This window comes from Eptesicus fuscus, chromosome 21 (assembly GCF_027574615.1).
Source record: "Eptesicus fuscus isolate TK198812 chromosome 21, DD_ASM_mEF_20220401, whole genome shotgun sequence".
Lineage (NCBI taxonomy): Eukaryota > Metazoa > Chordata > Mammalia > Chiroptera > Vespertilionidae > Eptesicus > Eptesicus fuscus.
The window spans coordinates 21,637,500-21,778,347 of record NC_072493.1 but is presented as its reverse complement, the minus strand read 5'-3'; the positions used below and the strand labels follow the sequence as shown (position 1 = coordinate 21,778,347).

The following is a 140,848-nucleotide window of genomic DNA, read 5'->3' as shown; positions in this document are numbered from 1 at the left end:
AGAAGCTAGTACCTGGAGTCAGACTGCCTGGGTTCAAATCCCAGCTTCACCACTTAGTCACTGTGTGGACTAGGGACTCAGTTTCCTCATCTAGAAAATGGGGATGACAATAGAAACTGCCTAAGAGCCATTGTGCCTAGCAGCTAGCCAGCCCCAAATCAAAGGCAGCTACCTCTATTATTATTGTTGTTGTATTATTTTTATTATTACTGTTATTATTAATCTCCTGTGTTTGGTCTCTCAGCTGAAGCTCAGTCCCTCTTCATCTCAGGTGCAAGGAAGTATGTTGGTCAGTGGCCTTGCCTGGTGATGTGACAAAGGCTTAGGGGGCATGTGAGCTAACTGGCTAGTGTCCCCTCAAGTCCCACCTGTTCTAAGCAGTTTCCTATCAATGCCTTTTTTTTGTGTTCCACATTCGGTACATTTAAAAATTTTTATTCCAAACACATTATGCACACCCCAAAAAGTGCACAGATTGTGTGCACAATGCAGTGAACATCCGCAAACAGAACAGGCCTGTGTGCCAGCACCAAAGCAGAAATCAGAACGTGACCAGCATCCCAGAGGCCCCTGTGCCTCCTTCCAGGCACCTCCCTCCCCACAGCAGTTGTTCTCCTTACTTGTAATGACATTGCTTGGTTTTCCTTATTTTTAAACTTTATATAAGTAGATTCATAAATCTGTACACTTTCGTGTCCGGCTTCCCTTCATTTGTGAAATTCATCCACATTGCTGGGAGTCATTGTAGTTTGTTCATAGTTATTACTGGGTAAGATTCCATTGTGTGAATATACCCAATTTATTTATCCATTCTCCTCTTGATCGACATTTGGATTGTTCCGAGTTCTGGGCTGTTATGAACAGTGTTGCTCATCGAGAAGGAAGTGCCCTGAGCCCCCAGGGGACTATGGTCTCATTGACCCAACAAGAGAGGGCATACGGCAATAATCAGAGTTCATTGGTGAGTTATGGAAGGCTGCCAGGAGGAAGCAAGCTTGGGACTGCATGCATGTTCATTTCGCCTGTGTCCCTTGGACATATGCACACACCTTAATAAGTGTGCCCCTACAAGAGAGGGGCTGGGTTCACCTTTTGCATGCATGTGTTCATCTTTTGCAGGTGTCGTCAAACCATTTTCTCTAAAGGTTATACTAATCCCCACCCCTCCCCTGAGAGTTCCAGTTGCTCCACATCCTTTCTAACACTTTGTGTTGCTGGTCTTTTATGTTTTGGCCATTCTATGAGTATGTAGAGGTATCACACTGTGGTTTTAATTTTATTTCTCAGATGATGAATACAGTTTATTTTTTTGCCAAGGATATGTTGAATTTGAAGACATTATTCAACAAATTTAAAAATTCACTTTATATCCAAATTATAGATAGATGTCTTAAATGTTGCGGGTGCTGGTGATTGCCTCTGCTGGGCAGGTGTGAAGCTGGAAGGCAGTGGGTGGACTAGGCAGGGGTTTCTCTGGATGAGACTGGGAACCCCACCACCTGCCCCAGAATCACCTGGGGAGCTTGTCAGAGCAGCAGTTGCTGGCGCCACCTCTCCCAGCCCCCAATCACCAGATGGACCCCCATGATCCTCCAGTCTCTCTGGGGCTCGCCTTGCTTTCCCTTCACAGATTCCATGAGCATGGAGACCACCTTGCCTGTGTGTCCACTGCTGGGTCCCGGCACAGAGTGCAATCCCGGAAATACCCTCGGAACGAAGGGCCAGAAGACAAAGTGCTGCCTGTGGGCCTCTGTCCTCTCTCCCCCCGCCCCCCCCCCCCCCCCCCCCCGCTGACCTGACGGGGATTTGTTGGGAGCCTGAGCTGCTATGGGAGGGTTCTGGAAGCTGGGCTCTCACACCCTAGGGGGTGTCCTGTCCTGGGGCTCTGTTCCTCTAATGACGTCCCCCTTCTCCAGAGCCAGCTTCTGACCAAGGCCGTGGTTCCAGGCTCCAGGCTCTGTGCTCACCCCCAGAGCTCCAGGCACTGGCCGCTGAGGAGCATCCCTTGGGAGACCTCATTCCCGGTGGGCTTAAGGGTCACTGGGTCCCTCTGGAGAAGCCTGAAAGCCCTCTGAAGGCAGCCTGCTCCGTTTGGCCTCCTCCGCCTTTCGACACAACCTTTCCGTGGACGGCATGCCCTCAGGTCAAGTGGAGGCCCAAGGGCATGTCTGTGGCCTCGCATCCACGCCTGCCCTTCACGTTTAATGGGGACGGTGGGTCAGCCTCCTTTCTTTGGCTGTAGCTTGTTCACTTTCTCCCAAGTCTGACTTCGTTATCTGGAACGCAGCACAGCCTGGAGGATGAGAGCTCTGGGTCAGACCCTCAGGTTCAAATTGAGGTTCTGCTCTTGTTGGGTTTCAAGACCCAGCCATTACCCTCAGGGGACAGAGGCAGATTCACAGTCAACTCTGATGCAACAAGTAGGGGTGACTGAGATCTCGGAGGTTGGGGAGTGAGGACAAAGGATTCTGGCTGGGGCATCTGCTGGGGGCTCCACTGCAGAGGGAGGCCAGGGCTGGTCCTTAGAGATGGGAAGGGGGGAGTGAGGACATCGGCAGTGTGAAGTCCTCAGAGCCCCCAGGAGACTATGGTCTCGTTGACCCAACGCGAAGGGGCGTAGAGCAATAATCAGAGTTCATTGGTGAGTTATGGAAGGCTGCCGGGAGGAGGCAAGCTTGGGACTGCATGCATGTTCAGGGCCAGGGGTGAGAACTTTATCCTGGTGCCCCTAGAAGTTCTCTCCAAACTGCCGGATCATGGGCAATGGACAGTTGAGCCAAGTACCAGTTGCTCTAAAACCGGGCGACAGAGAACGCCCGGTACACATTGTTTATGCGATGTGGAGGCGGGTGTGGAAAGATGGAAGAGCTAAAAGCAGTTTGGGAAAAACAACACCTTTTTTTTGTGTGTGAGGAAAGACAGATTAGAAAGGTTTATGCTCTTCTGTGATAACTAATATGAAAGGTTTATCAAAGTTTAAAAAAAAAACCTTGACACTTTCTCCAAAATTGATTTGAAGACTTGGCAGATTTGAGGAATCATTCAGTAGCGTTTTATGGGTCGATGCTAATTTGATGCAGCAGACCCTTGCGTGCATCACGCCAATTTACTGCCAAAGCAACATTAAGCACCGACCTTTCGTGCAAGGTTTATAGGCGGATAGCTCATAAAGATGCATGCTTGACAAGTATTCTGCTTCTCTTAGGATGTGCAGTATGAAGTGTTTAGCAAAAAGCAACTAAATCGCCCTTGCCTTTTGCTGGTAAACAATCTCTGGGGACTTCAGGCTTGGATCCCATGCAATATTTCACCACTTTGGGTCCTGGTATGGGGAGCCTTTGTCTCCAAAAGCTGTGGTAGAGAGAAAAGGAGGAGCCCTTTGGCGTGGAGGATGCCCACAGGGACCACTTTGGAAATAGCTTGTAACCCAGGACATGGGAAGCCAGCGACGCCCTTCCTAGAAGGAATCAGAGGTTGCCCCTTAAACGAGATCCGAGATCCTCAGCGCCAAGTAAATCCATTTCCTGCTCTCGTCACCCCCCTGGGCTGATGTGTGATGGATCATCGCAGCATGTCTCTTTGCGTCCACATACGCGCGGTCAGAGCCCCTTCAGCGAGCAAATCATCAAGCTTTGTTTTGCACGTCAGAAAGGGTTTAACAGTAAAAATTATCAGAACTCCCGTCTTTCACCACTGAAAACCACGGCTCATATTTTCCACCGAGGAAAAGTGGACTTCCACGGTATCAGTCTCCTCGGCACCACACGGATCCTTTGGTTCCTCCCATCCCCGTGTTAAATCCCAGGGCTTCATGAAGAAGGTTGCTGGAGGGGGTAGAGTGTGCAGACCGCTATCAGCACAAAGCCTCGTGGGTTTCCGCCAGGGGAAATTTGATCCTGGGCAAATGTCAAGGCGTTTTTGAAATCTGTGTTATGATATCAGCTCATCGCCAGTGTAGGGCTTCATTTGGATTTCATAAATATTGTATGGGGCTCTCTTATAACCACCTCGGCCAGCTGGAGAACACAATAGCCACCCCCAACACACACACACACACACACACACACACACACACACACACACACACACGCAGGCACCCCACTGCAACTGCAATCTATTGCAGGGTTGTCATGAAAAGCCAATTGGTGATATTTCAATCACAATGTTCTTGTAACAAATTCCATTCAAATTCCCCCGGAAAGGGAGTTAAGGTTTCCTCCTGCTGCTGGGAGAATGATATGCTAAATGTAGCTTCCCGGGGGCCTGGCAGCCAGCCAGAGCTTTGTCATTTATAGTTCTCCTTTGTGGTTTTCCCAGTGACCTTGGAACTTCCAACCTGGAGGATTCCTTAGGTTTACATGTTGCTCTTCAACGTTTTGTGAGAATGGTCCCCACGCGAAAGCTCTCAGCGCCCCTCAGGCTGCAGCCTGAGAGACAGGAGGGGAGCCGGGGCGCCCAGGGAGCCTGTGGCAGGTGGCTGGGAGATTGCTTGTGGCTGCTGACCTGCCCTCCGGAATTGACGTCAGCCACCAAACAGTCCCATATTGTGGATGAAGGCAGCCCGCAGGTGACAGGAGCCTCTCCCGCCCCAGCACATCAGATCACCCCGGAAAAGAAGAGGAGGGACCATCTGCAATTACATTCGCCAGCTATTTCTGGTCGAGGAATAAACAAAATGGCCCAACTGCTGCTGTTACACATTCGAGCAGAGGAGTGGCGTGTAGGAAAGATTAATGTACAATTAAAAGCTGTGTATGGGTAAATTACAGGGTGACAGCTATCTAATGCAAACACCGCAGACGTGTAATTAAGAGGCGTTACAGGCTCTCGAGGGTGAATTCGCTGAGGAAAGCGCTGGGGAGATGTCTGTGGAGCTGGACAGGGACAGGTGAGGGGACAGCGTGGTGGTGGGAGCTGGGGAGGAGGAGCCCCACAGCGCGGAGGGCAGCCTGGGGTGTGATGGGAGCCCCAGCTCCGTCAGGTCGCGCAGCCTGCCTCTCCAGTGCCCCGGCTCTTGTTCCCAGCGGCCAGCCCTCCGTGGACCACCCTGCTCTCCCCTCCTCACCTTTGGCTCCGTGGCAGTGAGTGCCCATGGGCGTCTTCCTCCACGTTTTTAATTTCTCCTGCTTTGTCAGCTTTTTAAGGAATATGTTACATTATGTGGAAATTGGATGCTAACAAGATTTGTATGAATAAATTAGACTCTTAACTTTTTATGTTATTACAAAATTGAAATGGACTCTAATGACAGTCAGAATTAATGTTCTGTTTCAAATAAATGCCAGGGATGTGACTGAATTTTCAGTGCATTCTCCTCATTTCCCGTCTTTAGCCCTTCCCATAGGGCCTCGCCTGAGAGGGGGTCTCTCTTCGCAGACCTTCCCCTTCCACTGAGGCAGCCCTCTGTCACTCACCTGGCCCGTCCCCCAGGACTCCTCCCTGATGACCCTGGGGTGCTCTGCCCACACTGTCCATGGAGGCTGCTGGGAAAATGTGCGGCTGATGCTCCCAGCGGCACCCCCTGCAAGAACTGTCCTCATCTTGGGGCGGGGTGAGCTCCTTGCCCAAGTCCACACCCTATCCTGCATCCAGTGACTGGCTAATGGGACCTTCAGACCCAGAGTGCCCTGTTCTCAGTTGGGAGGCATCCTGACTTCTCCCTCTGCCCTCCCCAGAGATTTCCAGGAAACCCCAGATTTCCAGGAAACTCAGCCCATGCAGCCCCTCCTAGCGATGATGGTTTTTCTAAACGGACTGCCAGGTGAGTGTCCCCTGCTGGGATCAGAATCCCCAAAGACCAGGATTGTTCTTTCTGCCTTGTGTCCCCTTCGTGAGCCCAGGAGTGGGGTGAGGCACTGACCAGGTCCAGGCCCCCTGCGCAGGGTTGAAGCAGCAACAGGGCCAGAGGGCTTTTCTGGATCCCAGTGGCCACACCACCAGCTGTGGGTGGGGGTGGACTTGAAGGGCTTTGCTGAGACAGAAACCCCAGTGTCCCAAAGGACAGGGCAGAACAGGGAGGGGCGGGCACTGGGGCGAGGGCACTGTCTCCCAGCTGATGTGGGAGAGAAAAGGGGCCGGTGAGCCTAGACACGGATCAGCCCAGGCGGGAAATGCAGCCCGGTGCAGCAGGGCCTCATGGCAAGGAGGTGTGCGGTCTGGGATGCCTGGGACACTGAGGTCTTCGGAAGGGGGCAGTGGAACTCGGTTTGCTGCCATCGCGGGAAGGGATGGGGTTCCGCGTGACCAGATGGTGACTATTACATGACATCTCTTCCCTTCTGAAGTCCGGAGACGAATTCAAAATTCGAAACCAAAGTCCTGACTGACTAAACAGTATGCCCGTGACCTGCATTTGGCTTCTGGGCTGGAGGATTTAAGGGCCCAGGGCTTCCCTGGCTAAGTGGACACTTTTCCACCTGGAAAGTGACGGCCAGAGCCCTGGGAGGGAACGGTGATTGCCAAGACTGCAGGCCACGGCTGCAGAGCTGTTGGCTGCAGATAACTGAGGCCTGACCAATTGTGGCCTCTTGAGACCCCCCCATCTGCTGGAAGGGGGGTCCTTGCCCTGAGAGTGTCAGCATCTGGGAAGCTGTTTGGGCCCCAAATATGGCTAGATGCGGGGAAGCCCATCCCTGGCCACTTGGGCCACTCGGTTTGGGACTCAGTGGATGACTGGGTAGCAGACCCCTGTCCCACATCTGAGGGACCTCACCTCAGCATCCCTGCCTCCACCTTTATGAGCCTCAGCAATTCCTTGCAGGAATGCTTTCGAGGAGCAAGAGAGGACAATGGAAGTCTACCCAGCCCATCTCCGGATCCAGGGTTCCTATACCTTGTCACAGAGAGGGAGTGTTTTATGTTTTAAATAATTCTGTATACATAAACTCAGAAGTCATCTTCATTTTATTAATTTTTATACCTGCCGCATGTAACCTGTTTAATCAGTTTGTATACCACGAACATCTCTTCATGGTCACGGATCTGTTCCCATCCTACTTTGGACGCCTGCACGGAGCTCCTTCGGATGAGCTTGTGTAAACAGTTCCCCCTTGGACGTGTTGGTGGTTTTCATTTTTGTTTTCCAATTTTAAAGAATGTCGGGGTGAACGTTCTTGCTGTATTCCTTTGTGTCACTGCAGAATAAATCCCTAGCAGTGGAATTGTTGGCTCAAGGGATATGCATGGTTTTAAGACTTTGACTACTTCCCGACAAACACCTTCCACGAAGACCCAGCGGCGCCTGTTTGCACACCAGCAAGTCTTCGTTTCTTAGATTTTTGTCACTGTGATAGGTTAAAGGGAGGCATGCTTATTGCTTTTTTAAAAAAAATAACTTCTATTCTCATCAAAATAACACCTATATGTAGTTTAAAAAGCACAGCTAATAAAAGGTTTATAATAAACCCAGCATTCTCTGCTTCATTCCTTACTGCCCTCCCAGCCTCTTCCCGGAGGCAACCCCCTAAAACTCTGGGCTGTTTCCCCTGCATGTATGACTGCCTCTGTAGTTCTGCATAACATGCATGTCCCGTAGGTGTGAAATGGACAGCCAGTTGTCCCAGCATCATTTGTTGAACACTCGCTCTTTGCCTTACTCTTTTAAAGTGCCGGCTTCATCATTTGCTTAATTCTTATATTTACTGGGGCTGCGTTGGGACTATTTGACTTTACTGTGTCTAATCTTGTACCAGAACCCACTGTTTTAGTGATTTCAGCTTATGAACATATTTTTACTATCTTAGAAGATACGTCTCCTCTTATTGTTCTAGTGTGACATCACATTTTTATTATTTTACATGCACTCTATATAAATAGTTGGTCCAAGTTTCAAATATCCAATGGAAATTTGTATTGGAATTGTGTTTCATTTATAGGTAAATTTAAGACAAATCTACAGATAAATTGGTCTTTTACTTTATGTTTTACTGTATTGCATCTTCTGATCAATTTATTCAACAAATATCTATTGAGAACTAGCTGTATGCCAGGCACTGTCCAAGGCACTGGGGGATATTCAAGAAACAAAGCAGCGGAAGATCCCAGCCCCCATGAAGCCAGCATGGTAGTTCTTTGAAAAGCCAAGCAGTCTGGCCACTGTGGCTCAGTAGTTGAGCATGGACCTATGAACCAGGAGGTCATGGTTCGATTCCCAGTCAGGGCTCATGCCTGCGTTGCAGGCTCATGTGGGGCGTGCAGGAGGCAGCCGATCAATGATTCGCTCTCATCGTTGATGTTTCTCTCTCTCCCTCTTGCTTGGAAGTTGAAGCACTTATTTATTCAATCTTATGGCTTTATTAAGTTCTGAAAAACATTCAGTCATTATCTCTTTCTTTATTCTCAACATTAGCCTTTCCTTTATTCTCAATATTAGCCTTTGAATTGCCAGTCACATGTATAAGGGACAGTGTATATATTAAGAATATGAACTCTGGGAGGAAAACCAAGATGGCGGCATAGGTAAACACCTAAACTGCAGCCTCGCACAACAATTTCAAAAATACAACTAAAAGTCAAAACGGACATCATCCAGAACCACAGGAAAGCTGGCTGACTGAAACGCCCACAACTAGAAGGAAAGAGAAAGCCACAAGGAAAATCAGAGGAGCCGTAAAAGCCTGAGGTATGGAGACACGGGCGGAGACACGGGCACGCATGCGTGTGGGGAGGATGGAGCCAGAGAGGATGGGGCAGCTGAGTGCCTGGCCGGCGTTCTCTAGCGGGAAGGAGATAAAAGCTCCAGATTGCGCTGAACCCCAGCTCCGACTGCACTGAACCCCAGTTCCGGGCGAGACCCTGGGAAGCCAGGCTCATACTGGGGGAATCTGGGCCGTAAGGCAGAAACTCGGGAGCGGCGAAAGGCAGAGCTCCAGAGGCGCGCACGTGAATGCGCACAGAGGACGGACTGTTGACTGTGCCGCTGAATTGCCCTAGCGGGAAGGAGACAAAAGCTCCGGACTGCGCTGAACCCCAGTTCTGACTGCACTGAACCCCAGTTCTGGGCGAGACCCTGGGGACCCAGGCTCATACTGGGGAAATCTGGGCCGTAAGGCGGAAACTCAGGGGAGCGGCGAAAGGCAGAGCTCCTGAGGTGCACACGTGAATGTGCGCAGAGGACGGACTGTTGACTGTGCCGCTGAATTGCCTTAGCGGGAAGGAGACAAAAGCTCCGGACTACGCTGAGCCCCAGTTCCAACTGCACTGAAACCCAGTTCTGGGCGAGAATCTGGGAATCCAGATTTATTTGGGGAAAGACTAGACTGTTTGGCAGTGGGCGAAACTCCAGGGCGCCTTTTTCTCAGAGGTGCTTGCAGGGAGTACAGAGGGACACTGAGGGACACTGAGACCCAGGAACCTCATAGGGCGGGGCTGATGGGAAGCCAAGGCTGTAGGCTCCACCCTGAGACTCCGCCCCATCCAAGCTGAGCACAGAGGCTTTTACAATTTTGCAAGTCTAGTTGAATAAGGCTGTCTCCCGGCGTAGACACAGCTGATCCTCACAGCCAATTGGCCTGGAGGTCAAATCCTCCCAGTGTACCAACAGCAATCAAGGCTTAACAACACCAAGACTTTGCACTCAGCCCACAAAGGGGGGTACCAAGAGCGACCACCTAGGGAGATTGGGGAAGCTGAACTACCGGCCCCTATAGGTCACTGACCACACAAAGCCACTCCATCAACACAGGGAGGCAGCCAAAATGTGGAGACACCGAAGCAGGTCATGAATAGAAGAGATGGAGGAAAGTAAACTAATGGACGACACAGTGTTCAGAACCACATTTATAAGGTTACTCAAGAATCTTCTAAAAACCGCTGATAAACTTGAAGAGACCTTCAAGGACCTTAATGAGAATACCCCCCCCCCCAAAAAAAAAAATGGAAAAGGACCAGTCAGAAATTATGCATACAAATATCTGGAACATGAGGAAGCAAAAAACACCCAACCAGAGAGGCGGAAAGTAAGAAGATTCCAAAAGTGTGAGGATAGCGTAAGGAGTCTCTGGGACGGCTTTAAGCGTACCAAAATCCGAATTTTTGGGGTGCCAGAAGAAGAGAGAGAGCAAGATATTGAAAACCTATTTGAAGAAATAATGACAGAAAACTTCCCCCACCTGGTGAAAGAAATAGACTTACAAGTCCAGGAAGCGCACAGAACCCCAAACAAGAGGAATCCAAAGAGGACCACACCAAGACACATCATAATTAAAATGCCAAGGGCAAAAGACAAAGAGAGAATCTTGAAAGCAGCAAGAGAAAAACAGTTAGTTACCTACAAGGGAGTACCCATACGACTGTCAGCTGATTTCTCAACAGAAACTATGCAGGCCAGACGGGAGTGGCAAGAAATATTCAAAGTGATGAACAGCAAGAACCTACAACCAAGATTACTCTACCCAGCAAAGCTATCATTCAGAATTGAAGGTCAGACTAAGAGCTTCACAGACAAGAAAAAGCTAAAGGAGTTCATCACCACCAAACCAGGATTACATGAAATGCTGAAGGGTATTCTTTAAGAAGAGGAAGAAGAAAAAAAAAAGGTAAAGGTAAAAATTATGAACAACAAAAAGACATCAAATACATACCTACCAACAAGTGAATCTAAAAATCAAGTGAATAAAAAAATTTGAAGAACAGAATGGACTGGTGAATATAATAGAATCAGGGACATAGAAAGGGAGGCGACAGACAATTCTCAGGGGGAAGGGGGTCTGAGGGGTGCAGGAAGAGATTGGACAAAAATCTTACACCTATGGATGAAGACAGTGGCGGGGGGTAAGGGTATGGGGTGGGGTGGGGAATCAGGTGGAGGGGAGTTATGGAGGGGAGGAAAGAGGAACACCTGTAATAATCTGAACAATAAAGATTTATAAAAAAAAAAAAAAAAGAAAGAATATGAACTCTGCACCCTGGCTGGTTTGAGGTAGAGTGTCAGCCTGCGGACTGAAGGGTCCCGGGTTCCATTCCAGTCAAAGGTGCGTATCTTGGTTGCAGGCTCAATCCCTGGCCCTGGCTGGGGCGCTTCAGGAGGCAACCAATCAATGTGTCTCCCTCACATAGATGTTTTTCTCTCTGTGTCTCTCCCCCTCCCTCTACTCTTTCTAAAAATCAATGGGAAAAAGATATCCTCAGGTCAGGATTAAAAAAAAAAAAAAAAGGCAGAATATGAACTCTGCAGATTGCTACATGGATTTGACTTTACCTCTATGCTTAAAATAATAACTGAGGAAAATGACTTAAACTCTATTCTCAGTTTTCTCACCCATAAATTGGGCGTACTATTACTATACACTTAGGTTGTTATGATAATTAAACGAGTTAATATATCGGGTATACATACACTTTGTATAATGATGAAGGCAGTGTTGATTAAAATACATTTCATTTTCAAAACTGACCTGTCTGCTGTTAAAGTGTGTATACATTGTTGTTGGACACCCTGTATGTAAAGTGCTTAAGACAGTTGCTGGCACGTGGCCATCCCCATGTAACTCCTAGTTACCAGTTCCCCGATGCCCCAGAGACCCCGCACTGACACCAACACGTTTGCCTCAAGATCGCTATTACAAGTTTACGAGAAGGACCTGACTTCGTCTCAGTCCCGGGGGGTGCATTTCTGCCAGCGTCTCCATGGTGGTTCGTGCTATTTTGGACCTTCTCATTCTACCCTCTTCCTTGTAACCTCGGTCTCCTATGTTTCATGTATGCATTCTGGGTGATTATGTCAGATTTATCTCCTGGGTCCCTGCATCTGCCGGTTTACTGATTAATCTGTTGTTAAACTCCCGCACTGTGTTTTTAATTTCAATCACTATATTTTTTTATTGGTAGAAATTCTGTGGAGATCTTTCAAATCTCCATGCCTGTTTTTGTAGTTTCCCATTCTTTGGTTATTTTTCGTCTTTCTTTACGCACTTAATAATCTAAAACATAGTTATACTGCCTTTTCAGGCGTTTTCTTATTGCAGGCTCATGGAGTATTAGTTCTTCGGCTTGCTTATCAGCTGATTTTGCCTCACCGTGAACCATTTCTTTGAGCAGATTAGAATTTCTATGTGATGTTCTAGGGAAGCAGAAGTGATCCGAACTCATTTAAGATGGGTGATGCTTGACACAGTAGCCCTGTGCTTCCTGGGCTGTGAAAGTGTTGGGATTTACACCACCACATCGGAAGAGTAAGCTTGGACCCCACGGCCATGGTGCCGGCCTGGGATTGCCATTCTTTCTGGAAATCCGCCCCTCACCCACGCACCCCGAGATTGTTTTGTATTTCCCCAGACCAGTTGAGTTTTCCAGCGCCATTCCAATGAGTGGGGGCCCTGGCGGAGCCTGAGCTTGGTGCCGGAGCTCAGACCAGGCTGCGTCTCCTGCCCTTGCGGACACCGACGCCCGGTGCTGGCCTCTGCGGTCTGCCCGCTGCTGTTCAGCATCTCTGGGCACCGGCTGACAGTTTATTGCTACAGCTCTCCTATCGCTTCATTTTTGACACCTAAGGATTTCCTTTTCTCTCCTTCAAGCTCAATTATGTATTTTTAATTATTTCATATTGCATCCAGCATTTCCATGCATTTGGAGCTAGGAGTGGTGGTGGTGGGTTCTGTGTGTGTCTGCCATGATCTTTTTTTTTTTTTTTGAAATATACTTTATTGATTTTCTACAGAGATGAAGGGAGAGGGATAGAGAGCTAGAAACATTGATGGGAGAGAAACATCGATCAGCTGCCTCCTGCACACCACCCACTGGGGATGTGCCCGAAACCAAGGTACATGCCCTTGACCGGAATCGAACCCGGGACCCTTCAGTCCGCAGGCCGACGCTCTATCCACTGAGCCAAACCAGTTAGGGCTGCCAATGATCTTTTATTTAGGATTTTTACATCTAGAGTGGCAAACAAGATTAGTTGGTGATTTTATTTTTGTTTCATCTTTGGCAGGTTTTGGGACCAGGGTTATGTGTTATTCATCAAATTAATTAGGAAGTTTTTCTCCTTTCTTTATCCTCTGGAGCGTTTTAAGTAGCATAGAAAACTTCTGTACCTTGAAGGTTTGAAATTTCCCAGTGCAATCTGTCTGAGGACACTGCCTCTGGGGGAGATTGAGGGTTTTCTGCTTGTTTCTGTTCAGCTTTTCTACTTCTTAACTGTTCGTATAACTTCTGCTTCCTTAGACTACCATACATTCTATCAAAATTTTTAAATTTATTAGCACAGAATTCCACGTGGTATTCTTATATTTTAATAAGTTATATCTTCTCTGGTTATATCTTTTTCATTAATGTTGCGTTTCTCTCTCTTTTGTTTTTATGAGTAGACTTTACCAGGCAGTTGTATATTTTATTGGTGTTTTCTAAGACACCGCTGTTAAATTTATTTAGTCATCCTACTATTAAACTCTTAAAAATCTCTACTTCCCCCTTTCATCTTTAAATCCTTTTTAAGGTTTATTGTCTTGCTCTTTTCCTAATGTTTAAGTTGCATGTCCAAGTCATTAATTATTATTTTTTTTCCTTAAGAATAAAACACTTAAAGCAATAAAGTTTCCTCTGAGCACAGTTCTGACCACATTCCATAAGTTTTCGTGTACATAAGTTGTCATCATAATTTTTCATGCTGTAAAATTGCTATTTTGATTTCCTTTTTTATATAAGAGAGGTGTTTAGGAGAATATTTTAAAGCTTTTTATTTTTTCTTTTGTCATTAATTCTAGTCAGATAGTATTGTATCCCATACATTGTTTAAAACTCCCATATTTTCATGAAATCTAAAATGATGCTGATTGTAATGCACACCATTATTTTTTGTATAACTAAGAAAGGCGGGAAAAGGCACTGCTAGTTAAACTCAAACATCCCATCAGCTGTAAGATACACATTCCATATATGCGCACACATGCATGCAAATATAAAATTAGTCTTGACACTGTTGTTCAAATTTTCTCTATGGTTGTTCATTTATTGTCAGCTTGATCTTTCCATTTCTGAGTGAGACCTGTTAAAATCTTCCACTTTAATGGTGGACTGGTGAATTTTCCTCATGATTGCCGCTTTTTGCTTTATATATTCTGAGGTTTTGTTGGTAGATCCCTACAAGTTCCTAATTGTTATTAAAAAAATTTATATTGCTCTTTTTCTCATGTGGCACTGCTTCTTACCCCTATTCATTCCTTTTTGCCTTGAAATCAGTATCGCCATGTCCGCTTTCCTTTGGTTAACACTTACTGGCATCCCGCTCTCCAGTCCCTTATTCCCAGCCTTGGTGTTGCTTTTAAAAGGCGTGTTTTGCCCCCACCAAGATTGATGGTCTTCCTCTGGCAAGCAGTAGGCTCTCTATGGGTGTAAGCAGCTGTTCGTGAAGGTGGCAGAAAACATGAGGAAAGAAGGGCTGGGGAACCCCCACGCTTGGGTCTGAAACCCTGCACTGCCCTCTACCAATGGTGGGCACTGCACACATTGCTTAACCTCCTGGGGCCTCAGTTACCCCATCTATACAATGGGGTAATAATGGTACATTGCTATATGCTTATTTTGCAGATTAAATAAGCCAATACGTGTAAAATGCTTGGACTGAGGCATTTGGACATTTAGGGAACATTACTAAATGCTAGATGGGCTTAATCCCTTAATATTTATTCCTCACTAATATTTTAGATTTATTTCCATCACCTTACTTATGGCTTCTGTTTACTCACCTTTCTTGTGCTCAGTCCAATCAATATATTTTTCCTCAGTTGATTTGAAAATTATAGATTTTTTCCTATCATTTAATTGAGTACTCTTGAAGTGTTAACGTACATATTTAACTATACATTTTTTTAGCACGTCTAGAGTTATCTCTTTCATCCTTTGAAATAATCCAGGGTCTTTGTATGCTGCACACTCTCCTTCCATCTTTCTACTTAGACTAAGGATTTTTTTCCCCATCTTAATACCAAAAAAATGCATTATTAATAAGTAGAGTCAATAGTTCATTAAATTTGCTAACAAATTTTACCAGTGTTCATGTTTTTTAAATCCTGCTCCTTCTCTCTGGGTTTATTTTTCTTGCAGAAATGTATCCTTTAGTATTCTTTCATTTTAGGTGGCAAAAGGTCTTTATTTTGCCTACATTCGTGAATAATTGAATAAAGGACCTTCATTTTCCTACAGTGCTTACCAAAACAGGACACTCCTCCTCTGTCTTCTGGGCAGCTCCTGAAGCGAGGGTGTCTGCTGTTGGTCTCACTGTTGGTGGGTAATGTCTTTTCTTTCTGGTGAGCTTTAAGATGTTTCTTTTTGCTTTTGGTATTCTAGAGTTTTACTAAGATGGGTGAATTTTTAAATTTTTTTTTATTATTCTGCTTAGCACTATGTGTATATTCTAAGAAATCATGTGTTACTTCGATTCTGGGACATTCTTAGCCGTATCCCCTCAGTGTATTGCTTTTTCTACCAGTACCCCCTTCTTTTCTTCTGGAATTCTGTTTTAGATGAATGGGGTGATAATTTTTAACAATTGCATAGGATTCCAGAGTTTGAATGGACCAAAAATTAAACATTTTTCTACTAATGGCAATTTATATTTTTCCATCTTTTTTCTATTAAAAACAGTGCTGTAGTCAACATTTTAACCTCTCTCTTTTTTCTTAGATTTTATTTTTATCGCATTATGGTTAGGTAATGCCTTCTATTGGGATTTTTTTCTCTAGTCTAATGTAAGCCCATTTTTCTAAATAGTCTATGAGAGATTGAGAAAACGATTCTGTTTGCCGAGAGCAAAGGTGTGAGAGGGAGCGTCAGATTTTTATTACTGAAATCTTTAATATTCTCACTTAATTTTGTTTGTGTAATTTGCTCATTTAAGAAGCGTTGACACCTTTATGACTGGGGGTTTGTCACGTCCTTTTGCCCTAATCGTTTGCTTTCTAGACTCTGAAGCAGCGTCCTGAGACATACTGGTGCCTGTCCTAGAGGTCACTCTGCAGGGCTGACCCCTGGCATCCCCCGGAAGCCTCATGGACACCTTTGTGGGCCCTTGGGCTCTCCCTGTGCCCTGATCCCCGAGTGGCTGACCTGTCGCCTGTCCTGTGCCCTCTGCACTGGGCTTGCAGGAATTCTTGGCTGTGCCTAGTTTGTGGTCCCTCCCCCCCCCCCCATCCCACCCCCGCTCGTGGATACAGGCTCCACCCATCCCCTCCATTTTTACATTTGTTTGATCCTTTCAATGGAAATTGGCAGGGAGAGAAATTAGACAAATGGTGCTCGTTGCCGTTCTTAACACAGAAGTCCCTTTCCTTCTGCCAGCTGCTTTTCCAAGCACGCGAGCTCTTTCTCTTACTCAGCTTGGTCTCCTTCCCTAGCTCCAGCCTCCCCGTGTGCATGAGTTCATGGCAGGAAGGATCATTTCTAGCACCTCTGGTCGCTCTGTGGGGACACAAGCCCTGTGGGGCTAGCAGCCTGGGCGCCTCCCAGGAGGAGGCTCCTCGGCTTCCTGCTTGTCAGGAACTGTCTCTGCAGGGGGATGGTAGCCAATGGCCAACAGTGGGCGTGTGCTGCACACCGGCCATCAGCCCAGCCCTGGATTGGGTGCGTGACTCTGTGATCCCATCAAGTCCCACATGGATCCCTGAGAGCTGCTGATGAGGAGGAACCTCAGGTTACGTGTGCATGGACATCCAGTCGGCCAGTGGCCCAGTGGGATTTTTGACTCTATTCCTGGCCTCTCGGTGAATTTCAGCTGGCGCAGAGCTCAGCATCCCCCGGAAACCCCCAAGGGAGGTTCTCTGGGCTCATTGCTCAAGGGACAGTCTTGCTTCCCGCGCTGGACCATCAGGAGAGAGGCAATGCCCACTGCCCAGCCACATTCTGCCCTGCAGCCTGCCCCGCCCCTGGCTCAGCCTCCTGTGGGACCCCAGCTCCTTTGGCGGATGTTTGTCCAGTGCCTCTGGCTGGGTAGAGTGGGTGGGTGGAACAGCTGCCTCCCACAGATCTGTGCACTAGCAGCCAGAGTGGGTCATTTTAAACAGGAAATTGCCTACATCCCAAAGGGAGAGGTTTATGCTCGTCCCACCAGACCTTCGCCCAGAATGCCGCCCATCCGCCCATCCCTTACCTGCCCCGCCCCCCTGCAGTTCTCATCTCCCGTCCTACACAGGGGCCTTCTTTTGCCCAGGCCAGTGCCCAATACCCTTGCTGCAGGACTGTCTGCCTCACTGGATACTCGGCGAGGGTGGTATATAGAGGCTGGCACGTAGTAGGTGCAGTGCTCAGCGAGGGTTTGTGGAGGAGGGGAGATGGTGAAGGTGCAGGGAGATGGAGAAGGCCGGGGGAAAGAGGAGGCGATAGAAGGGCGGGGGTGCTCCTGAGCCAAGCTCCAAGCTCTGCTTGTTCCGAATGCCCTCCTTTGCTGCACTGTTCCCAGCGGGTGCCAGCTCTGAATGCCTGTTTAAGTCACTCCACGAAGCTCAGCTTCTCAATCTGTTTTGTATTTGCAAGGGCCAGATTCATCTTCCTTTTTTAAAAGTCAAGCTTCTGAAACAGTCATTTAAATTCACAATGATTCTTCTCTAAAATAGCTGCTCTGAACGGGGCGTTCGGAGCTGTGGTTCTCAGGGACTCTGCCAGGAGACATGCAGGCCATGCAGAGACACCTTGACGGGTGCGCACTGTCCGTGACGGGGGCTCCCAGGGTGGGGGCTCCCAGGGTGGGGCCAGCTTCAAATAAGGGGGGAGGCGTCGGGCTGCAGCCCATCTCGCTTCCCGAGGTGACCTGTGCACATTGGATCTGCTCTCCTGGGAAGGAGAGAGCTGGTTCAGCGGCCACTCCAGATGTTTGCACTGAGATTAGATGTTGCAACACCCACACCTTGGGATATTCTGGACAATTAAAAAGTAAGAGGTAGATCTATCTGTATATATTGCCTGGGAAACATGTCCAAAACGTATAGTTAATGAAAAAGCAAACTGAGCAATATGTACATATATACCATTTCTGGCTAAAAAACACATACATGCAAAAAAAAAAAAAGCCACAGCTATATATTCACTGTTTACATATGTATAAGTACAAACTTGCATCTAGAAAGAAGTCTGGACTAGATTAGGGTAGCATTGAAATGGTCTTTAATTGTATTGTTTGACGTTTTTCCCAATGAGAATGTATTTCTGTGTATGTGTGTAACTTAAAGAGCTGTATGGATTTAGAATTGGGAATCTACATCACTTATCCTGAGCTTCTGGGTTTTTCATCTTTCTTTTTAAAAAATATATATTTTATTGATTTTTTATAGAGAGGAAGGGAGAGGGATAGAGAGTTAGAAACATCGATGAGAGAGAAACATCTATTAGCTGCCTCCTGCACACCCCCCACTGGGGATGTGCCCCAAACCAAGGCACATGCCCTTGACCTGGAATCGAACCTGGGACCCTTCAGTCCACAGGCTGACGCTCTATCTACTGAGCCAAACCGGTTTCGGCCATCTTTCTTTCTTTGAGTGATGATGTTGAATGGCTTATGCAATGTTTATTGGACATTCCAAAAAGTTTTCTGACCGATGCTTTATATGTAAATTATATTTGTAGTTTAGGTCAGAGGTAGAAAATGTCTACTTAAAAACCAACATAGTAAATATTTTAGGTTTTGTGTCCCAAAAGGTCTCTGTTGAAACTGTTAAACTCTGCCACCGTAATGTGAAGCAGCCATAGATGATATGAAAATGAATGGGCATGGCTGTGTCCCAATAAAACTTTATTTACAGGAACGGGTGGCCTGTAGGATTTGACCTGTGGGCTGCAGTTGGCTGACCCCTAAGGATTTATTGATCCTTAAGGCACAGACCGATATGAATTGGAGAAAAATAGCAAATGGAAATGTGTTAGGAATTTAATCAGAACTATCATGTTGAGGATCTGCAAAATTGGAAAAAAAAACAAAAAGCAGTGCTTTTCTCAAGCACTGAGCTGTAGCCTCTTCCAGCCGGACCCGGGCGAGGCTGGGCAGTGGGAACCCGGGAGAAAGGCTGTGAGGGTGTCCTCTGTGCTCTGGGGGAGCTGGCCTGCCGGATCCTGTGCGAGTCTGGGAGGGGCCTGAGCTTGCACACGGTTGGCACTTTGATGATGTGAACAGGGCTCCCCGAGTGACCTGCCCAGCGAGACAGAGGACAGGGTCAGACTTGGGGCCGACGAGCGACCCCTCAGGTTTGGGAAGAGACTAGTGGCGTCCCTGTGGCTGGATGCTGAGAGCCAGGCCTCCCCCGGGGCCAGCCCTGGCCCTCCTGGGTGGGGGTGTCAGAACTTCCAACTCTGCTTCTCAGGGTTAGGGGCTGAGGTTAAGCACCATGGGCAGCAGGACAGGCAGGACCCATGAGCCCCAGCTATGTAGGCCACATGGATTAGTCTCATGGCTGCAGAGGGAACACTCGTGTCTGGAACTGAGCACCTCATGCTCCATCTTGGCAGGAGGGTCAGGGACCCCTAGCGTGTGTGTGCGTTTTCTCTCCTCCACCCCCACCAGCTGCAGCCCTCCATGCTGAAGCGCAGCGGGGTGAGGGGGGGGGGGGGGGGGGTGCCTGAGAGTGCTCGTGAGCGTGCACACACTGGCAGCTGGGCGTGGCGGAGAATAGTCACTAAGAGGTGAGGACAGAGAGTCCTCCTTCCAGCCTCACGGGGAGAATTGCGCCTGCTCCTGGGCCTGTGTGTGGTCAGGGTAGTGAGAAGCAAGGCAATCCTGTCCTGGAGGGAAGAGGGCGCACGGCTCCCCAGGGAAGAGCAAGTTGTCACAGCTGAGGAAAGAAGGGAGTGGGAGGTGTGAGAGGCCAGGGGGCCGAGCCCTGCGGCTGGGGGGGAGGGGAGAAGAGACTGGGTGTTTGGGGAGAGGGAGGAGGGGGATTGGATGGCTGCTATGCACACGTGTGAGATCTCAGATGGGGAGGGAGAGGGGGCTCGAACAGGCAGCTGGGTGTGACCAGTGGGGTTTTGTTATCCTAGTGAGGATACCCAGGGCTAGCCCAAATGGGCGCAGCCAGCACCATTTCACCTTGAAGAATGGGGTTCACAGGATGGTTCCTTTGGTCTGTGTCCTGGCAGACAGTGTCACCCAGAGGCCTTCCCCTGGCTCTGGGCCTGGCCGTGGGCAGGGCAGCGGGAGGAACAATGGGGGAGAAAGCCTCAGTGCAGCGCCCACAGGAACTTCCTCCCCGGCTGGAAGTCGGCCAGTTCGCACCCTGGCACGGCCCGGAGGCTGGCGCTGGCTGTTTGGTAACATCGCAGCGAGCGGCGGCGCCTCGTCTCTATTTTGGTTCTGGCCACTGCCGCTTCTCCGCGCCTTTCAAGAGTGTTCCTTCCTTCTGGGAGGCCAGGGTGCCAGCTCCCCCAGCTCCTTCCCATTTTGGTAAATTTAGGAACAAATGGTGCCAAATTGTTCTCATCTCTTTCACAAGATTATTCGTAACCAGCTTCTTTTTTTTTCCTCCCATTGAATGAGCGCATTAAAATTAAAAATCATTACCCACAGCACAGACGGCACTCCCCTTCATGACTGCATCCTCCTAATTGGCATCTGAGGGCCCAGCTCCGTTTAATGCTTGTCGGAAAATGTCTCAGACACATTTAATTTTTTAAGTGTAAAGGTCAACAAGAACGCCTTACCTTAATTTGACAAGTGTGCAAGAAATAATGCAAGACTCGTTTAGGTTCAGGTAATGCACAAAGAAATCTATAAATCAAGCTGGGGGAATATTAGATGATGCCATATCGGAACCATCTGCCTTCACGCTCAGAAGAATCGATACCGCAAAGAAAGCGCCGAAGATGTGGTGATTTATGCTCTCGTGTCAGGGGAGAAATATTGGCCATTTTGAGAGTCACTTCGTATCATCCTAAAACAACGGGGCCCGAGGACAGAGTGAGAGCGGCCAGAACCCTGCACGTGTCAGAGAGCAAATCGGACCCTTGGTGTTTTACTGTCTCTACTCAGAAACGGTGATTCTAAGGTCCCTTCGTGCCCATGACGCTGCCATCCTGCTGTTGCATGCAGAGCGTTGAATGCTGCGATGGTGTGGAAGGGAATTAACTAAATTGCCTCTGAGTGGGTGTTGCCAGGGGATGGAGGCTTACAGCTCAGGGACCCTGGGTTTTTCCATGCCAGGCGAGCTGCTTAAAACCCGGCCTCCTTTCGAGAGCTTTCTCTGGCCTTCTTCGTCCAGGGCTGGTAAGAGGCCAAGTCTCCGGAACTCCATCCTCTGCCCTGTTGGACGCGGGGCTTTCACACCAAGATGTCTAAAATGGGAGGAGGTGCTGCGGCCCTGTGCGGAGGGAAGGAGCGTCTCTGAGCGATGAGGTTTGGGAAAACTGGTGGCATCGTTTCACCTCCTTTCCCAGAGGTGGTGGCCAACAGCGCACTTCTCCAGGGAGCTGGGGGAGGCAGGGATCAGGTGAGCCTCAGGCAGGGGTCTTAATCTCTGGGGGGGGGAGAGGGGGGATGTGTAAGGTTTGAGAAAGAATATTTTGTAATATTTTGGGAGGAGGGTTTGAAGTCTAAAGTTATATTTTCACTAGAGGCTCAGTGCACAGCATTCATGCACTGGTGGGGGGGGGGGTCAGCCCAGCCTGCTGACAGGTGGACATCCCCCGCGGGGTCCTTAGGAGAGGATCCTGCCACCACTGCTGCGCTTGCCAGCCGTCAGCCGGCCTCTGGCTGAGCGGCACTCCCCCCTGAGGGAGCACACTGACCACCAGGGGGCAGCTCCTGCGTTGAGCGTCTGCCCCCTGGTGGTCAGTGTGCGTCATAGTGACTGGTCTTTCCGCTGTTTGGTCGATTTGCATATTAGGGTTTTATTATATAGGATAAGCTATAGAGAGTAAAGCTTTTCACAATTCTCCTGGTCAGAAAGTAAGAATGAAAGAGATTCGGAGGTTTCCCTTTGTGACACGTGTGTTTCACAGGTGTGGATTGTCACTGTGTGTTTACGTTGTCGTGTGGACTGCAGCCCCTATTGCATGCCATACACAGAGTGTTTTCTGCTTTAATAAAAGGAGAGGATGTGCTTTGAGGAAACGTTTGATTTTGGTATTTGCTGCCGACGAGCACAGGAAAGGGACTGGGAGCCTGTTACAGCTTCCGTTTCCTCCTTCCCAAGAGTTGGTCCTAACACTACTGGCTAGAAATCAAAGTAGGAACATTTCCATCGCCACAGGTGCAGTCACCGTGCTCGTGACGTTCTGGGCTGAACAAACCCACTGCCACATCCCTGCCTCTCGGCGCCCAGGCCGGCCCACCCTCTGGCTGCTGGCTGTGGAGGTCACACTGCCATCTACAAGCCACATTTGAGCCTCAGGACTCTTGGTTTTTGCTTCCTTTGTCCCTTTTAGGGGAGCTGACAATGTGTGAGGCTCATATCAAGGGTTGATGTGTGTCATTTGCAAAGGTGGGGTGCACCTTGAGGTGCTGGCAAATTCTGGGCAGTGATGCTAAACCACCTTTATACCTTAAGTCATGTTGGACCAAGATCACACGAAATTCATTCGAAAACCTGTGGGTTTTTTTTTTTTTTCCCTCATAAAATGTCCTTCTCTGCTTCACATGAAAAAAACTAGCAGTGGCGGACATCAGCGGGATCTGGAAGGTTTGTCCCCTGTCTATCCGTATGAAACCCTTCCAATCCGAAAGGAGACAGATCCTTGCCTATTGGAAATTTCGATGAAACCAGTATTGAGGGCAGTCAGACCTTGCCTGGGTGAAGAAACTGAGAACGCAGCCCCCAGAATTCACAGCGAAGGCCAAACTGTGGAGGTTGGCAGGCTAGAAGTTTGCCAAAGGTCAAATCTATTATTTGGCTATTAGTGGTGATGAATGGATGATAAGCGAAACGATGCACAGCTCGCTAGGTAGGTGTGACACGCTGCTAAGGAGATGATTAGAGAGGAATGCTGTGTCCCTGAGCCTTGGAGACCACCAATAGGTTTGGTTATGTCTCTGAACCAGAGTCAAATTTCTTGGAAGTACATGAGCTGAGTTGGAAAATAATATTAGACTTGCATTATGGGTGTTCTTGCAATGCCAAATTCAGGACAAGGACTGTGTGTGTGTGTGTGTGTGTGTGTGTGTGTGTGTGTGTCTGTGTGTGTGAATACAAGGGGAAAACCTCACAAATGTTTTCAGAACATACTCCATCATTCCCTGCCAAGCTTCAGCTTCTAACATTTTGCCTATTTTTTTTTTTTTTGGAAGACTTCAACCTTGCCAACAACAGAATTAATTATATAAAAACCCAACAACAACCCCAAACACCCTAAACCCAATGCATTGTATGCGATCCTGTTTTCCTAGTTCTTTGAAGATCTGAATGCCAGTGAAATCAGATTGCCTACTGGGTTCTTTTGATCCAAACTGAAATTGTCAAAGGTTCTTGGTGAGTAAATGGGCTGAAGGTAGATGTTACCATATTTTTAATCATCAGGGAAAAACCAACTGCATTAAACTTTCAAAATCAATCATTCTGCTGTGCTTGGCGTGCTCAGCAGATGTGATGGGAATGGTTTTGCAAACACAGAACGTCAGTATAAATGCCAACCCCATTGCGCGTCGAGACACACACCCATCCCATGGTGGTGGACCGAGTCCAGCGCTGGCTGCAGTGCCCAGAACTGCTGGTCACTTTCCCTTCTTGATGAGGTGCTTGAGGGCCCGTCTCACGGAAGCCCCTCCAAGAGTGTCACATTTCTCTGTGGGTTTGCCCGCAGCCTGAGCTCCTGGGGCAATTTTTGGAGACCCCAGCAGGAAGCTTCACAGCTCCCGTTTCTTGCTGGCATTCAGGCTTTGCTAGATGATAGCAGGAGAGGATTGCTTCTCCAGCTCCAGGCTGATGGACTGGCTTGAGAGAGAAGCGCTCTGGGGGGCTCTGTTCATCTTCCCCGAAGCAGTCACGTACGTGATCGAGCGCTCCCTGTGCACCAGGTACTCCTCCAAGATTGGCACCCGTATTGCCATTCAGCCCTTATTCCAACCTGGCGAGGTAGCCGTGATCACACCCACTCTGCAGGTGGGAAAACCAAGGCACAGAGCGCTGAAGTAGCTTACTCAGAGCGACATCGTTGGATGCAGCCAGGACCTGGGCTCAGGCAGCCTGGCAGCTCCCGGGCCCGCCCAGCGTTCACTGTCCCCTTATCCCATGTCTGTTTCATTCACGGGTGCCACACTGCGGACGGAGTTCCCTGCACGTCTGGATGGGAAAACAAAGCAGGGAGGGCCGGCTTCACGTGAAGAGGAACATCGTTTTTCAGGATCCAGAATACTCACATCAGAAAAACTTGTGGCCAGCAAGTGACCTAAGACATGATTATATCAGAGCATCAAAACGAAAAATGTGATTTTCAACATCCAATAAAGTGTCCTCTAAAAGCGTCAATTCTCATGGGAATGGCAGACGTGGGTGTTCCTGTCCTGGCTGAACCGTCTCACCAGGACTGCTAAGGTGGCCTCTTCCCTGGCCTCCCTGCTTCTGCCCTTGCCTGCCTACATGGCCAGCGGAGGCATCCCACTCAGAGGAAAGCGGCCTCCTTTCAACGGCCCGCGTGACCGGCCCCCCACGTTACGTCCCTGATCCTGTATCCGTTCACTCTTCTTTATGTTCATTTATCTCCAAACACACGGGTGTCTTTGCACAGGCGGCTCCCTAGAGAGCCCCATGGTCCACCTGTCACCTTCTCAGCGAGTCCCCCACCCCACATGCTTGGTTTTGAGGCCTTCTTCCAGCCTCCAGCCCTCCCAACCCCCTTCACTCTGTCCTGCTTTTCTTTTCTCCCTGGCATTTATCACGCTCTAATGTTATTCATAATTTACTAATTTATTATGTTTCTAGAACTGTCTGTCTCCAGGTTTCAATGTAATTCTATGAGGGCAGGATCTTTGTGTTGTTCACTGATGGATCCTGATTGCCTAGAAGAGTGACCAGCACAGAGTAGGTGCTCATTAAATAGTTACTACATGCGTAGTTTCCTTAGAGCAGGCGTCCTCAAACTACGGCCCGCGGGCCACATGCGGGTGTTTTTGCCGTTTTGTTTTTTTACTTCAAAATAAGATATGTGCAGTGTGCATAGGAATTTGTTCATAGTTTTTTTTAAAAACTATAGTCCGGCCCTCCAACGGTCTGAGGGACAGTGAACTGGCGCCCTGTTTAAAAAGTTTGAGGACCCCTGCCTTAGAGGGGAGCAAGAGAGGAGCAAGAGGAAGGGATACAACGGAGACTAAGAATATTGGCAATTGTTCTATCCTTTAAGCTGAGGGAAAGTGCACTGGCTGTTCATGTACAAATGAAATATTTTCTAATGAATGTTTAAGAATCAAACAGGGCCAAAAAGTACAATTTACAGATGGTTTGTATAAGTGGGGGTAGTCCCCTCCCCCCATCCATGCGTCTTGCCTCGTTTTTGTGTCTCGTCCTGTGTCGGTGGCTGCAAGGGCAGGTGCTTAGGCAGCTGTGTTTGTAACGGGGGCGATGTGGAGGGATTAAAAAGAAAAGCTGGGCCGGGGCCTGACCAGCAGGGCAGCGGGGCTTGGAGGGGGAACAAAGCGAAGGGAGCCCAAGCTGACCTGCAGAGCTGACTGGCAAAGCATGTTGGGGCACAGCTGAGAAGCAAGACCGCGTCCGCCAGCTCAGACTGCCCAGGGCCAGCTCCTGAGCCCAGGATGCCTGGGGGCGGGTGTCTTTCGACCTTGGCAGGAGGGCTTGTGTCCCCTCTCTTTGTCAGAGGAGAGACTGCAAGGGAACTGTTTTCTGCTGGAGCTGCAAGGGCTGCGTCAGGAACCTGTCCGGTGCACGAGATGGAGGCTTGACTGCATGGGACAGAAGTCACGACTCAGCTCTGTGACTTCCTGCAGCCCCGTAAGGTCCCCAAGTGCTCGAAAGAGCCAGCTTCTGGGTTTGTTTTAATCACGCTCAGTTTATATGTATGACCCTGGGGGAGTGAGTCCCGGCGTGGGAAGCTCTGGCCCAGCCAGGGCCGGGGGTGTGCGGTGAGGTGAGCTGGCCAGTGTCCCGGCTTTATGTCTGGGAGGACACATCTCCTCCTCCCACACACCAGGCAGCGTCCCAGACCTCGATCAATGCCTCTGGTGAGCGTGATTTCTTCAGAGGAGCGCCATTGATCAGGCCAGACGGAAAACAAGTGGCAGATATTGGGACGAGTGAATATTCATTTGGAAATGTCAGTGAGCAAGTGGGATGATGCCTTCGGTGACCTGGCCGGCAGGATCGATTCTGGACATGAGGTGAACCAGATGTTTACAGAGGCTGAGGGCTCAGGCCAGGGACCCTGGGGAGGGCGGGGGAAGGGGCCAGAGAGTGCGTGGAACGGTGAGGTCAGACATTTCCCGGCCATCCAGCCCTCCTCCCAGTTCTTGAGGTGCTGATTAAAGCTGGGGCTGACAGTGTGTTTATGGGGTGCGAGTAGCCATTCTATCCAGGGCCTTTGGCTTTAGGTGAGTCACTCACTGCACAGTGGCCACCAGGCCTGGGGGCATCTGTGTGCCTGGAACATGTTGAAGGATCTCAGGACACACAGTTGCTGGTCTCCTGAGCCTGCCTTGGTCTGAGGTCCCCACCTCCCTCCTGCACACCGGGGGCCGAGCGGGGGGGGCTGTCTTTAGCAATCTCTAGTCTCTAGCTGAGGCCCTTCTCGCCACCTTCATCCCAGCTCTGCTCACAGGAGGGCGAGGGCCAGGGGAGGCTGTGAGGTTTGGGACCAGGGTCCTGCATTGTGGTGCCTCCTCGCCCTGGGAGGGATGGGTGGGTGGGTAGGTGGACAGGTGGATGTTTGGGTTTACCTCTACCCTGGAGCCCTGTTCTCTGGCTAGAAGCTTCCTAAACAGAGGTGGGAGGTCATCCCTGCTGGCCTGGGAGGCCAGAAACCCGGCCAGCTCATTGCCAGGTGCACTGTCACCTCGACACAGCGCCCTTCTCCCCCAAGGCCCAATTAACCATCTGCAAGAGCTGCCATTGGCACGGGGAGGGACTTGCCTCCTCTTCTCTGTGCAGACTGCTCAGCTAATGAGGGGGTTTGTGAAATTTTTAATTATGGCTTCCATGCCTGGCTTAATTATTTGCATATGGCTTTTGCAAGTGAGAAGAGGATGCCTGCATGCCGCGCTTCTCCTCAGCCCCACATTTGACTTTAATTAAAGGCAGAACCTGAGGTCTTTCCATCACTAATGATCGTGGAAAATTAGCTTCCAATTCCCAGGGGTCACCAGAGTGACGCACCCTGAGGCTGAGAGGGGATGGAGGGGGGAGTGGAGCAGAGACACAGATGGCTGATGGCCCCGCTGGGTGCCCCTCCTGAGGCCCCCTCCAGCCCACCCTCCCCATCTTCCCTCCAGGCCCTGGTGGAAAAGGGAGCTTTGCTGTCCTTTGCCAAGAAGGAGGCCTGGCCCCGGGCAGCGGCTGTGGGGGAGCACCGTTAAGCTGGGCGTGAGGGCTGGTCACGGTCATTCTCTTTGTGTCCATGAGCTGGGAATGGCCTGGGCTGCACTGGACTGTTTTCAGCTGGTGGCCATTGGGCAGAGGTTGGGAGGTTCTGAAATACCCACATTTGGGTGCACTAAGGTCCATTCACACCGGCGCTCACCCAGACACACAATATGCGGGCCTTCACCCACTCATCCACAGGATGGAGTCACGTGTGCACACGCAAAGTCACAGCGGTGTTCACGTGTGAGCCAAAGGCCTCAGGGCCTCCCTGGCTCTCGCTGTCCCTCTCACCGAGGCCAGCATTCGCTTGGTCAGTGGGCTGGTGCTGCCCAGGGTGTGGCTCGGCTGGGAGGGCTACTGAGAGCAGCAGAGGGACCGCCTCCCGGCTGACGGACACAGGTCTGTGCTGGCCTGTGCCCAGGATGTGGCTTCCTCCATCGCAGAGACAGTGTTAATGCTAGGGAGTGCTGAATAAGACCAGAATTCCTATCTGCCTCAACTTACTCGCAGTGTCGCTGTGGGTAAGTTGCTCAGCCTCTCTGAGCCTGTTTCCTCACCTGTAAAATGGGGGTTATAATTGTTCATGTGGCTTTTGCATGGAACAAAGAAAAGAATGCATAGTGGACTCTGTGGCCAACGGCATGCCACCCCTCTCCCTTGGAGGGGCTGAACCCACGGCTAGGTCCAGGGAGGGCGGCTCTGTCCCCCTGGTTCCAGTAAGCCAGGTCTGCTCCCATCAGAACAGGGTATTCCCCCTGCCCCTGGCATTGGGTCAGGGAGGGGCCATGGGCTCAGGTCCAGGAGTTTTATTCCAGGCCTGGGGATAGGGCTCCCTCCCTCCTGCTGGATGTAATGAGGATGCGTGTAGGACTGTGGCTACAACCATCACGTAGTCATGCAGGAGCCACCTGAAGACAAAATCTGCCCCAGGGACAGACGAGCGGGGCCACAGGAAGGACTCGTGTTCTGGTGACACCGTGGAGCCGCAGGGCTCCCACCGAGCCGGGTTTTCTATTAGTCATCCTGGTTGTCACAGGGTTCACGCCAGATGCTGGGCCTGACACTGTCTGTACACAGTTGATGGCAACCGTAGAAAGAGGAAGAGCTAGTCTCCTGGAAACACCCCAAGCCCCTTCTGAGAACTGCCCCTGTGCATCATGCTGGGCTGCCATAACGAAGATCACGTACTGGGGGGCTTAAATAGCCATCATTTATTGTCCCACCATTCTGGAGGTAGAGGTCTGAGGTTAAGGTGTCAGCAAGATTTACACTGAGTGGCCAGATTATTATGATCTCTGAATGCATAATAGTCTGGCCACTCAGTGTATATTCTATATAATAAAAGGCTAGTATGAAAATTGTCCCCTCAACCAGGAGTTCGACCAGCAGGCAGGCCGGCCAACCGCCCATGTCCCCTCCCCCTGGCCAGGCTGGCCAGACTCCACCCATGCACGAATTCATGCACCGGGCCTCTATATACTGAGTGGCCAGATTATTATGCGTTCAGAGATCATAATAATCTGGCCACTCAGTGTATTTCTTCTGAGGGTGTGAGGGAGAATCTGCCCAGGCTGCACCCCTGGCCTCTGGGGTCTGCTGGCCATCTTTGGTGTCTCTTGGCTGGTAGAGTTCTGCTTTTATCCTCACATGGGGATCTCTGCATGTCTGTGTCCAGATTTCCTCTTTTTATAAGAACATCAATCATATTAGGTTAGGCTCCACTCTATTCCAGCATGACCTCACCCTAACCAACTTCAATGACCCTATCTCCAAGTTAAGTCACGTTCTAAAGTACTGGGGCTAGGACTTCAACATACAAAGTTTTTTTGTGTGTGTGTGTGTTTTTTTTGGGGGGGGGAGGGACACAATTCAGTACATAGCAGTGTATATGAATGTGTGTGTCTGTGTGTGTGTGTATGTGTACACGTGTGTGCCACTGCTGGGCAGGAACCCTGTGCCACTGTTCCCCTGTCCCACCGCAGTGAGCGTCCTGCAGGCAAAGGCAGATGCCCTGTGCTGGATGCGCATGTTTCTGCCTGAGGGCCATTCCTACGGAGCTACTGGAAGCAGCTCCTGGCCAGTGGCTGCTGCGGCCTCTCTCCACACCAGCTGGCTCACAGGCTTTTTCTCCCCTCAGCTGATTTTGCACAAAATTCCTTGAACTGTTAGCATCATTTTAATCCAGTGGCCAGGTGCCCTTCCCCAACCAAGGCTATTCTTTTTATGGCAGGGGTGGCAACAGGCGGACCCCAGGCCAAATCCAGCTGGGACCTGAGTTTTTATTCACTCAGGTAGGTGGTTGTTTTGTTTGTTTGGTTGGTTGGGTTTTTTTTTTAATGGACACTGTTTGCCAATTTGAGAATCAGGAAATTTCAAGTTAAAATACAGGTTTCCAAATTGGAAGATCTGAAAAGTCTGGGTCTGCTACTGAGGGTCATTGGATATGTCATTTTAAAAACAATTTTCATTTAAAAAGTGTCTACGGTTATTATGGGAAATGGGCTGCTTCACACAAGTGTTCACTGAAGACCAATAATTGGCCACTTCGGGTCTCATCGTAAAAATGTGTATTCCCATCTGTGTCATCCTCTTTACCTTATCAACCGTGTAAGAAGTCAGGGCTCACGTGACCCTTTGGATGACAGAGTGGCGCAGGGCACAAGCGTGGAGCCTGTGTTTGCCGTTCTGCTTTCAGGTGCTCCCAGTCAGCTGCGTGCTGCCTGCATCCTTGGCCCATCACTCCAGCCCAGCATACATGCCATTGAGTGCCCTGGCCGGGGATCATAAAGGTTTGGCACCTTTTCTGTGTCATTGGAGCTGAGAGAGAAGGACATTTGGGCCAGCAGAAAGAAGCTGCAGGCTCAGGGAGAGCAAAACCAGGCCCCCTTCTCTACTGTTCAAGATAGGCAAAGAGGCCAGCAGAGCTGCACAGCAAGAAGAGCAAGACTGACCATAGAGGAGCATGTGCCCTTCGGGGAGAGGACTGGGACGCAGCATCCACCCCACCTGCCTGGAGCCTCTTCCCTCCACCCCAGGACAGTGTCCCACCACAGCAGGAATCTTCACAAATAGCCCCGTGGTATCAGTTTACCAGGGACTGACTTACTGGTTGGAAAAACTGAAGCTCAGAAGTGTAAAATGGTGGTGCCCGAAGTCTCCCAGTGAGAAAGTTTAATGCAGAATAGGAGACACTCAGAGCCCAGTGCTCCTTTCTCTGCACCAGCCACTGTTACCTCTGTTGGAGGAATGCCCCGGGGCTCCTGGGATACACATGGGGGTACCACACCTGGCCTGAGGGTTGTCAGGGAATTGTGAGAGATGAGACTGGAGGTGGGAGGTTGGCGGAGACTGGTTACTCACGGGCCTTGTGGGACATGCTGAAACATTTAAACTTGGACCATTGGGCAACTGGGGCCCTCAGATAGTTTTGAATAGGAGAGTGACAGCGCATGTTCTCTAGGCACGGTTGTGGTTGTGGATGCAGGGAGCTGTCCAGACCACTAGTGCTGAATCCATTCCACTGAGGGGCTGGAAAAGACAGACAAGACACGTGCAGGAGGCAGAGTCCTCAGTTGGACGTGGGGGAACAGAGGAGGGAGAGTCAGAGTGGGCCTACATTTCTGGCTTTTCAGCACCCTGTGGTGAAAGAAAGGGATGGCACTGGGGGTCAGTGTGGTGGAGGAGACTTGAAGCACAGGATGTCAGCTGGAGACAGGAGGCAGAGACTCACAGAGAAGGCAGGCTCCTATCTCGTGCATAACCACTCCTTAGAACTTCCAGGTCACTAACAGACCTACCCCATCCTGGGTGCCTGTGAGAGATCCAATTATCCACAGAGCAACCAGGATAAGGCCAAACAACTTGATTGTTCTGCCACATTCTTAGTCTTTGAGCCCTCAGATTGGAAGAAACCAACTAGTTTTGAGGAGAAGGCCGGGGAGAATCATGCCAAACAACTGGGTGGTCAAGAATAGGGTGGTCAGCCTTGGAGCCAGCTTAGAGAGGCCAGCTTGCCCTCAAAGAGGATGGGCTGTGCATGCACACTGTGGGGACAGGCAAGCCACACCTGCTGGACTCCACGTGACCTCAGTCCAGAGGACCCAGCAGGCTCTAGTGTGCAAGCATCCCTTCTCCTCCTCCCTCCTCTGACTAGCTCTTTTTGCTTCCCACACATCGCCCAAGTGTACCTACTCTGCGCCGGACACGCTTGGCAGCAGGGTCCACAAAGGCAAGTCTGCTGGGGCCTCCTGTGCCAGCCACAGCGAGAGGGATTCCCTGGAAGGAAGCCAAACCTCCTTGCCATTCTCTCCTCCTCTGGAGTCTGAGGATTGCTGTTAGCAGCTTGGAGGCAGTTGCACCCTGCCAGGGGCCAGGGCATTCTGGGTTTACTCATACATTCCTTTCTGTCCATATTATACCCCAACTTTCAATTTTGAGAAGTAAATATGCAATTTTTTCCCTCCCTGTAATTTTCCCTGCTGTGGCTGTGGATGTCAGAGCAGCTGGATAATGTGAATAGCTCAGTGCTTTCTAAAAGTAAAAGGAGGCCATTGAGCATCATGCATCATGCGCTGCTCGTGGCTAGATCCAGAGGTTCTGTTGGGGGAGATGCTCTCCAGGCTGAACTATCAGGGGAACTTTAACCCCAATAATCTGTGTCTTCACCTTCCATTAGCAATGAGATAATTGCCAAGAAGTGAGCATGTGTGTGCACACGTGCATGTGTGTGTGCTGCAGGGATGTTAATAGAGGGGAACTGAGGGTTATCTGCTTATGCAGTCAAGCTTTCTGCATTTTCCTCTGGTGACTGTCGAAGGTCAGGACAGTCTCGTGTATGCTTTTGTTTGGGAGAAGTGAGTCAGACAGATCTGGGATGGCTTATTTGCTGTGTAACCTTGGCCATATTTAGTCTATCTGGGTCTTAATTCTATCATCTGTAGAACAGAGGGGTGGGCTTGGAAATATGCTGCCAGATCCCCTTCCAGGAAGGACTCACTGATCACCCACAAGATGTGTGGTCAGCAGCCAGCTCCCAGCTGTCAGCTTCTTCAGGATCTGCCTCGGCAGCAACAAACTGCCGCATCCGAGGTCATGCCCTTCCCTGAGCAACCGACATCCAGCTACTGAGTAAGGGAGCCTGGACGGTGTGGCTACCCCTGCTCCAGGCCTCCCCATCCAGGCCTGGCTGGGGCCGTGTGCCTTTGACTTCTGCCCACTTTGGAGTCTTCCCTTTTCCCTTCACAGGTGTTGGTCGTTAATAAACATCTTGCACCCCACGCTCTATCTCAGCATCTCTTTAAAGGGAACCAAACCTATGACAAATAAGGATAACGATTTTTCACTTCAAGGGGTTATTGTGTGAAGGCTACACGGGATGTTTATATGTATCTAATACTGCCTGGAATGTTGACAAAGCATGACAGGTATCTAATTCTTTCCCGTTCCTTCCCTGGACATGGTGACACTAAATCCCATTCCAGGCCTTGAGCAAGTGTTCTTACTGGGCTCTGTAATATGGGATTGGATAAAGCCCAGGGAGGAAAGTGGCCCTGCAGGTCTGTGCGGGCTGCTGGGTTGGAGGGCCTAGCCAAGGCGTCTGGAGCCAGTCTTGTCCTGTGAAGTTCCTTGTGCCTGGATCACACCGGCCCTCTTCAAGGTTCCTCATGGAAAAGAAATTGAGCATGCAAATACTCTTTTATCATAATCTCCACGTACCCACAGGGTAATTCATAAAAGTGCTGGAAATATATTGAAATTCAATATTGTTTTAGTCCAAATCAATAGTAATAATTGTTTGCATTTTAAAGTGCACTTTGCAATTGAAAAATGCACAAAGATCAACCAGTAGATGCTAACACATCAAATTTTCCTATTAAAGGCATAGTACCTTCACTTTAAAATGTTTCTTACACAACGGAGGATGGCGCTGATCCATGAAAATGGTTATTTATTATTTACGTGCACAACATTAGAATTTGCTTCCATTATGCATGAGCCGAAAGGCCAGTAACTTTTATTTCTAAGTTCTTGATTTTTTTAAAGTTACACTTTTTATTTTGAGATAATTTTAGATTCCCCTACAGTTGTAAAAAATAATACAGAGAAATCGTGTGTACTCTTCATCCCATTTCCCCCAATAGCAACGTCTTATAAAACTATAGTGTCACGATGATGATATTGATGTCGAAATAGTCAGGATAGAGCACATTTTCATCACCCTAAGGACTCCTTGCGTTGCCCTTTTAAATTCTTTAAAAAATTAATTATTTTTAAATGACAACGGTGACTACAAATACAGTGGGATCTCCATCATTAGCCCTGTTTGGATTTCTGTCTCAAAATGATTTCTGTCAATAAGTGAGGCACTCTCCCAGCTGGGTCCCGTGTAGGGATTCAAGCAGAGCAGCGGTCGCCTCAGGAGGGAGTGGCCTCAGCCAGACTTGCCTCAGCCAGGCGGGCCTCAGGGGAGCATGGCTCTGTGGATCAGAAAGAACCTGAGAATACAATTTACAGTTTGACACTTGCGTTATGAGCCTTTGCTCCCTCCACAAAGACAAAGTTGTCTCACAGAGAGACAGGTGGCAGCTTTGATCCGCAGGGGCCCAGCAGTGACCTAGATTTGTGACAGGGGTGTCGGTGAAGGATATTCTCACCAGAGGGCCACCTGCTCTGCCTGAAAGTGGCCTCACGCAAATGAAATTGGCAAGGTGCCTTTCTGTTCTCCAAGACATGTGTCTCACACCAGAAGTGCAGGGAACTTAGGAACTCATCTGCAGTGGATAGTTTGGATGCTGACTGATTCTGAGATTAGGAAAATCAAACCTTGAGGGTTACACAGGAGACTGGAAGGGCAGTCAGGCACTCCCCACTCTTAGCACATTTCCATCTCATGACATCCTGCCGCTTGTTCCGGCTTCCTGGGCCACAAACTCAGCTCCCCATGTCCTGGGCATGTTTCACATGGTCATGAACTTGACCACTCTGGCCCTCCTCAGCTCCTGGGCCCACACCCAACCACCTGTGGGATGAGTGAAGCTAACAATAGAGAGTGGTTTCTGCTCAGTATCAGTCTTCCATTTGCTTTCATTGATTTTTTTTTATTGTGATAAAACATATATGTAAATTTTTCCATTTTAATAATATTTAAGCCCAGAGGCATTAAGTACATTCACATTGTTGTGCAACCATCAGCACAATCCATCTCCAGAACTTTTCTTATCTTCCCCAGAGGAACCTCTGGACGCATTAATTAATAATTCCCTATTCCTCCCTCCCTGAAGCCTTTGGTAACCACTATTCTATTTTCTGTCTCTGAATCTGACCACATGGAGTCATGCAGTATTGTGACTGGCTAGTTTCACACAGCATAATATCCTCAAAGCATGCATGTGTTGCTCTCGTTGACTTTTGGTCAATATATTCAAACTGTAATTTTGTTTGGGTATTTCCTAACGTAACACCGTACATTTGGGGATAATCCATTTTATGACATTTAAATGTCTTGTATATTTGTTTGTGCATATATCACATGTGTCACTGTACATGTATGCATAGTCAACATTTACCCCAGCAAGTACATTAATTAGTCTTGAAGCCCCGTGAGGACACACAGTGCTGCCTCACAGGGGGTGTGCGTTCAGCATTTCGTAGCTGTCGGGTTCTGTTGGGCTCCCTCGTGGAGCTCACTTCCTTGACTCTTCTTCTCTCATAAGACTGGGCTACAGTTCAGACCTGATTCTAACCCAGACCTGCTCAAAACAAACCCTGAAACATAAATGACCTTTTTAAAATTCCAGGTCCATGGAGTCCCTCTCTCCAGATGGCCCAAACACCTCCATCTATTAACTCGTGCTCGTTCAGCGTGCAGCAGAGGTTATTGATCACTTTCCCGTGCCAGGCACTGTGCAGCGAGGCTGGCAAAGCAAACACAAGGGGAGCCCCCAACGCCGCTCCCCAGGCTCTGAGACAAGCGAGTTAAACGCTCTCCGTGCTATGAGGGAAGGGCTGTCATTGAGGGACCCAATTTGGGGCACTGACCATTCCAGACTTTGCAGGGTGGGGTGGGGAGGGACTCGGTTTCTCTACCTGCAGAATTACTATCCTCTACCCTGCCCCCTTGGCATAAAATGCCGTGGAAATGTAAGAAGTCCTGGGCAGAGGTGGTATATATGGTGTGTGTTTCTCCCCATGACAGCTGTCAAGGGCCTTGCAGCCTGAGGCACCTTGGCAAGAGTCTCAGGGACCCCCTTGACACAACTGTGTGTTTTCAGGCTTCCCCTCAGCCTCTTTGTTTAAGCAACTGTGGGAAGCTGGGACGTGGGACAAGACTTTGGGGCTGTTTGAGCCTGATTTACACCTCTGCCTCTGCCTTAGGACCCCCTTAGGACTCCCTTCTCCCCACTGCAGGAAGCAGGGATTGAAGGTAATCCCTTGCCTTGTGGATGGCGGGAGCATTTCCTGCCCCAAGAGGCTGGGCGCTGGGTATGTCAGGACCCTGGTCAGCGCCCCCTCTGTGCCCCACTTCACCGGAAGGGCAGGAGCTATTTCTAGCCTGCAGCCCCACCCTAGAGTCCCAGCCCTTCCAGCCATTAGTCATCTTCGCAGAGCCTTGCAACTTTATGCCCATGCATAAAAACTGGAGGGATTCGTCCTGGTGTTTGCTGCCGCCGCCGCTGCCATTAGAGCGGTTTTAATTAGCTCAGGATTTTAATGATCTGAAATCAAGAAGAGCCCCATCTCAGAAGTAAAGCCGGAGCTGCACACATGGAAGAACTTGTCTGACGAAACAGATGGAGGTGGTGTTCTCAGGGGACTGGCTGTGTGCTCCTTTTCAGCAAGCGGCAAATGAGTTCCCGAGGCCGGAAGGCTGGGGAGGGAAGCAGAGGTCAGTCCCAGTGTCGCCCTGGCTGGCGCCCGGCAGGGGCAGAGCCAAGGTTGGCCCCTCAGCCGCCAGGGCTAATGCTTGGTGCCGGATTCAAGGTGACGGCAGTGCCTGGCTCCATTCTCCTCAAGTTGCCATAGCAGCCTCTCTCTCTCTCTCAATGAGAGCTTCTCCTGGAGCCCTCAGCTGGGAGGGAGGGACGTCACTGTTCGCTCCTGCCCGTTCGAGGAGGAGACCCACTGGACAGAGAACTTTCCCAGCCCGGGGTCTGCACACCAAGTGGGTGCACCCGTGGGCATGTGCTCAGATGCCTCTTGCTGCTTCCACTGGGGTGTGGGGTGGGTCCCCACAGCCAGGAGTGGTCCTCTGGGTGACCGGGGGAAGTATCCAGGCCTTGTAGCTGCCGCAGCCAAGCGTGTCCTTGGAGCCGTCCGTTCGTCGCCTGCCGGGCCATCGCCACTGGAGGTGCGTTTTTTTTTGTGTGTGTGTGTTTTTTGGCTGAATTCCCAAGTACTTGCTTGTGCCTTGAAGTGAATTTTTTTGAGGAGACAATTTTTAAATCAGATAAATAAGGGAATGGGAGGAATCCTTGGCCCTGCCCTGTGTCCCAGGAGGTGTTTACAAGATTAATTGGATTTTTTTTTCTTACAGTAAAAAATTGGCGACGCCATTCAGATGTCAGGGAGAGGAGCCGCTGGGAGTTCTAGGAATTGTGATGAGGGCAGGACCTTCTAGAAACTCAATGGGCTGTTTATTTTCCTTGCCTCACTCCTCCCCACTCTGCCCCCAGTTATTTTGAGTTTTCTTATTGTCTGTTGGTTGTGGAAGGGAGGCAGGGAGATAGAGGAGGGTTTTCTATCTGTCATTGGAACTGAGGCTGATGTGGTGCATGGTGAGGAGGCCGCAGACCCAGGTGGGCCTGCGAACGTGCTTGTGGGGTCTGGGCAACCTGGCCATGCCTGTGACAGATCCTAGCGTCCACAATCCAGGCAGCGGCTCAACTCCCAGGAGGACACAAACAGCCTTTGGACCAGCATCTCCCTGTTGCCTTGAAAGTAACCTGTGACTTGGAAGACCAGGACCCTTAGGGGAACAATAGGAGAGCAGTTGTGTATACTCTCTGGAGTGTCTGGTGGTGTGTTGATGACCTCCCCTCTACCCCCACCTGTAAAGAAAGAATCTTACTGATTCTGTGATGCTGGCCCCCTCCTGGGGCATTGAGACCCAGCAGACTTTGAACAGTCACCCGGGAGGGGAGGCGTGCTAACCTTTTGGTTCCCGTTTGCTTGGCAGGTAGTTAGCTGGCCAGATGGTCTCCAGTGAGAGCAAACACTGACAGGAGAGCCTGGTGCTTAGGGGCTGGGCAGGGGAAGCCATGCTCGGCTCTAACTCCAGCCTCCCCGGGCATGGCGAAGGTGCCTGTAGTCTCTCAGGGGCCAACGAAGGGAAGGGTCTCTGAAAAGAGACATTTGAATGGTTGATGCTCTTGCCACAGTGAAGGTGTAGATCCTGAGGCTTCGTCCTCTTCTCCCCCAGATCGGGGGACTGGGATGTGGTCCTCATTCAGGCTCCCAGGCTCATGGGCTGCCAGAGCCCAGCTCCATGTGGTGGGCTGATTTGGGCAAGTTCAGAAACAAATGAGGGCGGGTCATGGCTGCAGGACAGGGGAAGTCAATGTGACAGATTGCGGAGAAGAGGGGACTGACCAGTTCTGTAGTCACTTGTGCAGCTCCAGCCACTGTCCAAACAATGCGATGATCATCACTGGGGCATCTGAGTCCCCCTTTTTCATCTAACGGAGTGTTTGGGCTAAGGTTGGGTGGCACTTTCTCAGTTGTTTTCCAAGCACTTTTAGCCATAAACTTGCCATCCTTTCTCCACCCCCCCCCACCCCCGTTGTCCTTCTCTCTCCTTCCTTACAAAACGTCCTGATGTCAGAGGTCACCCTAGATCAGATTGGCCTCCTGGCCTCGTGTCAGACTCAGGAGGCCCCTGTGGCCGCCGAATGTGTGCCAACACCATGACCAGCATCGTCAGGGCTTTGGGGCAATTTCCTCACAGCTGGGGTCTTGCTGGGGACCGTCAATGATGTAGGTGTACAGGTGCTCGCCAGTGTGCATGCAGGTGTGTGTATATACATACGTGTTGGTGCATGTGTCCTGTCTCCACTGCATCCCCAATCCTTCGATTCTTTTCTGGGATACCTGGCAATTTCAAGGGGTTAATCCAACTGCTGGAGGTAAGGAGCAGAGCAAGGGTGGGAGAAAATAGCTCCACCTCCCCCATCAGTGGCTCACGCTTCCCCTGGACCTCAGGGCTGGCCCCAGTGGGCCCTGCAAGCAGGGGCTGGGAGTCCGCAGGGCATGAGCATGCTGTGGGCAGCACTAAGAGTGGCCTTGTTCTTCAACACAGCCTGGGGTCTGCCCTGGTCCCCAGGACAGTCAGATCCAGGGCAGCCACGGAGGGGGAGGCCATGGTCCCACATGAAGTACTGTGGGGTCTGAGCCTTGGGGACAGGTGTTGTGGCTGCCCATTTTCACCCACTGCAAGCCTGGGCAGGGTGTCCCCGGGGATGGCAGGAAGCAGCAGTCTTCCCCTGAGGCTGGGGCCAGCCTGAAACTCCAGAGCCAGCTCCAGAAACAGAGCAGAGCTTCACGCTTCCTCCCAAACATAAAAAGCTGGGAGGTCGTGGGAACCACCTGCTCAGCACAGCCCAGGGAGCCCAAGATCAGGCTCGTTCCTCATGCGTAGAGGCCTGGGGCAGGTTAATTAAAGTTAACTGAGTGAAAAAATAATTACAGAGACTGCAGTGTGGAGAAATCCAAACCTGCAATTTAACACTCCTCAGCCCCAGAGCTTTCCCGGAACAGCTCAGGCCTTTCTGATCTGGGCAGGGGGAGGGAGGGCTTCTCTTCTTATCACTTCCTGAATCATGCCCCACAGGCTGGACGCGGCGACAATAGCTGGGACTTCCTGCCGGAGCGCTTGGGTGTCCAGTCAGGAATGGGTTTCCGGCTGTGAGCAGGGGAAGGTCCTTGTGCTGAGCCACGTCAGAGGCCATGGGGAGCTGCCCACCTGGCTCAGCCCTCCTCAGGCACTGCCCTGTTCCAGGATGGGGGAAGCCAGGGCTCCTTGGGTGGAAAGAGAGTGGTGTCCCTCGGCCCAGGCTGGTAAGAACTGGAGAAAGTTGGGGGACAGAGTGACACCCTTTCAAAGGGGAGGTCCTGGGATACCTGCCCGTCTGCCACAGCCTCCTGTGCGGACTCCTCTTCAGCACCCACACCGCCCCACTGCGGGAACGGGCATTCCCGCCTTTAGGCAGATGGCCTTGCGCTGCCCCATCGTTGACCCATAGCCTGGCCCAACTGGGGTCACTGGTTGATATTGGAATTTCTTACCCTTCAGGAGGAGCCACGGTCAAGGGCAAGTTACATGCAGGCTCTGGGTCTGCAGTGGCCCAGCCTCTGAGCCAGGGGTCAGTCAGACTCGGATCTGGCTGCCCTGCCTCAGCCCCAGGTCTGAGGGCCTCAAGTTCGGAGACAACCACAATCTGGTCAGTCCCACCAGCCCATCCAGCAAGTCCTTCAGGGAGGGCAGCTCTGGCTGGTGGCGAATGGCCAGGTGGGGGCATCAGTCTTTCTCTGACATCCTCTGGGCCTGGGAGGCACCTTCTCAAAGCCTCCTGCCCTGTGGACACCTTGTCCCGAACATCTCACAGAGAGGGGCCAGGGCAGAGGAGGACTGAGGCCTTCCCTGCCCACCGGGTCAGTTGCAAAGGACAAGCACCTGGATTGCTAGGTGTACCTAGAACTCACCATGGCATGCAAGCGTGCTTGTCTAGAGGCTCAGAGAGGCTGGACAGTGCAGGTGGGTGGCCACCGTGCCTGGCTCTGGGTCTTGGGGCCTCACTCTGGGCTGTCGCAGGCAGAGGCCAGAGTGTGTCTCTCTCCATGGTTTTCCTGGGGGTGCCAATACAGGAACCCCTGGAGGGGAGCTGGTGTTCCAGCTTCAGGTGGTCACTCCTTGGGCTTGAAAGGTGGAAGGGACACACCTGAGCTGCGAAGGGCTGAAGGCTTCAGGGGTTAGACTCGGTCACGTGCGGTGACTGGGGTCTCAGCTGCCCAGGAGGCCCTGTGCCGTGGTGATGGACCATCTTTCTCCCCTTCTGCCCTGTAGACTGTGGCCTGATGGACACCTGGTGTAGACAATGAGGGAAGAACTCGCCTCCCACACCCAAGAGGTGACCCCGGAGCAAGGCCCAGATGACCCTACGTGCCGGAACGATGCGGCTGGCCTGCATGTTTTCATCCATCCTGCTGTTCGGAGCTGCGGGCCTCCTCCTCTTCATCAGCCTGCAGGACTCCACGGAGCTCACCCCCCAGCAGGTGCCAGGTGAGCCCTCGCATTTGGCCCCGCCACCCGCTTTGCCCTCCAAGGCTGTCCTGGGGCCAAATCTGTGCTGAGACCCCTTAGCCTCCTCCTCAACATGGGAACACTTTGTCTGATGTCAGACTGCTAGCCTTAGGGCTCTGGCTTCTCACCTCTGACCTCTGGCCTCTGCACTCCTTTTGGGAATGATGGCCAGGCTCCCCATCTCTCAGCTGGTTGTTGCCTTTGGTGAAACTTAGATTTAAGGAGGATTCTGCCACCTCTCAGGACCTCTTCCAGGATCTGGGACATCAGAGGGTGCACGATTTCTCCTTGAACTCATGTGCCTAAATGGGATTCTCTCTGTCCAACCCTGGGACCCCATGAATCTAGCCCCTCTAGCCTGGGCAGAGGGATAGGGGTACCTCCTGGCTTTCTGAGGCTGAGACTGCTCCTGCTGGTGTCCCACCTGTCCCTGGTGACCCCCAGGAGGGGCAAACCTCACTGACTAGCAGGAAGTCCGCTGGCGTCAGGGAGGGAGAGCAGGACACATGGTTCTGGAGTCTTGGGCAGATGGGATGTGGAGAGAGGGGCTCAGGCGAGGTGCCTGCCTGTGGGACACAGCCCCTGCCCCAGAGAACACGGCAGGATCGGAGAGCAGCAGGCACAGGGCCAAGGCCAGGGGTCGCTCTGCTTTGGAATGCGAGGAAAGCACCGCGGCCAGGCCCAGAGCACTGGCGTCTCTTAGCAGTGGTCCTGGGCCCTGTTAGGGAGGGCCATGAGGACACCATGTGCTGTGTGCTCTAGGACACGGGCAGCACCTGGCCCCCAGGCGGGCAGCCTCCTCCCAGCCGCCCTCCGCCCTGGCTGGCTCACACTCTCAGGGTACTGTGGGCCTGTAGGCAGTAGGTGGGCAGGCAAGAGGAGCACGAGCAGGCCAGAGTGAGGGCTCTGGGCTTGGCAGCTGCTACCAGAGGCCCTGGCAGGGGATGCCTATGAGCTGATTCTCTCATCACAGAGAGGCAGTGAGAGGCAGCCAAGGCCGTGTGTCCCAGGAGACGGCAGCCAGTCACTGGTGCTGACTCACGCCTGGCCGGCCCCTCACAGATGGTGGCTGTCACAAGTGGGTCTGGCTGCTCCCCAGCAAAGACATGTGACCAAGCTGGCTCCTCTGTGGGGACTTTGCAGCCTCATGGGGTAGCGGCTCTGTCAGCCAAATCAGGCCCCACGCCGTCAGGACGGACAGAGTTGGCCCCGTGGTATGTATTATCTGGGAGGAAGTGAGCTCCTGAGGAGAGGCCCCCAAACACAGCCTGGGGTGAAGCACCGCACATCCCTGTTGCGTGTGTGTGTATGTGTGTGTGTGTGTGTGTGTGTGTGTGTGTGTGGTGGGGGCGCACACATGGGCATAGGTCCTCATGGTTGGTGTCCAGCTGGGACAGGGCCATGCACCCATCCGTGGTACACACTAGGGGCAGGTGCTACATTCTTGGGTGGAGTTGGGTGTGGTGGCTGGGATTTCTAGGTGAAGTGATGAGTGGGGTGTGGGGAGTGGGGAAGGATCTCGAAGGCTCAGGCTGGCTGGGTGTGAAGGATGGAAGGAAGCTGTAGCCAGGGACCACGTCGGCCTGGCAGATGCAGGCAAAGAGCACTCTTGGGTCCTGAGCCGTGTTATTCTGACTGTAAATGGAACTGAGCCACCCTTGCCACGTGCCAGGTGACGGACAGCCTTGACACTCTACGTAAAGCACATCAAACACAGTCGTAAAACTTTAAATAATGCTTACATTACTTTCCCTGAGCAAAGTGCTCCTGACACAGGCTGTTTGTGCTGATTTGTTACTATTCATTTATTCTTTCCCTGTACTTCTCACAGCAGCCTAATTGTGATTCGGTACCAAGAAAGCAATATCAAAGTAATTTTCCACAACATTAGTTACAATTTTCTTCTGATCTTTCAAGTGAAACAATCCCATCCTGTTGGCTTCTCTGAGCATATAAACCTTGATTACACTTATCTGTTGGAAACCAGTGCTTACAAAGTGTATGTATCCAGTTGCGTGGGTGGGTGGCCCCCAGGGCCCTGGACAAGCCTTCTCTGGGTGGATTCCTGCCGGTGGGAGCTGCAGACCAAGGCGGCTGCCCTGCCACCCGGATCAGGCGAGGCTGAGTGGGTTTCCAGGGGAAATTCCACCGGGCTGCTCTGTCTCTCACAGTGGCAGAGAGTTTCTTGGGAACCAGTCACTGGGATCTGCTCTGGGCGGCACTGACCAATGGGGAAGGGGAGGGTGGACAGATGGCAACTTGGAAAAAGGCTAAGAGGGCAGGTGGGAGCTCTTAGTTACTTGTGTTCTCAGGGTTGTGGTGCCATTGAGGTTTCTCCCATGCAGTTACCAGGTGAACAGCTGCTGAATTTCTCGGGACCAGTCAGCAAACGTCACCTGGCTAGTGCATTAGAAGTAATCTTATGGAATTGCCAACTGTTGTAAATCGAGCCGTATTTTAAAAAATGTTTGCTATATTTATTTATTTTTGTTGTTAATCCTCATCTGAGGATATTTTTCCATTGATTTTTAGAGAGAGTGGGAGAGAGAGGGAAAGACAGAGAGAAATATAGATGTGAGAGAAACACATCAATTGGTTGCCCCCTGCACGAGCCCAACCAGGGACTGGGCCGGGGAGGAGCCTGCGCCCGAGGTACGTGCCCTTGACCAGAATCGAACCCAGGACCCTTTGGTCCGCAGGCTGATGGTCTATCCAGTGAGCCAAACTGGCTAGGGCAATGTTTGCTATATTAAAACCAAATCTTTTGAAATGTGAATCACTTCCAGTTAACCTACCTTCAGCCTAAGATTAGATTTTCTTGTGGATCAGAGAATTCACCTACCCAACGTTTTATTCTCCAGTATTGCCATGGCCCTGAATCACTTCTTGACCCAGGAGAATAGACTTCCCCCTTTCCTAAATGGAAGACTCGGAGAGCATGCCAGAACCAGGAATGACACATCCCAACATGCTGGCCCTGGGGAGGCAGAAGACAGGCATACTGAATTTTTATGAGCTGCTTTTCTCTATGAACTTTTCATATGGAGAGTTTGGAACACACAGAGAAGTAGATTAGAACAGTACAATGGACCCCATGCACCCAGCACCCTCACCCTGGCCAAGCTGGCCCATCCATATCCCCACCCACCTCTCTCCTTCCGTATGAATTTAAAGCATGTACCATGCGGAATATGAATGCAGCCATAAATATTTCAATGTTTCTCTCAGTTTAAAAGATAAGAACTCTTTGTTAACATTCAACATTTTTAATACCATCAACTATTCAGCCAGTGTTCAAATACCTTGTTGTCTCACACATATTATGAATACCTTTAGTTCCCATTTCTTGTATTCAGTACCCAGGTCAGGCCCACACATTGCAGTTGATGGGCAAGTCACTGAATCTCTTCCATCGGTAAAATTCCCTCTCCGTCTTTATTTCTCTCTTGCTATTTGGTGGAGGAAACTGGGTCACAAGGCCTGCAGAGTTTTCCACAGTTGGGATTTTTGCTGATTGAGTCCACTTGGTGTAGTTCAGTATTGTCTTCTGTCCTTTGGAGTCCCTGTCCGTTAAGTAAATTAGCAGTTCGATCAAACGAAGGAAAAAAAAATGTAGTTTTTCCTTCTTTCTTCGGCCAGAATTCACGTGTGGCACCAGGTTCTTCCTTCAGGAGGCGCACATCTGCCGGGCTCGCTTTTGAGAAGTCGGTAGCCTAGACCCAGCCGTTCACTGGGGCTGCACAATGCGCTCTCCTGGTTTATCATCCCTCCGTCCTTTTCAGTGGGATGGATTTTGTTCTGATGGGACAAAATGCGAGTGGTCAGTGACCCGTGAAACCAAAGTGACCGGTGGATTGATTGGGTTATTCATTGATACATTAAAGAAATTGACTTTATGATACAAATTGTGTTGCTCGCACACTATACAATCAGGGCTCCTCAAACTTTTTAAACAGGGGGCCAATTCACTGTCCCTCAGACCGTTGGAGGGCCAGACTATAGTTTAAAAAAAAACTATGAACAAATTCCTATGCACACTGCACATATCTTATTTTGAAGTAAAAAAACAAAATGGCAAAAACACCCGCAAGTGGCCCGCGGGCCGTAGTTTGAGGACGCCTGCTATACATAGTTTTTCTTAATGTTTGGTTTTTGCAGAATGAGTTTTCCGAAAGTGGGGCCACCCCATGTTTCATTGATGTAACTGCTTCCCCAAAGCTGTGGAGTTGTGGGTGGTGGTGCTGGGGACTGGGGCTGGTGCTGGGGAGTCGGGGCGGGAAGGCGGCCACGGTCACAGCAGAGGTTCTGCTCAGGGGTCGGGAGTGCAGACAAAGGGACTGGACAGCTCAGGGGATGTCTTGGTCTACAGCCTGCCCCAGGGCACTCCCTCCAGGGCACGGGGCGTTCAAGGGTAATCACAAGAACAAACAGCCACTTGCCAGGTCTTGTGCTAACACTACATGTTTCCATGCATATAATTCTTACAAGCAGAGATTATACCTGTTGGCAGATGAGGTGCCCAGCTCTCCCTATGGTGGACACACCAACAGCGACACCACTGATGTTGCACACTCTCGGCATTCACTCGTGATGGGCACTGTCACGGGTCTTTCCATGTGTCTGGAATTCATTTAATCCTTTCAGAACCCCATGAACTAAGTCCTGTTACACCATTCGACAGAGGAGCTTGCTGAGGTGGGAGAGGTTAAAAGCTGTGCCTTTGGGCTTCAGAGCCCACTGCCCACTGCACCTACTGCCTTCCCAACAGCTGTGATGCTTGGTATTGCCTGGTCTGGGCCCAGAGCAGGGCCTGGGCAGAGGGAAGAGTGTGGGTCAAGGTTTGGAGGCATGAGAGGCCGTGGCATGGCAGGGACTCCCAGTGGGTTCGGGGCTGGATTGCGACCTGCGGATCTAGACTTGTGGCTGAAGACACAGCCAGGCTGCGGCCCAGGGAGCCCTTGGAGCATTGCAGAGAGCGAGCCTTTGCCACGAGCCATGGGGGGCTCTGGGATTCTGAGGGGGGAGCGGCCATTAAAAGGCCCATCCTAGTGGCTGCATGTTGTGGTGCTGTACACAGGAGCTGGAGAAGGGACCAGCTGGGAGGGGTTGAGTGAGGCCAGAGGGATGGCAAGGCCCTAGGGCCGGTGGGGACAGGGTGGGGTGGATTCAGGGCGTCAGGGGGTCAGGTTCGGATAGGGCCACGTGTGTGGGAGGATGTGGAGGTGAGGGGGCAGCCATCTCCGTTCAGGGTGGCTTTGGCTCGGGGTTTCTGGCTCTGGAAGCTGGGGGGCAGGTGTGCCACACACTGAGGCAGACACCCAAGATGGGGAGTGGTCTGGGGGAGGGGCTGGAGACCACACATTCTGCTTTAAGCAGATGGCATCTGAGATGCATGACAGGGTGTGTGGAGTTGCCCTATAACGCCTCCACCCAGGGCTCCAGCCCCACAGACCTCAGAACCAGACGAGAGAAGCGGGAAGCCCCCGCCTTGCCTCTACCTACGTCTTCACTCTCAGGTGTACACCCGCTCCTGCCCTGGCACACACCTGAGGCAGAGTCCTGGCCGGCGGGGTCGGGAGGGCTTCCTAGAGGAGGGGAGGGGTGAGTTTCTTGTTTGCCTTCTCGACCTCACAAGAGGCTGACAGGTGCTGACCACCAGCAGCAGCGGTGAAGTGGGCTTGGATGAAACTGGGGTCTCGGTGTCTCGCCAGAGCACACCCTGCTGGGTGTCTCGCACCGTATCTCACAGCTAGAAATCGACAGAGCCAGAATTCCAGTGCCATGGGCCTGGCCACCTCCGGGGTCCTGCTCTGAGCCCCTGGAGGCAGGGCTGTGCTGGCCGGAGGAAGTGTGGCCCTCGCTCTCGGTCTCACGGTGACCAGGGACACACAGCCCTGTCTGAGCCATGATGAGGCTGCACTGCAATGTCAGAGGGTTTGTCTTGTTCCTACAGCGACCATTTCTGTCCAGGTGTGTCCCCCGGGAGCTCTGAGCGCACACCACCAGGCCAAAAGCCCCGGGTGGGCCAGGGCCACGGGCGGAACTGCTGCGAGGCTCTGACAGCTCTAACACCGCCCGTGTGCGGGGGTGCAGAAGATGGAAGTGTGGTGGCCGTCCCTCCTTGGCTGTCGGCGGAGGGGCGGCCTGCTGGGTCGGGGTGTCCAAACCCACACTCCTTCGGGCCAGGGGAGCCAGCCCCCCTCGCATTTCCGTAGAGCCATCTGCTTTCCCCAGCCAGCTGGGCTTTATTGGAATCCTCTCCGGACAGGTGGGTTTTATTGGAATCCTCTCGCGTCTGTTTCCTAAAACCATTTTCTAACGGCGTTGCGGAACATCATACATATTTCCTACAAACCTTGCGAGGCTGACACATCCTTGTTGTGACTGTGAATATCAGAAGTGACATGTAATTGCAGTGATCCATCCTGTTAAGTAGCTGGCAATCTATCATTGCAAAATCAGCAGGGCTGGGACTCTCGGAACCTGGTGCTTCTGAGCAATGCACCTGCAGCACGTCCAAGCTCTCCCCGGTGCTGCTGGGCTCACGAGGCCGGCCTGCCCTCCCTCCGCTCCCTGTCTGCGGCCATGGCAAAGGAAGCGTGCTCTGGGCAAAACCACCCGCCGACTCGCGTTCTCCGGAGTACCCGCTCCTCCTCACGGCATGCACCAGGCTCTCAAAGTCAGGGCTGTGGGGCGGGATGCTTGTAACAGTGCCCCTCCCGAGCGTGGCCTTGGCCTTCCGCCCCCCTCTTCCTTGCAAACTCCAGAACAGCTCTGTGGGGGCTCTTCTGGTGCCGTGGAGTGGCCAGGGAGCGGAGCCCTGGCCGATGTGAGGGCTGGAGATGGAGAGGGGACCGGGGTTGGCCAGAGCCCAGGAGCACGGATGGCTGAGGTCGCCTCGATGGTGTCGGGGCCTGGAGGCAGGGCCTGCACATTTGGAGGAACACTTGCGCCGTGTTCTGTGCTGATTCCAGGGTAGTGTTGACTTAAACTGCACCGTGAAGGGGGCCCCTGGAGTTGTGCAGCGGGCAGCACTGGTGCATGGGCAGACTTGGGGCCTCGGCATGGCAGTCAGCCAGCGAGTGCCAAAAAGGAAGCTGGGGTCAGATACGCAACCCTCAGGTGTGGGCGCCGGAGTCCAGGGGGTTTGGGGAGGCCAGGGATACTGGCGTTGGCCCTTCTCTGATTGTGTCTTTCAGGGCAAGGCTTCATGAAGGATCCTCACTACGGCCCTGACCTCAGGGCGCCCACCGGGGGCCCTGTCTCTGCAGTGGAGTTGACCTGCCACAACCCTGACTCACCTGAGACTGGGCTGTTAACACAGAGTGGCAGCTCGCGCCGCCCCAGCTCCCAGCATCTGCTTCCCGGGCGGGGTCTCCGTTTCCCGCTTCCTTCACCATCCTGTAGGTGGGGGGACATTTCCCTTCTCCCTGCAGAAGACGCCCGGGGGTCTCCAGCCAGAGCCTCTCTTTCCTTTGGTGCATTAAATATGCTAAATGAGAAATAATGAGCATGTAGGAACTAATAACAGGAATCACCTAATTAAATTAGGAAACAGACATCATATTGCCATAATCTGAAAATTCATATTAATAGAAAATGGTCCCAGAATTGTTCTGCTAAAGGTTCCTAGGGGGTGGGCAAATTAAAAAGGATAGCAGAACGGAATATTGGGACAATTATATCCAATAAGAGCAGGACTTAACGTTTTAAAGGAGCTAAAGTAAAATGCTAAAAATGGAAGACAGGATCGTCGTGCGGCTCTAACGAAGGGATGGACAAAAATGGCTTTGAAAGCCGTAGAGCTCCACACACGTGTGTGATGATAATTTTTAAAGCGAAACAATGTAATTCGCTTCCGCGTGCACGAAACGTAGTGCCAGTGTCGTTGGCTGGCGCCTGGCACTGTGCCGGCGCCTGGATTTCATCTCCCTTCGCCCTGCGAGGCAGGCATCCCTGCCCTCCGCTGAGACTCAGAGAGAGAGGTTATGACAGATGCCAAAGTCCTGCAGCCAGCGTGGCCCAAGGCAGGACGCCAGCCCAGGTTTGCCCGGCACGCTCCGCCCTTGCCCGTTGCTACTAGCTAATGTCATGGTCTGCGTTTCCTGTATTTTCTGTTTTTCTACCATTTCCTCAAGGGGCTTTCTTGCCGACACCCAGCAGATTTCAGCAGCAGCCCATCTCCCCGACCCAGCCCCAAGGCTCCTCTGGTGTTTGGTTAATCGAGCCACACAAAGACCCCTTCTGAAATTACAGTCCAGCTGGAAAACTGGGTCTGCCATTGTGTCCGGGCCGGGGTGGGGCTGAGCAGGGCTGGCGGCTCAATGCTTGCCCGGATGCCCGGAAGACCCGGTTCAGGCAGTGTCTGCAAAGCAGCGACTGCTCCCCCAGGCCCCTCTCGGGGGTGAATCGGGCTCTGTTCACCTGCGACAAGTCATGACTCAGCGGGCCCAGAGCGGCGCTCAGGTGTGGGCTGACCCCTTTCCCACTGGGCCGGGCCCAGAGTGAATTGGAGGGACCCAGTGAGGAGGGCGGTGGGTAAAGATCTGTGCGTGAGATGCCCCAGAATTACATCTGGTTTGGGGCGCCGGGACTGCAGCTAGTCTGGCGTTGAGCCCAATGTTGGGGTGGTGCTGGGAGGCAACCCAGACGGGGCCTGAACTTTCTCTCCCTCCACCCGTGCCCACACCTTCCCCACGTCTCTCCCCACTCACTGCCTGGGTATCTTCAGTGGGAGTCACCTGACATCAGCGCCAAGCCCCCAGTCAGCCCAGGAGATCTGCCAGGAAGAGCGGGGCGAGGCTGCAGCCCCAAAGTGGCAAGGGTTCGGGGGTGGGGGAAGGGGCGGCCTTCTGCCTGGCTGGCCTCCCTGCTCAGCCCCACTTGACCTGTAGGCTCAGGGCTGTGGAAGGAGGGTGGGGGTGGGCTCAGGACAGGGAATCCCTGTGGCGGGGGGAAGGGTCTGTGTTGCCCAACACATGCTTCTAGGCCCCGCCAACCTTCCTGGCGTCGTACATCGCTAACGTGGGCAGCAGAGAAATGGTGCTGTGACAGGGCCCAAGGACAGGGCTGTTGCCATGGTTGCTATCCCTCTCCATGGCCCCTGGATGGTTTGTGGCTTCTTAAACCCTGGAAAGATCATGGCGGTAGTTATGCCATTGGAGCCCCTAAAGGGCTGGCTCCGGAGGCTGATGCACATCCGGGGGCGGTGGGCCCCTCAGGGACGCCCTGGGTGTGGCTGAGCCCACAGGCCTCAACTGCCAGCCCCTCCTGTTCACGGTGACACCTTTCTTGTGGCTTTAGGGTCAGCACTGGCGTTCTCCTTCCCTACGTATTTGCAGGAAGTGGGGCGATGGCAGATCCCACCTAAGCCAGAAGCTCACAGTTACATATCTGCTGCTATTTTCATTATAAACCTTATTTCCCCAGGTTGTGGGTTCTGCAGAATTAATTTGAATCATGGTGAAATTCAGTGGACAATTCTTTCATTCAAATGTTTTTTCTTATATGGGAGAAACAGCTGAACTTCAATGGGTCCCGTTGCCCCTAGCAGCCACTGCTTGGGGACAACAGCTAGCGGGCTTCTGACAGAGGCTAGGGAGCGCCTGGGGGTCTTCCCATTCTCACTGTCTGGGGCCCAGGCAGGAAGTTGGGGCTGCCTCTCCCTGAGCCCTAGGGCCTGGCCGTGTCATTTTCTGGCCCCCGGAAGTCCTGAAGACCACCTATAGAAGAGATTGGTCCCCGTCCAAGCGCTCTTCTCCCCAGCTTGCTTGTCCCCAAGGGAGGTCAAGGGTCTAGTCCCTGGCCGGTGGTTCTCAGCCCAGGTGTTTCCCAACCTGGGTTGGACTGAACCCCTCGCCGCCTTCTGGTTGTGTGAGGAATGTGCTTTTCCTGGGAAAGGCGGCCTGAAAGGAGTCTGGGACTCCTACCCACCCCCCACCAAAAGCTGCCATTTGGGAATGCATTCGACCTTTGCCCTCAGAGTCTGGGCCAGCCCTGGAGGGAGGGTGATAGGAAAAGGAAGGAGGAGGAGGAGGAGGGACGTCAGTGAAAACTGTGTTTGGTCTCTGGCCCATCAGAAAATGCGCGCTGCGCCCAGGGTGGAGGGAGTGGACAGACAGCCGGCGGCGGCCGTGTGGCTCCAACCAAGAGATCTGTGTGGGATGCAGGCCCAAGGTGGCCAGAGCTTCCTTTTCCTTTTTTTTTTTTTTTTTTTTTTCAAAGAAACTAGGAGTCTGTAACATATATTTATATGGATTCTCCTGATTTTCAAGTGGCAGCTCAAAATTTAGAAGGTGTTTTCAGAGTCTGACAATAAACCATCCTGGCACCTGCTCTTGGTTGGACGGGCTGGAAGGAGAGGGTCTGTCCAATAGCCCAGCCTCCCTCGGGCTGAGACCTGCCCCCTCACACACCCCCGGGGCATCTCTCCGTCACCCCAGGACAGAGAGGTGGTGGGTCCCCCTGGTGGGGAGGGGACTCATTAACTTGCCAGCGTCCTCAGGACTGGAATCATGTCAGACCCCAGGAAAGTCCCAGGGAGAGCTTCTCCAGGTGCCTGCTGGCCAGCATGGCCTCAGTCTGGTTCAGAGGGTCAGGAGCCCTGTAGATACCTGTTCTCCACTCAGGCGTGAGACCTGGGGGTCCTGGAAGGTGACTGGTCAGCAGAGGTATGGGGAGGGGCAAGGGACAGGTGGGGGCCTGGGCAGGGCACGCAATGAAAACCTCCCTCTATTTACACGCAGTTATGCATATGCAAATATTTGCACCTGTGAATAAAGAACAAATATTTTGTTGCTGTGAATAAAGAACAAGTCGTTTTTGGAAAACCTTCCTGCAAAGGTGGGCCCTTCACCTCCGAGCTGGGGAGCGGGCTCTGGGTGCCCTGTGAGTGCACTTGGGTTTAACGGAAAGTGATTTCTTGTTCCCACGGCGATGGGGAATGGCAGGGCAGCTGCGCTGGCCTTCTTTCTTCCCCACGGGACACTGTCTGGGGCGGGAGAGGGGCGCTTTGCGGACAATTCCTTCGCTGCTGCCTCCCATCAGGCAGGGGCCATGCCACGGAGGCTCTGAGTGGGACCACAGAGTCCCCCAGGCATCCAGGAGGCGGCACCCAGGGTGTGGTCTGAGCAGTGATGAGATAGTGAGTACCGAGTGCCTACTGTGTACCAGGCACTGCACTTTACCTGCCTTACAAATATCCTCCCACAGGAGCATCACAGCACCCTGTCTCCATTTTACAGATGGGGACACTGAGGCTCAGAAAGGCAAAGACACCTGCCAAAGATTACACGGCCAGCAAGTGTCAGTGCCTAAACCAGACCCCAGGTCTTCAGATCCCAGACACACAGGGCCTCATCAGTGACTGACAGCCACTCAGAGCTATACACGCCTCACTGTGAGGCACACGGTGTTGGAGGGCAAGCCTGGGGCCTGCACGGCACCGCCACGCTGGTGTCTGGGGTGTGCTTCGTTCCTGTGCAGACATGGTCTGACCTGTGCACATGTGTGTGCTGGTGAAGCGATGGGGACCTCTATGAATGGGCATGCGTTTCTGGCTCTCATTCACAATCGTGTGAACGAGTGTGTGTGTGCGCGCGCGCAACCACAAGATGTGTGCGTGCTTTGGGCTCACAGCTTGTGTGGGAAACATTTCCCACCAAAGTTTGGGTTTGGTTGCTCTGGGCGCGCACTGACATTTTAACCTGCCATGAGCAGGCATGGGACGCAGTCAGGGCCCGGGCTGGAGCAGGTGCCTTCGGCACCACAGGGGCAGCTGTCGGCCACAGAAGTGGGTGAAGGATTGCCATTTCAGCACAAAGCTGGCAAAACCGGTTATTGTAACCCCTGCCTGAGACCTGGGAAGACCAAATGATGAAATTACATTCATAATATTTCAGGCCAAGTGATCGCTGCTCAAATTAGTTCCTTCCCAGAACCCAGCCAGAAGTAGCAGCAGCAATTAAAGGGTTTTATGAGCTTAAACCAAGTCTGCTCGCCAAGCAGGTACACTATACAGGGGCTTGCAAAAATGTGTGTGGCCTTGTCCCTTCCTGGGGAGGGAGGGCAGCCGGTGAGAGCAGGAAGACGCAGCCAGGAGGAGTGGGTTCTTACTGCTGGGGCACTTTCCCAGTTGCCCTCATTTCAGGGGTGTCTCTGAGCCCCAACCTGGTTGGGTGCTGGGATTCTGCAGAGAATGGGACCCCAAGGCCCCTGTTCTACTGGAAATCATGACCAGGGTGATAAGGATCCCTGGTGTCCCTCACTCCTGCCCAAGCAGGCGTTTCAGCACTGTTAACAGGAGCTCTTGATGTCTGCAGCTGCCTCCTCCTCCATTCTGCAGTGTAGCTTAGGGTCTGAGGCTGAGACCAGTCTGGGACTTGCCACGGAGCAGAGGAGGAGGAAGGGAAGGCATTAGCATGGCTTGACCCCTGTCTGACCATTCCTGTGTCCTAGAGAGAGTGAGGGAGCCAGGCCCGCAGCAGGAGTCACACCCAAGCCGGGCCAGCCCTCCACCAAGCCTGTTTTTCATTTCTTCTATTTGCTTCACCGAGGGGAACACACAGCCCTTCTCAAGGAGCAGAAAATGCTAGGATCTCATGAAAGCAAATATCAACTGTGTGGCCAGCCGCAGCAGTGTGGGCTGACTGAGCCCAGGTGCCGGCCTGCCCTGAGTACAATGGGACCTAAAACTTTTTTAAAACTCAGGAAGGAGAAATCCCAGGAGCCAAAAAAGGAGAGGGATTAGAGGGAAGTGGTGAACTCCAGGGAATGCCAGCCCACGGGGTCTGGGGCTAGGGCCTTTTTTAAAAAGCTTTATTCAGGTAAAATTTACATGATATAACATTCACCTACAGGGAGGGAGTCCCCAAAAATGTATACATGCTTTAACAGCTGGTAGCTCAAGGAGTGTTTCTTTCTTTTCAGGTTTAACCCACTGGAATTAATAATTATTCAAAGAGTGTATAAATTTTGGGGAGACACCCTGTATTTTAAGTGTGCACTTCAACGATTTTTAATACGTTTACAGAGCTGTACAACCCCCACCGCAATCCAATTTTAGGATATTTCCATGCCCCCCCCCCCCAAATCTCTCATTCCCATTGCAGCCACTCCCAGGCAATCACTCACCTGATTTCTGTCTTTATAGATTTGTGTTTTGAACATTTCACATAAGTGTGAGCATACAGTATGTAGCCTTTTACACCTGGCTCCTTTCACTTAGCATCATGTCTTGAAGTTTGTCATGGTGCAGCCTGTACTAGCAGTTCACTCCTCTTTATTGCTGAATAGTATCCCAGTACATGGAATTTCGGTTTATTTGTTCCCCAGTTGATGAGCATGTGGATTGTTTATACTTTTTGGCTATTGTGACTAACACTGCTATGAACATTCACATGCAAGTCTTTGTGTGAACAAGTTTTTATTTCTCCTGGGGAAATATTTAGGTTGTATTGCAACTTTAAAGAAACTGAAAAACTGTTGACAAAATGGCTGCACCATTTACATTCCCACCAGCAATTCTCATCAACACTTGTTATTGTTTGTCTTTTTAATTATAGCCCTTCTAGTGGGCATGCAGTGGTATTATTGTGATTTTAATTTGCATTTCTCGAGTGACTAATGACATATTTTCATGTGCTTATTAGCCATTCAAATATCTTCTTTAGTGAAATAACCTCCTGCTCATGTTTTAAATTATTTGTCTTTTTATTGAGTTGTTATTCTTTATTTTCTAGATATAAGTGCTTGTTGGATTTTCAAATAATGTCTTCCATCTGTGACTTGTCTTTTCATTTTCTTAATGGTGTCTTCAAAGTGCAAAAGTTTTTAAATTTGAGAAAGTACAGTTCATCCTTTTTTTTTTTTTTTTTTAATGGGTCATGCTTTTGGTGTTGTATTTATGAAATCTTTGCCTAACCTAAGGTCATAAAGATTTTCTCCTATGTTTTTCTCAAAGTTTTTATAGCGTTAGCTCTTACATCTATGTCTGTGGTCTGTTTTGAGTTAATTTTTGCTTTGTGTGAGATAATGGTCTGACTTCATCTTTTTGAGTGTGGTTATCCAGGTGCCCAGCACCACTTACTGAAGACTATCTTTTCCCCCATTGAATTGCTTTCATACTTTGATTAAAAATAAATTGGCCACAAATATAAGGGTTTTATTGTGGTGTCTCAATTCTAGTCCATTGACCTATATGTCAATCCTTACTCCAATAGTACAATGTCTTAATTACTATCTATAATAATAAAAGCGTAATATGCTAATTAGACCAGACGTCCTTCTGGGACGAAGTCGGGGCTGCAGCTGTGGGATCCAGGCAGCCACTCCTGGCTGCCAGGGAGGGATCCAGGCAGTTTCCTGCGGCTTCGAGGGAGGGATCGAGGCAGCCATCCTGGCTTCAAAGGTCTACTCTTGCATGAATTTCATCCACCGGGCCCCTAGTAAGTTAAAAAAAAAGGATCATACATCATGAAATCAGGAAGTATAAGTCCTCCAGTTTTGTTCTTTTCCAAGATCATTTTGGCCACTGAGGCCTTAGTAAAGCCATGTAAAGTTCCATGTAAATTTTAGAATTAGTCAATTTCTGCCAACAAAAGGCCTTCTGGGATTTTGATAGGCATTACATCAAATCCAACAATCAACTTGAGAAGAATTATTCTCTTAACAATATTGAGTCCTCCAATCCATGAACATAGACTGCCTCTCCATTTATTTAAATCTCATTTAATTCCTCTTAGCAATATTTTATAGTTTTTAGTATAAGAGTCTTATCCTTCTTTAGTTAAATTTATCCTTATGGTAAGTATTTTATTCTTTTTGATGTTTGTAAGTGAGATTGCTTTCTTAATTTTATTTCTGGACTAGTGGCCCAGTGCACAAATTCATGCACATTGGAAGGAAATTAATTAGAAGAAATATTTTAATATCACTATTTGCCCTTTCTCTATAATAGAAGTGTCAACCAAATTCACGATCAACAATGACAGATCGAAATACATACCTGTGATTGGTGCCAGCGAGAGCTTTATATGTAACGTGCATGCGTGAGTCAACTTAGCCTTTTATATAGAGAGAATAAACTTGCTTAATTGCACCTGCTTTCTGATTTAGCTAAACTTTTTCCAGCCCAGTGAAGCATCCCAACTTCTCTTTCAGGTAATTGTCAGCAACACAGCAGTAAATGTCAACATGAAGCAGATTATTATTATAGACTAGTAGCCCATCGCGTGATATCGCGCACAGTAGGCCGCTCGCCGCTTCCCCGGGAGCTGGTGGGAACCGCAGCGCGCCTCCGGGAGCTGCGCTGCTTCCACAGGAGGTGGGCCCTCCGTCTCCTCTCTGGGCCTGTGCTTGGCTGTGGAGGCTGCAGGGTGGCCCCCCATCCCCCAGAGACCCTCTGTGGCCGGGCATCACCGTGGCAACAAAGCAAGCGTCCTACCCCAGCCACTCTGTGCCCACTGCCCAGAGGCCCTCCATTGCCGTGGCGATGAAGCAAGCATTCCACTAGGCACTCACGCTGCCCACTCTCAGTGGCAGCCCCCCTAGGACTGGGGAATTCCAGCGAGGCTGAGGGAACTAGGCGCTGCCATCTTGTGGCTATGGGCACTGCCATATTTGTGATGGAATGATGGTTAATTTGCATATTACCCTTTTATTAGATAGGATCATGCAGGGAGAACAAAGGGTAAAATATTGAACTGCAGCAGTGTTTGACTATATTCTGCGCAGTGAGAAAACCTGAAGTCATTTTCAAGGTCCACCATTTCTTACTTCTTTTCAGTTGGGTCAAATTTCTAAGCTTTCTAAATCTCCATTTTCCAGCTAATGAAAAGAAAATATGATTCCACCGAGTCTCCTATCTACCTACTGCAGGACTTCTGTTAGGGTCAAATGAGATGAGGCACGGGAAAATGCTTCACAGACATTTGGTTAAAGTGTAAAATGTTTCCACCTAGCTATAAAGCAAGTCGTGTTCCGGGGCTGAAGAAACTGCAAGGAGGCTAGTTGCTAGGGAGAGGAAGCCAGCGTTGCTACATGACGTCATTACCTGGACACTTAGCATATTAGCCTTTTATATAAATAGATTGATTGTTGCTAGTATACAGAAATGTGGTTGATTTTTCTGTATCAATCTTGTACCCTTCAATTTGTCAGTTAATCCTAGTTCTTTTTGTGAATTCCCTAGGTTTACTTGAAGACAGCAGAGTCATCATGTCCTCAAATAGATTTTTACTTTCCTTCCAATCAGAATGATTTTTTTTCTTTCCTAATTGCATTGGCTAGTACAGTATGAACTAAAAGTGGTAAATTCTGATCTTAGTAGGGAGAACATTCAATCTTTCACCAGTAAGTATAATGGTACCTATCTATATATGTAAAAGCCTAAGCAACCAAATGACTGAATGACCGAATGACTGAACAACCGGTTGCTATGATGCGCACTGACCACCAGGGGGCAGACACTCAATGCAGGAGATGCCCCCTGGTGGTCAGTGCACTCCCACAGCCAACCTCTCATGGCCAGCCAACCTCCCATGGTCCCTCCTCCCACCAGCTGGCCCCAATGGCCCCAATCAGAACCTCCCATGGCCCCTCCCCTGGCTGGCCAACCTCCTGTGGCCCCTCCCCCCAGCCAACCTCCCACGGCCCCAATCAGCCCCGATCCCCGGCCAGGTCGAGGACCCCACCCACGCATGAATTCATGCACCGGGCCTCGAGTAGGATAGATAGAGATGACCTGTACAATCTGCGGAAGTTTCCTTCTACTGCTACTTTGTTGAAAAAAAATATTTCTTATCATGGGTGGGTGGTGGGTTTTCTCAAATACTTGTTCTACATCTACTGAGTCTTTTTGGTGGTTTTATCCTTTATTCTGTAAATATGGTGTATTACATTAACACATCGATCTTGCATTCTTTAGATAAATCCCACTTGGTCATGGTGTGTGATCCTTTTTATATGTTGTGGATTCCGTTTGCTAGGATTGTGTTGGGGATATTTTGAGAGAAAATTGTATGTAGTTTCCTATTGTTGAGATGTTTTTGTCTGGCCTTGGTATCAGAGTAATATACTAGTAGATCTTAGAATGAGTGGGAAGTGTTTCCTCCTCCTCCTCCTCTTTATTTCTAGAAGAGTTTGTGAAGGATTAGCATTATTTCTCAACTGTTTGGTAGAATTCTTTCATGAAGCCATCTAGAGCTGGGTGTGTGTGTGTGTGTGTGTGTGTGTGTGTGTGTGTGTGTGTCGGGGGAGATTTTATATTTTTTATTATTTTTAAATCATTTTTTATTATTTAATTATAGCTGACATACAATATTATTAGTTTCAGGTATATACCCCAGTAATTAGACATCATATAACTTACTAAGTAATCATCCTGATAAATCTTGTTCCCATCTGACACCACACATAGTTATTGGAATATTATTGACTATATTCCCTATGTTATACTTTACATTCCCCTGGCTATTCTGGAACAAGCAATTTGTACTTTCTAATCCCTTTATCTTTTTCACCCATCCCCCCAGTGCCCCTCCTATCAAACTGTCAAAATGTCTCTTTCTGTTCTGCTTGTTTGTTTATTTTATTTTTTAGAATCATTTGTTGATAGACATATATTGATTACCATTTTGTTGTTCACATTTTTTTCCTACTTCTTTTTTAAAATTTATTTTTCTTTTTTTTTTTTTCTTTTTTCTTTTTTCTTTTTGTTTATTTTCACAAACCCTTGTGTCGAGGGCTGACTTTCAATAGATCGCAGTGAGGGAGCTGCTCTGCTATGTACGAAACCCCAACCCAGAAGCAGGTCGTCTACGAATGGTTTAGCGCCTGGTTCCCCACAAACGTGCATTGCGTGAAGGGCGTGGGGGCGGCCCCCTTTCTGGCCGCACCCCGTTTCCCAGGACAAAGGGCTCTCTGCACCGAACCCAGGTCCCGTTGTGCGGAGCACGCCTCGAAGCGTGCTGCGGCGAGGTGGTGGCGGGGACGGCGGGGGACCCGCTATCCGAGGCCAACCAAGGCTCCGCGGCGCTGCTGTATCGTTCCGCCCGGGCAGGATTCTGACTTAGAGGTGTTCAGTCATAATCCCACAGATGGTAGCTTCGCCCCATTGGCTCCTCAGCCAAGCACTTTTTCCTACTTCTTAAAGAAGACCCTTTAACATTTCATGTAATACTGGTTTGATAGAGATGAACTCCTTTAGCTTTTCCTTGTCTGAGAAGTTCTTTATAAGTCCTTTGATTCTAAATGATAGCTTTGCTGGGTAGAGTAATCTTGGTTGTAGGTCGTTGCTTTTCATCACTTTGAATATTTCTTACCACTCCTTCTGGCCTGCAAAGTTCTTGTTGAGAAATCAGCTAACATTCTTATGGGACCTCCCTTATAGGTAATTTACTGCTTTTGTCTTGCTGCTTTTATGAATCTATCTTTGCCTTTAACCTTTGGCATTTTAATTATGATGTTTCTTGCTATGGGCTCTTGGGGTTCATCTTGTTTGGGGTCTCTGCACTTCCTGGACTTTTATGTCTATTTCCTTCACCAGATTATAGAAGCTTTCCATCATCATTTTTTCAAATAGGTTTCCAATTTCTTGCTCTCTTTCTTCTCCTTTGGCACCCCCATGATGCAAATGTTGGTACACTTGAAGTTGTCTCAGAGGCTCTTTACACTATCCTCATTTGTGGGGATTCATTTATTATTTTATTTTTTTGCTATTTTGGTTGGGTGTGGTTTTTTTTTTGTTTGTTTGTTTCCTTCTATTCCAAACCACTGATTTGATTCTCTGCTTCATCCTCTTTACTATTGATTCCTTGTAAATTATTCTTCATTTTAGTTAGTGTATCCTTCAATTCTACCTGGTTCATTTTTATGGTTTCCATGTTTTGTTTTGTTTTTATGTTGTTGAAGTTCTCTCCAAATTCAACTACTCTTATCATAAGTTCATTGAGCATCCTTATAATCAGCGTTTTGAACTCTGCATCTAGTAGATTGCTTGTCTCCATTTTGTTTAGTTCTTTTTCTAGAGTTTTGTTCTTGTTCTGTTCTTTCATTTAGGACATGTTTCTTTGTCTCCTCATTTTGGCAGTCTCCCTGTGTTTGTTTCTGTGTATTAGGTAGAGCTGCTACTCTTCTGGGCTTGGTAGAGTGGCCTAATGTAGCAGGTGTTCTATAGGGTCCAGTAGCACAGCCTCCCAGATCACCCAAGCTGGGCACTCCAGGTGCACCCCCCCCCCGCCTTTGCCTCCCCCACCAATGCAGGGCTGTGTACACCCTCCTATTGTAGTTGAGTTTTGATCACTATCAATGGGAAGGATTTAACCTCAGGTCAATCTACTGTAAGACTACAGTGACCATAGCAGAGGATCTGCTGTGCAGAGGCCAACCACACAGAGCAGGATTTGCTTCAGCGGTGCTCTGGTGCCCACTGAGTCCTCCTCTTGAGTGTGTTGTGGAGGTGGTATGGTGGTACTTTGACACAGTCTAAAACTGTCCACCAGGTACACTGGCTCAGGGGCCTCCCAAAAGGTACAGGCCAAGGTCAGCTGCCACCTGTGTTCTGCCCAGGGCCAACCTCTACAGGTGCCTAGGAGAGACCAAGCTGTAAACCAGAGGTACACAGTGAGAGGTACAGGACACACTAAGGCTAGATGCTGCTTGTTTGAGAGATTTTAGAAAATTATGAAGCATGAGTCAAGTCAGGCCATTCATATGGAAAAGCAACTGGAAACAGTTTGTGTGGGCCCAAAAGTTTGGTGGTGCACTGTCTTAGGAAATCACCAGGGTAGGGTGAACAGTGTGAACCAGGTTAATGGGGACTCAGATATGGTATCTGCCTACCAGCTCTGTTGAGGGGAGAGCTCATCAAAGGAATAATGGCCTCTGCCAGCACTTTTGTCATGGAGAAAGCTGACTCCCACAGCTCTCACCCTGATGTGAGACAATTCAGTTCCTCCCAGTATGTCCCTGGTGCCTTTTGAGCTGCTGTCCCAGAGCTGGAGCTCAGAGGAAGTGAGTCTGAGTAAGTCCATGTGCAGGCCCTTTAAGAGGAACTATCTGGGACTCCAGCAGTCCTCTGTCTCACTCGGACTCAATTCCCACTGGTTTTTATAGCCATAAGTTAGGGGAACTTCTCTTTTGAGCACTGAAACCTGGGCTTGGGGGCCTGGTGTGTGGCTGGGACCCTTCACTCCTTAGAGGGGACCACTGTAGCCAAGATATCCTTCCTGATTTTTATCTACCATATGGGTGTGGGACCAGCCCATTCGACATCTCCACCCCTCCTACCAGTCTTGATCAGGCTTCTTCTTTAAATCTTTACTTGTAGGACTTCTATTCAGCTAGATTTCAGGCTGTTCTGAATGATGGTTGTTCTGCAGTTTAGTTGTAGTTTTGATATGGTTGTGGGAAGATACAAGCCACATTTACCTATGCTGCCACCTTGACAGGAAGAGCTTGTGGGAAGATTTTTCTTTTTTAATCCTTGCCTGAGGACAGAGAGAGACAGAAATGTGAAAGGGAAACATTGATTGGTTGCCTTCCATATATGCCCTGACTGGGGAATCAAACCCAAACCCAGGTATGTGCCCTGACTGGGAATTGAACCAGCAATCCTTTCAGTGCACAGGCCGACACTCAACCAACCAGCCAGGCAGTAGGAAGATTTTTTTAAAGGACTAATTCAATTTCTTTACTGTAAGTCCATTCAGATTTTCTATTTCTTCTTGAGTCAGCTTAGTAGGGCTTTATTCATTCCATTTAAATTGTCTCTCTCTCTTTTTTTAAAATATATTTTATTGATTTTTTACAGAGAGGAAGAGAGAGGGATAGAGAGTTAGAAACATCGATGAGAGAGAAATATCGATCAGCTGCCTCTTGCACACACCCCACTGGGGATGTGCCCGCAACCAAAGTACATGCCCTTGACCGGAATCGAACCTGGGACCCTTGAGTCCGCAGGCCGACGCTCTATCCACTGAGCCAAACCGGTTTCGGCTCATTTTTTAGCATAAAGATGTTTATAGTATTCTCTTATAGTTGTTAGTGATGTTTTCTCTTTCACTCCTGATTTAGTAGTTTGTATATTCTCTCTTTTTTCTTTGTGAAGTCTAGCTAAAAGTTTATCAACTTGGTTGATCTTTCCAAATAACTTTTAGTTTCATTGCTTTTTCTCTTTTATTGTTTTCTATTTCATTGACTTCTACTCTAATATTTATTATTTCCTTCTTTTTGCTTGCTTTAAGGTTAGTTTATTCATCTTTTTCTAGTTTCTTAAGGTAGAAGCTTGGGTTATTGATTTGAGATCCTTCTTTTCTAATATAGATATTGCAGCTATGAATTTCCCTTTTAAACTGTTTTATCTGCTGTCCACTTCAGTATCTCATTTCCCAGATCTCCCTTTAAATTTCTGTCTGGTCTGGTGATTTATTGCTTTCCCCAACCTATATCATAAACTTGGGCTAGCTGATATTTTAGAATTATGATTTTCAACAACATTCCTGGGCATGGAATTGCTCAGTCAGTCTCTGTGGCCTGCTCCACCTTGTTAGAACTTCAGCCATCAGGGAAGTTCTGAGGTTCAGTAGATTTTTTTTTTACAAAAAAAATCACTTCTTAATATGTTGTATATCTTTGGTCAAATTCCAGAGTTTTTCAATTGGTTGTTGTTCATTTTTGTGTGTTTTTCTGTTCTGTCATTTCTGTGGGGGAAGGAATTTGCTAGATCCTCACTCAGCCATTCCAGAGGCCTTCCCTCCAGGACTGAGATCCTGTGTCTACACAAACAGGAGATGAGGACTCTGGCCCAAGTGCTGAACCTGATGTCCACGCTGCACCCCAGACCCATCCAATCAAACCCACATCTTTAGGGGAGGGACCCAGGCAGCAGCTTTCAAAGCTCCCCAGGCGAGTCCACTGTGTGAGGAACATTGAAAGCCATTGGTTCAGAATAGTGCTTCTCAGGCTTTAACATAACTACAGGCCACTTGGACGACCCGGTAAATGCAGATAATGATCCAGTAGGTCTGGGTGGGGCTCACGATTCTGCATTTCTAACAGCAGGGTTTACACTTAGAATCACGACACCTAAAGTGTGACTATAGACCACGAGCATCGGCAACATGTGAGAGCTTGTTACGCAGACTCTCGGGCCTGACCCAGACCTACGAGACTAGAATCTGCATTTTAGCATGATTCCCAGGTGGTCTGAACGTGATGGGAGGCTGAGAAGTGCTCGTTTAGGGGACTTTAATGGCCCAGGAAGTCTGAGAGATGGAGGATGCTTTCAGGTCTCGTTAGGAGTCATAGGCAAATATCTTTGTCATCAGAATGAAAAAGCCCAGGCAGGCCTGGTCCTTCCAGCTGGACAGCTCTTCTCCTACTGGTTGTCTACTCTGGGAGGCTCTCTCTTTGCCCTTCCCACCCCACCCCCTGCTTCAGCTCCTCCTTCCCTTTCTTTCCTGGAATGGGTTCCTGACTCCAGGCTTGCCCCACACTGCCCAGTCCTCAGAATTCCACTCAGGCTCTGGCAAAGCTTACTGGCACACAGTGCTCTCTTCTACACAGCATCTGCCCCCCACCTTACCCTGACAGGCCAGCCTACCTCTCCCTCCCTCGGCCCTGACCCTCATGCCAAGGTCCTGTCACCTCCTAAAAACTCATCTGCTCTGTTTTCATGTTTGCCCTGTGGCCCTCTGAGCTGCGCCCCCCTCCAGCCCTGCCCTTGAAACAAGTCACTGCCTCACACCTTACACACCCACCCCTTCCCCACCCACTGGGGCTGCTGTTGGGTCAAGGCCGTGGGTGTGCTGTGACTAGCCTGGAGCTCACAATCTATTGTCTGGCCATGCCATCCCTTGTCTTGTCCCTGGTATGATCTGAGCCCTCTGGGAGCTTGGAGCCAAGCCCCCATTCCCAGGGGTGAGTAACATGGGGATCTTGGCCGGGCTGGGTCAGGGAGAGACAGGAGACTCAGAGGGCCGGTTTCCGCACTGACAGTGACAGGCCTTGAGGGAGCACTGACAGGACTGTGATTCAGGAAATGAAGACAGGACTTCCCTTCGGCTCTGCATCCCAGCTCACTCCTGGTTGCCTTGGCAACTCAACAGGTTCAACTTCTTTTCTGGGCATTCGTGTCTATTCTGGCAGGAAGTGACAGGGCCCAGGGAGTGTGCAGGTCTTCAGGGAGCAGACACTCGGTGCTCAGGATAGCTTTCACTTCCTTGCTGGGTTAGCTGTCCCTGGTTGTCACCTTGCTACCTCATGACTATATGACCATGTCCAACCGGCCATCCATCCTCCCATCCGTCCATCTATCCATCCTTCCATCCATCCATCCATCCATCCATGCATCCATCCATCCATCTTTTTGTCTAGTAAGCAGTCATTGGACACCTGCCGTGTGCCTCCCCTCATGCAGCTTCCTCAGGCAGGCATATGAGTTCCTGACCCTCCAGGTCAAACAGGCCTGCCTCTGTGGGTCCAAAGATATCTGAGCAAGCAGGGAGATTAGCAAGTCCAAGGTGACTTTTTTACCTGGCACATGTGTAGGCCCATAGCAGATATTCTCAACACATCCCCACTGCGAACCTGCCTACCACCCTGTGCCAGACCTTTCTTCTATACTTGCAATTTGCATACACACAATCACCTGACTCTACTGGAATCCTTTCACCTAATGCTACGTGGTATACCTGCTTTCACATTGATACATATAGAGTGTGAAAGGAGTGAACCCCTTTTAGCAGCTTAACGGTGTTCATTGTAAAGATGTAGCATCGGTTCATTTTACCAGCTCCCTACTGATTTATGTTTAAGCTGTTTGCAGTTTTGACCAGTTCCTGAGTTATTTTTGTCTCCTCTGGGGTCGCCTTTTTCTACTTCTTTTGGTCTTTCTTGTGTTGGAGGCTGTCCCCAGATGCCTGGTGACCTTTAGTTATCCATTCGTTGTTGAGAGCGAGACACCGAACGCCTGGCTGATGTACATGGGGGACGGGCTCTGTTCACAGCGTGTGATGAGGGGTCGGCATCTTGGGGGCGTGCTCCAAGGAAGAGTGCGTCAGTGTGCTAGGGCTGCCGCGCAGACTGGAGGGCTTAACCAGTGGGAATTTATTCTGTCAGCTCTGGAGGTTCGAAGTCCAAGACTGAGGTGTTAGCGGAAACGGTTTCTTCTGAGGCCTCTCTCCTTGGCTTATCGACGGTCTTCTCCTGTGACTTCGTATGGTCTTCCCTGTGTCTGTGTGTGAGTTTCCTCTTCCTATAAGTCCGCCAGTCATGTTAAATTAGGGCTCACCCTAGGGACCCATTTTAACTTAATTACCCCTTTAAAGGCTTGATCATGAAGTCCTGGGGGTTCGGACTTCAACATTTAAATTTGGGGAGGACACAACTCAGTCCATAACCGAGAGACCTGCAGTCTCCAGCGAGGGTCCCTGGTGTGTGCAGGCTGGCTTGGGGGCCGGGGGCGCTGGCCTCCGTCCATCTGAAGGCTCCCCGGTAATCCTCTTATTTCCACGCCGCCCTGCTCTCCTCCCAGCCCGAGTGCCCGGTCCTTTGCCCATTGCAGTTCCAGCGGAGGGCATCTCTGAGGGGAGGGCCAGGCTCAGCCCAGTATGGGCTCCTCCCCCTCTCCAGGCCCCTGCGAAGCCCCCAGAGAGTCTGGGTGTAGGGAAGGGGCTCTGCCTTTGGTCAATTTATTTTGAGTGACAGGAAATAAATAAACTTGTGCAGGGAGCCTGCACTTTTCACAAGCAAGCCCGGACTTTCAGCAGCTCCCCAGCCAGCCCGGGAGTGACAGGGCCACTGCTGCGGCCACTCGCTCACTGTGTCCGCTGCTGGGCGGGGTAGGAAGGCAGAGGCCCCAGAGGAGACGCCTGGGCTCTGGCTGCCCCATTGTAGGGCTCCCGCACTGCTAGTTTGCTCCTCAGGCCTCCATGCCTCCCTCCTGCCCAGGTCCCTGAGCCGCAGAACCCCGCCAGGCCTTCCCCATTAGAGAACCTGCCGTCAGAGGAGGGAGAAGGACCCAAAGTTCCTGGTTCCTTAGAGAGGGTCTGTCTAGGCCCTGTGGTCCACACCACCCACACACCCAGCACACACACCACATACCACATACCTCACACACCACACTTCACACTTCACACACCACATACCTCACACACCACACTTCACACACCATACACATACTACATACCTCACATACCACACTTCACACACCACACACACCACATACCTCACACACCACACTTCACATACCACACACACCACATACCTCACACACCACATACCTCACACACCACACTTCACACACCACACATATACCACATACCTCACACACCACACTTCACACCGCACACATATACCACATACCTCACACACCACACTTCAAACACCACACACACCACATACCTCACACACCACACTTCACACACCATACACATACCATATACCTCACACACCACACACATATACCACATATCACACACACCACACTTCACACAGACATTCACACATATACACACCACACTATACACATGAACACCACACACCACATGCATACATTACCACATACATTGCACACACCATACACTATAGTGACTATACATATGAACATCACATACTACATGCCACACAATCACACACCACACACATCATACTCTATACACACATGCATTCTACCTGGACCACATACATGCCACACTCACTGCACACATATACCACACACTCACCATATACACACATACCACACACCCATGCACACACCCACACCACTCCACCCTATTGGCCAGCCAAAGCCACACCCAGCCGAAGCTCCTGCACCAAACCTGGCATCTACTCACTGCAGAGGGCCAGCTCTTTCCCCTGCTTTACCCTCTGGGGCTCCCACGGTGACCTCAGCACCTCACACTGAAGAGAGACGGGTACCTTCTCCACTCCAGACCCAAAAGGATGCAGGAGACAGGAGCTGGTGTGCAGTGCCAGAGCTTCCAGAAGCAAGGCCCTGCTCGCCTATTCTAAATGTCACCAGGGGCTCCTTTCTCCCTGCAGGGGCCCGCCGAGCCTGGGAGCTGGGGCCAGGAGTTGGGGAGTCTCCATCAAAGATGGCCATACCCGTCACTGCTAAAAGCATCAGCGGCCAGCACTGTGCCCTGGCCCAACCTGGATGCAGAGATGAATGGTGGTCAGACCTGGCCCAAACTAGGGTGGCCAAAGCTCGTCTGACCAGAATGCTCTGCCCATTTATCCCGATCTGCAGCAACAGGAAACCCGAAGTCCACATACCCATGGATGAGCCCTTTGCAGGAGGCAGTAGAGCCTGACAGGAAGGCTGATGGTCTCTTGGAACCCCATGGCTTCCCTTGGAAGCCCAGTTCCAAAGCCTCTAGATCAGTGGTTCTCAACCTTTCTAATGCCGCGACCCTTTAATACAGTTCCTCATGTTGTGGTGACCCCCAACCATAAAATTATTTTCGTTGCTACTTCATAACTGTAATTTTGCTACTGTAATGAATCGTAATGTAAATATCTGTGTTTTCCGATGGTCTTAGGTGACCCTGCTAGCGGTTCTCAACCTGAGAACCGCTACTGTAGAGCCAGTTGACTTTAGAGGTGTGCATTTGCTTTGCCACCAGCAGAGAGCGCCATGAGCCAGCTCACGATGTACTAATCCAGCGGTCGCCAACCTTTCGGACCTCAAGGACCACCAGTGGTCGGTGACCGCTGTACTAATCTGTCCCCAGTCCTTCTCTGTCCTTCCTGTCCTCTGAGACTGGCCACCCCTCATGACAGGGCCCAGATCTGTTCCTGTCTCTGTTTACCTCCAGCCACCTTCCCACCTCCCGTAAGCATAATGGAAGCCAGGATCAAGCCCTGCGAGGTGCTTAATAAATGTCTGCTGGGTGGAAGACAGGAAGGTAGGGACGGGAAGATGGTTGGATAGATGGGGTGGGTCGGTGGGCAGATGGGTGGGTCAGTGGATGAATGGATGGGTGGCTGGATGGATGGATGAACAGATAGATGGATGGACGGATGATGGAGTGGGTAGATAGATGGACAGACGGACAGACAATGGATAGATAAGCAAATATACTATAAGAAGGAAGTGAGATGGAGGTCAGTAAAGGTTTATTGATAAACTAAAGCCATAGCCCCTGCTGTGGACTAAATTCTGTCAGGAAACAGAGAGAAAGCTTAGTAACATCTCCAAGGAAAGAGCCCAAGTGCTGATTTCTGGGTAGCTCCCACGACCAGTGTTTCTGTGGTCTTGTCATCACGTTCCCTCTGTCCTCCCTGTCCCCTGGTCATGCTCCTTCCCCTCTCCACCCTGAGCTGGGCCTTCACGGCCAGGAACACAAGCCGGGAAGGGGCGTGACTGCGCAAATGAGGTTTCTGAGGAGAAGCGGCTGTTCCCCACAGCACCCACCCCTCACACTGGCATGGCCCTTCCCTCCCCTGCTTCTTACGTGCTTTAGCTAGTCCTGGCTCAGGCTCGGGGGTTGCTGGTATGAGTACACTAAGTGGATCAATAACGTGTCAGCCCTTTGCCAAGAGCAAACCGAATCAATCAAGTGCTGAGTGACAGCTAATCATTTTCACCTGGTGTTCACCCTTCCAAAGACCCTGGGGCTGAGCTCCGAGGCCTGCCGGAGACCAAGGGGCAGTACCAGACTCTGCCCCTCCCCTGCAGGCTGAGGGTGTGCGCCCAGGCCATGTCTCCACTCCAAACACCCGCGCGTATGCGGTTTAGTGGGAACGTGTGCATGCCCTGGGCTCATGAGAACGCGCGTGCCTGTGAGTGTGAGTGGAGCTGCTGGAGGGGAGCTGGAGGGTGAATGCCGGGCCTTTGGGGCTCATTGCCAGTGTGTGTATATGACTGTGTTTTTTTTAAGAATGTGCATGCCTGTCTGTGTGTTCATGACCGTGTGCACGTGGGTGCCTATCTGAGTATCCATGTGAGTGTGAACACACAGCTGTACAGTCTCTTTGTGAACATGTGACTCTCTGTGTGCATATGTGTGTGTCTACATGAAGGTGTGTGTTGGGTGCCTGTGTTCGTCATCAGGGTGATGCTGTACAAGCCAGAGGCTGCAGCCCCTGCACCTCCTGAGTTCTCCCCAGGAGAGGGGAGCCTGCGGGATGCCCTGCCTGGGCCAGCTCTCTCACTCCCCCTTGGCCAGTGCCTGGCAGGGAGGCGTGCTGGCTGGACCCCTGTCTTCCCCACCGTCCTCTTCCCGAGAGAAGGGTCCCGGGTGACAGGGACATTTCAGAGGAAAGGGATGGCATCCGACAGGGCTGTACTCGGGCCGTCTCAGTGTCATCAAACTCAGCTTCATTCCTCGCTTCTGCTTTCCCCGAAGGGCTTCACTCCCAGGCAGCCTTTCCTCTGGGGCGGCCCTGGCATCCCCAGGCCTCCATTTTCAGCCCAGCTTTGTCACCTGACCCTCCATGAGCCCGTTCCTGGGGCTGGAAGATGGACGGAGCTGGCTGGTCCAGCTGACGCCATGCCCCTCCTGGTGTTTGTGGTGCCACCTCCTCCAAAGCGCAGGGGCGAGGGCGGGAGGGGCAAAGCAGGTGCTGGGGGCGGAGGGGGAGGAGCGGGCAGGGGTAGCCTATGTGTGCTTTGCTCCCGGACATAGGTCTCACGTCCCAGGTACTGACAAGTACATCCTAAGGGATGCTGGGCCTGCCTCCTCAGTGTCCTTAGCCCCCACGGGGCTCACAACTGTCACTATACAGGCCCTGGGTGAGGCCCGCTGCTCTTGCTTGCTTCGGGCTTTCAATGACTCTGGTCTCTGGCCACCTGCCTCGACCAGACTCTACTGATTACCAGCCATCCAGGCCCCGAGCTCATTCCTGCCCCTCAAACCCAAACCCTACACCAGATTCCCTGGCTAAACCACATGCAGTATCTTCACCTGGGTGTGGGGCCCTTGCCCTGTAGCCTCTCAGGAGAGGGGAAGGTGCTGGGCCAGCCCCCCCATGCATGAGGTCAGGTACAGTGCAAGGGTGAGGGGGCGCTCGCCTTTCCCAGGGGTCCTTCCATCCTAGATGAGGACACACGTGGCCCCTTGGGGGCACAGCCAGAGGAGCCCCAAGCAGCTTCTGCAAAGTGTGGCTGCAGGGTTGCTCTGGGCAGGCACGCAGCTCTTCCAAGTCCCCATGAATAATTGAAGAGGCCTTAAAATGTGTGCCTTCGGTTGGGAGGCGGCCCCTCCCCCACTGTGTGCAGGAGCAAGCCCAGGCAATGCCCTGGGTGGGCCCCATCTGCTAGGGAGGCCTCTGGAGGGGGGTGGAGGCCAGGTCCAGGCTTGCCCATCCTGGGCTTATCCCCCCCTCCCCATTCCCTGCCCGACCCTGTCTCCTCCCCCACCCCCACGTCAGGAAAGGGTCAGCCAGGAGGGCCGACTGCAGCCCAGCAAGCTCGCAAGGACTCACGGGCCAGGTTGCAGACAGGCTCGCTTTTGGGTGAGGGCAGTGGTGGGGCTGGGAGGACTGACTCGGGCCATCCCAGCAGCCCCTCCTCTCTGCAGCCATTCCAAGGGGCCCAGAGGGACACACCACCCCTGGCTGGACCCCAGCGAGGGGCCAGGAGGAGCAGAGCCAGCCTGTGCTGCTTTAAGGCAGGTCCCTGGAGGAGGGACCAGGTAAGCAATGGGGAGACCGGGCAGGTAGCGATTGCCCAGAGTTCCAGGGAGCCGTGGACTCAGCTGTGCTGTGCACGAGGGGTGCGGGGGCAGGGCCATAAGTGCGTGTGCAGGTATTCACACCGTGTGGGTGCACTGGGGAGCTGTGTGGCCCTGTGTGATTAGGGGACACCCTGGGTCTGCATGTCTGTGTCAGAGAGACTGACGGGAGCGCCGAGGTCCCGGCCTGGAAGGGCACCTCCTTTGACGCCAGGCTGAGCCCCACACACAGCCCCCCGGGCACCTCCTATTCCTGAGCTCGTCTGCCCGCCACCATCTGGGCTCCTTCCAGACCCTCATTCTGAGAGCTGAGCCTCAAGCCTTCATACTTCAAACCTGAAGAAATTCCTGGTAATGAGGTTTGCAAAAGGTGAAAATTAAAAACCAGCTGCCATATCCATGGTCCCTGTGCCGGCCTGGCTCCCTGCTGGGCCCTGGGAGGGGCCGGGAGGCCGAGCCGCCCTCCTCCTGAGAGCGCCTGCTCGCCTGCAGGAGCCTTGGTTTCCTCCTTAGTAGAAAGGGGTGGCTTCCTCATCCGTTCCAAAGTCACATGCGTGGACATGGCATTTCTCCCTCGGCTCTCCCCCCGACCTGGGACTTCAGGGGTCTCAGGAGAGAGGCGTGAGGAGGAACGGGGTTGAGGTGTGAAGGGAGCTGGAAGAGCCAGGCCGGGGCATTCATCTGGGGTGACCCCTCCCCTCTGGCCCCGGCATTCCCTGTCCCTTTGTGTCCCTTCATCCAGTCATGGTAGCTGCTTTGGGAATTCAGGTCAGAGTGGCCTGGCCCAGCTGGACTTGCTAACTCGGGACACTGAGAATGGGACCCTGGAGGGCCGTCGCCTGCAGATCTTGTCCCTGTGAGCGCAGAGGGCTGCACTCAGGGTGGGGCATCAGGGTCCTTGCTCACCGGGACCTCCCTTCACTTTCCCTCTCCCTCCCACCTTCAAGGGTGGCCCAGGAGCTGGAGTTAACCCAGCTCTGCCCTGAGGCCTCCACGGACCTGAGCAGGGCCTGGGGCACTGGTCTCCTCAGATGGCCGAGCTGCCTGCCTGGAATGCAAGATGGGGCGGTGGGCAGGCAGCACACCAGGTCCCATGCGACTGGCCACACTGGGCACTGGCGTTGGACCACTTAAATGTGAGGCCTCAGCCGGGGGAGCGGGGCGGGGGGTCGGGGGGGCGGCCTGAGCTCCCTTCTAGGTAGGAAACAGGCTAGGTCTACTTCCCAGGAGCAGAGGGCCACCAAGCCTGTGCCTCTCGATAGCAGTGCCAAGCCCAGAATTGGCAAGGGCAGGTCTGGGTTTGCTTCTTCACCGAGTGGCATGGGCGAGGGGGACTTTGGCGAGGGTTGTGAGCAAAGGCAGTGGGAGGGAAATGTGACAGGCCTGGCTCTCAGGGCCTCCCATCTCCCCGCCCACCAGCACCCCAGCCTGGCCAGGGCCCCTGACTGCGCCTGGCCTCACAGGCCCCTCCCAGCACATGCAGGTACGGGATGGTGTGCTTCACCCAGAATCTCTCAGGAGCACTGATGGCCCTGAGACCAGCCCCCCAGATGCGCCCCTCAGTCCTGATCCTCTCACACTACCTCCCCTCCTTCGGAACAGCCTGTTTCCATGGGCCTCCCCTCCCGGAAGTCCTCCATCTGTAGAGCTTGGGGTGGAAAGGCAGGGTCCAACCACAACCTCGTGCTGGCCCTCCCTGTGGGGCCCGGGACTGGGGCTGAGCCTGAGCCTGTGTGTGCTGTATGTGTGCCCAGGCTTCTGCAAGCCTGTGGACATGTGCATTCACACACACGAGTGTCTGTGCACACGTGTGTGCCATGTAGTCCTGAGTGGGCCTCGAGGGAGCTGAGTGTCTGTGGCTGGCGGGTCCCCTGCTCCACGGAGGAGCGGCACCGGGCAGAGCTGGGGCCCGGGCTGCTGCTGGCTGTGGGCTGTGCATCTGGCCGTGGCTGGGTCTTTATTAATGCATTTGTGAGCAGACTTGGGAGTTCATGTTGTGAATCTGGCCATTTGCTCCCGTTTCCTCCGTGCCCCCCGGGAGGAGGAACACATGTTAAATATTTGCGGTTTTGCTGCGTTGGTCTTTAAAGTTCAGCAGTAATTACCAGGTGCCAAGTGCAGCTGCTCCCCGGGGGAAGCCCCCTCTGCAGCGGGCTGATGGCTGCATTCCAGGCCGGCCGGTGTGCGCTGTTTGCACAAACCGGTGTGCCTTTCCTCCTGGAGTCCCTCGGTCCTGGGCCCCCCTGCCTTGCTGAGCCCGGAGCCCAGCCAGGCCACACTGCCTGTGCGTGGGGCACAGGTGGGTACCTGCAGAGGGTGCTCTCCCCAGGGGCCCAGGGCAGGGCAGTGGGGCCGAGCACCAGTGGGGGACTGCCCAAGCAGAGGGGTTCCAGCAAGCGCCTTAGCCCACGGCAGGGTCGTGGCCACCCCTGTGGCAGTGGCACACAGAGTCCGGCCTAACAGGCAGAACTGTCTTTATTTCCAGAATAGATTTCAGTTGTTTTCTGGACCTCCGGCCTGTCTTGTGTCAGATGACTTGGCTACTCTTTAGGGTAAATTCAGTTCAACCCATGATTTCCTGGACAAATTCGGGATAATTGGCACATTCGCATGTAGTTCAGAATTCTCTCCAGGCTCAGGCCTGGCCCCGGGGTGGCATCCATGTCCTCCATCTGGTGGCATGTAGAGACTGCCTTGGGGGAGGCTCCTGTGGCAAGGGTGTTGCCCTTTGGCTTCCTCGGTCACAACTGCTTCTCCCCTTGGCTTTCCCAGGACTACAGTCACACCCCTCAGCAAGGGATGTCCTTCAGGGTAGCTGCAGGTCCAAAGAAGGAGTGGGGCATGGTGCCCGGCAAAGAAGGGACATATTTGAGCCGAACCTCACACCGCCATGCCCATGGCCTCAGGCAGTCCTGGGAGAGAGCTCCTGGCCTCTCCCCTGCCATCCTTGAGCTGGTTGTGGCACCTGCACTCTGAGGCTCACAGCCCACTGGGAAAAGAGGTGCAGGGAAGCCCAGAGCAGGGGATGGAAGGAGGGACAGAGGCTGACCCCACCCCTTCCAGCTCTCTGGGAAAGTGTGAGCTAGGGACCCCCCACAGAGGGAATGCACCATAAGGCAGTCGACCCAGTGAGGGAGCCTTGAGCCTCAGGATGGAGGCAAGCTCACATGTGCATGGTGTTAGCTGCTCCAGTCCAACTTCTGGCCCCACCCTCTGTGGACCACATCCGAGTCCTGTGAGAAGGGCTGGGTGCAGACAAGAGCATCTTACCAGCTGCTGCAGAGCATCTGGCACAGGGAGTTGCTCTGCTGGCGTCCCGGAGGGAAGATGGGCCCACCCCATTTTGTACCCCATCTGGGCATGCCAAGAGCTCCAGGCCGCAGTCGCCAGTGGTACCTAGAGGGAGATCCAGCAGAAGCTCAGAGGGAAACAGGCCACAATCATCTGAAGGTTCGACTGAGGGCGGGACTGTGTTCAAGCTCGGCCACATGGCTCTTGGCAGGATTCATTCCTCTCGGGCTATTGGCCAGAGAACCCCCTCAGTTCCTGTCCTTTCCACAGGGACAGCTCACAGCCCAGCCGGCTTCCTGCAGAGCACGTGAGAGAGAGGGCAAACAAAGGAGTCTCAGCAATGGCATCCACCGTGTTAGCTGTGTTCTTTGTGTGTGAAGCTGGCCTCTGGGTTCAGCCCTCATTAGGGAGACGGGAGTGCAGGGCAGGGACAAGTTACCAGGCAGTGGGGCCACTGGGCGCCATCTCAGAGGCTGCCTGCCATGGGTGTGTGTGTGTGTGTGTGTGTGTGTGTGTGTATGTGCGTGTGTGTGTGTGTGGGGGGTGCTTTCACGAGGACATGTACTGTGTAAAAGCAACACTGGCTGCTGTGGAGAAACAGGTGGGTGGGCAAGGATGAAGCAGGGAGACCTTTTGGGAGAAATCCCTTCACTGACATGGTTGGGTGGGTATAACGTTAATAACAGAGCTTCCTCAGAGGCATCATGAAAATTAAATGAGATAATATGGGAATCTTGCTGGGCATGACATGTGGTCCGGGAAGACATGTGGTGTTTTTCCTCTGGACACACCATTGGGCCTGGCATTTGCTGCCGCCCCCTTTAGCTCGCTGGACGTGTCTTTGTGTGTGCACAATGATGGGAAACAAGGTTCCAGTTCTTCCCTTGGAGCCCCGGGGCCTGTGTGGGAGGGGGCAGCTGATGGATGCTCTGGTTTGCCCAAGAAGAGCCGGGGCAGAGGGGAGGCGTGAGGATGCGCCGTTCATCCTTGTGGGCTACCTAAGACCCTGCCCGTTGCCACCGGAAGCAGCTTCAGGGAAATAGGAGAGCCACCTCAGCAGCTCGATCGCGTGGCAGAGATTGGGGTGCAGGCGTAGGGGTCCCTTACCCACATGCTGGGACAGCAGGTCTGCCGCCACACCGAGCGGCTCGTGAGTTTAGCTGAGAGCTGATGTGCTCCATGACGCTGCCTCTTCCCCCGGAGGGTCTGAAAAACCGGCCCTGAGGCTCAGGGTTGCCCTTTAAGGATGATAGGGAGAGGCTGCAGGTGCCCCTGGCGCATGGGAACTGGATGTGAGAGGGGACCTGCCTGCCGGCAGCCACACACTTCCCTCCTCCTGACCCCCCGCCCATCGCAGCCAGAGGGTCTGTCCCAGTGCACCCTCCGCCGACACACACACACACACAGAGCTCTCCACAGCAGTCACAGAAGCTCACACTCTGCCGTCTTCCGGAAAGACTGCTCACACCTGTGAAAGGAACAGAGCGCCCCCTCCGCCTGTTTCTCGTTAAGGTCCCTGCTTTCACAGGTACCATCCCGCCACCTACAAAGAGGACTGTTCCCTGTTGCGGGGCCACGGTGGCCTCGGCCCAACAAAGCCACGGGTCCATGACAGACAGATACCAGAGGGTGGGACCCCCGGCCCTCCACCTCTCGCCTCACTCCTGTCATGGACCCTCAGCCTGGGGACAGTCTTGGAGGTCGTCTGGGTAGAAGCTGCCCATGGAATCCCTTCCAGAGCCAGCGCTCCACTGGGTTTGGGGAGCCTAGCAGCACCCGAACTACCCTCAGGCTGAATGATGGGCTTACATCTTGTCCCTACTGTGCCCACTGAACTGGGAATTGGGCCCAGGAGGGCCGGGGAGGAGGCTGGAGGACTGACGAGAGAGCACCCAAGTCCAGATGTGTTTGGAAGTCGGGAGTGAGGAACTGGCCAGGAGCTCAGTACTGACCTGGGGCCCGCACGCCTTCCCTGGTGCCTCCGGACGCCATTCCCGGCTTCCCCACTGCACCCCAGCTCCTGGGCCCCTGCCTCTCGTCAACTCTGAGCATGTTGGGTGGGGAGGAGGCCTTCGTCTAGCCAGGGGCTCTCACCTTGGACACAGGTCAGGATCACACCGGACTCTCCCAGACCCTTCTAATCAGAGTGGGGTCCCCATCCCAAGGGCATTGAGAAAGGCTCCCCAGTACATTCTGGTCTAACCGCTCACCAGCCTGCCTCTACCTCTGCCTCCCCCTGCCCGTCTATAATTTGCACCTGGCTGTGCCTTGAACCTGGCACTGCCATCTCCAGAGAGCAGACCTCACTTTTACAGAGAAGGGATCCCTCTGAGGGCCCTCCGAGGCACCGGGGAGTTTGCTGGGGCGCAGACTGGCTGTGTAGTCCAGTTCCTGGTGGGACAGCTTACCCGCCTGATGAGCATGGGGCAGCTTTGGGGACCCGGGGCACTGCAGGGAGCCTTATGTCCTTGGGTCTGTGGAAAATATCCCATCCAGACTCCCTTCCCATTCTCGAAGAGCTAACCTGGCACCAGCAGACCCACTGGCCACCCCCTGCCTCACACCGAAGAGGTTGTGGGCTGTGGCCATGTAAGATAGCGCCCACAGCCCGGTCCCCAACATACCTGTATGTATGCCGGGTCATTGTCAGGGCCGGGGGGTGTGCGCTTGGAGCTGCCCCCAGCACTGGGAATTGACCAGAAATAAAGGTTCCCTGTGGCTGTGATTAGAGCTGAGACAAATGGGGGAGACAGTTCCGCTCCCCATGCTGTTATGTGGCTGAAATGGGCCACAGGACAGAATTCAAGGGGAATGTCCCCAGGGAGCGCTGGGGTTGTCACACTCTCCTCTGAAGTACGGCCGCAGGACAGGTGTGTAGCCAGCTCTCCCCTTGGGCTCCCTCTGGGCCTTCCCAGTGTGTTCTCTGCCCAGCAAACTCCTCTTGCCTAATCCGGGGCTTCTCTCAAGTCCTGACCACTTGTTGCCGGCCTCTCCGTTTGATTAGCCCCGCACCTGTCCCCAAGGCGTTGACATTTATCTCCACGTCCCGGAGAATTTTCTCCTGTCATCTTCTGCAACAGGTGGTTGCAGTTTTCAATGTGAGACTTAAAAAAAAAAACACAAAAAAAACCTGTAGCTGAGAAAAGAGAAATGTGCCTTCCACCTTACACGGGGGACGTCTTGACATTTAAATCCAATTACCCTTTCCCATTCTTGATGAGGATGTGACACGCAGCTACAGAACATCCTGCTAGATAGATACATCCTATTCTCTGACTGCTCAGAACTCCCAGGCGTGGGCCCCGTGTCCCCGGCCACCGCCGCCTGTGCGGGAGGGTGGGGTCATGGACTGGCCACGTGAAAAGGCCCTGAAGACATACGTTTAGAACATGTTGGCGGCATTTGGCCTCTGCCTCTCCCGAGTCACCGGTTGGGAAAATGGATCCGCAGCAGGAGCAGGAGAACGCTGTCAACCTTGGCAAAGAGTCGGTGGTCACTCCGGGCTCCCAGCCCTGGCTCCCAGCAAAAGGCCCCAACCCAGCTGGCTGTGGGGGAGCAGGATCAGTTCGGCCCATTCCCGTAGGACTTCAAAGCTGCAGTCTCTCGGAAGCGAAGCACGGAGGACTCCCAGGGAATCAGCAAGCTGCTGAGGAGCCTTGTGCTACTATTCTGATGTAGCTCTCGGTTCTCTTTGGCGTCTGGAGGGACGGAGTGCAAATTCTTGAGCAATGTGCGCAGAACGGTCCCCTGGCAGGAGAGGGAGACGGTGGGAGGAGAGGAAATGGCTAGGATTAGAATTCTGCCTCTGCCTTCTAGAAGGGGTCCCCGCTATGGGCAGTATCCAAGGAGACCAGGCCCAGCTCCCCCCACCCCAGTCCTGCCCCTCTTCAGAAATCCCCTTACCGCTTACAGTTACAGGGTCTGCCTGACTCTCCTCGCTCCATTGCCGTCTGCAGAGAGAGATGGGTCAAGAAAATGTCAGTGCACGGAGATTTGGTCTCGTCTTAACGGGGCTCCCCCGCCTGCTCCCTTCCCAGCTCACTCCCAGGCATGCCTCTTACAAGATGGGGTAGACAAGCAGAGAAAGGTTAGCCCCTCCCCAGGAGTCCTGGGAGCAGGGAGACTTTTCTCCCTCCCTTCCCATCAGCGCCTTCCCACAAAGCACAGCTGTGGTGGTGCCCAGCCTTTCCTGGGTCCCCAGCACGGTCACCCCGGAGAGCCTCCACGCCCTGCACACAGTTCCCGTAGGTCTGCCTCACAGGTGCGGGCCACGGCCCTCTCTGTGTGGCCAAGAGCCGACCTGGCAGCCTGGCAGCGTCGGACAGGGTGCTCCCCTGTGGGTTTCTCTTCCTCACCCAACTCTACGTTCCACTCTCTCAGCCCACACCCTCGAGACAAGTTCTCTGTACACGCCTGGCTCCTGCCAGGACCTGTTTCTGGGGTCACCTCTTGGGGACTAGCCCCTCTTCTTCACATGTGTCAATCCAGGTGTCCCCATCCCATTTCTCAGGGCCCCCTCCCTTCTCAGTCTGGTGCCTGGCGTTGCTGAGAATTAACCTCTGCACCTGGGAGTCTCTTTATAGGCTGCCAGAGAAGCCATAACCAACCAATTCCGTTGTCACTGAACTACTACTTGCCCCGTATCTCACAGCCTTCTGCACACCAGAACATTGCTGTCCCCTGCCATGCCATCCCACTTCACCGCCGGAAAAACGTGTCAGCAGTTGCATCACTGTCTCTTGCCAGGGGCTACCTGTGCCCCACCTACCACCAATTCTGGGGTCCCTGTTGCTAGCTGGTCACCAGGCCATTCAACCCTCACATTTCATCTTAGCATCCACCTTCTCAGACCACTGGCACCAACTGGCAGGTCACTGGGAAGGAGAGTCTGAGACAGTGGGGACACCTGTGGGGAAGGGAGGGCAGCAAGAGTGACAAAGGGGGGGGGGTCCGGCTTGATGTAGTCAGCCCGTCCCATGTGGAGCTCAGGAGCCGGGATGGCCCTGCTGAGTGGCCCAGGATGGACACAAGGGCCTGAACCTTTATACTCAGCAACCCGTCGCTGGGTGCAGGCAGCCCCTGGGAGCAAGGTGGGCGGCGACTTTCTGCAGCCAAGAGTGAGGCGTGGAGGGAAGCTCGGCTGCAAGCTTCCACAGAGGCCGCTGCACCCCGTCATCCCACAACTCTGTCTGACCCCAGCCTCCCCGCAGCCTTCACCTCTGGCTCCCAGCACCTGGCCCCTTACCCCATGGACAAGGACAAGGAGGGCCTCAGGCTCGCTTTGTGAGGGGTCAGTTTTCCCAAATTGCTTGGCTTCCTCGGGATCATTGAAAATTGACTGTAGCTGATGTTACGGAATTCACTTCTTTCTGTCAGTTTTATGAAAGCTTCTTCCTTCCAGGTGTTGCCATTTTGTTTCTGAGATACAAGCAAGATCTTGGCAAAGCAGAAAGAGCAGTTTTTTTTAACATGCCACTTGAGAGTTCTAGAATATGTTCACACAACTTTTTTTAAAAAAAATATATTTTATTGATTTTTCACAGAGAGGAAGGGAGAGGGACAGAGAGCTAGAAACATCGATGAGAGAGAAACATCGATCAGCTGCCTCCTGCACACTCCCCACTGGGGATGTGCCCGAAACCAAGGTACATGCCCCTGACAGGAATCGAACCTGGGACCCTTCAGTCCGCAAGCCGACGCTCTATCCACTGAGCCAAACTGGCTAGGGCTGTTCACACAACTTTTTATCAAATTAATTGAGGTCTAATTTATATACAGGAAAGCACATTCATTGTGAGTTTGGACAAATGCATACCATCACCCCAATCCAGATCACACAACATTTCCCTCGCCTGGAACATTCCCTCATGTCCCCGCTCACCCAAAGCCCTTCTCCACGGCCCCCAGGCAACCACAGGTCTCATTCCATGGGACCAGAGATCAGTGATGCTTGTGGTGGAACTTATATAAGAGAGACCCCACAGGAAGTACAGTTTGGCTTATTTTGTTCAGCCCGGTGTCTGTGAGCTCCGTCCGTGCTGTCGTGTGTATTGGTAGTTGGTCTCTTTAAGGCCCGCAGCACCCGTTGTGTGGCGAGGCTGGGTGTGTGTATCCCCACCCTTGTCGATGGGCATGCTCTGTGCAGTCGTCACCGCAGACGTGGCCGCAGGCAGCGTGGTCCTTAGAGGCGTTCAGGCAGGAGGTGTGGCCTGTCCACCGCCATGCAGCCAGGAGTGCTGGGAGGGGGCTCCATGAGCCTAGAAGCCGGACTCACTCCGTCACTTAACTGAAGAACCTAGAAAACCATGGTCTGGCCCAATGGCTGGTATTTTTCCAGAAGATTCTCTAGGCATTTTTTTTTTTTTTTATGCTACTTGAGTTAACATCCTTTCTCAATTCAGGGTAATCGTCATGGTGGGGCAGACCTACAGAGCAATCTGTTTGGGCACGTGCATGTCGAACGGACTATATATCATGACATAAGCCATTCTGAGAAAATTGCTTTTCCTCCCTGAATGCCAACTCATAAATAATTTCAGGTTGGGAAGAGCTCTGCTAAGCATATGCTTGACTTCAGGGAGTGGTCTATAAATACTATGAGCCACAGAACAAAAAAATGAGGGGACAGATTTGTGGGGTCACTTCTCTTCTGGACCTCATTACAAGGCGCTGTATCAGAGGCTGTGGGGCGCCCCGCCCAGATCTGCGTTCCCAGTGGGCTGTGCACAGCTCACAGCTGCGCCTTCGCCAGAGATTTGACCTCTTCTCCCCGAAGGTGATGCCTCCCCTGAGAGGTGGCCTGCAACCAATCACATGCCGGTGTGTATGCTCCGGGGCAAGGGACCAACCAGCAAGCAAAGCCCAGGTTTGTAACATTTGTCAGTTTCTGTGCTGTAAATACTCCCACTGTGGCCAATTCCAAGCTACCTTGCAAAAATAAATGATAAGTTGCTTAAGGGTATACGCACACACATACACATACACACACACAAAAAAAGACATTTTAAAAGACAAAGGAATGATAAACACAGACTTCAGTGTAGTGGCTGGGGTGGGATGTGATGTCTGAGGGGCAGAGGGAGCTTCGATAATAATGATAAAACGGTTTCGTAAGCTGGGTGCTGAATACAGGTGTGTGTTCTTATCCTTTACCAGAGGCCTGGTGTGTGAATTCGTGCATGGTTGGGGTCCACCAGCTGAGGGTGGGGGGGGGGAGGGACCGCGGGAGGTTGGCTGTGGGAGTGCACTGACCACCAGGGGGCAGCTCCTGCATTGAGTGTCTGCCCCCTGGTGGTCAGTGCACGTCATAGCAACCGGTTGTCGGCTGTTCGGTCAATTTGCTTATATAGGAGGATACTGTATGTATTGTCATATATTTTCTTTGGTGTGAATGAACACTTCACAACAGAACAACTCTAGGGAAGCCTTTCAAGCACGCAGCTTGAAGACTCGTCTCGGCCTCCTGCATCTGCCTGCTGGGTGCACAAAACTCACCTTCCTCATAAGTTCTGTGCAGGAGAAGGTGGCCCCATGCATGGTGACTGCCATTTCCCTCAGGGTGGGCAGCAGGAGGAGATGAGGAGGGTGGTGGGCAGACTGCCCTGTCCAGCGCCCCCTCCCACTGAGGACCGAGGGGAATGCCGATCCCTGCTCGCCCGGTGTAGTTCTTTTTTAGACCTAGCGGGCTGTTAGAGCCAAGCCTGCCCACTGCCTGGTACTCAGCATTCGGACCTCGAACATCTAAATATGCCAGGTACTTACCAGCTCCCTCCTCCTGCGGGTGAGCTTGGGCAGCCCTCTCCACAGTCCCCGCTGTCACCCCACCTTCCACATGAGGAGGTGCAGGACTAGAGCAGCTCTGGAACTGGCCAAGGCCCCACAGCTGGCAGAACGTGGGGCTTTGACGTCCACAGGACGGATTGCTCCTGTAGCCACCCGGTGCCACCTGAAGTCTGGTGCCAGCGCCCCTGAGCAGCTGTGGCCTGTCCCCTCCAGCAGCCCAGGTTCCCCGTCACCGGAGCCTCCCTTCCCCCGAGGTTCTGCTTCTGCGGCAGCCTAGCCTGGGGCAGCAGCTGGGACAGGGAGACAGAGGGTCGGTCCTGACCTGGGCACCCGGGAGCTTACTGTCTGAACACGACTGGGGGCGCCTGGGAGCCCGCGAGCCAGGTTGTTCACATGTCCTTTCCTCCCAGAGACACCTTCACCTTTGGGCACAAAGCCACTGACTTCCCTTGACCGAGGTGACGGGCCCAGGCTGCAGGCAGAGGAACAGGCCTGCAGGGGTCGCCCGGCTCAGGCCCTCATCGCTGACCTGGAAGCCAGTGCCGCGAGGGAGGAGGGACCACAGCTCGGAAGGCAGCCAGGACTGAAGACAGGGAGCCCGGGAGAGACTAAAGAAGGAAATGAGATCGGGAAGCTGACGTCCCACAGGTGCACTCACTCACCGGAGGGCATCCGAGAAGTTTCGGAAGCTGTTTCGAAGACCAGCTTCAAGGAGAGACCCCACCCTGAGCCGACCCCAGAGAGGCCCTGCGGGATGGCGGGGCGGTTCAGTGCTGAGGAGAGGAGCCACGAGCAAAACTGTACAGGAAAGCAGTAGGTGGAGAGGAGAGCCAGGTTCAAGTCCGTGCTCAGCCACGTACCAGCTGTGCGCCCTGTGCAGCTCAACATGTGGGCATCTCAGTCCCTTCCTGAGTCACGTTGCGTGGGCTTCTTCACAGCGAGTGGGAACCTAGAGTCAATAAATACCCTCACTGGCGAGGGCAGGGGGTCGTGCACGAGTGAGGCAGGGGGGTTCTGCCTGGGTGGCCCCTGCTGGCAGTTTCTGGGTGCTATGGGGGTGCACCTCTCAGATCCCAGGCTGCTGAGATGGGAGACCCAGCTTTCTAGGGCAGGACCAGACTCCAGGGGAGAGAGGCAGGAGCCCTGGCAGAGGAAGGGCACGGCGCCAGCGGGCTCACAGAGTCGGCTTCATAAAAGAAGTGGGGTCCGTGGATGCAGCCGGCAAGGGCCACTGGCAGGTGCACCGGTCTCCGGGGTTCTTGCCCTTCACCTGTCCACCAGCGGCACGTTGAGTCCCGCAGCAGCCCAGGGCCTCTGTGAAGCCTGCTGCCTGGGCCAGGGGTGCTCCCAGACAGCCGATGTGAATGAGTGGCCACAGCACCCAGAGACAGACCAGAGGGATGGGGGTCGGGGAGGACCCAGGCGCTGCATCAGGGTGCTCGGCACCGGGCCTGCCTGAGACGTGGGGACCCTCACAGGGGAGGAGAGGCAAGGCAGTGGGGAGCCTGTGAGATAAATGGGGCCTGAGAAGGATGTCCTGATGCGGGTGGTGACAGCAAGGGTCACTTAGGAGACCCTGATGGGGTCAGTGAGTAAGGATGTTAGGGGTCACCAGGGGTGTGACTAGAGGAGGGTTACGGGGTCAGTGAGGGTTGGAGCATGCGTTCTTTCTTTTAATCCTCACCCCAGGGTATGTTTATGGGTGTGTTTTTTTTTGTGTGTGTGTGTGTGTGTTTGTTTGTTTGTTTGTTTTCATGATTTGAGAGAGAGAGAGGAAGGGGGAGAGAGAAACATTGACCGGTTGCCTCCTGTAGGCACCTCAACTGGGGATCGAACCCACAACCTTTTTGGTGTACAGGACAACACTCCAACCAACTGAGCCACCCTGCCGGGGCGCAGGATGCGTTCTTGAGCAGGGACCTGTCACGTGTCCAGGGAGGGTCACAGCTGAATCAGTGTTTTCAGCCTCATGGAAAGCTAGATGCCCTGGCAGGGGGCTCCGGTCCCCCGTGAGGCCACACACAGGGACAAGCTCTTTCTCCTCAAGGTCTCGCTCACTCCTCTCTGGGACCACCTGGGCCTGTGGGCCTGTCCCGGAGGAAAAGTCACGGAGTTGGCACCTCCTGGGGCCAGGCCATCGGTCGCAGAGACTGCCAGCAGAGAGCCACACCCCGCTCCGCCAGCAACCCAGCTCCTAGAGGCCCCTCGCAGTCTACCTGACCCTAACTCTAGAACTATTGATTGGCTATTGATTGGCTCCTAAGTAGTTGTCCATCGGAGACCAAAGACAAAAAGGACAAAGCAAAATAAAACATTCTTTTCAGTTTTCCACAAAGTGTGGGCACCAAAGTCTCGTGGTTCTCACATGAGGCCCTGGACACCAGACCCTCAGACCCTCAGAGCCTCCTCTGCGGTCAGCGCCCGTGTCCCTCAGCAGCAGGGCAATGCCCACGCCAGCCCCTCACCCACCCTGCCACGCCCAGGCGGGCCTGAGGACTCATGATGAGCTCAGGTTTGTATCAAGTACAAGAGGGAGTGAAGGGGACGCTACAAGCTCTCCTTTTTAATAGGGAATCCCATTTCCTCTTTCAGCTGGTTTTCTTGCAACAGATGCTGTTGCAGAAAACGGAACAGAATGGACAAGATAAAAAGGGGAGCAATTAACTCGGCGCAGAAGCCTTCCCAGCAGATGCCAGGGACTGCGGGGCCAGGTGCCCACGGCCCGCCTACCGCACTCTCACCTGGCTCGGCTGCCCGCTGCTGCGGCGGGAACACACATGTTCACATGATTCTTGGCGCTCCCGATGCCGGGAAAGCACGGAGCGCCCTCCCGCTGTTTAGTAACTTATGACCACTTTTCTCCAATTAAGCTGAAATTGAAGGATCCTCAGACTTAGACACCCAAGTGAAATAATTAGTGCTTCGAATGCTAATTGTGCTCAGATGTGCCTTTGCCTGTGGTGGCTGCCTGCAAGCGAGCACGTAGGAAGGTAGTCCTCTGTGGAGAGGAGCAGGCTGGCCCCCCAGGGTCCCCGGAGGGACAGCCCCAGGCCAAGACTGTGACATCACTGATGCCATTTAAGACTGCTGTGACCCTCCGCTCGGCCAGCCCTCTGGCCCAGGCACCGACAGGAGGCAGTGCTGTGTAACGGTTAGAACAAGGGCATATGGAGTCTGGCAGGTTTGGCCTAGACCCCCAGCTCTGACGCCCACTGGGCCAGCGATGTGGACCAGGGCACGATGCGTCCCCTCTGAGGTTCGCTGCCCTCATGCAAAACATGGGTAGTAAAATCCATCGTGCCAAAGCACTTAGATCAGGCGTCCTCAAACTACGGCCCGCGGGCCACATGCGGGTGTTTTTGCCGTTTTGTTTTGTTTTTTACTTCAAAATAAGATATGTGCAGTGCGCATAGGAATTTGTTCATAGTTTTTTTAAAACTATAGTCCGGCCCTCCTGAGGGACAGTGAACTGGCCCCCTGTTTAAAAAGTTTGAGGACCCCTGACTTAGAGCATCTCTGTACCCACCCTGTGTCCTCAGCGCAGCGCCCGCTCAGGGGCAGTTAAGGGCCCATTCTGTGCAGACCGCCTGCCCCCGGGGGGAGGCTCTGCAGCGGCCACCTGAGCCCTGAGCGGACGGAGTGTGGGGGTTGCCCGCACCCACGAACCTGCTCACACACTGGGGAACATCTCTCTTTCCCCGGAGAGGAAGGCACTCCCTGAGGCTTTTCTTGCTGTGACCTTGTCCACAGGCACGCCCCAGCCCAGCTCTCGGCAGAGACGACAAACCGAAGAGGCTTAGGCTTCTTTGTGTCGCGCGTCCTAAGGAAATCCACTTAGGTATTCTGTGTTCCCCGATCGCCACCTAATAAGGTTCCTTTATCTCTTGTTGTCATGGGAAGTATATATCACCTGATTAATATTAATGTGTTGGCCGATTAATATTAATATCTGAGCCAATTCCTACTTCACAAGGCGACGATGTTGATGCGCGCCCCGGAGCCCAGACAGCGGTGGGGCTGGCGGGTCCCCGGGGACGGCGGGAGCCCACGCTGACCCCTCCACCTCGCTCCCAGGCCGCCGTGTGCTGCCCGCCGCGTCTGTCAGCGCTGGCCCGGAAGTGTGTCTGGACTCTGATTGTGGCAATTAAAATCCTTGCATCCAAGACAGCATATTTTATCATTTAAACTACATTTTACATTCTCCCAACCTATTTTTCCCAGTAATGTTGTTAAATTACACGATAAAGGCTATTTCTTGCTCCTGAAGTTGAAATACATTACCCTTATTCCTTATCTGCCTGGAATTAGAGAGGTTTTGGCCTTATATGTTCAGGTTTCATTATCAAAATTTGCCCGACTTGATAAAACAAACAGCATTTCGCCTGCCCTTGTGTTAATGGAAGAATGATAGAAGCTTTGTTTTCTGAAGCGGAGAGTGCTTTCAGCACTAGGGGGGGAGGGAAGCGCCCTGTTTTTGCTGCAGCCAGATGAACCCGCAGGGCTCCAGGGGGTCAGTGGGCCCTGGCTTACCTTTGATTTGGAGATGCCACCACCACCCTCACCTGAGCCTCGGGGAAGCCAAAACGGCCAGGGCTGCCAAGCGTCCTGCTCCTTTTGCACGCAGGGAAGGCAAACCAGAGGCTGCACCTGTGGCCAATAGAGCTGGACGGTGGCCGTGTCGCTTCCCCAGCCGCTGTCTCCCCTCTAGCTACCTACCAGTCCAGCCCCAGCCCTTGCCTGGTCCCCATCTCAAATCCTCTCCTCTCGACCTCGAACCATCAACCTACCACCCGTCCACTACGGTTCACCCACCATCATTCAGCCACCCTCATTCCATGCTCTACCACCATCCATCCCACATCCCACATCCCAGCTGCGGTCAGTGTGCCACTCATGTGCCGTCCCCCCATCGCCTGTGCTCCACACATCTGACATGGAAGACACCCCTTGCACAACACGTGAACCTCTCCCCACCCTGATTCCCCTACCCACAGCGCCCGTTAAATGTGCCTGGAACCGTGCCAGGGCCACATGCCTGGTAATGGATCACCTCCCCCCAGTGCCCAGCATCCTGAGTCACCCTGAGTCACGACCTCTGGTGTGGCATGTGAGGCCCGGGGCTCTTCGGAGAACACATCTCTGTGCCTCAGGAAGAGAGCACGTGGGCCAGACTGTGTCTCCTGGGATGAGGGGGCTTCCCCTGAAAGGTGACCCGAGTCCACCTCCTCCTGTCCTCTGCGTGGATGCCAGGGCCAGGGTTAACTTTACCAGGGAGGAGGCCCCCGCTCTCACAGACTTTTGGGCAGACAGAGCTTTAGCTGGTCTAGTGGGGACGGTCAGATTGCTCTGTGGCGGCCCCTCAGCGTTTGCCCACCCTGCATGCCATCTCCAGCCTCTGCCCTGCCTCAGGGGGGACAGCCAGTCCCAGATGTTGGGGGCATGGGTGACAGCCTCTCTGGCAGAAGACCTTAGCCAAGGATGAGGATGAGGACGGGGCTGGGGAAGTGGAGCTGGGCCCAGGCTGGGCCTTACCTAAGCCCGTTTAGAGGGGAACCTTGACATTGACTTCCGTTCCCCTGAGCTCTTTTCTGCAGGGCGAGGTCTCAGAGGAAAGGGCTGACTCCGCTGGTCACTGAGTGAGAGATGCTGGCCCCGGGGTGCCTGTCTGCAGCCCGCTGGCCCTCGTGCTTTCAAGGAGCTCAGCCCTGCAGAGTGATCCTAGCCTGGCCCCATCCAGGTCTCTCCCGACCCAGGACAGAGCTGCAGACTGGAAAACGGCCCCCATGTGTTCCGGAAGCTGTCCTGAGCACACAAGAGAGGCGTAGCCCTCGGGAGGCACGTGTGGGTCCCGGGGCCCCTACCTCAGCCAGCTCGTGTCCTCAGTTGAGGAGGCAGCAGGACAGACAGGAGTGGAAAGCTGCAAATGACATCCTCAGGATGTCCACCACCCACGCGCTGCCCCCAGCGCCCAGGAGAGTGCCTTCCGGTGAATTTCCAGCTCTTCCGAAATCCCTGCCAGCTCCAGGCACAAATTCTCACCAAAACCTCAGGCATTCAAAGCCTGATGCCCCTGCCCAACCTCCCCAGGCCTGACAGCGGTGTCTGTCCGGCTCCCCCTGCCCCGCCTGGGCATTACAGCAGCCCCTCCTTCTGCGTCACCTCCCTACACACAGGAGCATGCTGGTCGCCATTGTAAGCATCCCCGGTGTGATTTATTGCCATCGTCACAATATTTTGTTTGGGGCTGTAAACCTCCAGACATAAATCAAGTCATTAGAAAGAATGACGTTTAATCCTGCAGAACATGCCTCGGTGGGCTGAGCAGCTCTCGCCCAGCTTTCGAATCATTCATTCTGGAGAGGATGGCCCCGTACACACCTCCACCGGCAGCTCCTCTCCGCCACACACACGGGTGTGGAAGGCCAGAGGCACGGGCCAGGCTGCTTTGTGTCTTGAAATAGCACGTTCCTGACTGCAAAGAGGTGCCCGAAACACAAGCCCAGTCATCGAGACTGGAGTCCTCATTCCGCAGGAAATGCACGCAGCCGGGAGGGGCCGCCTCCGCGCCTGTGATGTCTCTCTCGGCCTGAGAGCTGCCGCGGGCCGGACTTCAAAGGCAGCAAGAGAAGGGCTCAGAACATCTTCCGCTCTCCTCCCACAGTGACCCTGCCATCCCTCGAGCTGCCATTATGCGGAGGCCATATTCTGTTTGCAGAGCCACGGGTCTAATTCCTAGGCTTTGCTGCAGACGTGCAGGCTGACGCTGAGCCTGGAGGGGAATTCAGGGACCGCGGACAGGACGGTACCTCCCGGGAACCCAGCAGCCCCCACCCCACCAGGCAAACACCACACCACACGAGTTCCCTGCCTTTGGGGCCTCTCGTAGTTCAGGAGACGCCTGCATCGGTCACGGGGAGGGGAGGGGTTCGGGGGGTCTCGGCTGAAGGACCACCTTAAACTCTGGCAAATTCTAAGTCCACATGATAACTGTGAAAATTCTGGACGACATTTCCAGTGTCTGGTTCTACTTCTCGTGCTCAGAGTTAATGAGGGTGCTGTCAGCAGCGTCATGCCGGCTGCACGGGTTACAGGTGGTGGAAGTCGAAGGGCTGGGTTGCGTGTTTGTGCGTGGACACTGTTTTCCCCACGCTCTGCACGGTCTCCTGAGAGCTTCAACCTGCAGGTCTTGTGTCTCTGTTCAACATGGCCTAACCCAGCCTTCTCCCCCGTCAGCTCCTCCCTCTCCCGGACTTCCCTCGGACAGATGTAAGGGTGGGGGCCAGCCTTGCCCCTCAGACCTCACCCCACCCCTCAGACCTCTGACTCCACAAGCCCTCCAGCCCGGCACACGGTTGTTCTCCAGAATCTGCCCTCCCTCCTCATCTCCCTGCCCTGCTTGAGTTCACGCCCCACCATTCCTCACCTGCCGTAGGCCTTACCCTTTTCCAGGCCGTTCCCCAGTCACCTCCAGAAAGACGTGGCATGTGCAGCCACAGGCCCCTCCCCGCTCCGCCCTGTCTCAGCCATGTGGTTGGTACCCCAGGTCTGGTCCCCTTTCATGAGCCTGGGGCTGGGTGCACAGGGCCTGGGGGTCTCTGTGTGCACATGCGATGTGCGTGTGGAGTGCAGCCACAGCACGTGGTGATGGGGCTATGGGACAATAGTATGTCTGCTCCCCAGGATGACCTGGCCCTTCCAGGGTAAGCCCACAGCCAGCCCGGTGGAGTTCACGGCTAGACAGACCCAGGGGGCTGGGCAGAGCAGAGCCAAGGGCTGACCAGCCAGAAGGGAGAAGAAGTGGGTTTTGGCCAGATGTCACCCAGCCAGCCGCTGAAAGGCCAGTACCGATGTCTGTATTCTGGGCCTTACCCCTCAGAGAAGCCGGGAAAATCCTCAGGCCGGAGGCTTCCTGAGCTGCTGGCGGCCCCAGCTCCAGGGCTGAGGCTTCTGACCTCTCCTCTCAGGTGCGTTGCAGCTACCCAGACCCGTGGCAGAGAGCGTCCAGGCTGGCTGCCAGGCTCCCAGGCGTGCAGCCACCTCCAGCCTTGCCCCTTCGGGATCTGAGTTGTCGGAGGCCCTGTTCTGCTCGGGGGCACCCAGGATGACCCCTGAAATGCAGTTGACCTCTGAGCTGCAGCTGCCCATTCATGGTGCCTGAGCCGGGCCAGGAGGGGGTCTGCTGCCCAGAATGGGGATGCAGTCGATGGAACAGTGGTGGCCACTGGTGCACGGCCATTTGGGGCTGTCTTATGAGGATCAGCGCATCCACCCCTGAGCCCCTAGGCAGCCCTTCACAGGGGCCTGGCTCCCCGGGGGCTTGGAGAGCCACCTCCGGAGAGAGAGGCCCCTGCAGCAGGCTGGGGGTGGGGCGTGCCAAGAAAGCATCAGCTCGGACGGATTTGCTTTTGTGGCTCTTCAGGGTCTCAGGCGGCAGCTGCGACCATCTGACAGCCACAGGCCAGCTCAGTAATTGACGCCGCAGCCGGAACAGCACATCCCGAAGCCCGGCCAGAGCTGGGCTGATCATTATCTTGTGGCCCGGCCATCTCGGTAATGAGGCTGCCCCGCTGGCAGCCCCCGATGGCCTGACGCTTCCAGGAAAGGAGTGCCTGTCACAGGCCGGCCAGTTGGCACTGTTCCTGCGAGCAGGCCGCCCTTCGGCGGGGCCACTCTGCCTCCAGCGTGACTCACTCATTTTTATTTCCTGGTAACCCTCCCCCACCCCTCCCCCCCGGGCGGGAACTCACCAGTATTTAAGCCAAATTAGACCCCTTCCTACAGAGCTGGCTGCAGAGCGGTCGCTAGGTGCGCTGACAGACAAACAGGAGTCATTATGCCCCTCCCATGTGGCGGGCCACAGCTGCTCGGAGCCGGCCTTAGACTCCCTGCAGGTTCTGGGCAAAGGCAGGAAGGACACTGCCCGGGGTTCAGGTAGTCGGCCGGCTGCCTCACTTCTGCGCCCGCTCCTCTGGGAAGTGCTGGTCCCACGCTCTCACAGGCACTGGAGGACCACGGGGCCGTAGTAGGACTTGTTCCTGCGCACACAATGCATCCCGCCCTCCGACTGCCCTCAGGACGTCTACATTTGGGAGACCCACAGCATCTCCTGCTCAGCCAGGTCTGCCCTGCTTTGCAGGACATGGCACCAGTGCCCTCCCACCGTTCCAGTCGAAACCAGAGTCTCCCAGTGCTGCTCGTGGCAGCCCCGGACCGCCGATGCCGTGCGCCAGGAGCTGGCTAGTTCCAGCCCACAGGGCCAACGCCCCGTTCACAGGAGCAGCCTGAAATCTGCCGTGATGGGAGCATCCACCACAGGAATCCGCACACACTGCCCATTAGCCCATCACCCAGGGAGCCAGCTGGTGAACACTTGCCAGCACACCACCCTGCCAGCTAGTCGTCCTGAAGCATTCGCCATGTCCTCCTCCACCTCCTGCCATCAGCCCCGGAGCCCAGGCCTTGCACGTCCTGCCCGGACCACGCAGCGTGCACGGACCCGGCGTCTGCTTCTGTCTCCAGTTCTTCATCTCAGAATGGGGCTTAAACTCAAAATAACTCCCTGCTTAGAGCCCTTGGAGGCGCCCTTGGAGCTTAGGGGATAAGATTTATGCCTTTTCCAGGACCACAAAGCTCTTAGCATGCTGGCCCCTGTGGCCCTGCCATTTCTTGACCCTTCAGACTCTACATCCCTTCATCCCAGGAGCCCTGCACTCCTGGTGCAAGGCCGCCAAGCTCTGCCAAGAAGGCCATCGTCACTGTCAGGTGCCAAGGAATTGTCTCCCCCTTCGGGAGCCCTCACCTGATGCCGGGGCTTGCGGACATCCCCCGTCACACGCTGCCGGCCCTGTCCTCCGTTGCTGCCACTGACTTGGAATCGCTGTTCACAGCTTCACAGCCGGAACTGAGGACCCTCCCTTGTGGACAGGTGTGCACATGGAGGATGCTCAGGGACACCCCGCCCCCAGCATGTGATGGGCAGATGAGTGGGTGGGGGGTGGCAGGACAGCTGTTGGGTTCGAAGAGCAGTTAACTGGCTGGCTGGTTGACTGACAGGCAGCGCCAAGGCTCACGTCCTTGCTGGACTAAACTCCACAAGGGCAGGGACCATGACTGTCTCATCTGTGGCCAAGGCACCATCACCAGTGGCTAAGACACTGCCTGGCACACACGGGTACTCAGGAGTGAATGGGCAAGTGGTGTAGGACGTTCAATTGTTCTGCCCCCTGATATCCTTGCTGCCAAGGTGCCGGAGGGAAGCAGAGGTGGGGCCGCCAGGGGAGAGACAGGGCTGCAGGGGCACGGCGGCCTTGCTGGTGAGGGAGCGCTTGCTCTCTGCAGCCGCATTCACTAGCTCCTGCCTATCCTTCCAGGCCCACGTGCGTGAAAGAATATACAAAGGGAAGAAAAGGCACGACCTTCTGGAAGCCATGTGCCACGTACTCTCAGAAACCGCCCACGGACATGAACGCACCCAGCACACGCCACAGCAACAGCTGGAAGCGTGCACACGGGTGGCACAGAGAGGCGGTGGGACTCATCCCCTTGGCATGGGCCCTGCTCCATGCAGCGTGCACATGTGGGCTGCAATGCATGGCACACGTGTGCTGGGGCCACACACCGAACATGGTGGGAGTCCCCCCAGCTTCTAACAGAGGACAGCTTCACAGCCGGAACTGAGGACCCTCCCTTGTGGACAGGTGTGCACGTGGAGGATGCTCAGGGACACCCCGCCCCCAGCATGTGATGGGCAGATGAGTGGGTGGGGAGTGGCAGGACAGCTGTCGGGTTCGAAGAGCAGCTAACTGGCTGGCTGGTTGACTGACAGGCAGCGCCAAGGCTCCACTCTGACGGCTCCAAGGGGACTCGCAGTCCAGGCTGAGCTGACAGGGAACTACCCAGTTGAATCGTGGATCCTAATCACGGAGGTGAGGGAATGGAATCGCTAAACAAAACAAGGAGCGGTCAGAGCTGTCAGGGGCACGTCAGCCGGAACGGCAAGATTCCCCCGTCCCTCCCACACTGCGCTGGTGAGGAGGTGGCTCAGGGAATCTCAGCTGCTCCGAAGGTGGCCAGGGTTTAGGTGACCTGGTAGCTTCCATCCGAGGGCCCTCCCTGTGCCAGCACTGTGCATCGTTTCATTTGCATATTTGCGGACCTGTAGGATGGGTATTTTTTATCCTATTTTATAGATGAGGAAACTAAGGTTCGGTGCAGTCAAGGGATTTGCCCAAGTGTCTGTCTGTCTGTCTCTCTCTCTCTCTCTCTCTCTTTCTCCCCACTTGTTTAAAAACTATGGACCCCTTGTTAAAAGCGATGGAGTCTCCAGGCAAAGGGAGAGGCCAAAAGCCTCCATGAGTTCAGTTTTCTCAGAGCAACTGGGGGAAGCCCATCCGCAGAGGCTGAGGCAAGAGGAGAGGGTCTGACCTGACCAAGGTCCTGCCTTCCCCAAGGTCCACGGAGCCACCTTCGGGTTCCAGGAGCAGCTGGCACCTTTGTCCAGGGCAGCCGCACTGCCCGAACACCATCTCCCTGCCCTGCACCCTGGGCAGCAGAGGTGGGCAGGCGGTAGCTGAGTCTGGTCTCCAGGCTGTGACTGAGGCCCTAGCAAAGGATTTAATGAGTTGTATTTTCCTGTGAACACAAGTGAGAATTTAAGGCCCTTTGGTGAGGCTTCTTCCGTCTGAATTCTGTGCTTTGAGTCCAGGCTGCCCTCTAATTGCTGAGTGTGTTTAAACTTTAGTTTTGCATCTAATCTGCATAAATTAACAATCTGCCCAGATGAAGGGAGCTGCTTACAATGAGGCAGAGGCTGATGTTGGGCGGGGGTGCCCCTCCAAAGGGCACAGCCTGAACTGCTGGGAGAAGAAAGAGCCAGAGGAGGTGTGGCCACTTCGAGGCCCCAGGCACCAGGAGCAGGCTCTGGCCTGTGCCCCACAGATGGCAGTGGGGCCACCAGCTGGGTGTGTCAGAGTTCTGACCCCACAGACCTCACACAGTCTGGGTGGGGTGGACGGACCTTCAGCCAGGGCAGCTCCTGTCTGCATCCAGCTACTTGGTTGGCAGCTGCCACCCAGACATGCAGACCCTTCCCAGGCTGCCAGGCTGAGCTGGAGACGTCACTGCCCAGGTTGGTGGGCTTCTGCAGGGAGGAGCCCAATGCCCATCCCCACCTCCAGGGCCAGCTCCCAGTCCAGGCAGCAGTGGCTCTTCTACAAGCATTTGTTGAGCTCCTGCTGTGTGCCAGGCATTGTGCCAGGCCCTGTCTGACACAGATGGACTGACACGGTCCCTCCCCCAGGAACATGGAGAACTAACACAATCTTGTTCCTGATGAGCCGAACCAACCCAGCAGGGGAAATGTTCCTCACTTCCTCCAGCGCTGAGCGCTCGTAAAGCCCCTGAGGTCACATTTCCCCTGTCATGAGTTGAATTGTGTCCCCATTGAAGTCCCAACCCCTGGTACCTGTGAATGTGACCTTATGGGGTCTTTGCAGATGTCATCAAGTTAAGATGAGGTCACTGGGGAAGACAACCATGTGAAGTGGGACTTAAATTGCCGCAAACCCAGGAACATCTGGGGCTGCCAGAAGCTAGAAGGGGCTTCAGAGGGAGAGGCCTGCTGACGTCTTGACTTCAGACACCTGGCCTCCAGAGAGAATACGTTTTTGTTCTTTTAAGCTGCCAGTTTTGTGGGAGTTTCTTAAGAGCAGGAAACTAATACACCCCTGTGATGGTTATTTGTATGTGTTAACTAAGCCATGGTGCCAGATGTTTGGTTAAACACCAATACAGATGTTGCTGGGAAGGTATTTTTTTTTAGGTGTGATTAACATTTCACTCAGTAGCCTTTGAGTAAAGCAGATGACCCTCCATCATGTGGGTGAGCCTCATTCAATCATTTGAAGGCCTTTGGAGAAAGGACTGGGGTCGTCAAGGGAGAAAGAATTCTGCCTCCATCCTGTCCCCAGACTCAAGCTGTAGCATCAGCTCTTCCCTGGGTCTCCAGCCTCGGCCTGCCCTGCAGATGTTGGACTTGCAAACCTCCTAATTGCATGAACCGATTCCTTAAACTACATACCCTTCCATGTATATATCCTACTGGTTGTTTCTCTGGAGGACCTGACTAATCCAGTCCATTATTCAGAAACCTTCCGTACTTCCTACGGAGTGGGCCTGGCGGTTCCCTCAGGCTTTCCCCCCTGACGCCTGTGGGCAGCCCACCCACCCTGGCTGCGCTTTCTCCTGCCAGCACCCCTGCATCGCACCTTGTGGCTCACCCCTGCTGTATGTCCCCTCCGCGGACCCGCTGTGCAGGAGGCCTTTCTGTGGCACGCACATTAGGCACAGGAGCTGCCGCTCTCTGACTGGCATGTGGGCGGTGCAGAGCACGGCAACAGCCTTCATCCCACCAACTGCCAGGGCATCTGGGGCAGGACCGAAGCTTGGACTCGGGATCTCACACACGGGGGCGCCAAGACGCAGTGGGTGCCTGACTTACACGTGTCTCCCCCGGCTCAGGCCAGCCTGAAACTCCTGAAGCTTCCTGGCCTGATGGGCAGCCTAAGTGGACAGGTGAGTGTGCTCTCAAGTGGGTGTGGCCACACGGGCTCACGTCTGAGAAGATGTGGACATGGAACAGGAGCCAGGGAAACGCAGCTCGGTCCAGGAAACCCCAGGGATCCAAGGAGCACGAGTCTGGAATTCCGCCCAGGGCAGGGATTCAGACTGACACCCACACCCAGGTGCGCCTCCTGGGCCTTCAGTTCTCCCCTCTCTGTCCCTCCCTGTGGGCCTGGCTCCCCAGGATGGCCCTGCCTTTCCCCAGGCCACAGTGTTCAGAGTGGCAGGACCCTCTCCCCATGGCCTGCCAGGGCCTGGAGCTGGGATTTGAGCAACCAGAATAGCAGTCATTCCCCCTTAAACAGGTTCCAGGGCTCCAGAGACACGTCGAGCCCTTTCTAGGCACTCGGGCCCTGTTTTGACCCCTGTCCGTGTCACGTGTCTACACAAACTGGCACCAAGGAGTTGGAGTTTTTGAGTTGAACCCAGCGAGCCCTCCCTCCTGTGACGCGCAGCGCAAGGGACCCTCCTCTCCCACTGCTCACCTGCCAGTGAGGCCCTCTCCCAGCTCTGCTCCAGGCTCAGGCTGCACCGTCTAATTCCAAGCACTGGCTCTGCACACCCTCGTCAGCCCGTGCCTCCCCTCGGCAGGTAACCAGGAAGCTTTTCAGCCAAACCCTCGGAAGAAAACCCGAGAAGAGTTCACCATGTGGAAGCACTTGACAGTCCCCATAACTCACACCTTGTTTGCTCTCACCGATGCTAACTCTTATTGTATTGTGCGTATTCTAACTGCTCCACGTGTGTCATCTATCCAGAAAGAGAAAGTGGTTGTTTATTTTTTGCCAAAGTGCAGGGGGATTGTTACTGTTATGTTGAAAAGAGGGGACGGGTAACTCAGATATTGCAAGTGGGGTATACATGACTGGCCTTCGGATTCCCCTGTCCTAGGGTGGAGGTGGGGGGGGGATGGGAAATGAGCGTGGCAGCATTGGCATTGGGTGGACAAGGGGGCGAAGGGTCACGGCTTGTGTTGCTCAGAAAACCCAGTTTTATACCTGGATTGCATGCTTATTTGGGGGCTTGGGGGGGTGCTGATCGTGATTATATTGGGGTCCGTCCCCCCCCCACCCCCGTTCCGTAAGTCCCCCCTGGCACCAATTCTGCTGGCTCTTGGTGACAATACTGTTCCTTCCTTGTGGGCTCTCTCTCCATGTAGCTGTCCGGGGTGCTGAAGTGCAGCCCCCTGGGGGATATGCAGACCCCAGTGTCAAGATGCCCAAGGTCCTGGCCTTCCCTCGTGGAGAGCTGGGTGGTCTTTGCTTCAGCCTTTATGCAATCGGTGCGTGGAAGAGCAGGTCCTCCCTGGGGAAGGAGCATGGGGCCTCTGCTAGGGGAGAGCCCATTACATGTCCTTTGTTAAAATTCTGCCTTTATTCCAAAGGGGCCACTTTATCCCAAAGGGCCAGTCTTTGTCCAGCACGTTGCCCTGAGTCGAAGGGTTCGGAGCATAGAGCTTGTGGCACATACAGTCTCCCCGAGGACCTGTTGTTGGCTTTTCCACAGACAGTTTTTCTTTACAAAGGAGGCAATTGCAGCCAGGTGGGCTTTGTCAAACAAAAGTGGCCAAAGGTCCGGAGACTCGCCCAGAGCTAGGCTCTGTCCGGCTAGAACTTTTTCTCCAGCCCATGCCCAGGGCTCTGGCCCTACCAGCCTCCGAGTGGGCCAGGCTTGGACACACCTGTCCAGTCTGCACAGATAAAATGGGACAGGCCCCACAGCCCACCTCCCTCCGGGCTGTGGGGACAGTGCAGGTGGGAGGTCACGGCCGTAGGGGGCTGCAACCTCAATAAACACGTTGTCATCGAGTCCACCAGCTGGCAGGATGCCTTTTGTCGGTGGCTCCTCAGCCCCACTCTTGGCCAAGCCTGGCATGACTCATTTGCTCCAGAAAAGGAACATAAATAAGCGCCATCGTACCTTGACAAGTTGACAGGGCTGACAAGCAGAGTAAATTCCTGTGTCTGAAACTGAGCAGGAGAGGTGGTTTAGCAGAGCCAGCTGCCATCACCAGAAGAAAATAATTAAGGAAACCTGGCAGTGTGGAGGGGAACTGGGTGTGCGGCGGGCCCCTTCTGGAGAAGGGCTCTGTGATCATCGGCTGCCAGAAGAAGCAGCGTGTGCCAGAAAAACTGAGCCCGGGAAGCTCACGCTGGGGGTGGCTGCCACGAGGAGGGTGAAGGGGGCAGCCAAGGGAAGCAGGATCTGGGCTGAGAAGGGGCCCCTGGCAAGGGGCTCGGTTCTAAAGGCTCCCATCTCAGTCAGGCACTCCCTGATCATACCCCGTACCCTCAGGGGTGCAACCACTTCTGCCTGGAGCTGCTTGCTCCCCAGCCTCGTGGAAGAGTCCGGAAGGCCTGTTGCAGAGCTCGCCCACCTCCACACACTTACGCACATAGCCTTGGCAATGCTCAGGAAGGCGGACGCTCTGCCCTTTGCCCAGGGAAGGGCACGCCCCTGTTCTGAGCCCAAAGGGATCAAAGAAAAATACTGCAGCAGAAGAAGGATGCAACGTGCCATGTTCTGCCTTCGTTCCCACCGCTCTTGGGACTTGAGAAAGGCCCCAGCAGGCTTAAGGATGTCCGGCTTTCCGTCCAGGGTGACCTCGGGTACCCCCAATTGCTGATAAGTGAAGGAGACACGTGGGCACATCCTCAGCCTGACCAGTAGGAGGCCATGGCCATTGCAGTGGCTGAACCTGTACAGCAACCTCAGAGACGCGAGTGCAGTTTGGGGGGTCAGGGACAGAGGACCTGGACGTCCTCTCACTAGCTGGGCTCCCGCCACTGGACCTCTGCGAAGTCCTCAGAGACGCAGGGGAAGTGCTGGGCCTCCAGAGCACCCACCCCAGGCAGCCGCCAGACTCGGCCCACGTGTGTGAGGGGAGGTGGTTCTGACTGTGACTGGCCCTGGCAAAGCCTCGGAGCGGGAGGGGCCGCTGAAGTCTCCCTGGCCAGCAGGGATGGGCGAAGGAAACCCAGACTCCTAAATAAGTTCCCCCGAAGGAGTCCTCTTGTCCTTCTGGGACATTCCCCAAAACAGACCAGGCCTGCTACGAGGCAGAATCGTCTCCTCCGGCCAAAGGCTCGCCTCCCCAGTGCTTGTTATCCTGGGTGAGCCCAGCCTCAGCCCAGGCAAAGGGCCTCCCTGGTGAGCAGAGGGGACACCTGGAGTGTGGCCAGTGATACGCTGCTCTCCCTCCACCTCCCCCAGCCACCAGTGAGTGCTTGCTGGACACTGTGCCTGGGCGCTGCTCGGCCCTTTGGAGGAGAGCAGTATGTGGTCAGCTCACCCCCAGGGCCCCAGGGCCAGCTGCGAGGCCAACATCGCAAAGTGGATGGCTCAGTTAGGGGACTTCCCAGAGGGAAGCGGGGAGACCCCAGTCCAAGGAGAACTAGTGTGTTCCAGTCCCGGGCCAGGTGTGTGCAAAGCTGTGGGTGCAGGTGTGTCGTATTCCAAGTACGGAACGTCCACGTGGACTACAGCCGGGCAGAGCCAGCAGGGCATAGGACATGGACGGCCTTTCTGAGGGGTCCTTTCCCCTCCGATGTGGGGACAGGGTGAGGGGGGAAGTGGGCTGTGAGGTTTCTGGATGCTCCACTGGGCAGGTGTGCGGCACGCTTGGGCAGGGCGCTTGTCCAGACCTCCCAGGCCACATTAGGAGGTGGCAGCCAGGGGGACCAAGTCTTCCCTGCGCCCCCATTTTCCATGTGGCTAGGGGAGAGGGGCCTCTCCTGCATCCCCCCTGCACTGCCTGTTTATGGAGCCTACCCCACGTGCCCTCCCTTCGGGGCACCCACAGTCAGGAGCCCATAAGCAGGTCCCTGGGAACCACGTGGTTCTTCCACCCGCTAACACTGTGCTCTCTGCTTGCTTTTCAGGAGTCAAGTTCAACATCAGGCTACAGCAGCCGCGCGACGTGAGTTCTGATAAATCTCGGCACAGGCTGCCTGGGGAAAGTTGGCGAGGGCCGGGAGGAAATTTGGAGCTCACAGGAAACCCATTCTTGGAAAGAAAAATGTGTCCGGTCCTTCCCGGGAGCCCTGGGAACAAAGCCCGGGGCTTTGGGCCATGAATTTCCCTTTCCCATTGGATGGCAGCTGTGGAGTGTGCTAATTGACTCAGTAAATCTGAGCCGGCCTCCTTCAGCCACCCGCCCCCCAGCCCCTCCCGCCTCGCTAGGCCGGGTTCCTGGGAGGCCTGCGCCATCTGGTGGCCAAAATGACACTTGCACCTCAGGCCACGGCCAGCTGAGAGGAGGACCGCAGGGGCCGCAGGGGCCACAGGGCTGGGCGGGAGCTCCGACCAGAGAGGTCACATCCTGCAGGGTCAGCTATCTCCCTCTCCCTCATCTTAGACACGCCCCTGTCACAGAGCGGGCGGGGGCTGGGCATGGCGAGGGCCGGCCTGGGTGACCCTCAGGGCCCAGCTGTCCTGTCCACCCTGGTAACCAGTTCTCTTCTTGCTGCAGGACCTCCCGCCGGGCAGTTCCCAGGATGGCGTTTTTAAGGCACCCACCGAGAGGGTCGCCAGGGACGTGTCCAGCCGGGCGCCCAGAGGCCTCCGCCTCCTGGTGCCCGACCCACCTCAAGGCCACCCGAACGCGGGGGCCCGTCTGCGGCCCCGGCAGCGCCGCCGCCGGCTGCTGATCAAGAAAATGCCCGCGGCGGCGGCGGCGGCGGCCATCCCGGCCAACAGCTCGGCCGGCTCCGCTGTCCGGCCGGCCCCGCGGGCCCCGGACGGCCGCTGGGTCAGCCTGCACCAGAGGCAGCAGGAGCGCAAGCGGGTGATGGGGGAGGCGTGCGCCAAGTACCGCGCCAGCAGCAGCCGCAGGGCGGTCACGCCCCGCCACGTGTCCCGCATCTTCGTGGAGGACCGGCACCGCGTGCTGTACTGCGAGGTCCCCAAAGCGGGCTGCTCCAACTGGAAGCGGGTGCTCATGGTGCTGGCGGGGCTGGCCTCGTCCACCGCCGACCTGCAGCACAACACCGTGCACTACGGCGGCGCCCTCAAGCGGCTGGACGCCTTCGACCGCCGGGGCATCCTGCACCGCCTCCGCACCTACACCAAGATGCTCTTCGTCCGCGAGCCCTTCGAGCGCCTGGTCTCCGCCTTCCGCGACAAGTTCGAGCACCCCAACAGCTACTACCACCCCGTCTTCGGCAAGGCCATCCTGGCCCGGTACCGGGCCAACGCCTCCGGGGAAGCCCTGCGGACGGGCTCCGGCGTGCGCTTCCCCGAGTTCGTCCAGTACCTGCTGGACGTGCACCGGCCGGTGGGCATGGACATCCACTGGGACCACGTCAGCAGGCTCTGCAGCCCCTGCCTCGTCGACTACGACTTCGTGGGCAAGTTTGAGAGCATGGAGGACGACGCCAACTTCTTCCTGAGCCTCATCCGCGCGCCGCGCAACCTGACCTTCCCCCGGTTCAAGGACCGGCACGCGCAGGAGGCGCGGACCACGGCGGGGATCACCCGCCGGTACTTCGCGCAGCTCTCGGCCCCGCAGCGGCAGCGCGCCTACGACTTCTACTACATGGACTACCTGATGTTCAACTACTCCAAGCCCTTCGCTGACCTGTACTGAGGGCCTGGCGGCTTGCCCGGGGGCACCCTGCCCACCACTCACCTACCTGTCCGAGGGGCATGGTTCCTGAGCCAGGTGCCGCGATGTACCCAGAACAACTGGGCCTCCCGAGGACGTGAGAAGCTGTGGCTGCTGCAGGCCCTGGTGGGGGACAGAGGCCCAGGCTTTGGGTGAGGACCCTGGCCCCCAAGTCTCATAGCCAGTTCCTTCCTTCTTGGCTGAGGAAGATGTGGGGGGCGGTGCGAGCTGGACACCCAGGAGTCCCAGCTGCCCGCACCCAGCTCCGCCAGGAGTCAGGATGACCAGGAAGCCTGAGGCCCGAGGATGAGGGGCCCGGTGGTAAGGGATCTCCCGCAGTCCCTTCGCCATTGCCTTGTACCAAACCACATGGTTTGCAGCTTTTCTATGACCCAGGAGGAGGTTCCAAATAAAGCACACGGTTTCCAGAGCAGCAGTGTCTACGCTCTGTGCGTTGGCGTGGGAGCGCGAGCCCCTTCCCGGGGCTGTCGGGGGGCTCTTCCCCCCTCCTCAGAGCAGCCAGAGCCACGCGCCCGCAGGCCCGGTTGCACGGAAGTCCAGGGCAGGAGTGGCCTGTGTGTGTGTGTGTGACAGGAGCCGCTCGCAGCAGCTTCCATTCATGGCCAGCTCCTCACACGCAGGCCTCCGAGGCCAGCACTCGGTTAACTGGGTCCTCCTGGCTCAGTACCAGCGCCCTCGTCTGTAAAATGATAGACCTGTCCCCACGGAGGCCCACTGTCTCTTCTTGTCGGTGCACTTTGTGGGGGCCCCCTGAGGACCGCCAGGGCAGTGACGAGCTCTTTGGGCAAGCTGCCGTTCGGGGCTGCCACTGGGCTTGTTGCAGTGCACGTGGGTCCCGGTGGGTGTGGCATTGCCGGGCAGGGAGTAATGCCATCCCTGGCTTTCCGAACCTCTGGGCTAAGCAGAGCTTTGGACCAAAGCTGCCATGGGCAGACCTTGACCCTGGCCTTGATCCCTGGCTCCATTCACCTAACAAGACCACCTCAAAGTGGCCAGGATCGTCCTCCCCTGGGTGAACCAGGTCTGGGGAAGGGGGAGGAGAGGCTACAGAGAAAACATACCCAAAAGCATATGTTTTCACACACAGGAATGGTTCTGAACTTGTCAAGAGCCAGGGTGATTCTTGGAGAAAGTGTTTGCTGGAGCTCTTTGAGTTGGGTGTGCATGTGGCTGCTTTGGGTCTTGTTTGTAATGGGAAGTGCTGCCTGACTATTTCTATGCATCTGTGGGTCTGTCTGTCTGTCTGCCTACCTTTGGGTCTCATTTCTGTCTCTCAGGAGTATGCTGCTCGCCCTTCTTGGTCCCCCTGTGGTCTCTGTGGATCTCCCCAGGAGTCTGCTCTCAATCTCTTCCCACTGGCTAGGGGAGATGCTGCTGGACCCTAAGAAGGAGACCCTGAGGTCCCCATGGACACCCTGCTGGATCCCACCCTGGATTGCAAGGCTCACATTGGTATGAGCTCCTCCATCTGCCTTTCTGCCTCCAACATGGGCCCTGGAAACTTATAAAGGCAGAACAAGGAGCTGAGGCTGCCACCTGCCTGTTCAGGCCACATGCGTCCAAGAACCCTGAGCAGGGTGAGGCTTCCCCTCCGGTTCCAGCTGGAATGGCCTGGGCCAGTGGTCGGCAAACGCATTAGTCAACAGAGCCAAATATCAACAGCACAACGATTGAAATTTCTTTTGAGAGCCAAGTTTTTTAAACTTAAACTTCTTCTAACGCCACTTCTTCAAAATAGACTCGCCCAGGCCGTGGTATTTTGTGGAAGAGCCACACTCAAGGGGCCAAAGAGCCGCCTGTGGCTCGCGAGCCGCGGTTTGCCGACCACGGGCCTGGGCCATCTGACAGAAGGAACCCAGAGTGCCAGGGAGGAGGCTGTGGTCAGGACCTGAGGGTAGATGCCGAGAGCCCAAGAGACTGAGCCACCAGCACCTTGGCCAGGGCCGGAGCAGTGTAAGAGGAGGCGGGGAGGGCTAACGATGGCCCAGAAACAGCTGCCCCCGGGCTGTGTGCCCACAAAGTCAGACAGAATTCACGATGCAGAAACAGCGTCTCTGGTCACGGATGCATTGGCCAAGCCTGAGGCAGTGTCACTGGCCATCAGCTCAGCGCGGGGACACCTAGAAGCCCAGTTGGGCTGTCTGCAGACAGCCAGTTAGAGACAACCAGGATTGCCCTGAGACCATCCTCCCACAGTGTGAGCGTGTGTGAGTGTGTGAGTGTGTGTGTGTGTGCGCGTGTGAGTGTGTGTGTGCGTGTGTGTGTGTGTGTGTGTGTCGGGGGGTAGGAAAAGACATCTTTGCTTGTGTCATCTCTCAGAGACAACCAGACCTGCGTTGGGCAGATGTACACACACAACACATCCATCAAACAGGGGGGTTTCCTTCTGGGTGATAACAGGGGACACAGTCCTGGCTCCCAGCATGACCGCCAGAGGCCCAGTCCTGAGACCTCACCCTGAATCCACTGAGGTGGTTTTGGACCCAACTCCAGCCTCTAACCCCAGCCTCAAGCCTTGTATAGCCCTAGGGCTCGGGGGCAGTGGAGCTAACTACCAATACAGGAAAGTGTGTGTGGTGTGTGTTTTGTGGGTATCTGGGCTAGAAGAGTGGATGGGTGAGTATGTGAGTCTAAATATATGTCTGTGTGTCTGTGTCTCCATGCATGTGTCTCTGTGCGTGCACCTGTATGTCTGTGTGGGTGTGTCTGTGAGGGTATGTGTGTGTGTGTCTGTGTAAGTGTCTGGGTGTGGGGTTGAGCATGTGAGTCTCTCTGTGTGTATGTGTGGGAGGGTTCGGGTTCGGTGTGGTAAGTGTCTGTCCTATGGGTATCTGTCTGGGGTGAGGGAGTGTGTATGTGTGTGAGCCTGTATAATGTGTCAGGGTTGGGGGGGACTTGGACCGTCCTCCCCCTCCTCTCTGGGGCCATCTTGTGCCGCCCATCCCTGCCCTATTTCATCTGCTTCCCACTTCGTGGGTACAGTCTGGAGGGAGGGCTGTCTGGGTCAGGGTCCTCCCAGAGGTCAAGCGGCCGACCACGGAGGGAAAGTAACCACTGAACCCCCAGTGCCCTCCCCCTGCCTCTCTGGCGCAGCCCACAGTGGAGTCCCTGCCGGGCCTTTGCCTCAGAGCAGCTCCGTCCTCCTCAGACCTGAGCCTTGCTCTCTGAGTGACGAAGAGGACAGACTAGGGTCCTCCTGGCGCCTGGGAGCTGTAGGAGACCTGAAGTCCTCTGGGGAGGTGAGATTTGAGATCCCCCCGGTAGTCAGGTGTGGCATTCAGGCGCCTTGGGCCTCCAAGACACAGCCAAACCCTCCTCCTCCCCACTGTGTGGGCTTGGCCTCCCACACAGGGAGGGGCCCAGGACAGAGGTAGGCAGGCAGTGGATGGAAGGACAGTCCTTCAGCACCCCCTCCCCTCCCATGTGCCAATTTCAACCTTGGAGTTGTGCCCCCTGGCTGGGGAGTGGGGCACTGGAGCCTCAGGAGAGGCCTGGGGCTGGCAGGCCGTCTCCTCTCCCTCTCCCCGCCCCCCATCCTTAGCTTATCATCTCTGGGGGCACCTGTGGCTCATCAAGGGGCTTTCCTCCTGGTGTCTCCTCCCCACTCCACCCAGTGCAGCAGGACCCGGAGCTGGGCACAGGGAGCTTCGTCTGACCCATGGGCACAGGAATGGACCAGGAAGGTTCCCAGGAGCTGGGGGCAGGCAGTCTGGGGCTGAGCAGGGCTGAAATGATCTGTCCTCATGTTGGGGACCCTGTGTTGATGGGTACAATGACCTGGATGAGGAATAAACTGGCACCCTTGGGGAGCTGTGGGCTTGCCCTAGTGTGGGGAGAGGAGGGAGGGAGGTGGCCATGGCTGCCCTCTTAGAGAAGTGGGCTCCATGGCCCACTCACCCATGCTGGAGGGAAAGGAAGGGGGAGTGAGAGCCCTGAGCTCTGGTCCCTCTGGGTGGCCTAGTCTGGCCTGGCCTAGCGATGAGGCCCACATTGCTCCCAGACTCTTCACCCTGCCCTTTGCACAACAGTCTCGGCTGTGATATGGTGGCCAGGAGCAGAGGGTGGCCAGGGCTCTGGTGGGGCTGGGGCCACCAAGGAGCAGATGCTTCTGCCCCTCCCCCACTGCTGTGGAGGAGTGTGGGGGGGGGGGGCGGGACTTCAAAAGTTAAGCTGGGGGCTGCTCCCCAGAACACTTGAAGCCTAGGACAAGGGTCAGAGGTCAGGGGTCAGGGGTCAGAAGTGAGTCATTTCAAACCGAGGAGCCTAGGGAGTACCAGCCTAAACCAAGCGCTCAGGACAGTGGGTGCTGTGTTGGCCTCGCCCATGCACTACCTGGTAGACCTCTCCCAGCAGCTCTGACTGTGCCTGCCTTGCCCTGCTCCACAGGCGAGGGGACAGAGATGCACAGGATAGCACCTGGAGCTGGGATCCACCCAGCAGTCGGGCTGTGACCCCCTCCCTCTGGTGGCCGCCCACGGCCTCATCCCCTGGGCATCTGGGCGATCCAACGGAGGGCGGGGACGGAAGCAGGCCTCCACCGGCAGAATCACCGCTGGCCACCAGGGGGTGCTAAGACCTCACTCCTTAGCAGCGGCCTGGGTATCCCCGGCCACCCCACGAGGTGGCAGCAACACCCCGACTGTGTACGGCAAGGAGGAGACACTGTGACTGGAGACCCTCTCTCCCTCCCAGCCACGGGGTCACCCGCCCGGTGCCTCTCCAGCTGTCTCTGGGCAGAATCCAGAAGTCATTCTGGAACCAGCTCCAGAAAAGCCACCTGCCCTCACCCAGCAGCCCTCCCCCTCACCTGGGCCCAGGGGGAGCCAGAGCGCCCCAGGAAGGTCTCCCCGGCACAGACTGGTTATCAGGGAGGACACAGTGTCCCCAGGGGTGTGTGGGGAGCTGCCATCGCCCGTGCTGGCTTCACCACCCTCTTCGGCAAGCTAGACCGGGGTGCATCCTGACCCGCCTTTCCACCTTGCACACTGCTCCTTCCTTCTCTCTCCCATGGCAAACCCCTAGGGGGCAGACCCCTCGGGCCCACTCCCCACGCTGCAGGAGGCACGGGCTCCCTGAGCTCTCCTCCCAGCCACGGGGTCACCTCATGCTCGCACATCTCACAGGGCCATCAGCAGCCTCCACTCTCCATGAGGGTGACATAGGCCTTCTGTGACCTCAGCCACAATACGCACACGCTGACACAGGCACAGACACACAAGACATGCCCCCCCCCCCACCCACACACACACAGGCACACACCGATGCACACATACCCACCCTCACAAATACTCATCCAGACCCAGAGACACGTCCACGGATACAGATACAAACATACGTGCAGACACATGCGCACACTCATGAGACGCACACCCGCACACTCGCACAGACGTCCCCAGCAAGGTGCGCAGCGAGTGGTGTGTTTCTGACTGCGGTGAAGTACACGGGGAGGGCCGGAAAGCCCCTCCCTGCGTGTGAAAGGCACGCTCCTTCTGCACCTCCCGTCCCCGGGTCTCCTCGCTGCCCTTTCCGAGGTCAGCCCTCCGCTCCCTCTTGGATCCCCAGCCCCACGTCTCCTCCTCAAGAACATCACTCACGCACTGCTCGGTCGTCAGACTTCCCCAGCAGGACCCCTCTTCAGAAAGAAAAAGCCTTAGCCCCAACCCCTCCATCGCTTGCCCCCTTCTTGCACATGTCATTCTCTCTGCCCCTCAGTGAATCCTTTTGTCCCTCTCCAGTGCCCACCTCTTAACCCAAGCCACTTCGTCTCCGGCCTAGGCTCCCAAAGCAATCATAAGAAGGATGGTATTTACCGGTTTACCAGGTACTGTTCTAAGCATTTCATGCATAGAAATCCTCATCGCAGCCCTGTAAGATAGATATAATTAGGCATCTCCATTCTGTGCACACGAGGAAACTGGTACACAGGTGAAGTGATTTGCCCAAACTCACACAGCTATTAAGAGGATGTTCTGCCCTGGCTGGTGTGGCTCAGTGGATAGAGCGTCAGCCAGGTTCGATTCCAGTCAAGGGCACATGCCCGGGGTTGTGAGCTCGATCCCCAGTGGTGGGGGGGGGGGGGGGGTGCAGGAGGCAGCCGATCAATGATTATCTCTCTTCATGGATGTTTCTATGTCTCTCTCCCTCTCCCTTCCTCTCTGAAATCAATACAAAAATTATTTTAAATTAAAAATTAAAAGAAGTTGTTCCAACTGACATATCTCCAGGAGGGCTGGGGGATGGGAAGAGATTAACCAAAGAACTTAGATGCCTATATGCATAACCAGTGGACACAGACAGTAGTGTGATGAAGGCCTGGGGTGGGGCAGGGACTGGGAGGAAGGGGATAAAGAGGGGGGAAATTGGGGGGCATCTGTAATACTGTCAACAATAAAATTTTAAAAAGTTATAAAAGAAACTGACAAATGTTAAAAGAAAAAAGATGTTCCAAGATTCAAACCCCGGTAGTTTGGCCCTGGTGTCCACCGTGCTATTCTGCTTCTCAGAGATGACCTCGTTCCAGACCTTACAGGCAAGTCATGTCCCATAGACACGTCCTCTTCAGCCTCCTGTTGGATTCAAAGACACCATCATCCTACACCCGTGTCTGCCCCCAACCCCATCAGATCATGCCTGTTGCCTGCCCGCTAACCTGCCTGTCACCTGGCACAGCCTGACTGTGCTCTGTGACTGTCCTCTGTATCTGCCTGTGTCTGGGTCAGCCTGTCAACCTGGGTGGGTGGTGGTTGCCAGGGCTACAAGCCAGGCCTCTCCCTGTGGTGCAGAGGCTGGAGCAGGAGGGTGGGGGTGGAGCCCAGGGCTGCTGAGGCCTGGAACCTGCTCCTGGGAGACCCCGGTGCCCAAAGGGTAATTCCCACAGGCCTGGGGGAGAGAACCCAGCTGGGCAGGGTGGGGCAGGGTGGGCGAATGCAGGCCAGGAGGGAAAGCTACATTCTTACTCACCAAGCCGATGTGCTGAATTTTACTTTTCCTTTTATTTATTTCTGCTTCTTAAATCCTGTTTCTCTCCCTGAGGCATTTAATCTATTATTTAACATTGGATTGTGCGATTGAAACTCCCAGGCAAATTGAAAATTATTTGTGTTTGAGGTTTCAGGCGTGAGGCTGAGGCAACCAATTCTGGGAGATCCAGGGAACCTGGGCACAGGTGCAGAACCTGCAGCTCAGCTCCTCGGAAGGGCTGGGCAGAGCAGGCGGGGGCAGGGGGCTCAGGCCCCGCGGGCTCAGCCCGCCTCCGCGCAGGCCTCTCGCACCCAGAGCCCCCAGCTCAGGGGTCATTAATCTCCATGCAGCATTTCACTGGGGAACTGCCGCCCAAGCCTCCCACTGGCCAAAGTCCTCGCAGGCGGAACAGGTGCAATCAGTCACCCTGGCCCTATGCCCACCCTGGGGGAAAGGCCTCAGCCACGGGAGAATTAATGACAGGGGACAGGGGCCCACCATCATTTTTCGGGGGCTGGGCTCTCCGTGGAATTGCAGTCAGCGTGGTTCCCTAATGGGGTCCTAAGCTAACCAAGGGGGATGGGAACTGGGTGGGGCTCAGGGTGGGGCTGAGGGACCTGGCCTGGGGAGCACAGACCCCAACTGGGTATTTGAGGGCCCCAGGGCATGTGACTTTGTAAGGCTGGCTCCCAGCTCACGACTCAGGACCATCCCTGAGTCGGAACAGGCTGGAGCCCAGGGCAATGTGCACAGACACGGTGTGGACCGGCAGCACATATGTGCAGGCTGCTGGCACAACAGATGCCGGGTCAAGTAGGACCTCACGGGCCACGATAAGGAGCTTGGATCTGGTGCTGAAAGCAAGGGGAACCGCTGAAGGGGAGTAGTGATCACAGCTCCATACCTAAAAGGGTCCACATCGAGGCAGGGAGGCCAGAGCTTGCATCCACTTCACATTTTCTGAGTGGCCATATGTGGCAGGTGTTGTGCTAGGCACTGAGGACATGTGGTGATGGCACGCGCGCGCGTGTGTGTGTGTGTGTGTGTGTGTGTGTCCAGCCTGAACCAGGGCTCAGCATCAGGAGGACAATGAGGCTGAGGGAAGAGCATGTGCAAATGTCCTGGGGTGAAAGGTTGGGTGGCCAGGTGAGGGGTGGAGGAAGGTCGCCGGGGCTGGAGCAGAGGGGATGTAGCGGGTGCCATGATGCACCACCCAGATCCCCTTCAGGAATGAGGGACTTGCAGGCACTGGAGTGCTGCTGGCGCAGGTCTCTGCCACCACCCTCTTCAGGGATTGCCCTGGCTAAAGATGGTGGCTCACTCACCGTCACAGCACAGCCAGTGTCCTCTCCCACCAATTCTGAAGGGCCACCCGGCTTCAAAGCTGCATGTGGTAGAAAGAACAATGACCCCTAAAGATGCCCTCCTCTTAATTCTAAGAACGTATGAGTATGTTAGTTTACATGTCAACGGGAATTTTTCCCATATGATTAAGGATCTTCAGATGGGGAGATTATCCTGGAGTATCCAGATGGGCATCTGTAATCACAGGAGTGCTTGTGAAAGGAGAGGGTCAGTCAGAGAGAGATGGCACCATGGACACAGAGGTCAGAGTGATGGACGAAAGGATCTGCGAACCAAGGAAAGAAGGAAGCCTTGGGAACTGGAAGAGGCGGGGAAACCTGTTTTCCTAGGCCTCCAGAGGGAATGCAGCCCATTGTAGACTTCTGAACTCCAGAAGAGTAAGATAGTGAATTTGTGTTGCTTTGTGTTGTAGCTGGAAACTGATAACACCATCAGAGCCCAGCTTCTTCCCCTGCCTCATCCTGCTTTCCTCCCTTCCATTCCAGGTAGGTCCTGGGAGCCTCCCGAGCAAACTCTTGCATGCTAATGAGTTCTGCTCCCCAGGGAGCCGCACCTACAGCCCTGTGCGCCGGGGAGTCTGAGGAGGCAGGTGCAGGGGCAGGACCGTGGAGCAGGTTCACCCATCTCCTCTGCCAGCCACAGCTGCAGGTGGGGCACAGGTCGCCCCTGTCACAGGTGACCGCAGCTGCTCACACTTGCACCTTTCGTGGCCTGGGATGGTTTGCCCATGCAAGGAGATGCAGTGCTGAGGTCCTGGAGAACTACCAGGGACAACACATCGGCAGAATTAGATGGCCACTGCTCGTGACTAACACTTTGAGAAAAGGGAACAAAAGGCTGAGAGCAGTGCAGAGCTGGGTGAAAGCCAGGGGGCCTGTGGTACACACTAGGAGGTCCCCCCCCCCGCGGCCCCCCTGCCCCCCCACCCCCGGCGTCCTGTAGCAGGAGGGCAGACAAAGCTAGGACCCGGGAACACCCAAGTTCCAAAGAAGGTCAAACTCAGCCTATGCAGGTCAGCTGAGCCAAGGTCATGCTCTGGTGGAGAGAGTGACACCCTGACCTTTCCAACGGGATGTCTGAGCTGATGCGCCCCAAGCTGTAAATCCCTAGATTGCCTTGAACCCTCTGAGCCTACAGAGGTGGCCCTTCTCCCCTATTAAGGGTTAATGGCCCCCATTCCTTGAAGAAGTGGGAGGTCTCTGCTCTGTGAGACAGTGTGCAGCCCCTCCAGGATCTGCCCCCACCTCCCCTCTGGCCCCTGGACCACAGCACAGCTGGGGAAGGAAGAGCTGCACCTGGTAGGACAAGAAAGGGACTCCAGCCCAGAGGAGCCACAGCACCTACAGCCCTCAGGTACCGGCAGGGCCAGGAGAGCACAGGTGGGACTGGATTCGGAAGGTGCTTGGTCGCAGGTCAGGCAGGGACTGTGTTGGGTAGGCACGTAAGGTTGAAATGGGTCGGTGAGCTTATTGACATGAGAGCGCTTTCCTGGGGTAGGGGGTTCAGTGTGCTGGCAAAGACTACTGCTAGGAGATGGTGCAAAGGTGCTGCTAGGATGGGTTCTAGAAGCATGGGGAAAGCAATGGCCCGTGCTGTTAGAAATGCTGGCGTTTCTGTGTTAGATGGTGGACATGCTCCGCGAAGTGGACGTGCGGAACTGAATGTGCACGTAAGGCCGGGAAGAACGCAAGAGGAGCATGGTCTTCCGGAGGGTCTGGCAGACACACCAGTTACCAAACGCAGCGTCACTAAGAGGGTAGGTGCCAGCTCGCTTCCGTAGGTCAGAGCTAAGGCAGAAGAGACTCTCGTGGCAGATGTGAGGGCAGTCCTCCCCATCGAAAAATATTTGTGATTCCTTGCCCAGTTTACTGAATGAACTTTGAGCCCGTTTTCAGGCCAGGAACCCAGTGGCCGAAGGAGAGGTAAGCTCCCAAGATGAACCTGAAACCCAACGCACATGTGATTCGAATATAGACATACTTAGTAGTTGACCAAGGAGACCTGGACTGGCTGGATACCCTGCAGAATATCCTATCGGTCATGTTTCAATAACCTCCCGCTAATCAGAATGAATGAGCAAGAAGTGGGCCTTCGGAAGACCCGGGCACTGCAGAGGGTGGAGGGCAAGCCAGTGGCGTTTGAGGAGCCCCTCATGTCAGAAAAACGTTGAGGAGCTGCAGCGGGCTGGAGCAGCTACAGTAAAGGACAAATCCTGGCATCTCGCGCCTCCCGCCTTGGAGAGGGAAGCCGTGGCTGGAGGCCTCTTTGGGTCTGGAGGCATCGTGCTCATGTAGGAATACTCCAAACCACTTACCAGGGGACCAGCTTTGAGCCAGTCCAGAGATGGAGAGGGCGCTGCAGCAGGTCCAGGCTGTGGTGCAAGGTGCTAACTTGGGCTATGCGACCCTGAGGACCCCGTGGTATTGGAGGTATCAGTATTGGAGAAAGACACCACGTAGAGTTTTTGGCAAGACTCTTAAGGTTCTGTCACAGGCCATGCCACGTGGAAAATGATCAATCTTTTGACAAGCAGTTCCTGGCCTGCTACAAGCCCTGGTCTAGAGAGAGTACCTGACCATGACCATGGGACACCAAGTGCAAATGCAACCATTAATTGCCTCTCTTAGTCCTTTCTGGCTGCTATAACAAAATACCATAAACTGAGTAGTTTAGTCACAACAAATATTTATTTCTCACAGTTTTCAAGGCTAGGAAGTCCAAGATCATGGCGCTAGCACAGCTAGGTAAACTGCAGCAGGGGCGCTGTAGTTTACCCCACCAACCGCCCTCTTCTAAGTTCCCCCACGGCACACCAGAACCCCAAGGAGCTGCTCTCTGAACGTATATGAGAAGTGGGTCCATGCTAAGGGGATGCCCCACCCAGATCCCCTTCAGTAATGGAGGGCGTACCCCCCCAGCTTCCATCACCCCCTTCACAAATGCCTCAGGTGAGGAGTGATGTCTCGCCCAAGGCCACACCCTGCATCCAATGGCACATCCAGCCATCCGTCTGGCCACACAGAGGCGCAGCATGTGTGCCTGCAATGGGTCGCTGAGGCCTCTGTTGAGATTGCATGAGAGCTCAGCTTCTCCCTCTCCACTCCTCCCCTCCGCACATGTGGATGCAAAAAAGCACCTCCTAAACAAAGCTCCTGCAATAATCTCCACCTCAGAGCCAGCTTCCCAGGAGCCCAACCTGCAGTAGAGAAGGAAGGAGGTGTGAGGGGAGCTAGGACAGAGGTGGGCCAGTCCACAAGCACCACATGGAACAGCGTTATCTTAGAGCAAGGCTTTCAGCAAGCCGTCACATACTCCTGGGAAAAGATGCCCCTGCTGACATGGGGGAAATACACTGAGTGGCCAGATAATTATGATCTCTGAACGCAAAATAATCTGGCCACTCAGTGTGTGTGTGTGTGTGTGTGTGTGTGTGTGTGTGTGTGTGTGTGTGTGTATTAGAGGCCTGGTGCATGAATTCGTGCATGGGTGGGGTCTGGTCTGCCTGGCTAGGGGGAGGGGACATGGGCAGTTGGCCAGCCTGCCTGCTGGCCGAACTACTGGTCCAGGGGACAAATTTTCGTATTAGCCTTTTATTATATAGGATATACACTGAGTGGCCAGATTAGTATGTGTTCAGAGATCATAATAATCTGGCCACTCAGTGTATATTGTAAGAGCAAGACTGACAGTGGTGAAATCGGAAGGACAGCTGCTGCAGCCATTCAGGTGAGAGATGATGGTAGCTGGACCAGAGTGGCCGTGATGATGGAGAAGTGTGGGCGCGTCTGAGGAGAAATTGACAGGTCTCGGTGATGGACTGGAGATGGGAAAAGAAGAAGAGGATCAGGAAGGAGGCAATTGCTGGATGACTCCCAGGTTCCAGTTTGCACAACTGAGTGGCAGGGTGAGATGGGGACACTGGAGGAGGCCAGGTTAGGAGGGGCAAGATCCTGAGTCTGAGTCATGACATGTTGAGTCTGAGGAATCTCTGAGGCATCCTAGGGGAGGCATCAAGTGGGAGGTGGGATCTGGAGGTGGAAGGAGGGGTAAATCTGTGAGTCACTAACACTACACAGCTGCATGAGACTGCTGTCTGAGAAAGTGTGAGAAGAGAACAGAAGGAGGCCTGGGGATGGTCAGAGAGAGGGATGAGCCAGCTGACAAAGCCAAAACGCAGTGGGCTGAGTAGGAGGGGAAGCAATGGGTGTGAGTTCTGCTCTGGAGATGCGGAGTGCAGCAGCCCGTGCAGGCAAGGGCCCTCTGCAGAAACTGATAGCCCTAAATGTCAAAGTCCCAAAAAGACAAACGTTAACCTCACTGTACAAGTCCAGCGTGGGTCCCCGCTCACGGTCCCTTGGGAACCCGGTTGATGGAGGCTCCACCTCAAAAACCGCTTCGACAGTTGCCCAGGCTGGGAATGGCACGCTGGCTTCTCAGATTCGGTCTCACATGTTGCTGGCAAAGCAAGTAGCATGGCCTTGCGAACTTCAAAGGTGGCATGAAAGGACAGTGCTGCCACGGAGCCCGAGGAAGAGATCCGGGAGCTGAGGAAAGAGGAGAGCCCGGCTGAGCCCAAGGCCGCTGAGGGGCCCAGTAACATGAGGGCCGAGAGACGCCTCTGGATGAGGTGATATGGGTCCTTGCTGACCTGAGAAAGAGGTGTTTGGGAACCTTAAGGGACTCAAGGTCAGAAGGTGACTCTCTTTACTCCATTGTATGTTTCTGGCTCCCTTGTTGAAAACTACCTGTCCATATACATGTGGATTTATAGCTGGGCTCTATTCTGTTCCATTGATCTGTGTGTCTGGTTCTCTGCCAATACCATGTTGTTTTGATTATCGTAGCTCTGTAGTATAATTTGAAGGCAGGTAGCATGATACCTCCAGCTTCATTCTTTTCCTCAGGATTGCTATGGGTATTCAGGGTCTTTTGTGGTTCCATAAAAATCTGATAATTTCTTTTAAAAATGACATTGGGATTTTGATGGGATTGCATTAAATCTGTATATTGCTTTGGGTAATATGGCCATTTTAACTATGTTGATTATTCCCATCCATGAACATGGGATATTTTTCCATTTTGTTGTGACTTTTTCAATCTCTTCTCATTATACCTGGAAATTTTCAGTATATAGATCTTTCACATTCTTTGTTAAGTTTATTCCTAGGTATTTTATTCTCTTGGTTGCAATTGCAAAATGAATTGTGTTGTTTTTTTTTCCATTTCTTTTCTTGAAGTTTTGTTGTTAGTATACAGAAAGGCAATGGATTTTTGCACATTGATTTTGTATTCTGCAAGTTGATGGTATTTGTTTATTGTTTCTAGTGGTTTTTTTTTTTTATGGAGTCTTTAGGGTTATCTATATACAGAATCATGTTGTCTGCAAAAAGTGACAGTTTGATTTCTTCCTTCCCTATTTTGATGCCTTTTATTTCTTTCTCTTGCCTTATTGTTCTGCCTAGGGCTTCCCTCACTATGTTGAATAAGAGAGGTGAAAGTGGACATCCTTGTCTTGTTCCTGATCTTAGGGGAAAAGCTTTCAGTTTTTCACCATTAAGTATGATATTGGCTGAAGGTTTATCATAGATGGGCTTTATTATATTGAGGTACTTTCCTTCTATTCCTATTTGATTGAGTGTTTTAACCACAAATGGTTGTTGAATCTTATCAAATGCTTTTTCTGCGTCTATTGATAAGATCATATGATTTTTATACTTCCTTTTGTTAATGTGGTGTATTATGTTGAATGATTTTATGGACCTGGGTCATAGAGAACATTTGATGAACTTGACCCCAAAGGCAAGGGAAGTAAAGGCAAAAATAAGTGAATGGGACTGTATCAAACTAAAAAGCTTCTGCACAGCAACAGGAACCGACAACAAAACAAAGAGGCAGCCAACCAGATGGAGATGATATTTGCAAACAGTAGCTCCGACAAAGGTTTAATTTTCAAAATATATAAAGAACTCGTAAAACTCAACACCAAACAAACAACCCAATCAAAAAGTGGCCAAAGAACCTAAAAATATACCTCTCCCAAGAAGACATACAAACAGCCAATAGATATTTGAAAATATGTTTGACCTCACTGGCCATTACAAAAACGCAAATCAACACTACCATGAGATACCACCTCACACCTGTTAGAGTGGCCATTATCAACAAACAAGCAATAACAAATGTGGGAGAGGCTGTGGGAAAAAAGGAACCCTCATTCACTGCTCGTGGGAATGTAGACTGCTACAGCCACTATGGAAAGCCGTCTGGCAATTCCTCAAAAAATTGAGAATAGAGCTACCATACCCCCCAGCAATCCCTCTCCTCAAAGTCATGTATTCACAAAGATATATGCACCCCTATGTTCATTGCAGCATTATTACCGCTGGCCAAGACATGGAAACAACCAAAGTGTCCCATGATAAAGGACTGGACAAAGAAGATGTGGTACACAGTATACACAATGGAATACTACTCAGCCCCATAAGAAAGGATGAAATAGAGACATTTGCAACAACTAGATGGACTTCAGGAACATTATGCTAAGGGAAATAAGTCAGTCAGGAAAAGCTAAGAACAATACGATTTCGCTCATATGTGGGAGATAAAACTGAACACAAGCAGCAGTGTGGTGGTTGCCAGAGGGAAGGGAGCGGGGTCCTAATACAACGTGACAGGAGGAGATTTGACTTTAGGTACATGGTGCAATACAGATCTTGTATCATAGAAACCTACACCTAAACCTGTATGTTCATGTTGATCAATTTAGTAAAATAAAATAAAGAGGAGCAATGGAAAGGACCCACCGAGAGGGAGATTAGCTGTGCAGGAGGAAGCCAGGGTAAGCAATAGAAGACATACAGGTCTGCACGTCCTGACACACCTGGGGCCCTAGGATTTCCTGCCAAACAGCCCTAAGCTTAGGACCAGGGCCTGCAGGGGCCTCTTCCGCTGGGCCATTGTCCAGAGGGTGGACAGCATCCACCAATGTATGCACCCCAGGTCTGAGGGGTAACCAGGGGTCAGCCATTTGTGTGGTGTGTGGACACAGCCTGGCAGTGCAGGCTAGAGGGTGCATATAGTACACAGGAAGCCCCCGCCCCACAGTGGGGAATGGAGCCAGGAAACTGAGAGAAGGGGGCAGCTCTTCCCACACCACCAGATTCAGCCTCTCACTCCAAGGAACCGAGAATTCCAACTGAACGGGCCTTGCAGGCCTTTATGAAGGCATAGCTGTCAAGGTTGGAGGATAAAAATGTATTTTATCTAACAGCTCTTAGCTTAAGGTATACCTTTTAAACATTTAGACTTAGATATGTAGATTTCCCATTTTCCTTTCGTTCTGAGCCCTTTAAATGTTAGGGGTGGGCCAAGGTGTGTAATAAATAAACAAACACACATATGATTTCATATAATATCTATACATTATAGAATTCTAATTTTAGAGTAAAATCTTTCCCATAATCCCCATGGAATTTGTGTGGGAATATACACACAGACACAAGGATACAGTTTGTATCAGTCAGCTCTTGCTGTGTGACAAACACAACATTTCAGTGGCCTAAACAATAGGCATTTATTTCTCTATGTCTGTGGTGGCTGGTGGCTGGTGTCTCACTCTGGGCTCAGCCTGGAGGGTCAGCAGCCGCCTGGGCATTTTCTTCCTCCCTGGACAGCAGGAGTCCTGAGGCCAGCTCAGCACGGGCGTGGACTTCAAGACTCTGCTTGTGCCACAGCTCCTCACTGCCTTCGTGAAGACCAGGATCAGGGAGTGGAGAGGTGCATTCTGCCGAGCACGAAGCCGCTGCAAGGGTGTAGATGTCTAAAGCTACTAGAGGGCAGGGGAAATCGAATTAATAATTTAGCCTATTATTACCAAACCTAGAAAAGTGAGATTGCCGCCCCCCCGGGGGGGGGGGGGAGGCTAATTTGTAATTAATTCTAATTACTAAAAGAATAGATGTTTTAATTTGTATAATTTACATGTATTCCCATACTCCTTCTGTGATAAAGCAAAAAAAAAAAAAAAAAAAAGACCTCAATTTTCTCCAATTCCAATCAAAATCCTAATATAAGATTTTTACTAGTTGATTCACCTGGAAGACTGGCTAGCCATCTTTTTAAAAAAAACACACCAAAAAAACAAATTGTTTTTTAGATCCTCAAACCATAAACAAAAGTTAATTCTAAAAGGATAAGGAGCCTAATGTAAAAAATAGAACTATAAGAAATCGTAGGGAGACAGTATTTTGAAATACATCAAGATGTCTTTTCTTTCTGTACTTCCTTGGGTGACCTTCCAGCGCCTCAGCCGGAGGCTTTGCATTGCCTAGAGGTGGAGGGGGATGGAGGGAGGGGAAGGAGGAGGGAGAGAGAGGAGGAGGGAGGGAGGAGGAGAAGAGAGAGGGGAGAGGGAGGAAAGAGAGGAGGGGGAAAGGAGGTAGGGAGAAGTGCGAGGAGGAGGGGAGGAGGGGAATTGAGAGAGGGCAGGAAGAGGGAGGAAGAGGAAGGGAGGGGGGAAGAGTAGCCACCACCTACCTAAACACCTGCCAGGCAATGCCCTCTTCCAAAAGCAGCAGGAGGGAGGTGGGAGTCGGGGGGAGGTGGGAGGTGGAGCCTTTCCTTCCTTCTGACAGCCGTGGTCAGAAGCCACTGCTTTCAGCAAATGCATCAAAGACCCAATTCCACCCTGAGAGTCGCTTTGGGGCCCTTGGCCTATAATACGCAGAAGATCTGGCTGGGGGAGGGGCGCCAGGGAAGGAGACAGAGGCCTGGGGTGGATCGAAGGAGTGACAAGGGATGTCCAGTGATGCAAGAAAAGCAAGCGGTAAAAACAAAGTGCAAGAGGACACACGCATTGGACACCATCTCTGTGGAAGTTTAAAACATACACAAATGTTATCATTGTTTAAATACATTCATATGTTGCAAAAGTATAAAAATGTGCTCAGGAATGTTATAGCTTCTGGTTAGCAATTACAGGGGGAAGAAGGAAGGGTTTTAAACTGATCTATATAATTTCATTTTATTTCAAAATATTAATATTTGGTATATCCTGGCAGTGGGTAGGTGGGTGTCTGTTAGATTACTTTCTATATTTTGAAACACGTGGGAGGGGGAAATCAGCCCGTGAATTAGTATCAATAATTTGATGCCATTGTTTAAAACCTATGTGCACATGTGCATGTTTGCATGTCTGTGCTCAGGTGTGTGTGGCCACGTGTCTGTGCAACTCTGTGCAACATTAAGTGTGTGTCCTCACGTCCCTTTGTGTCTGCCACTTGTGTGGGAACATATGTGTATCTGTACATCTAAGTGCATGGATCTGTGCATCTGTATGCACATCTATGGCTGGGTGTGTCTATGTCTCTGTATGTGCAATTGTGTCTGAGGTTGTGTGTGTGTGTGTGCACACCTGTGTGAGTCTGTGCCTTGAGTGTCTGTGTGTGCTGTGCACCTATGTGGTCATGAATAGGAAGAAGACTGGACAAACACTAAATCATGGACACATTTCTCTCTGGGAAGAGGAGACAGGAATTTTGTTTCCCCCTCTTACATGTTACTGTGTGTGTGTTTAACAATGATCATGCATTATTTATTAAAATTTGAAAATACTTTAAAGACATAGTAGAGTTTCACAATTTAAAAAAAAAAAGGAAAGAATTTACCAGCAGACCCTCGATGCCCTGGGGGCTCCTCTCTGCCCCAGGGCCCCGGCCTGTGATTGCATCCAGCCCCATGCGCCCTGAGGACAGAGGCGCCCGAGGACACGCCCCGCCCCAGCCCAGGGGCATGGGCCGAAGCAAGCCTGCGATTTCTCTGAAGTCCTGTGTTTTATCTTTAAACCTTAGGCAACTTCACATTCCCCCCCCCCCCCCATGTGTGTGTACATGTTTATCTTGGTGTTAAGCCCCAAATCTTGAGTCCAGGGGCCACTCAAGGGGACTCCCTCTCGCTTCCCCAGCTTGTTTGCCTCCTGTGGCGGGTGCTGGGTCAGCAACCACAGCCCCGGAGGAGGCCCTTGGAAGGTCAGCTGGAAGAGGGAGCCAAGCATCTCATTTCAAGAGCACGTACAGGAGGCTGCGCCAAGTTCTCTGCGTAAGCTGCCACACTGATTCTCCCAGCCAGCCCTTCCAGCTTCGTACTGTTGTTGTTCTCACATCACAGGGGAGATACTGAGGCTTCAAGAAATTAAGCCCAAGGCCACCCAGTTGGATTCAGACTTCCAAGTTCATGCTGTCCACAGAGCGCCTCCCTATAGTACAGGCCCAAGGAGAAGGAATTGCCTGGGTGTGAAAATGAAGAGGGTCAGCATACCAAGCTTTGGCCCCAGGAAGGAGACCTGGGCAGGTTTGTAAGGTTTTTTGTTTTGTTTTTATTTTCTAGAGAGAGAAGAAGGGAGAGAGAGAGAGAGAGAGAGAGAGAGAGAGAGAGAGAGAGAGATCACTCGGTTGCCTCCCGTACTCATTCTGACCCAAGAATCGAACCCAGCACCTTTTGGGTGGGGACGATGCTCCAACCAGCTGAGCCATCAGGCCAGGGCTGGTTTCTGCTGGACCCAAGGCTGCTTTCCTTGCTGTCTCCCCGCTTTTCCCCTCAGACCTGTGCCAATGCATCTGCCAGGCCCCTTGTCCTGTGTCCCCAGGGCCACTTCAAACCAGAGTGGCAGCCACAGTCACTTGGGGGCGGGACTTGGTGCTTAAGGCTGTTCTCCCCGGGATCCAGATGAGGCTTACATGCACTGAGAGACCTGGAGGACCCCAGAGAGGGCCTCACTGTCCCCCTGGACAGCAACAGCTTCCCCTTCCTGGAGGTCTTTCATGTGCCGAGTAGCGGAAGCAGTCCTGGGGGCTGCTTTGCTGCTTCCTCCTCACCTCGGGCACCAGGCCTGTGTGGAGAGCCACTGCCCTGCGGGACCGGGCGCTGCTGACAGGCAACAGCCCTGAGGGACAGCTGGGAGGACTGCAGCTGGAGAGAAGAATGAGCCCTGAGAGGAACCCACAGGTGAGGGGTCAGCGGGCCGGCGGCCAGCAGCCCGCTCGATAGCCTGGAAGCAGCCCTGCTCTGTCAGGCCACCTCCAGGTTGGAGTCTTGTGTCTCCTGGGACCCTAGAAGGGCCTGGAGCAGCATCGCTGCCTCACGCTTCCTTGGAGGTGCCCATTGGGGTTTGGGGCCTCTCTCCACTGCTGAGCTCTTACCTTCCTTCTAGCTCAGGGCGTTGGCCAATAACTATTCACCTTTGGGGGGGGCAACAGCCCCCAACACAAAGTCCATCCTTCCCCCAGGCAGAGCCTGATGGTGACCAGGGTCCACCTTCTTCCCCAGGGGTCAGGGCAGCAACTCCGCCCCATGCAGGCCGGGCTAGACCTGGTGGTCCAGGCTAATCCCTTCCCCTGCGATGGCTTGCAAGTTGGTCAATGGGATGTGACGAGGCCTGGGGGGCCACTGGGATCCTCTCCTTGCTCCCACGCGTGTACAGGAAGGTGTGGAGCTTTGAGATACCTCCCTCTTGCGATCGGAGAGAAGCAGGTGGAGGAGGTCCATGTGAGCAGGACGGCGGAGGGCAGTGGAGAGAGCCTGAGTCCTTGCAGACTCCCACTTGTCCTTGTGTGAATCAACTTTCTTCATCATGAAGCCATCCTTAGGTTTGTTACTTGTACCCAAATACACATAGACCCTTGGAGAACCTGGTAAAAATGCTGAAACTTCTCTTGGGAGAAAGGCTGAAATTCAGAGTAGTGATCCATTTAGGGCATTCCTGGCCACAACCCATTGGGACTCCTGGTGAGAGCGCCTGGTCTCATCCTGCCTCTGCGATGCTGGGTCCTGCAGAGGGCAGGTGGGTTTGGTTCTGAGCAGCACACCCAGCTGCAGGCAGAAGGCAGGATGGGGGTGGGTGGTCTGTAGCCCCTGGAGACAGCCCTGCTTTCTCTCCCATCAGAAACTACAAGTGCCCCGTGAGCACAGAGTGGGGACTGGGCGGTGAGAGCTGGCTGGTCTTGTTTCATTTCCTTCAAGGACAGGCAGGGGCAATCTGCACCCGCCCCACCCCTCAGGCAGGTTTGGATCTCTGCTCTCCAGGGCGTGGGTCTGCTGGCTGACAGACAGGTCTGGTTGGGGGAATGTGGTGGGCGCCAACGTGGCAGCACTAGCAGTCCCACGTTTTATCACTCCCTTTATTCTCCAGATTCTCTGGGGTCCCAACCAGGAAAAAAGATTGAGAGGATTCTGGAACAAAGGCAGAGGCCAAGTGGGTGTCAGACTGTGGCTGGCTCTATCCTAGCCTGGTCAGGGGCCATCCCTGAGCCTTGAGATGGGGACCGATCTCGGAGGATCTGGCTTTCACTGGAGGGGGCCTAGGGATGAAGGTGGAGCCAGCCGGACCTTAAACCCCAGCCCCCCAACCCTACCCCCAGCAGGTACCAACTGTGTGTCTCAGCCTGTTCATCTGCTGTCTGGTTCTGGGAAGGTTGAGTTCAGCAGACTCTGGGATCTCATTCTGGGTTCATTTTACTTTCCTTATTATGGTCCTCATTTTAAAAAATTCTTTTAAAAAATGTTTTTATTGATTTCAGAGAGGAAGGGGGAGGGAGAGAGATAGAAACATCAATGATGAGAATCATCAATCGGCTGCCTCCTGCACACTCCCAACTGGGGATCGAGCCTGAAACCCGGGCATGTGCCCTGACCAGGAATCAAGCTGTGACCTCCTGGTTCACAGGTCGATGCTCAACCACTGAGCCACACCTGCCGGGCAAGGTCCTCATTTTAAAACACAGTCTGCAAACAGCAACAACAACAAAGTGGAGGTCACCCTGGAAGCCACTTTGAAACGTCTGGAGACTGAGGGCTTGTCAGCAGCACCTGGGTGCAGGGTCTGACCTGGTGTGCTTCACACAAGCACTGACTGAGCGCCTCAAAGCAGAGCGGGTTTGACCCCGCTTTAAAAACACGAATTGCAATGGCTTACATGCAAGTCAAATCTACTGATAAAGCAAGTTACATTCTGATTAGACTCACATCAAATTTCGTCTCTTGGACCCAGATGTATTTCACAAGATGTTTCAATATGTTTTCAGTCCTAATTATACATCTGCAATGTAAAAAAAGCCTCACCATTGCCTTATATACTAGGGATCTTTAAATGCCTCTCACAGTCCAAGTCTCTCAGTGTAAACGATGGTTGACATTTGGCCAGGAACTTTTAAAACACTGGGAATAAATTATGACCCAAATTTACTCTTCTTAATGACATGCATAAAGTTCAGCTCTTTAATAAAAGAATTCAGGAATATGAACACAGTTTCCAGCAATATTAGGAAAATAAAGGTCCCTCAAAATAGTCATTTCTTGTTTTGATTAAATTGTGCATTTTTAATATAGTTGGTATAAAATGAAACTCTTAAAAAAAAACACCACATAGGAATTTAAAATAAAGTGGAATATCCTATTTTCAGGGTCACCAGTACCATGGTGAGATCTGTCTCTTGAACAATGACACTTGGTATCTGTGTAGTTCCATGAATACTTTTGAAGTGTCATATTAAAACCAATCTCGTGGCCTTGAGGCAAAGAGAAGCAATTAGTCTTGGAGTTGTGAATAAATAAAAATCCATTTATACACCCGTCCTTGACATGTACCTTGCAAATCTTAGAAACTTCATCTAGTGGGAAAAGAAATGTTAAATCATGAATACCAATACTAATCACATTGCCATGTGGCTTCCTAAAATAGTTTAGTTCATACCAATCTTTTAAGTATTAATTTATATGTATATATTCATCCATATTGAATACAAAACAAAAAAGCTCTAGCAGCACCTAGAGAGGGAGAGAGGAGTGAGGGGTTCTGGGGGCCACAAGGGCCACGACAAGCAGGTTTTCCGTGGGTCTGTGCGTCTCAGACATAAGCGTGGTGTGTTTTTCCATCTGCTCCTTCCTCCCCCCCGCAAGCAGTTAAAGGCCTGGGAAGGGGTAAGGGTCCGTCTCTTCAAAAGTTTGGGTTACCTACAATGTCCTCCTTCATTTGTGATCCTGGCCATCTTTTAAGGGAGGATTCTGGAGGTCAAAGTATTGCTTCACTTCTTATCTGGGCCCATTTCTTCAATGGCGGGTGGGGTGTGTGTAAATGGGGGCTTTGCTGTCCCTTGGTCTTGTGCAGTGCTGAAGCGACTAGGGGTGTCAGCCACGGCGCAGAGCAGACCTGCCTGGCCTGGCTGGGGTGCGGAGAGCAGAAGAGGGGTGCTGTCAGGCAGGAGCTGGGAGCCCAAAGCCAGCAGCGCCAGTCCGCAGGGTCGGCTGGAGCCGCTGCACAGATCCCTGACCTACTTCCACCGCCCCTTTCTGTTCTAGGAGCAGCTAAAAATCCATAAATTAAGGATATTAACTGATGGGGCCTGCGGCATCCTTATAAGCTATTTAAATCTATAAATTTACAACATCGTCTGCATATATCAAGTAATTGAACTAACTGCAGGGATGTAACTTTAATGAGAAAATTTCCCCCTTCTCCTGTAGTTCAAGCTCTAAAATAAGTAAGTAAATAAATAAATAAATAACGTCTTCCCCCTAGGAGGAAAGTTTCTGCTTATTCCCGCGTGGAGAAGTTACAGAAGCGCGGTCCGGGCGCTCTTTCCACGCGCGAGATTCTCTAGTCTAGAGAAGCAGGCCTCCCACTTCGTCCACCTGGTACCAGCGCGCCCCCCCCCCGCCCCAACACACACACACTGCCAACCCCTCGTGCCCCCAGTTGAGTGAGGCCGCTAGAGGGCGCCCAGGTACGGCTGGAACTCGGGGTGGGGGCCCCAGCGCCGCTCCCGGACCCAGCGCACCCACCCTCCCTCCAGCACCAGCCTGCTCAGGCCGCGGCGTCCCAGGAGCCAGACGCGGAGCGCAGTGCAGGCCCAGCGCACCCGCGGCCCCGCGCTCCGTTTCCTAGGAGCCGGGAAATGGTCCAAGGGTGTGGGGGACGGGCGGGGCGCCAGGGAAAACGGAGGAAGGGAAAGAGGAGGTAGGAAGGGAGGAAGAAGGGGCAGCCGGCGCGGGGGCCTGGGAGGGACGCCCCGGGCGCTGGCCTGAGCGCCGTGGGGTGTCTTGACTGCAGCCGTCTCCTACGCGCCGCGCGCGGAGAGGAAATGGCGCGTCTGGCCCGGGGCGGCCGGCCGGGCGCCCCCCGCGCGCCCCTCCCCCGCGGTGGCCAACCGCGTGTCCGTAGACGTCACGGGCGGCTCGGCTCCACGGGAGAGGGGCGGTCCGGGCTGAGACCGGGAGAGGAAGGCCGGGGAGGGGGAGGGGTGGACTTGGCCCCCGGCTCCGCTCCAGCCCCGGCCGACTCGCAGCCCAGTTTTTCCCCAAGTCCCGCCCCTGGCCCCGGGCGCCGTGGCGGCGGCAGCTCTCTCCTCTTTGTAACCGAGGAGTCAAGAAATGTGAGAAACGTGCCCTGTGTTACTTATTTGGGAGCCGAAAATTTATGCCCAGCTGAAAGCGCCCGGGGAAATATTACATCAGATGAAATGACAATGATTAAAATCAGCTTCTCCCCCGCCCCCTTCTGAGCCCAGAGGAGGCCCGGGCGCCGCGTGGCCGGTTGGCGGGGGGCGGGGGACTGGGCAGCGGAGGGCGCGGGGGCCTGGGTGCACTGCTCCCGGGAGGGTCCTGGCGGGGGCCCCGGCGGGACCGCCCGGGCTCTGGGAGGCGGGTGGGAATCGCCCGGCGAAAGGAGGGGAAACAGTGCATCTCTGTCGCCGAGCGCGGCAGGCGCGGGCGCGCGGAGCTAATTGCGACTCTAATCCTCTGCCCCGCGGCGCAGCCGAGCCCCGAGCCAGGAGTCGCCGCGCGCTCCCGCTCGCGCTCGCCGCGCTGGGTAATTTGGGCCCGAATCGTTGCCCTTTGCGTCCAGGCTCGGCCGCCACGGGGCTCGGGCCACGGGCTGGGGCGTGGGGCTGGTTTTCTCGCCAGCAATCGAGGGAAGGCCGCTGGAGAGGAGAGAGGAAAGGAGGTGGGAGCGGCGGGAGGGCAGCCGGAGAGCGGCGCGAAGAGGAGGAGGCGGTGGCGGCGGCTGCGAGGAGGGGAGGAGGCGAGGGGAGGGCGGGGTGGGGAGGCCCCGGCGCGCCGCGCCGCGAGGGGCCGCGCGAAGCGGGGGCCGGGGCGGGAGGGGTGGGTGGGGGGGAGGGTTGGGGGCGAGAGAGAAAGTAACTCCAGGACGAGACCGGAGCGACCCGCGCAGCGAGCACAGGCGGCGAGGCTGCGCCAGGCGCTCGAGACCGGCGGCTGCGGGGGGCGGGGGCCGTGCCCGAGCCCGATCCCCCGCTCCGGCTCCGAGGTAAGCCCCGCGAGGGCGGCCACCGCTCTGCGCCACGCACCTCTGCCCCCAAAGTGGCTGCGATACTGAGAAAGTCGGGGTTCATACTTGGGCGGGGGTGGCTGCTTTGTCCCAGTGTGCTGGGCGGCGGGGGCACCCAGCACAAAGGCCTGGCGCGGGAGGGGTGATTGCCCACGTGGGCTGGTCCTGGCCCAGGGTAGACCCTCCCCACGCGGGCGGGCTCGGCGCTTCCTGCAGCGCGGGGGGGGGGGGGGGGTTGGGGGGAGGAGGCGGGTTCAGGCCCCAGCACTGGAGCCCCAGTTGCAGGGCGGTGAGTTTCCGGGGTCAAAACTGGGCTCATGCAGCTGAGGCTTTGGGGCAGACGGGGCTCGGCTTGGCGCTCAAATCAGAGCGAGAAAAAGTCTCTAACGGGACAGATGTGCGTCCTCTGACGCCTACCCCGTGAGTGCGAAATGGGGCGGGAGGGGTCGGCGCGCTGCTGGTCGTCCCAGGCGCGCAGGGTTTGAGGCTCCGGGGCGGCCGCGCGGATACGCGGTCGCCGCCTCCGGGTCTCTGCTGCCCGCCTGGACGCGCGCACCGGACACACACTCCCAAACATCCCTCCTTCCGTCTCCGAAGCGCCTTTTGGTCTTCCCGGGCCTCCCCCCCCCCCCCCCCGCACCCCGACTGCAGAATAAGCTTCAAGTTTTCACTCCCTCAAATGTGCATGAAGGAATTTAACTGCATTGAATAACAGCATTAGTTTCAATTAATTTTTTTAATCCCGCCAACAATAAACTTTGAGAACAAAAGCGCTTTTACGTCCTTAATTAGGCAAGCTTCCCATCTGTGGTCTCCCAAGTGTCTGCTTCTTGATTTAACTTTGTCCTCCGCCCCCGCCACACACCCCTCCCCACCCTGCCAGGCTCTTCGGGCTCCGTGGCCACCCCCGCCCCGCGGCGCTGCGGGCCTGGGCCCAGCCGGCTCCAGGCTCCCTGAAGTTCACACCGGCCGGCGGGCTTCGCGGCGGGGCTGGCGCGCACCAGGTGGCTCGCGGGCCTCGCTCCTGGCCCACCCCCCACCCCCCCAGGCCAATCTCGCCCCGGGCTGGCGCCCAGGGTGCAGAGCTGAAGAGAAGTAGGGAGGCGCCTTCTGTTTACCTTTTATGGCTAAAATAACAGCTTAGCAAAAGAAGCGACTTCACGAAGAAGCGATTTAGTGAAATCGTCTCAAGCTGCCGCAGCTCAGCCAGTTTAATCACCCCCAGAGAGCTGAACAACTGCGAGCACAATGGGACACAAAATCATTTTGTGTGTAAATGAGCGTGGCATTCTGCTCGCTTCCCTCTGCTCGGGCGGGCGGGGCTCGGCAGTGGTGGGCGGGCGCGGGTCTGGGGCTCCCGCCGCAGCTCGGAGAAGCGGGTCAATCCCTAGCCCGTTTGGAAACCCGTGGGCCCCGCAACAGGCTGTTTGGCCGGCCTCGGGAGGGCCGGGTGTTGGCGCCGGGTCATGGGTTTGATGCTGATGTTGGCGGAATGAGCTTGTGTCGCCCTGCACTCACTTTCTGCTTCTGACCTCAGCAGGGGTCTCGGAGAAAGGGGTCGTTGTCCAGCACAGATGCGTCGGTCAGAGGGGGCACTGGAGGTTCTGGTCAAGGCGTAAAGCCTGGGGCTTCCAATGGTGAGTTTCCGGTTTGCTGTGAACCGCAGGTTGTGCTTGCGACGGGAAAGAGGCCGGGGTGGGAATGGCAGGGAGCAGCTTTTTGTGATGGGTGCGGGGTGTTCGGTGTCACTTTTGAGTAGTGTCCTGGCAGTAGGGAAAACTGTGTGCAGTTGCTTTTGATAGAAGGAAGATCCATCAGAATGTCCTTCCAGCACAGTTTGTCCTCAGCGTGGCTTTCCTTCTGACTCCTCGCCCCGGCAGAGCCTCCTGCGGCAGGACAGCCCATTCTGGAGATCTGTTTTGGTTTCTCAGAACTTCCTTGAGATGAGTGACCTGCTTTTTAAAAAGCTGACTGGAACTCAGGAATGCCAAAAGCAGCAGCACCCCCAGTGAGGGTATAAATGAAACGTCTCTGTTCCCTAATAGCACCTCCACCCCCCACCCTGGTTCCTGTCAAGGAACTTGTCAGGACCAGGACAGAGTAACCTTACTTAACATTTGCATGATTTGGTGCTCGTTGGACCTTGGTCCATATTTCAGAATTGGATGTTGAATTTCAAGGCACAAAGTCAACCCTTAGGGGAGGTTGCACCCTCCTTTAAACCAGCAAGAGACAAGTCCGGGTGAGGCTTGTGGAAGCCGGTGGGGAGGGTGATAGTAACTGTGCATGCCCTCCTCCCAGCCCCATGAGATTGGAAAGGGCTGCATAAGCCTGCTCTTCTCCGCCCTCCTCACAGGCTCTGTACAGAGCCCTGGAGTGGCTTCTACTGAGGAACAAATTCTTTTCAGGTGACTGTGGAGCAGAGGAAAGGTGCTGAGTGACCGTGCGGAGGAGCAGGAGATGGGGTCCATTTGCTGAGCCACTGTGGATTTTTTCTGGCCAGCTCTCTGATGCCTGGGGGAGCGGGGCCGGGGGAGGGGGGGGAGTCATCCCACAGGGCCTGAGGCACAGACAAGACCATCTGGGGGTCTGAGAGGTCCTGAGCTCCCCATCTCATAGAGGGTGGGGGATCCTCCCTGCACAGTGGTCCACAGGGTTGTCTGTTGATGCAAGAGGAGACACGCTTGGTAACATGGCTCTAAACCAAAATACCGGGAAAATCAGATTTGTTCTGAAACATTTTGGGCAATTACGGTGAGCATATGTTTCAGTATTGTCATTAGCTGAGTTAGCAGACATGGAGCTCTCAGAAAACACATGTGAGAGAGTGTGTGTGTGTGTGTGTGTGTGTGTGTGAGAGAGAGAAAGAGAGAAGTGATTTGCTATGGCCCGAATGCATTCTTTAGGGTGTGCGGGTAGGATAGCGGTGGGCGGAATCTGGAGAAGGCCATGTAGTAGGCATGGGGTCCAGGAGAGCATGTGAGAAAGGACGACTCGAAGCGTCTTTGACTCCATGGAAGACACGGTGCCCATGACCTTTGAGGAGTAAACCGTCTGGTTTGTCGGTGCTTCCCAGATACTCCGGGCAGTGATGGAAGCCTAGATGCCTCACCGCAAGGAGCGACCGAGCGGGTCCTCGCTTCACGCCCAAGGCAGCGCCGGAACCGAGGTGAGAGCCAGAGGGTGGACTGGTCAGCATGGTGGTCGCCTCTTTGCCCTCTTCCCGAGTGCCTGCTCCCTGGCTGGCCTGGCTGCCCTTCCTCGTAGCTGCGGCATTCAAGAGATGGCTGTTGACTGACTATACGATTATGCTTTTTTTTTTTGAAACAAAAATGCTCTTAATTTGATGTGAAATTTACTACACGTATAGAACTCAACGCCTTAGGTGCTGAGGAAGTCACTAATTTAGAGGTGTCTCGTTACTGAGACAAACTTGCAAAAACCCCTGAATCCCAATTCACAAATCGGTGATTCGTTTGTCAGGGGATATTTCACATCTAACACATAAGCCCACGACCTTTAATTAGAATTTTGCAGTTTGTTTTATGCCCCTGGAGGCTGACACCTTGAAATTTTTTTTTTTTTCCTCTTGATTTCTTATTGCTAATAAGCATCTTTTCTTTTTCCCTCTGGTCCTTTGAAGAGAATGATGCAAATACACTTAATTACAGTGGTGGCCATAATTTGTCAGCCGAATGTGTGATCAGGCACCGGCGAAGTGATCTGATTAGATCTGTGATCACATTGGTCATAAAGGGAGCACACAGCTCTGTGGTGAGGAAACCCTTGTTTCTGCCTCGATTCCGTCTCCAGGAGGGAGGAAGTATGTCCCGGTTGTCTCTCACCCGGTCACCCGTGTCTCCCCTGGCTGCCCAGGGGATCCCACTGCCAGCCCAGCTCACCAAGTCCAATGCACCCGTGCACATTGACGTGGGCGGCCACATGTACACCAGCAGCCTGGCCACGCTCACCAAGTACCCCGACTCCAGGTAAGAGCCGAGCCCCCTGTATTTTACCAGGTTTATCGTGGTGACTGGCAGCATCTGCAGCCTGCTACCAGTGATGTCTGTCTTCGCTGCCAGCCAACCGGCAGGGCCCTGCAGCCTCCCCTCCAACCCCTGCCCTCCCCCTCCCGCCAAAGGGAACTAGGGTTTGGGAGGCCGAGTCTGCTTGGTTTGCATGGGGACTTGTGACCCTTAGCTGGCTGCATTGGTAATGCTAGCAGGAGCTTCTGACCCACTGGCGGAAGCCACTTATTCAGAGCCAGTCCTACCTGAAGCTGGCCAGCAGCTGGCTGGGGAATCTGACATGCCTTTAGGTTCCTTTTGAGTGGGACTTAGGCCTGGCCTTTGCAGGGGATCATCTGTGAGCCATGCTGTTGTACCTCTTGGGGTCATGTATTTCATCCTGCTTCTGATTCTAACCCTTGGGAAATCGCATAGGCAGGGGAGGAGAGGAAGCTACAATTGGCCATCTTTGTTGGTGTGGCTACTGCTGGGCCCTGAGGGCTAGCAGCAGGCTCCCTGTGGCGGGGAGGGGTTGGGGGTGGGGGTGGGGGTGGTACAGTAACCGCTGTGGAGAAGCAGAAGCCTCATGCTCCATCAGCAAATGGACCCTGGACCCTCTCTGACCGGGACCCTTCCAACCTGCCGCCTCCCACTCAGCAGAGCTCCCTGGTACTCCTGCCTTGTGGGCCCATCTGTGGGAGGCGCTGGGCGCTGCCCACCCCTGCTTTTTGCCTCGTGGGCATTTCCCTCCCAGGGGCAGCAGGGCTGAGCCGAGCTGGGGTGGGTCCCTTGAGGCTGTCCGGGAGGTGATGTGGAGCGCTGCTTGCCGAGCCCCCAACTGCTTGCTCCTGGCGCAGTGAGGCAGTCGCTGCTGAGGGCTGAGCAGCAGGAGGGCCAACTCTACGGGCACCGCCCGTTTCATACGGTTAAAATAGCGAGAGGAGTTAATTAATCCCCCAGACACCGAGGGATCATCTCTGGGAAGCTTTCTAGTCAGGCTGCCTGTCGTCAGTGCGGTTGCTCAGAGCACAGAGGCCTCCTAAGTGTGCGGAGGTGGCGGTTAGGGTGGCTGGTGTGGGGCCAGGGTGGAGCCCTCCGTGGGGCTGGGGTGCTCACTCGAGGAGGGCACGTTGAGGTGGATGCAGGGTCTAGTTCAGAATCTGGGGATTCTGGGGGCAGATGGTGGTTGAGGCTTCATTTGCTTTGCCCGAAAGAGGCTAGGCCTGGGGCACTTGGGCCATGGGGGTGAGGGCAGGCGTCAGCCCTGAGGCCACGTCAGCCGTGTTGGCCTGTGCGCCGGCTTGCAGGGCCCTAGTCTAGGACAGGAGATGGATTCGGTTTATTTCATTTCAATTTTTCCCTCTGTGGCATTCCTGAGTTGTTTGAGATAGATCACCCCTTAATTGGTTGACGACGTTTGTGAGTGAAATTCATAAAACCCTTGCCCACAGCCTCTCTGAAGAGAGTTTCCTGAAATCAGACACTTGCCCTTCTGGAGTGATCACAGCCCAGGCCCACAGGGAATGGCCTCCTCATTCTTGTGTCCAGGCTGCTACCTGGGAGCCGTGAGGGCAGGGGTTCTCCCCCGCCCCCCTCCCGCCGACACACACACACACACACACACACACACACACACACACACACACACACACGAGGCCCACAGTGCAGCTTGTCCGTGCCCTGTGGTCCTGCTGTGAGGTGGGGTGGACCCACGGGCTGAGGAGCTGAGGTCCCTGTGGCTCCTGGGCTGCTGGATGTACCCAGAGGAGGTGGCAGTCGCATTCTTTCCTGAGGCCGGGCTCACTGCTGTTCTGTCTGATGGTTTCTGGCGTACAGGCGACCTGCTTCCCTAGCCTGAAGCTTTGGCGCGGAGGCCGGGGGGACCTGTAGGACAGCCAGGGGACAGTGGGTCAGGCAGCTGTGCTGGCAAGGGCCCCTCAGATCCCTCTCATCCCTCTTTGAGCGAATCATTACAATTAAAATAACTGTTTTTCACTCCATTTCTGGAAACCAAGAGTAGTCCCTTACCCAGTATCGCTTTGTGAGTCACCTGGAAATGGAGCACTCAAAGTGTTAAGGTCCCCTGGGGAGTTTCAGTGTAAAAGTGCCCGAGTCCCGTCCTGGGCATGGCTGGGAGACCAGGGACCCGTGGCCCAGACCCTCAGGTCCCGGGGCCTACGGCACGACGCCTGGGCTTCTGAGTCTTGGCTGGTGGGGGTGGTTCTGACACAAGGAACAGGTGCCGCCACTGGTTGGCCCCAGAACAGCTGTCAGTCAGTCCTTGCTCAGAGGCAGCGGAACAGAGACTCCCCGGGGCTGACACCCCGCTCATGCCTGCCTGCCTGCTGGGCATTGTTTAGCTGCTGCCATCACAACCTGACTCTCCCAGCCCTCCTGGCTGTGGGAAGCAACAAACTGAGATGTCCAGGAGCTTCAGAACTAATAAAACCTTCCCCTGAAACATTGAGGAAATTGGAACCAAAGCTTAAAAAAAAATAAAGAGAAGATCCCTGTCCGCTGGGTCCGAACGACCAGCCATTCCCTGGAGAGCCGCTGAAGTTGGCACCCAAACCCTGAAGCCTCCCTCGGAGGGTGGCCCGGGGCAGGAGCTGACTTTAAGGCCCTGTGTGTGTCTGCTGCTCCTTTGTGGTGACTGACCTAACCTTCCCTCAACCTACTCACATTCTTGGTAGCCTCAGACCCCAAGGGCATGAAAGCCTTGGTCCTGTGAAGATACGGTGAATCATGGAAAGATCTAGAACCAGCCAGTCCTGAAATAAGACAGACCGAACACCTTCTAGTCGGGGACCAATGAGCAGCCTGGAACCCAGTCAGCCCCAGGACGTGGGTGGATTCCGAGTCCTGAGAGACTGACAGGACGGTCTGGAGCCCCAGCCGCCCTGACACCAGAGGGACCGGCAACGCAGCCAAACCTAGAACGTAGCTGGCTGCACCGAGGGTTTGAGCTCAGCCAGGGAGGGTGGAGTGAGTTCCACGGGGCTTAGGAATGGCTGGCTCATCTGTCTGCCGATGCCATGTGGAGGCCCTTGGCTGTCCCGTCTGTCTCCAGTCTCAGTCTGACATTGGAACACCCAAGCTCTGCTGAGGCCAGGTCTTGGGGCCTTTGACAGTTGGGACAGGCCATGGAGCCCTCAAGGCTTTCCAGTGGGGGTGTGCCCCCCAGTACTGTTGTCGCCAGGCCTAGGGGGGTGGGTAGGGCTCGATGGCCTGTGGAGCCCTGAGATGAGTTACATCTGGGTGACTGCAGCGCTGGTTCCACCGGCTCTGGCCTCCACACCTCACCGCAGGCTCTGACCTGCTTGTGCCCATCCACGAGGCAGCCTTGCTCTTTTATTTTCTTAAGATATGTTTTTATTGATTTCAGAGTGGAAGGGAGAGGGAGAGAGAGAGAGAGAGAAACATCAATGATGAGTGCGAACCATTGATTGGCTGCCTCCTGCACGCCCCCTACTGGGGGTTGAGCCCCACAACCAAGGCATGTGCCCTGACTGGGAATCTTAACCGTGACCTCCCCCTCCGGAGTTCATAGGTCGACGCTCATCCACTGAGCCATGCCAGCTGGGCAGCCTTGTTCTTCTATATCAGTGATGGCGAACCTATGACACGCGTGTCAGCACTGACACGCGTAGCCATTTCTGATGACACGCGGCCGCATGCCGAGGATGAAACATTTGCTGCTCCTGAGGATGAAACATTTGCGACTGGAGTCTTGGAGTTAGTTTTTTCCTCAAAGTGACACACTACCCGAGTTATGCTCAGTTTTTTGGCGAAGTTGGACACACCAAGCTCAAAAGGTTGCCCATCACTGTTCTATATAGTCCCACTCGGACAGGGGCTGGGCTGCTCCACACCGGGGCAGACCCTCATAGCTGATGCCTGAATATGCCAGGCCACCAGAGTGGAGGACGGTGCAGGTGGGAGGCCCTGAAAGAGGCTTTGGGGCGCTAACCCCTCAGCTTCTGCCCAGCTCATGTGCCCTGGTGCACAATGGCAGGGGCAGGGCAGGGCCTCGGGCACAATGACCACCTGAATGGACAGAGGGCTAGGCTGCTAGGGGAGAGAGGCGTGACCCTGGAAGGTCCATGCCAGGCAGAGGGACGGGCCTTGGGGATCAGATTGTACAGGCTGGACTGGAAGGCGTGGCTCTCGGGCCAGGGCCACCCTTCCCCCAGGCGGTGCGGAGGAGCTGCAGCCTTGGGCGGGGCTAGTGGGCACGTGTGCGCCCTGCCTGCGGAAGGGTGTCTAGAGGCGCTGTCACTGGGAAGACCCTGCCAACCTTCCCCCTATTTCTGAGTCAAGCTCTTGGCGGTCAACACCCCTCTTTGTGGCTCCTGATTGTCCATTGCTGGGCCTGGCATCTGCAGGGGAGGTTAGCCAAACCAAAGCCTGCTGCCCTGGGCATTCGGGGGGCCAGCGCCTTGGCTCTTAGGCCTGCTTCCTCCTCCCTGGAGTGGATGCAGACCGGCCTCAAGGGCTCCTTGAGTTTCTGTCAGAACCACTGCCCTTCAGAGGACAGGGTGCTGGGTCCTGTCTCCCCTCCCAGGTGTGCACACCTTTGTGCACTATGGTGTATGTGCTTACATAGTGGTGTGTGTGTACCTGTGTGCCCTGTAGCATGCAAGCACGCGTGCAGAACCTCCTGCCTCCCTGGGATCTCCCCTAGGGCTCCCTGGATGAGTGGCTGTTGTTGGTTTATCTGTGAGTTTGCTCAGGTACATAGCCGTGTCCCTGGTTGACCTGTGCTGGCTGGTGTGTCCTTTGCCCAGATGTGTCTAGGTCCGCCTGCGATTTGTGTGTTGTGAGGGAGGGACCATGTGACCCTGTGCTTGTTACCCAGATGTGTCACATCTGATGCTCGTTCCTGTGGGTTGGATGACATGGATGTGTGGGACCCAAGACTGTCTTGGCTGCTTTACGTGTGTTCACTGCGTGTGTGGCTGTGGGCTAGGGTGTCTGATGGTTGGTGGGAGTTTTTGGGTGAGTCTGTCTGGCTAGGGTTTGGGGCGGGGGAGGGGGAGGGGGCCAAGGAGGCTGTGTCTATGTCTTGCTGTCATTTTCCAGGCCTGTGACACACATGTCAGCGGGCGGGTGTATGTAGTGGGTGTGTCTCCCTGGCTGTGGCTTGTGATGCTTGCTGTGCTGGTGGCCTGGCTGCCTCTGGTGTATACAGACATCCGTCAGGCTTGGTCCAGTTTCAGTCACCCATGTGAGGCCCCTCATCCCTCCAGCAGGGCCGGCCCTGAGGCGTGGGGCTGGGGTAGGTGGACTGGCCCTTCCATCAGACATCCCACCCTCATCTCTCCCAGAATAAGCCGCCTCTTCAATGGCACTGAGCCCATCGTCCTGGACAGTTTGAAGCAACACTATTTCATTGACCGGGATGGGGAGATTTTCCGCTATGTCCTGAGCTTCCTGCGGACGTCAAAACTGCTGCTACCCGATGACTTCAAGGTAAGTCTGTAGCCGGCGGCGACCCTGCTGCCTGTACGGTGGCATTACACAGGGGACGCTGTGACTTAATAAGTGGACCCGCGGTCGTCATAGCAACCATAAAAAGTTAAGCGATGGCGCCAAGGGCTAAATCAGTTTTTCTAAACTAATTTTGTTTTCTCACATTTTTAGCTTATTTATCAGGGTGTGACAACAGTTAAGCAGTGGCACTTACCCTGGTTTCACATTTTGTCGTGTTGAAGACTTGTGTGTGGGAGTTGCAGGAGTCAGCGGTTCCTAGATCTGTTTCTTGGTGGCCGTTTGCAGGGAGGAAACCCAGATCCAAAGCAAACACCCTGCAAACGAAAGGTGACCCGTCCAGGTCTCTCGAGGATCCTGCCTCGGTGCCGGTCCCCTTCGTGGCCCCGGGGACCTGGAGGAAGGAGACTCAGGCCGGGGCGACCCCACTCAGCAGCAGGTGGCCTTTCTTCCTTCTGGCACCCAGAGGACCAGTGACCCTGGGGCTGTTTTGTCCTCCATCCAACTTAGTTCCTGGGTCCCGACCACCAAACTCAGGCTGAAAAGACAGTGAAACAAGGCAGACGTAGGTCCTGTCCCCATGGCACTTAGGATGCGGTGGGAAGATAGATGTTCAACAAAAAACACTAGAATGCCACAGAATTCCAGCTCCGAGAAGGAGTCACGGAGGATGTTTCTCTGGGAGGTGGAGGGGGAAGGGGACAAACAGGTGTGAGGAGGCAAGGTGGCAAGGAGCAGGACCGCCTGACCCGGAGAGAAGGTGTTAGCCTGGGGCTGTGTGAGCGGGGAGGGCGGGAAGGGAGGCTGCTGGTTGATGTCAGGACCTGGGTGGCTGGTTCAGCACTTGGCATTTCACCCTGAATGCAGGGGAAGGGTCCTGAGGAGGGGTGGCTGGGGGAATGACCATCAGGTTTGCAAACCGATTGCCCTGGCTGCGGTGGGGAGAAGGCTGTAGGGAGGGCGGGTGGGAACAAGAGGCCAAGAGGGGTTATTTGAAGGCTTTGGACCAGGGTGGAGGCTGTGAAGAGGGAGCCCAGTGGCAGGTTAGACATATTTAAGAAAGGGTATGGGTAGGGGGTTGGGGGTGGAGGTCAAGGGCTCTTGAGGGTGCCTCCCGGCCTGCAGCTTCTGTCTGAGTGGATTGTGGAGGCCCAGCAGTGGGAGAGGCCTGGGGGGAGTGCGGCACCCAACTCCTGCACGGAATTGCCGGTGGGACGTTGGGCGAAGGCGTTCTGGGCTGGGGTTAAGGTGTGGGAGTTGTTTGCTGTGCAGATATCGCTTAAGGAGCACATGCGAGTAGAAGCCCAGGGTGGGGCTAAGGAACCGCTGTGGAGGGATAGAAGGGGTTCCCCGACAGGCCTCCCTTTGGGCGGTTCCAAAGGCTGGAGCCAGCAAATGCCAGGTAGGCCCTGCTTTGTGTCCGGCTTCCTTGCCTCTCCCCCAGGGGTCCTCAGGTTCGCCGGTTGACCTTGATCTGAGCCCCATTGAGTGGCATGAGTCATGGGTACTCTCGGCTTACACAGGGCTGGGGCAGGTGTGGGTGACAGGTGTGTGAGGGATAGTTTGTGTGAGCCCGTCCATCCTGGGAGGGGGCTGCCTGCCTGGTGAGAGATGGGCGCCCCTTCCCAGCCCTCCTCATGCAGCCTGCTAGTTCAGGGGCTGGCCAGGCCCTTGGCAGCTCTTGTCCTTTAAAATGCTCACCCCCTTCCCTGAACTGGGTGTCCACATGCATTTTATAGAAGAGAAAACAGGCTCAGAGGAGCTCAGTTACAGGTGATCGGGGCTTCAGGGCTAGCAGATGAGGATGCCGAAAATCCAGCCGCGGCAGATCTGTGTTGCCTCCCTGCAGAGCCGTGTGCTCTTTCAGGGCAAGTGAGCTCCTCCCCTCTGGGATTCTGAGAAGGCAGCAGGTCCCAGGCCGAGACAGCTTCAGGCTCCTCTAGTCTAGCCTCCTGGTCTTTCCAGAGGCTTCTCTCTACTTCAGGGGGTGGGGGAGGAGTGAAGCCTCCCTGAGGGCTTGGGCCCGATGGAAGGGCTCAGGGGGTCTGGCCCAGATGGACACCAGCCGCGGCCCTGGGGGCAAGGCTAGACTCCTTGCGCACGTTCAGCTGAGCCTCATTTTCTCCATCTGTACAATGGGCACAATCATCCCAGTTCACATTGTGCCCCGGGGGCCGCGGGGGGGGGGTTCTCAGTTCTGCGGAATGGTGAGAGGAGGCCCTCCTGGCGCCCACCTCCCTCCGCCCTGCCTGCTGTTCCCCAGGACTTCAGCCTGCTGTACGAGGAGGCACGCTACTACCAGCTGCAGCCCATGGTGCGGGAGCTGGAGCGCTGGCAGCAGGAGCAGGAGCAGCGGCGCCGCAGCAGGGCCTGCGACTGCCTGGTGGTGCGGGTCACGCCGGACCTGGGCGAGCGCATCGCCCTCAGCGGCGAGAAGGCCCTCATCGAGGAGGTCTTCCCAGAGACGGGGGACGTCATGTGCAACTCCGTCAACGCCGGCTGGAACCAGGACCCCACCCACGTCATCCGCTTCCCGCTCAACGGCTACTGCCGGCTCAACTCGGTGCAGGTGAGGGCTGCGTCTGCCCCGCCGGCCTCACCCCTGTTTCCCCCAGACCCCTCCGGCGGCTGGGGGAGATGGAGCGAGGCGCGGCCCCTGAGATGGCGAATCCCTCCCTCCCTGCCACCTCGCAGAAAAGGCAACAATGTATGGATGCATAATTTATGGCCTGCTCATAATTAAATGATGGCGCCTGGGGGGTGGACTTAAAAAAAATTGATCTGTACTCGATTCTTTTTTTTTTTTTTTTTGTTCCGAAAGGGTGTTCTGTAAAAAATGTCCAAAGTACTTTCAACAAAGAGTGCTTCATTTGACACCCAGAGTCTGAGTTTGGATTCAAATGAAACCCAGACAACGGGAGCGGCAGGTCAGAGGCGGAGCGTGGAGGTGGCCTGGAGCCCCTTCCTCTCCCTGCCGACCGGGCCGCCGGCGGCCGATGGGCTGCCCAGAGCGATTCCGGACTGGCTTTCCCTGGATGGGTCTGAAAGCCCAAGATGGAGAGGGGAACCATTGTCCACCAGCCCTTCCAGACCCAAGAGCACACCCCTGTTTCAGGTGTGGGGCAGAGTGGACTTGGTAGGGAAAGTGCCCCCCACGCGCACATCCCACCGGCTGCCATTCAGAACTTGCTGGTTTCAGGACACAGGTGTCCGGCAGGGACTGGCCCACCCCGCACAGAGGCACAAACCCATGTGGACTCGGAGGCCTGCAAGAGACTCAGACACAGAGAGGACGCCGCCTCCTCTCCACCCCAGCTCCCGTGAGCTGATGAGCCCCCGGGCCTCAAGCCATCTGGGACTTGAAGCTCAGGGAAGCAGGTGGCTGCCCAGAGGCCAGGGGCAGGTCTCAGTGAGGAGGGGCCCTGGGACCACAGGTCCGGAGAGACGGGCAGGTCACACCCCGAGAAGAGGCAGGGGGAGCCCTGAGGCTCTTTCTCCCACCTTGAGCCGGGCTGTGGACCCTGCAGGCTGCAGCGCACTCAGACTTGGTCACTGAGGGGCCCCGGAGCCTGGCCGCTTCTGCCCCGCCTGTTTTTGCCCAATTGGTGGTTCTGGACCTCTGTTGTGAGACGTGCGGTGTTAACAGGAGACGGTAGCTGCCCAGGCCAGGGCCCAGCTGCCCACCAGGCCAGCCAGGGCAGATTTGCAGCTGGGCATGGCTGACCCCTGTTTCTTCCCGCAGGTCCTGGAGAGGCTGTTCCAGAGGGGTTTCAGCGTGGCTGCGTCCTGCGGGGGTGGCGTGGACTCCTCCCAGTTCAGCGAGTATGTGCTTTGCCGGGAGGAGCGGCGACCACAGCCCACCCCCACCGCTGTCCGGATAAAGCAGGAGCCCCTGGACTAGGCCCTGCCTCCGTGCCCACCTGAGGCCCCTGGCCCTGGGGACGGCCAGGGACCTGCGGACGGTGCCGGGGAGTGCTGCCTCTGCCTGCTTCTCGATCTTCGTGAGACTGAGGGTGGGGCTGGGGGGCCCGGGGCCCGCCCAGGGAGCCCCGGGGCCCAGGTGTCTTGCAACAGAATGGAGTGCTGGAGGCATGCTTTCCGGAGGATTGGTGCGGCCCACAGAAGCCTCGGTGAGAACTCCGCCGCCAGTTTCCCGGTGCCCCTTGGCTCCCCAGCCTGGCGCAGCGTCCTCCAGGGCCCTGGGGCCGCCCTGGCGGAGTCGGCCCTGGCCTCCCCAGCCCACGGCAGAGGAGCTGTTCGTCCTTCTCCACATGTGGCAGGCTCCAGTGGGTCTCTGCATCAGAGATGGCTTATTTTTCTACAGTATTTAAAAACAGAAGCAACTAACTGCACAAGCCAGAGAGGCCGGCAAGGACCAACACTTCTTTATCTGGTGCTTCGTTCTCCGTCAGACCTGCGCATGCCCGCCCGCATGGTGGGAGAGTGGCCTGGCGCTCCGGCCCACGTGTGCCCGGGAGTGGGGCGTGGAGAGCTCTGGTCCCTGCTCCAGGGGCGTGCAGGGAGGGCAGTGCCGTAGGAGCTGAAGCAGGGCCCCCAGGGAGCAGGGCTGCTGGGAGGAGGGTGGTTTGGGTGTGGGGGATGGATGGCTGTGGAGCCACCCGAGACCCTCACCTTTGCTGTGACCTGGGGCCACACTTGGTAGATCACCTGACCTAGGCCCAGGGGCTTCCAGTCGGTTGTGTTCCTCGCCGCTGGGGCGTTGGAGGCGTCTCTTCCCATCCAGACCAGCCACAGGACCACCTGGCATCCTTACCTCAGGAATGGGCCCCTCGGTGAAGGGCCCACCTGTCAGTAGCTCCTCCGGGTCCCCCACCTCAGGAAGCCGTCCCCAGCTCTGGTCTCCCACACGAATAGGCACACTGAATTTTGATGAAATTTGTTACACTAGCTCGCCAGTAAGACCTGGACATGGGCACACCTGGGACGCTTGCCCCGAGGGGTCCTCACAGACCTGCTGCCTCTCAGACGACAGGCCCAACGATGGACACCCCCGCCTTGTCACACGTGGCCGAGCGGGCTCTTCCCGGGGTGGAGAGACCACAGACCACTGCTCGGTGGATGGGGCGCCCAGCCATCCTGCTTCCAATGCCTGTAGACTTATGTATATGACTCCTTTAATATTGTAAAGATGATGATGTACCATTGTGTTTGTGTGGACACACGCTGTTCCTAGTTCATGCCATAAACGATGCTGTAAAGCAAAAGACTGAGGCTCCGTCCTGTGCAGAAGCCGCAGTGGGTTCCCATGCTGGATGTTGTACGGGGCGGGAGAAGGGGAGGACGGGGGGGGGGGGGGGGGCCTCCCTCTGTTCCTTCAGTTCAGGTCGAGGAAGCACCGCCAGCGCGCTCGGGGGAGGGGCAAGGTCCCAAGCTGGCCAGTAGTTTCGATGGAGTGTGGGTGTTTCCTCGCTGTGCCTGTCCCCGGTGGGCAGCACAGTCCGCCTTCCCACTCCCAGCCCCTAACCCGATGGCGACGGGGAGGCCGACGGAAGGTGTCCGGGGCTTTTGAACCCAGTCAAAGGCTTGAGATTTTCGTTCTCTCTGGCTTTTGGTTCAGGTTGACATCCTCGTTAGAGCCCCACAGAATATGGCAGGAGAAGGGGACAGTCCACAGCTCAGGCCAGCGGGGGCGGTGCGGCCCCTGGCTGAGGAGGGTCCGTGGCCCCAGCGCAGCTCAAGGCTGGGTGCCTCTGTTACCAAGCGGAGGAGTTGGAAGGCATTCACAGAGGCCTCCCATTTAAAGGAGCCTTTTTGTATTTTTCCTCCGAGCCCTCGTGTTCTAACCCATGAGGACCCTTTTACATGCCAGGTAAAGGCCACCAGCCTCAACCCGCCCCCCCCTGGAGGACCAGAGCACGGCTGCTTCCTGTCTGGGCTGCAGAGCAGGCGCCATCCCACTGTACAATCTAATTTGCTGGACAGACTCGCTAGCCTTCTCCTTTGCTTA

General features: G+C 54.0%; 2 protein-coding genes across 5 annotated transcripts; both read left to right on the top strand.

Moving 5' to 3' along the window:
• The first annotated feature begins 40,574 nt into the window (after window positions 1-40,574).
• Window positions 40,575-100,680, top strand: CHST8 (carbohydrate sulfotransferase 8). The gene is made up of 3 exons (XM_054710893.1): window positions 40,575-40,704; window positions 98,975-99,012; window positions 99,565-100,680. Exons 1-3 carry the CDS (start codon window positions 40,575-40,577, stop codon window positions 100,678-100,680), a joined length of 1,284 nt encoding a protein of 427 aa, XP_054566868.1.
• Window positions 100,681-125,213: 24,533 nt separating this feature from the next.
• KCTD15 (potassium channel tetramerization domain containing 15) lies at window positions 125,214-140,144 on the top strand. Of its 4 annotated transcripts, none has more exons than XM_028143041.2 (7): window positions 125,214-125,362; window positions 126,921-127,020; window positions 128,460-128,552; window positions 129,260-129,372; window positions 134,718-134,862; window positions 137,144-137,449; window positions 138,623-140,144. In XM_028143041.2, the coding sequence occupies exons 3-7, from the start codon at window positions 128,487-128,489 to the stop codon at window positions 138,779-138,781; spliced, it is 789 nt and encodes a 262-aa protein (XP_027998842.1). In that variant the 5' UTR covers window positions 125,214-125,362; window positions 126,921-127,020; window positions 128,460-128,486; the 3' UTR covers window positions 138,782-140,144. The 4 variants fall into 4 exon arrangements, with proteins under 4 accessions (XP_027998842.1, XP_008138010.1, XP_054566696.1 ...); XM_008139788.3 differs by having other exon boundaries at window positions 129,197-129,372; XM_054710721.1 differs by lacking the exon at window positions 138,623-140,144 and having other exon boundaries at window positions 126,924-127,020; window positions 129,197-129,372; window positions 137,144-137,623.
• Window positions 140,145-140,848: the final 704 nt, after the last annotated feature.

What these genes read in the sequence shown, in the direction of transcription:
- CHST8 (XM_054710893.1), top strand. Translation starts at nt 40,575, where the DNA reads ATGACCCTACGTGCCGGAACGATGCGGCTGGCCTGCATGTTTTCATCC. An exon ending in CACCCCCCAGCAGGTGCCAG is followed by an intron (nt 40,705 to 98,974) that starts GTGAGCCCTCGC and finishes CTTGCTTTTCAG; the next exon opens with GAGTCAAGTTCAACATCAGG. An exon ending in GGCTACAGCAGCCGCGCGAC is followed by an intron (nt 99,013 to 99,564) that starts GTGAGTTCTGAT and finishes TTCTTGCTGCAG; the next exon opens with GACCTCCCGCCGGGCAGTTC.
- KCTD15 (XM_054710721.1), top strand. Translation starts at nt 128,487, where the DNA reads ATGCCTCACCGCAAGGAGCGACCGAGCGGGTCCTCGCTTCACGCCCAA. An exon ending in AAGGCAGCGCCGGAACCGAG is followed by an intron (nt 128,553 to 129,196) that starts GTGAGAGCCAGA and finishes TTCCGTCTCCAG; the next exon opens with GAGGGAGGAAGTATGTCCCG. An exon ending in TGCTACCCGATGACTTCAAG is followed by an intron (nt 134,863 to 137,143) that starts GTAAGTCTGTAG and finishes GCTGTTCCCCAG; the next exon opens with GACTTCAGCCTGCTGTACGA.